Here is a 135680-nt window from a genome sequence, read left to right on the forward strand (position 1 = left end):
CTATGCCCATCATCACCCCAATCACCCTAGAGCCTACCTCTACCCTGACTAGCTCAGAGCCCAGCACCACACCAATGCTTACCGCCTCCACTCTGACTATTCCAGAGCCCACCGCTTCCACCCTGGCTACCCCAGAACCTAGCACCAACCCAGTGCCCACCACCTCCACCCTAACTACCCCAGAGCCCAGCAGCACTACCCCAACCACCCCCACCCTGGCTCCCCCACAGCCCAGCAACACTACCCCAACCACCCCCACCCTGGCTCCCCCACACCCCAGCAACACTACCCCAAGCACCCCCACCCTGGCTCCCCCACAGCCCAGCAGCACGACCCCAACCCCCCCAGAGCCCAGCACCATCCCAACCACTCCAGTGTCCACCATCACCCCAGCGTTCACTACCACCTGGGCGACTGTCCCAAATGAGACCAGTTCAGAACTATTCTCTACCACAGAACTCTCTTTACTCCTAGAATCCATCACAACGACCCCAGAGTTGAACAGCTTCCTAACTGTCCACGTGATGGCTCAAGGGAATTCTGACACTTTCAAAAGCGATCCTTTTGTCAACTCTGAGTTCTGTTGTCTCCTCCCCCTGGGCTTCTATATTCTGGGTCTCCTCTGGCTCCTGTTTGCCTCTGTGGTGCTCATCTTGTTGCTGATCTGGACCTGGCACGTAAATCCACACTCTCTGCACTTCGGCCTCTCTGCCACCTTGGCCACAAGCACACACACCACAAGTCTGGAGGTGCAGAGGGGAAGGCAAGTAACCGTGCCCCGGGCCTGGCTGCTCTTCCTTCAAGGGTCACCCCCCACTTTCCGTTCCAGCCTGTTCCTATGGGTGAGGCCTAATGGGCGTGTTGGGCCTCTGGTAGCAGGACGAAGGCCCTCAGCTCTGAGCCAGGGTCGTGGTCAGGACCTATTGGGAACAGTGGGTATTAGGTACTCAGGCCACAGTCTGTGAAGGTGAGTCCTTTGGAGATCCTGAAACACTCAAAAGACTCTACTGGGATCTATGCTGGGAGTGGGGAGGTGGGGGCAGTGGTAGATGAGACTGCCACAGGGGCATTCTATTTACTTCTTTATCTGAGGCCCCCTCTTCCATCCAGAGCTCACTAATCAAGAGAGGCAGTGAGGTGATGGAACCAGGTGGTCATAGAATCAAGTTCCCTATGTTGCTTAGAAAATTGCCAGGCCATATGGTCACTGCTACCATTTTGGGGAAGAGCTAGAAACAGCAAATAGAAATGGAGCATGGGGCACTTGAGAGGTGGCTCAGAGGTTTAGAGCACTGACTACTCTTCCAGAGGTCCTGAGTTCAATTCCAGCACCCACATAGCAGTTCACAATGGTCTATAACTCCAGTTCCAGGGGACCAAACACCCATGGCCGAACTCCAATGCACATGAAAATAAATTAAAGAAAAATAAGAGATAAAAGGGATCAAAAATAAAAAGAATTCAAAGTATTAAAAAAAAAAAAAAGAAATGGAGCATGGTTCCCACATGGAAGAAAACTTGGAAAGCCATTATCAAGACAGGAGTACTATCCCTAGGTATCATGAATTTTTTTTTTTCTGTAACACTTCTTAGTTTTCCACCAGCATTTCCTGTATAATAAAAATGTTTTTAAAAAGAATGTATCTTTCTTTGGGATTTGAGAACAGCTGGAACACCTGGTACAAGAATTCCCACGGTCCTAGCTGCCCCCACCCTGACCCCAACCACCCAACAAACCTCCAGCTGTAGCTGAGGGTGGGTAGGTGGACATAAGGGGTACTTCCTCTACCTTCGTGATTCTTCTGCAGGATTTGAGGACCCCCCAGGATACCTCAAACATCACCTCCAGAATAGAACAATGCCCTAGAGCTGAGAGCCAGTGCTAAAGCCTGCCTGCCTGCAGCAGAGGTGGGTACATTCCTCAGACCTCCAGAGCACAAGTCTGCACACTGGCCAGGTCAGGACTGGGGAAGGGTGTCATCCTGGTGAGTTTGACTATGAGTCTTAGGTCTGTTGCTTGCAAAGCTGGATGTAACAGGCCCCTCCTCTCCCCCAAATCCACTGATTCTGCCATTTGCTAATCTCACCAATGAGGCCTTCTTCCACACCTCATCTCTGCTCAGTCCCGGGCTTGGGCCCCAGAGAAGGGAAGGAAGTCTTCCTCTTTCTGGCTCTACAGACTGCCCTTCTCCAGATGGTTCTAGACCTTCCTGTGAACCTGACTGGATCTCTTTCGTGCCTTCAACTCCTCCAGGTGGAGGGCAAACCTCAGAAGTCAGCCATCAAGGACTTCTCTTCATGGACCCCACCCACCAGTCCAGCTTCATCTCCCTTGGCACTGTGTACTTGGCCCACTGCATGTCTCATGGGTCACCTGTGCGAGCAGGGCTCCTCCTCTGAGCCTGGCCTCACTCTAAGTAGGGGTTCTGCCTCTGCCCTCTTGCCCTCCTCCTAAACCTGACAAGTTCTGTCCTCAGGTGGGCAGGGTGCAGTCCCCTGCTACAGCATTCCTAAATGTCCCTGTCATCCTCTTGCTAGACTTCAAACTCCTCCAGGTGCAGGGCTTCAAATGTGTCCAGGCAGCCCCCACGGATGGCCTAGGACAGTGTGCATGCAAGGACTAGGGGCAGGAATGGCAGGGGGCCCAGCACACTGCTGCACCATCATGCGTTGAGGCTCTGCCAAGGGCACAGTTCGCACCTGCTGCCTGCCTGTTCTCTGGCCTGGCATGCAGCCCTCAGGCTGCCCAGCACTCGCCCCACCCCCCCACCCCGCCCCCCGTTTGACCTTCCCGTATCTTTTTATGGTCCAAGAAGTTTGCAGGATCCTTCAGGGCCTGGGAATCATACCTAAGAAATGGATGACAAATAAATCCCTTTCCCCATCCAACCCAGTTTCTGATCAGTATTCTTTCTTTCCTCAATCCTTGGGTTGCATTCCAGTGTGCACCCTCAAGAGATCTGGACTTCTCTCTCAACCCCTGTGGGTCCATCCCACAAAAGTCCAACTTAGTGTTTTTTCTTTTTAAATTTATTTCCTGGAACTCGTGCTGTAGAGCAGGCTGGCCTGGAACTCAGAGATCGGCCTGCCTTTGTCTCATTGGACTAAAGGCGTGGGTCACCGCTGCCCGGCTCTCCTTTTTAATTTTTTGAGACAGGTTTCTCTGTGTAGCCCTGGCTGTCCTTGAACAGACAACTGCCTGCCTCTGCCTCCTGGGTTGAGATTAAAGGCGTGCGCTGCCACACCCCACTTACTTCAGTTACATTCCGCATCCCCTCCCTCTTTTCGCTGGAAAGGCAGTCATGAGATCCCAGAGGCCTTTCCTGAGAACTGTGATATGGTTCGTAAGGCTGCTGCAGTTTTGGGCAAATGGCTTGCAAGCCACGCACAAGGCCCAGTTCTCTCTCTCTCTCTGTCAGCAGCTGAGGCACGACTTATTTAGATAGTATTTTCATAAAACCAGTCGGTGATTTTCTTTAATTTTTTTTTGTTTAAAAACTCCAGTCTGTTTTCCAGAGACATTGGCTTCATTGTGCAGTTAGCTCCCCCTAGGATCCTCAAGACTATCCAGATTTGGGGTTGGTGTTATCAATCCAATTTATTAATTCTGTCCTCAGGGAGGAGGAAGCCATACCCTTCCACCACAGACCCTTGTGGTCATCTGGATAGCTTCTGCTCTCTCCTATTTCCTCAGCTCTGTCTTGGTTTCCCCGGAGAGAGAGGTCTGTTGTCTTGTGTGCCCTGAAACTAATACCCAATGGGCGACTAGAAGTCCTCAGGGAAGTTTCTCAGGTCCTCCTAGGAATAGCCAGGGACAGAACGATCCTAAGCATCAGGCCAGGCATGGCAAGCTGGAGCAGGGGTGGAAGAGATTAAAGTTCTTAACCGCAAAGGAGTAAACCACACTGGAGAGGGAAAATAAATAGAGGAGTCCAGGGTAGCAGAATCAGGCCCCCAGGGTGCACCGACTGGAGGAGCAGTAGGTGACCCGGGAGCCCTGGCACACTAGTCCCAGGACCTTGCCACATCAGCCACTGAGGAAGAGACGCTTGTAGGCTTTGTTCATCTGTTCCAAGAAGATGAAGGTGAGGACAGTGTGGGGGCCCAGTCGGGCATAGTATGGTGTGAAGCCCTTCCACAGGCTGAAGAAACCCTCATATCGGACGACTTTCATCAGCACATCCTAGACAGACAGGCGGGTAAGTGCTGGGGCTAAGACCTGGCCTCTGTCCCCTATACCCTGCTCCCGCAATATCCCTCCCAGGGCACCCACCACACCGTGACCCAGGCTCCCCCTCCCTGCAGCCTCACCAGCCCGTTCTTGTACTCTGGCTTCCCATCAATCATTCGCATGTTCTGGATCCTGAAAGAGAGGAAGCATGTGTGAGAAAGATGAAAGAAGGCCTCCCCAAAGTGCTCCAGTCCCAGGCTACAGACTTACCTCGTTTTGACGATGTCCACAGGCATGGACGCGGCAGTGGTGACCAGGCCACTGATCATGCTGGCACAGAAGTGGCACAGAATGTTGTCCGAGAAGTAGCCTGGGAGGTGAAGAAGCAGTAGGTGGTGGTCAACTCTCAGGGAGCTCAGGCCAGGCTGGGCAGTGAGTATTCAGCTCTGGGTCTCTCACCTGAGTCCAGCAAGAACTGCTTGGATTGAGAGTAGGAGGCAAGCTGGGCAGCATTGACCACGACAGCTCGAGCCATGGTAGGGATGCAGCCCTGGAGGTGAGAGAACGGAGGCAACGGAGGCAGAGTAAAAAAAAAAAAAAAAAAGCCAGAGACTTGACCCCACATCCCCCAAGACTCGAACCTTTCTTGCTCACCCGCCACAGTGTGGGGACTCCCTCTTCCCTGGCAATTCGAATGAGGGCATTAAACACATTTTTGTAGCCACGGCGCTGGTCAGCTGGAAGCCTGGGGAGAGGGCAGGGGAAAGCCAAGATCAGGATAGCTCAGGGTCCAGAGGATCAGAGAAAGGAAGGCCTGAGCGGGTTAAGCGCCCTGCTGTAGATCTCGGCTAACAGAAACAGGTAAAACATAGTCCTTTCGTTTCTAGATTCCAGGAACGGGGCTGGAGTCAGGTTGAGACCTGGAACTCACCGGCCATCGGCGGTCATCCTGATGAGAGCCACCTCGGCTGGCGTCCCCACGAAGGCACCGGTTGCACCTGCCGTCATGCCAATCAGGGCTTTCAGCAGGAAGCCAGGGGGTGTCCCATCGGCCCCAGTCAGGCGCTCAAACAACACCGTATAGATGCCAAGCCGAGTAGTGGTGTAGGTGGCCTGGCGCAGTAGGCCTGCGGACAGCCTGAGAAGCAGAAATGTCAGCCCTGCTTATCAAGCCAAGGTCTCGGACCTGCCAACCCAAACCCTCCCTTCCCAACCTGAGGCCCCAGTACCCAGTATAAATGCCCTTCAGCCCTTCTGCCTTCAGGATGCTGGTGAGGGCATGGAAGCTGGTTTTGTACTCTCGAGTCTTGGCCCCTTCGCCACTCAACTGCATCCGGTTCTTCACCAAGTCCAGAGGCTGCACAAAAACGGTAGCACCCATCCTGAAGGGAAACAGTAAGACAGGAAAGGCATCAGAGACCAGCGGTCCCAGCTGCAACCTGGCAGCAAGAAGTTACAAAGGTCAGGGCCTGACATGCAGCTATGGATTCAGGAGGCTGGTGGGCATGAATGTCAGTGTGTGCACGAAGGGCAATGTGCCAGACAAGAAGTTCAGATGTCCAGTAAAGACCACGCAAATCAAAACGGTTCAGGCAGTTCCTCAGTGTTCAAGCAGAATCAGACCACAGGCAGTCTGACTTAGGAGTGGAGGGCATCCACAACCTAGGACTCCAAACAGTCCTCTAACAAAGCGTTTTAACAACCTCGACCCACCACACAAACAGGCCAGTGAAGCAATGGTGGTGGAAACCCGGGGCAATGACCCTTGACTGCAGCCAGCCCAGGAGGGGCCCCGCAATGGGTGAACAGATCCTGGCAGCCTATCAGGGACCTCGCAATACTCTGGACATCACGGTGAGCCCCCACCGGCTCAATTTACTGGAACATACCCCGAGATGCACTGGGCCCAGCTGCTTGCGCCCGTCCCTTCCTCCTTTCTCCCATCCCTGGGGCCTGAGCTTACCCAGCCAGGCCCCCAAACAGGAACTTGACCGACTTAGGGGAGGTACGGGGCTTCCCGTCCATCCGGCCAGCGCCGGGACTCGCCGTCGCCGCCATCGCCCCTTGATGGCCCTCGGCTTTGGGTCCCGTGCACGCACAGCCCCGCTCGCGCCCAAGGTGACACCAGCGCGCAACAGGGCGAGGGCGCGCGCGCGCACGCCCCTCCGACAGGCAAGTCTGGCTCCAGCTAGAAACTGGAGAGGGGGAGGAGAGGGGGCGCAGGCGCGTGAGCGCAAAGGCGGCCGGGAATGGGGCGGGGCTAGGATGCGTGAGAGAAGGGGCGTGGCCGACTTAGGAAGCCTCTGTGTAGCCCCCGCCCTCGCCGAATTGGAATCGCGGGAAATTAGTTTGTTTGAAAATCTCGCGAGAGCGAGTGAGTCAGCCGAGTTAATTGCTAGGAGGCCTCTCGCGATAAGTTTCGGCGGCGAGACCGGGTGGTGGTGCGCACTCTCGCGATACTTGAAGGTACCGCAGCGACCAGAAGGAGGAGAGGTTTGTAAACAGGGCAGCTCCAAGATCTAGGGCACTGAGGGGGAAAAAATTAGACCGTCTTCTGGGCACCGGAGCTCCCTCCCTCTCCGCAGGAACGCTCTCCATGTCTAACATTTCTTTCAACCGGCCTTTTAGGACCGGAAGTCCTCCGTCCTGAGCGTCCAATACTGGAAGCGGCCTCTCTTTACCGGAAACCCTTTTCCAGGGGGATCGGAAGACGGCCTACCTGGCCGGAAGTCCCACCTCTTTGAGATTCCCCCACCCTTCCTTAAGTTTTTCTGTTACTTATTTGCCTTCGTTTCTAGTCTCCGTTTTATTTCTGCACCAGAGAAAGCTACATTGTCTCCCTCCCAGCTCCACTAGGCTGGTTTCATACCTCACTTCCCGAGTAGTCGGAGTTCCTTCCCCGACGCCCCCATGTAGCTGAGAAAGTGGGACCTGGGGGTGGTTGGACCCCTGGGATCCTGAAGGAGAGGCAGAGAGGGCGCAGAACTCGGCTTCTGCTCCTGCTATCAGGACGCGACCTCTTCAGCCTTACCCCTCCCGCTGCCATGCACCCTGCGGCCTTCCCGCTTCCTGTTGTTGTGGCTACTGTGCTGTGGGGAGCATCCCCTATCCGAGGGCTTATTCGAGCGGTGAGTCTAAGGGTCGGATGGGGGGAGGGTGCTGAGAAGGGGTTTCAGGCTGAAGAGAACAACGTGGACTATTTTGTTTGCAGACCTCGGAGTACAATGCCAGCATGGACTTTGCAGACCTCCCAGCTCTATTTGGGGCTGCCCTGAGCGAGGAGGGACTCCAGGTGATGCTCTCCCCATTTCCTTATAGTCTCTATCCTGGGCAGGGGTTGAGTAGCCGTGCTCTGGATCAAACTGGAGGTAGGAAATAGTCGAGTTGCAGCGGAATGCATTGGGCTGTTGATAGAGCTCAGTGGTAGGGTGCTTACCTTAGTAAGATGGAATCACCAACAACAGCCCCCCCCAAAAAAAAACCCTAAGTACATGACCATGTCCAAAGCAGAGTCCAGAATCTAGAGGTAGAAGGCAGTGTCCTAGAACTCCTAAATATAAGAAGCCGACTGAAGAGTGAATTAAGATTAAAAACAAAACAAAACAGGTGCTTATCAGTAATGTCTCTAGAGCTTACTGTTTGTATGGATGGCTGTGGACCCTTAGTAAAATGGGTAATAGAAATTAGCTTAGAGCTAAGTTATGTTAACTAGTAAGTGAGGTAAGCATGTCTGCAATAGGTTATTTCAAAATTCTTGCCACATAGGAAGAACTCAGTTGGACCATGGATAGCAGTTGTTTGTAAGATGGGTAATTGGAAAATGAAGCAAATTGAATGTGTTGTATGTACTTGAAAGACGAATGTGTGGGGGGGGGACCTTGAAAATGACACGATGAGTAGCCGGCTGTATTATTATTAGTGGGAAATTGGAAACAAACAAACAAAAAACAGAACTAAACTAGCCTAGAATTTGAGAAATTCAGGGAGCCTCTGCTAAAGGGATGTATGTACTGTAAGTGCATCTTCGGGAAGCTAAGAGATGCAGATTCTGCTTTTTTGTTTGGTTTTTTTAGACAAGTTTCTCTGTGTAACCCTGGCTGTCCTGAACTCTTTGTAGACCAGGCTGGCCTTCATTCAAAAGACCTGCCTGCCTGCCTCTGCTTTCCAGGTGCTGGGATTAAATGCATGTATTACCATGGCTGCCTGAAATGTAGACTCTGATTTGGGTGGGATGCTGAGACCTCAAGAATGAGTATCGAGGGTAGAGCTGCAGAATACAGTGTGTGTGTGTAGCATTATGCTGGATAGGCTCTGTGGGAGGCAGAATGTAAAGGTGGAAAATCCACTGTTTGCTTTTCTCCCTCAGGGGTTCCTTGTGGAGGCCCACCCAGAAAATGCCTGCAGTCCCATTGCCCCGCCACCCTCAGCCCCGGTCAATGGGTCAGTCTTTATTGCACTGCTTCGAAGATTCGACTGCAACTTTGACCTCAAGGTTGCCAAATGTGGAATGGGAGTTGGTAAACAGGGTAAATGACACCAGGAATAAGGAGAGGCACGGTTTATGACTCCTGTCCCTGCTGTCTCCCTAGGTCCTAAATGCCCAGAAAGCTGGGTATGGTGCAGCTGTGGTACACAATGTCAATTCCAATGAGCTTCTGAACATGGTGTGGAACAGTGGTAAGGCTGGGGATATCTGCACCACTGGGTTTTCAGTAGGAGGACTAAAGACCTAAAGAGGCCAGTTCTTGAGGTGGGATGGGCAGAAGTGTCAAGTGCCAGGTCCAGGAATTGTGTGGAAGGCTAAATCCCCAATACCCTGTTCCCTACAGAGGAAATCCAACAGCAGATCTGGATCCCATCTGTATTTATTGGAGAGAGAAGTGCAGAGTACCTGCGCGCCCTTTTTGTCTATGAGAAGGGGTAGGACATGTGCTTTCTTCCCACTTGTCTCCCACCCTCTCCATGCATGGCAGCCTGGAGCCCAAGCCTCCCTACGCTACCCACTCAGGCTCAAGTTCTCCCTCGTCTTTTTTTTTTTTTTAAACTTTCTCTTCACCCATGTCTTGTCCCAATCCAGTTACCTGGTTTTGCCTGGCTTGAGGCTTGTCTGTTTTCTCAGGGCTCGGGTGCTTCTGGTTCCAGACAACAGCTTCCCCTTGGGCTATTATCTCATTCCTTTCACTGGAATCGTAGGACTGCTGGTTTTGGCCATGGGATCAGTACTGGTGAGTGGCCATGGGAAGAACTTACAAGGCCATACTGGGTCTAGTGTCTCTTTTTTTTTTTTTTTTTTTTTTTTTTTTTAAATTTCCTTAAGCCTGGCCCACTCTCCCTTACCCCTAGATAGTTCGTTGTATCCAGCACCGGAAACGGCTCCAGAGGAACCGACTTACCAAAGAGCAACTGAAACAGATTCCTACTCATGACTATCAAAAGGGTAATGGCATGGGAACAGAGTCCATCTTAAAGGAGTTTGAGCCCAGTAGATGAGGGGTACAAAAAGCGGTGAGGTGCTAGAAGATGCCACCATTGCTTCTTTTTTACACACAAGCAACCACAAACAAAGGAGGTAGGGTAGAGCAGGAGTAGAAAACAAAGATGACCAAGTACAAACTTTGAGTGTGGAGAGTCGAAAGATGTAAGGAGCTGGGAGGACTCAGAGACAGCAGGTGAGGAGTTGGGTTAAGCCCTGGAGCCTCCAGTGCCATCCATATAAGGTTATAGCAGAAGTCTTGTCCCTCCCACTTCTGCTTTCCCCCTCCTACCCTCCCCCCACCCACTTCCCTTATCTCTCCTTGTCCCCTCTAGCCCCATGCTTCTCTGTGGCCTGCCCTAAGAGCTTGTACTGGCTTGGGGAAACAATTCTTATACGTTTTAATTCTAACCTTCCATTATGAACTCTTGGGCTTGGTTCTGAATGGCTCAGTGAATCCTTTCTTTCCCCCAGGAGATCAGTATGATGTCTGTGCCATCTGTCTGGATGAGTATGAGGATGGGGACAAGCTTCGGGTACTTCCTTGTGCACATGGTGAGGCCACTACCTCTGCTGCCTATGCCCACCTGCAGAGCCCGGGTACTTGACACATTCCTTTCCATAGCCTATCACAGCCGCTGTGTGGACCCCTGGCTCACTCAGACCAGGAAGACTTGCCCCATCTGCAAACAGCCTGTCCATCGGGGTCCTGGGGATGAGGAGCAGGAGGAAGAAACTCAAGGGCAAGAGGAAGGTGATGAGGAAGGGGAACCAAGGGACCAACCTGCTTCAGAGTGGACCCCACTCCTGGGCTCTAGCCCTACTCTTCCCACCTCCTTTGGATCTCTAGCCCCAGCACCCCTGGTCTTTCCTGGGCCCTCTACAGACCCCCCACCCTCCCCTTCATCTCCTGCCCTGGCCTGAAACTCCCACACTTGGGACCTCTGGTGATCTATTTGCACAAACTCTTCCTCCAGTCTAATAAGCTGAGGGACGGGGACATTTCCACTCCAGGTTCTCAAACTGGCCTCATCCTTTCGAGGTGGCTGGGAACCTTAGGGACATGGTCTTCACTTCTTGGGTTAATAAAAGTTTTTGTGGACTAAGAAAGAGTAAGATCATTTTTATACAGGTGAAATTCTGGAAAGGGAATCAACTCACGAGATGAACTTGTCAGGAGGACAGCCCCAGCTGCATCTGCTATGACTCAGGGAGGGGGAGCCCCACCTACACAGGATGACTCAAGTGGCCCTGCCTCAGCCGCAGGCTTGGACCCATTCTCTGGTCTAGATGGCTGTGTTCCATTATATGTTCAACTGGGCCTGAAATGGAAATACCACTATAGAGGGGCCTAGGCCACCCGACTGGGTACGGGAAAGAATGCTTAGTCTGGGGGCTGAAAAGCAGAAAGGAAAGGAATGCAAAGGGTTCAGTCTGGACACAGCCAAGAAGTAAATAACTAAGCTCAATGGTGGTGGGCCACAGCGCCTGCCTCCAGCTAATACCCCAAGTGCAAACCACACAGGACCTTGTTAGTAGAATCTTTTTTATTCAGAAAAAAAAAAAAAAAGAAAAAAAAAAAAACCCAAAAAATTTTCCAAACACACACAGGAGGGGGTATGGGTAAGGGGAGGTATCTGTCTGTCCAGCCCCAGCCCCCGGCCCATGTGGTTTTGGCAGCAATAAGGGAAATGGGGTAATGGCCCAAAAAAATAATGGTGTGTGTGTGTGTATGGAAAGAAGGGGTGCAAAAGCTGAGGGGAGCGGTGGGGGAGGGGACAGATGAGGTCAGTACTGGGAACGCCGCAGGTGGGAGGCCATTTCATAACATTTCTTGTTGATCAAACCACCGTGGACACCTTCTTTGCCCATCAGCAGGACTAGCGCTGGAGGAAAAAGAAAGGAGGCTAGGACCCAGGTGTCACAATTCAACCCTGCCAGCTGTTCAGCAGCTGTCCAGCCCTGGGGGCTGTAACCTAACCTCATTCCTCCCAACCACCCCCCAACACACACAGGCAGGCTGTCAGTCACCCTAAAACAATAGAGCTTTTCAAAGGAGGAAAAAAAAAAATCTAGCTTAAAGACTAGTGAAGAAAATGCAAAATGTAGAGGTCACACACACAGGCTGTAGACTTGTATGGCCAGGAACTGCTGCGGATGAGCTTCCTGCCTCTGAAGTTGACAGGACTCAAGATTAGAGCCAATACTGACTTAAGATCCCAATAACCTACACCAAGCAAACTAATCTCAAAAAGCTTAAGGCAGGAAGGGACTTAAGGCAGTGTTATTTAGTCCCTTTACAAGATGGGGAGCCAGAGGTAGAAAACCCAAAAGTTCCCACATCCAGCAGACGGTGAGTAAAATACTGTTTTGCAACCTTCACATTGAGGAACCACAGAAAGCCCCTACCGATTAACAAATGGAGACACATCAGGGATTTCAAAGCTTGAGAACCAACCACTCAAACTCAGAAACTTACTCTTGGCAGTCATGGTGACGGTGACATTGAAGGTTGGGGCTCCTCCGGTGCTCTTGGTACGAAGATCCATTGTAAATTCCCCATCCTGCAGCAGTGAGTCCCGGATCACAGAACATTTCTGGCCCCCAAGTGTCAGCCCATTCACGAAAAAACTTGACCGGTCTTTGCCTACCAGGACACCAACCTCAGCTGGCTGGAAGAATCAGAATCAATCACCTCATTAAGTTAGTGCACCGGCTAACTCGTTTTCCAAGAATCCACTTATTTATCCTGGAGTTGGGGGTGAATGTGCTTCATACACACCATTAAAACTTGGGGGTGTGTGTGCAGAAAAAGATTATAATCCTAAGGCCTAATAAATGGGACCAGGGAAGAAGGAACAATACTTCTCTAAAGACTTAGGCTTTGATGTTAAATAGGAAAAGCAAAGGGAGAAAAACCTGGGTACCAAAAATCAATCAATGATCCAGGGGGAGCCTTTGGATGCTCAGAACAGTCCTTCAGGAAAAGCAGAAGCGGAGAGGCTGAGGGAGGGGGCAGGGAAGGAGGAGAAGCAACTTTGTCCTTATTTGGTCAAAGGTTCTGCAGGCGTTGTTAGGAACCCGGACGCCTGGGTCTCCCGGTAACCTAGAGTTTAGGTCCAGGTATCTACGCCCCACGATGGGGAAGCCGACCCCGGGGGACTTTCTAGGAAAGTTGATAAAGTTTTAAGGGTTGGGGGACTAGGCTGTCTTGAGTCTAGACATTCCGGGGACCCTTTCTTCTCCCCCCTTAAACCCCAAACCCCTATATCCGGTACCCTCCCGCCCGGAAATCCCCTTCCCCCCCCATTCGAACTTCCGCTCCCCCTCCCCACTTCCGGGCAGTGTGGCCAAGGAAGGTGGTGGGGACAGCAGCAACCTTATCCCTTCACTTTTACGGTGTCAGAACTTCTCACAAAGTTCCCTCACTCCAGGCCGGGCCGGATGGCGGGAAGGGAGGGCGAGGGGACTTCCGGGTCTGGCTTCACAGGAATGTTGGGGCTAACGTGCCGAACTGGGGGTGTGTGTGAGTGCGTGTGTGGCGGCCTCGCCCTCTCTAACGGAGCTGGGAGGGGCAGCAGGCGGCTCCCGGAGGTCGGGCAAGGGCCCGAGGCCACGCGCCTGGAGCTCCCACCGGCGCGGAGGCAAACAATGGTGGAGGGAGCGCGAGCAGGCGGCCCAAAGGGGAGCCGAGGCTCCCCGCGCCCCCTTATCAATCATAATCCCCGGCCCAAACGCAGCGCGTGCCTGCCCCGCCCTGGGGGAGGCGGAAGTGGGCCGCCGCACCGGGCGGCGCGCCCCTCCCCGCCCTGTGCCCCGGATGTAACGCCCCGTCGCAGAAAGCGGGGTGGCGGGCGGGATGGGCTCGGCCGCCGCCGAGGAGCGCAGGGCTTGGGGGGCCACCGGGGGGGGGGGGACGGACCTAGATCCATGCAGCCGCCATTCGCGCCGCTTCCAGGCAGAGGACCAGATCGCGGCCTCTCGCTGCCTTGGCTAGGCTGCGCCCGCCCCCACCCAAGCCTCTTCCCCGCGGGTCTGAGCCCGGTCATTGCCCCGGACCGCACAAGCCTCGCAGTACCGTAATGCTAACGAAGGTCTTCCCGGGGACGGCGGCCCAGACGGAGGGCGAGTCCTTGTAGCCTACGATGGCCGCGTCCTGACAGGTCCCGTCCGCCATGAGGCTGTCGATGTAGGCGTTCCACCCGGCCATGGCGCTGCTGCTGGGGCTGCTCCTGCGGGCTGCTGCTGGGGCCGCGGGCTGGGCTCGGGCTGGCGGGCGGGGGGGAGGCAGAGAGCTCGGGGCACGCGCTGCCGTCCGGAACGCGGCTCTGTTAGCTGTGCAGCAGCCCTCGCACCGCCACTTCCTGCTCCTCCCCCCCCCCTAGATTTTTATTTGCAAAGGGCGGCGGGGCGGGGCCTGCTCCCCATTCCCTCCCTCCCTCCACACAACCACCCCCCCTCGCCTGGCCAGATAGCGAACTTTTGCAAATGCAATTTTAAAAAGCCCTCCCCCCCCACCACCCCTCACCCCCCTGCTTTTGCAAAATTTGCCGAGTTCGGTGGAAAGCCATGCAAAAGGCTGGCGCGGTGCTGGTGGTGGTTGGTGGTGGTGGTGGCAGGAGCGAGGTTAAGGTTAGGGCTCGCTCCAATTCATACTGAATACAAGACCCCTTCGGCATAAAAGGAGGAAGCCGGAGGGAGACGCGAGAGAAAAAGGGGGGAAATTAGTAAGGCTGAGCAAATTCAAGTGGGTGCGGGGAAGCCAGGGTTAAACCGAATGATTCCTTCACACACTCACACTCACCCCCACCTCCGCGGGAGGGAAGGAACGGCGGGCGGCGGCGGCGGCGGCGCGTGCGCCCGCGCCTGCGCCGGGGCGGCGAGCAGGAGACGGCGCGTGGGGCGGTTGGGGCTAGCGGCTGGCGGCGAGCGCGCGCCCGGCGGCCCCGAGTGGGACCTTCCTCGGAGGGAAGACGCGTCCCCGCCAGGCGGAGCGGGCAGAGGCCCTGGCCTGTGCGCTGCCGCCTACTCCATCCACATTTAATTTAATTTTTTTTTAAATTTAGACGACAAGGGGAGCAAAACTAAATTTGATCGCACACTCGCGGTCCTTTTCGGTGGTAAAGGTCCCCAACCCAGGGCACCTGTCCCAGCTGCCCGCCGGAGACGCACACGCCGGGCTCGTTCGAGTGCATCCCTATATTATTCTAGGGAAGATCATTCCTCCGCTGGATCCGCTCCAGCTCAGAGCCTCGCCCTGCTCCTGAACCCTCTCCACCGAGGTCACTGAACAGGGGCGCCAGCCGGGTGACACGGGCGGGACTCTTTTCAAGGCGGAAGAATACCAAAGTACCAAGGATGGCAACTTTTTCAAGAAGGGGAAAGTCCCCTCTACTTCGGGCCCGTCGGGCTTTTCTTCTCCCCGCCCCCCCCCCCAGTAAAACTTTTGCTAAGGACTTGTGTGCGTTCAGCTCACTTGCCGCCCTGGGGGCTGGGCTGGGCTGGGCCGGGCTGGGGGTCGGGGGGAGGCGGGGACGGCCGGCCGGTGAGGCTGGCGGGAGCAAATGAGTCACTCGGGACCCTCGCCGCCGAGGGGCTCGGCTGCTTCCGGCCCCTCGGAGGAGGGGCGCCAGGGTTTGAAGCCGCTCCTGGTGTGAGGGCTGAGTTCGCTGCGTCTCTGGAGGCCTGTTAGGCTCCCTGATGCCCACCCCCCAAAAAAACCCTGGCTCCCCCGCGCCCCCCGAGCCCAGGTTCTTCGACAGCCGCGTGGCCGAAGTCACGGGCGGGGCTGCGCTGGGGCACGTGGCGGCGGCGGCGGCGCTCTACGCCCGCCATCCCCTGACCTCTGGCCGCGGGGCGGGTGGAAAAGTCCCACTGGGAGCGGCAGGAGATAAGGGGGGGGGAAGGGACGGGACTGGGACGCGACGGGCAGGTGGGGACCCTAGGGTGGAGGCCAGGAGGGCGACCCCGAGGGGGAGGGCCGCTGCCGCCGCCGCCGCCGGGGAGGAGCGCTCGAGAGCCGGCCGCCGAGTGAGTCACCCGCTGCAGCGCCGGCCGGCGGGGGGGTGAGAAGCCAAGGCGCCCTGGGACACCGGCCGGGCGGCCGGCCTGCCTGCCAGGCTTCCACGCGGGACAGACCCCACACACGCCCGAGACCCGCTCAGCGGGGAGTTACCGAGTGCAGAGACTCACGTCCTGCAGTGCTGCCGATGGATGGACCGAGCGGCCGCCACAGTGTCCTCCCCTTCTAGAGTCCATCCATGGGTTTTTCCCCCCCACTCGTGATAGAACCCCATTCTTTGATAGGCAAGGCTTGAGCCCTGAAGCGCGAACAGTCAGTCGGTGGGGGAACAGGCTCCTGACCACTACTTAGTCTTTTTCACGCTGGGCCCCAAGTGCTGCCCCAGCACCATCTGCCGGGCGCCGAGCCAGTCGGTGCTCAGTGCCCGTCTATATTCGTCTCCTGGCCCCTCTCCTCGCCCTTCGCTGGCCAAGAGAGGGTAGGGTGGTGGAGTGGTGCCGAAGTGGCCGTTATGAGGACCCTGAGAAGTGAAAGCGCTCGCCTTCTATGGCGGAGGGGTGTCAACTTTAGCCCGCAGAGCTTGCTCAGCATCACTGATTCCTTGCCCCAGCTGCGCGGCCTGCACCGCCTGCCTCCGAGTGAGTGGAGCACGTGTGCATGTCAGTCTTGCGGCCCCTTGTCCAGGCCCCCTCCCCAGCCTGCAGGGCTCAGATTACCCCTGGCCTTTCCCAAAGGGCACTGGTTCCTCTTTAACCTTTACAAAAGGGGAATGTAAGGTTAAGGAGGGGAGAGAGAGAGACCCTCCTATCAGCAGCCCCCCTCTCCTGCGCCCTCCTAGAGTGAACTTCCAAGTAGAGACTTTTATTTGGGGGACAGAAAGAACATGTATGGGGCAGTCATTAACTTTTGAGAAAAGGGGGTACCCAGGCCAGAGGCCTCTGCTTGAGGCACTAGTGGTCATTTGGCTGTCAGCCTGGTGTGGAGGGGAGGAGGGTGGAATGAGAGAGGCAGAGGCGGGGCTGGCTGGGGGACAGGGTGGCTTGGAGATAAATGCCCAGCCTGAGAAGGGGGGCAGCTGACACTGTCCCAGCTGCCACCTAGACGAGGAGCTTCATTCAAAGTCCCAGGGAAGCCAAAGTCACAGGTTTGCTAGAACTTCAGTTCCTGGTGTGCAGGTGCGGGGTGGTGCTGGAAAAAGGGAGGGAAGTTTTGACTTTTTTCTTCCTAGGGCTAGGGAGCTTGAAAGAGAGTGGTCAGGTCGGAGCACACGCAGGATGGAGGCAAATACTGGAATACTGACGGATAGAGGAGGAATGGGGAAGTAGATAAAGAAGACAGAATTAAGCCAGGCAGAGAACTGGAGGTCTAGGAGGATTTGGGAATGGGACGATGAGAACCGGATAGGATTTGAGGGCTAGAAAGATGCACCAAGCAAGGACTTAATCAGAAAAGTGGGAGAAGAAGGCATAAGCCTGGTGGAGTGTTCAGGGAGTGGTTTCCTCTGGGGTTATAAAGTCGTGAGCCCTTGATTTTCAGGATGGGAGGGTGGAACAAGAGCTCTTCCGAGTGGGGGAGGGTGGGGGAGGGGGCCGGCCGGCCTGCCTGCCTCTTTGGTCTATGACCTTTTTATGGGGTATTTTTAGCTCCAGCACCTGCCTTCTTGGGGTGGGGAAGACTCTTAAAAGGGCAAGGGATTTCTAGTTCCTCAAGGGATCAACTGTCCACACTTGCTCACTCACATCTTTTGCGGTACAGTCATGGCCATGCAAAAAATCGTTGCCCGAGAGATCCTGGACTCCAGGGGCAACCCCACGGTGGAGGTGGACCTGCACACCGCCAAGGGTAACCGAGGCCCGTCGAGTTGGTTTGCCTCAGAACACCCCCAGTCTCGCCTGCTCCTCCTCAAGGGTTCTAGACTACATCCTGTCCTGTGTCAGAGGTTCCTTTCCCCAGACTCCTCCTTCACAGGCCCTCTCCTCCTCCTGGCTCTAAAGCTGGGGGAGGCAGGAGTTTCTCTGTATTTTCTCCGGTCCCTGGGTCCAGGGAGGTGCCCCCAGGCCCTTGTGAATGGGCTCCCTCTGATCTGCTGGTTCCTCCTGCCCAGGTCGATTCCGAGCAGCTGTGCCCAGCGGAGCTTCCACGGGTATCTATGAGGCGCTGGAACTAAGAGATGGAGACAAATCCCGCTATCTGGGGAAAGGTGAGCAAAGACTAACAGGACAGAGTATGAGGGCCCGAACCCAAAGCCAAGGACTCCATAAGGAAGAGGTTTAATCCCCTCAGAAAACTGAACCCGTTCTCTGGCCTTCAGGAGTGCTGAAGGCAGTGGAGCACATCAACAAGACCCTAGGCCCTGCACTGCTGGAGAAGGCAAGTTGGAGGAGCCGGCTCCCCGCCCCCAACCCCCACCCTGTGACCCCGTGCCTCCCCCCAGGCAGCCCAACTCCCAATATTTTCACCTGTCCTTCATCCTGCACATTACCTGGCTCCTGAGAAATCCGACCTCTGCCTCTTCCAGAAACTAAGTGTTGTGGATCAAGAAAAAGTTGACAAATTTATGATTGAGCTGGACGGGACAGAGAATAAGTGTGAGTGAGGTGCCAGAGATGGGGAGAGTGTGGCATGGCGTGGCATGCGGCAAGGGTGGAAGAGAGGCCGAGGACAGCTGGCTGGGTGGTTCCTGTGGCCCATCTTGGGGCACACCGAAGCTGGATAGCCCTTTATTCATTCCACAGGCATTTCCTGATGCCTGTCTCCTGCCAGGCCTGGCTGGCAGTAGACAACATGTGAAACTGTTGGCCCAGGGAGGAGGGGGTGAACTCCCAGAAGTCTGCAGGCCAGGAAAGAGAGGAGTTAATGAAATCTTAATGTCCAGTGGTTTAGGAAGCTTCTTCCTGGGGTGACCGGAGGGAATGTTCAAGGAATCAACCACAAAACCTGTAGGAGCTGTCGTCCTTCTCCCCCGTTTGCCTCCCTCTAGCCAAGTTTGGGGCCAATGCCATCCTGGGTGTGTCCTTGGCTGTGTGCAAGGCGGGAGCAGCTGAGAAAGGGGTCCCTCTCTACCGACACATCGCAGATCTTGCAGGGAATCCTGATCTCGTACTTCCTGTGCCTGTGAGTGTGTGTGGTTGTCCCTTCTAAATCCCTGTGACGGCTGCCCTTTCCCAGCCAGGAATGTGAGTAGCCCCCTAGAAAATCTACCTTGCAGATCCTGCTCCAAAGAAGCATTTCCTGAAATGAAATCTCTCTGGTTTTGTGCTCCCGCCCTCCCTCGTTCCCACAGTCTAACGCTAAGCCTCTTGCTGTTTCCTTCCCTGGCCAGGCCCCTTAGTCCCTTCACATTCCAGGCTCAGGCTGCTTCCTCAGACCTCATTCCATCTTTGTAGCCCATTCCCCCAGTCAGATTCCAAAGCATCCTCAGGGCAAGGATCTCAGTATTTCTGTGTTATCTTCTGAGTCCGTATGAAGTCACTGTCCTCTTAGTAGTAACTCTGAGTTTTGTAGGGTGCAGAGAAAGCCCTGAGTGTATGAAGTCCTGGGTGAATGTGTGTATTGACATGAACCAGCCTTGTCAAGGACCCCAGAGCCTCAGACCCAGGAGGAATGCCAAAGCCTTCCCCCTGGGCTAAGGTTCAGAGGTATGGTAAAGCCTTCCTTGGTGACCAGGTGCAAGTGTTGATAGTGTGTACATAATATGTCCACCATAACTCCCTCCCCCTTGGATGTTTACGGTCTGAAGACCACTCCCCTACAGAGACTGCTTTTTACTGAGATCCCCTAACCCTGTCCCCTGGGTCCAGTTGTACACCACAAACCCCACCTCCTTATCTATCCTTATGCAGTAACCCTGCTTCTCTGTTCAACTCTATATAATAAATATGCTGAGCTTGTATAATAAACACATTGAGCGTCTAGAGTCTGATTTACCATCAGACAGCGCAGTCTGTCCATTGCCCAGCTTTTCTGTCTGTGTGTCCACTGCCCAGCTTTTCTGTCTGTGTGTCCACTGCCCAGCTTTTCTGTCTGTGTGTCCATCGTCTGTCTTCTCTTCATTCCCTTGCGGCCCCGGTCGCTTCCATCCTTGGAGCCCTGCATGGCCTGGGTAGAACGTAACATCACCATTTATTGTTACTTACTAGGAAGATTGTGTTAAGAGCATGGATGGTGGTGGTGCATGCCTGTAATCCCAGCACTCTGGAGGCAGAGGCAGGTGGATCTCTGTGAGTTCGAAGCCAGCCTGGCCTACAAAGCAAGTTCCAGGGCAGCCAGACCTGTTACACAGAGAAACCGTCTCGAAAAACAAAACAAAACAAAACAAAAAAGAGCATGGGCTCTAGAGACATCTGTTGGGTTCAGCCCCTGGCCTTGCCTGTTTTCTGTGTGATCTTAGGCAAGCTATTTAACCTCTGTGCCTCAGTTTCCTCATCCGTAAAGAAGAAATTAATAAGAATGTATAGTTAATAGCGATGTTTGAGAGTGAAACAAGCTAGTTTATTTAGAATGCCATAAAATTATTCTGTTACATCAGGCATGTACTAAGAACTTTATATTCAATTTCCCCTAATTTTCAGAAGAGTCTACAGGGAAGTAGGCATTGCAACCACTTTGTAGAAATAGGGGAAAGGCCCTGAGTACAATTATGCATCCTAAACCACTCAGCTAGTAAGCAGGGAATCCAGCTCCCACCTCCGGTTCCCTCTCACCTTTGACCCCCCATGCCACCCAGTTCTGAGCACCATCTCCTGTCTCAGGCCTTCAACGTGATCAATGGGGGCTCTCATGCTGGAAACAAGCTGGCCATGCAGGAGTTCATGATTCTGCCAGTGGGAGCCAGCTCTTTCAAAGAAGCCATGCGCATTGGCGCCGAGGTCTACCACCACCTCAAGGGGGTCATCAAGGCCAAGTATGGGAAGGACGCCACCAATGTGGGGGACGAGGGCGGCTTTGCACCCAACATCCTGGAGAACAATGAGGGTCAGTGGGAACATCCTGGGGCACAGACCACCTGGGTCCCCATGAGGTGGGGAGGAGAGGCTGCAGATACAGGAGACATTGGAGTCTCAGGTTATTTCTTGCTCCTCTCCTAGCCCTGGAGCTGCTGAAGACAGCCATTCAGGCAGCTGGTTACCCAGACAAGGTGGTAATTGGCATGGACGTGGCAGCATCTGAATTCTACCGCAATGGGAAGTATGATCTGGACTTCAAGTCACCTGACGATCCTGCCCGGCACATCAGTGGGGAGAAGCTCGGGGAGCTGTACAAGAGCTTCATCAAGAACTATCCCGGTGAGGTTTCCAGTGCTTCTCTCCTGCCCTGCCTGCTGCAGCTGCCTGACACGGGGTTCAGTTGTTTGGCTTTGCCACAATCCCAGCCCTTTCCATCCTCAGCTCCATGCCACCTCCATTGAACTTCTTCTTGTCACCCCTCCGTCAGACCTCATCTCTAACCCCAACTCTGCTCCCACACCCCTACCAGTGGTCTCCATTGAAGACCCCTTTGACCAGGATGACTGGACCACATGGACCTCATTCCTCTCTGGAGTGGACATCCAGATTGTGGGAGATGACCTTACAGTCACCAACCCTAAGAGGATCGCTCAGGCTGTTGAGAAGAAGGCCTGCAATTGCCTGCTACTGAAGGTCAACCAGATTGGCTCAGTGACGGAATCCATCCAGGCGTGAGTGTCTCCTGACTCAGGCTCACAGTGGCCACCCTCAGCTGCAGCTCCGCCCACTGCTCGTGTTCTTGCCATAAGTCTACCCTTCCCTGGGAACCTGACCCACCCTAACACTCTTAACCCCAGGCTATGACTAACCCTTGGCTCGTCCCCAAGACCTGTGCCACCGTGGCTCTGCCATGTCCCTTTACCTCCCTCTCATACTGTGCTCTTCTTTCTACCATCTTCTGACCACCCTAATCCAAGATCAGACATCTCTCCTCTCCTACTTCCCAGAGAACTTAGACACTACATCCCCTGCAGTGCCCACTGCCCAAAACAAAGGGAAAGCTCTGCCTTGCCTGTCCCTGGCTTTCTTACCGAGGAGGTCACATAAGGCCTCACCAAATGTCCTTCCCACACAGCTGCAAACTGGCACAGTCTAATGGCTGGGGGGTGATGGTGAGCCACCGTTCGGGGGAGACTGAAGACACTTTCATTGCTGACCTCGTGGTGGGACTCTGCACAGGACAGGTACTCAGGGCTTCCCTCTACCGAGGATCTGAGTTTCTTTGGTCACCTTGGTGTCGACCTGAGTTGGATACCACTACAGCCTGCTCCTTTGGGGCCCGAACCAACCCCTCCAAATCCCTTTCCCACCTCAGATCAAGACTGGTGCCCCATGTCGTTCAGAGCGTTTGGCCAAATACAACCAGCTTATGAGGTACAGTGGGTACAGAAGCCCGGACAGTGGGGAGAGGAAGGGCTCCGAGGCTAGAAGGGAGCAGCTCTGATTTTTGTATTACAGGATTGAGGAGGCTCTTGGAGACAAAGCTGTCTTCGCTGGACGAAAGTTCCGTAATCCAAAGGCCAAATGAGAAGCTGGAGGCTCCGGGACACCACAGAACAGGCACAGGCCTTCAAGCCCTTCTCCCTGAAATAAACACTGCCAAACAAGACCACGGCGTGTTCCTTGGAAGGAAGGAGGGAAAGGCTGATTAGCTAGCTGGGAAGGACAGGTAGTGGACAGGCGGCAGAGAATGACATGTGACAGGCTGTGACAAGGAAGTGAGGAATTGGAAAGCTCGGTGGATGTAAAAGAGAAATTCACACTTTGGAATGAAGCTAGAAAAAGCAAATTCTGTATGTGAAAAGGAGCTGGTGAGGTGTCTATGGAGCGAGAGACAGCGACTGAGTGGGCTGCAGTGCATGGAGAGGGACTGAGGGCCATGATGCTCCCAGCAGGAGAGGGGTCCGGAGCAGGATGCAGCCAGACTGAGTGCTTTGTGAGGATAAAGGAAAATGAGATCACTTACCACTTCAGTGGGGCTTGTGAGGATCTGGAAGTGTTCACAATACTTGATGTTATTGCCCTACATAAGCTTTGAAACAGTCCTATCAGGCATATACCATTCTTGTCCCATTTTCACACACAAGGAAACCAAGACACGAAGAGTTAAATATTCCTTATTCAACACAGCAGAGTTAGCAACTGGTAGGGCCAGGACACAAAGCCAGGCCATTTGGCTTCAGCCTTAAAATACTGTATCTTAGCTGGGCGTGGAGCTCACATCTATAATCTCAGGCCTTGGGAGAGAGAGAAGAGATAACAGATTTCAAGGCAGCTCGGACAATGTAATAAGACCCTGTCTCAAAATTCCAAGCTTAGGGGGCTGGAGAGATGGCTCAGTGGTTAAGGGCACTTGTTGCTCTTACAAGCACCAGGGTTCAGCTCCCAGCACTGACCTGGTGGCTCACAACTATCAGTAACTCCAGTTCTAAGGGCTCCAATGCCCTCTTCTGACCACCACAGGTATCAGGCATGCACATGGTGCATACCCTTACATGCAGGTAAAACACTCATACACATAAATTAAAAAAAAAAAACAAACCTCCATTCCAGCTTAGTGATAAGAGTGCTTGCCCAGTATTCACGAGGCCCAGAGTTCAATATTTAGCACCACAAAATAAATAAAAATAAACCTGAAAGTCACAAAAACAGTGCTAATAATTGGCCATCTTTAGCTTATACAAACAGCAACTTCATATTGTTCAATCTAAAATTATTCTCTTCTCTGCCTATGGACCTAGTGTCCACATTTCTATGTACAAATCAGAGCATTGGGTCAAACAATGTTTATTTAATGTAAAGTAACCCCAGCCCCATGGGGAAGAAAGTTCCAAGGATAATAGAGAATAATACAGATTAAATACCCACCCACACATTGGCACTCTTACACACACACACACACACACACACGCACGCACGCACGCACGCACGCACGCACGCACGCACGCACGCACACACACACACATGCACCAACCAAACATCCAAGTTGCAGCAGTGATAAACACCTGCTTTTCCTCCAGCCTGAGTGACAGCTGGTAGGACCTCCTAGTTTAGAAGGGGGCTCCAGGATAGGTCCTGATAGCAGCAGCCTTGCTCCTCCACGCCCTGCCTTGCTGGAGGTCAAAGGGAGTTGGGTGTGAAGCCTAGGAGGTAGTTGGCAACTCTTCGCCACTCTGCCGCAGACGTTTCTTGGCTCGGATCTCATTCATGGCCTCTTCTATGGAGCGTGTGTCTCGTTTGTTGGCCACAGGCACTGGAAGCAGAGGGGAAAGTGGGCAAGACCTCAGTCTCCGCTCCCCTCCCCCAACCATGCTCACTTCATGCCTCCTCAGCTCCCACCATGGCTCACCACAGCCATAGGTCTTGTTGGCTTGTAGCATGTGGGCTGCATCTTTGGCTGCTCCTTTGCCAATAAGGTGGCTATACTTGTCCTTGTAGTCGCTAGCAGGGCTCACCACCACAGGTCCCTGCTGGGCTGCTTCCTCCTCCTGTTTCTGAGCCAGCTCCTGCGGGCACAGAGGTGGGGCACCTGTGCTCAAGGCCCTGACCCCAGCTGGCCTCCTGCAGGGGCTGGTTACAGGCTCCAGAGCCTGCAAGGCACGGCTCACCTTTAGCTTCCGTTTCTCCTCAGCCTTCTGGGGGTCCCACTCTTCTCCATGACGGTAGGAGTCTAGCTCTTCATCTGAGGGTGCAAACTCCTGGGGATGAAGGGAAAGGTAGAATCAGGTCCAAATCTATGTGTGATCTCCTTCCTCCCCCCCCCCTCAGGTATTGGGCAGGCTGAGAGGAGAGGGAGGAGCCCAGGCCTTTCACCTTTTTGAAGATCATGACATAGCGACAGTCGTCATCGTCTCCAAAGGAGAAGGATGTGAGGCCTGCCACTTCCACCACGTCATGTCTGGGAGGAGGCAGAAGACAGTGCGGTGAGCCACCAGGGCCCAGTCCACACTGGCTCTCTCAGGTCCCTTCACTACCCAGCTCTCGCCTCCCCAAGCCGAGAGACACTCACAGTATGCTCCTCTCTATCTTGTTCATAGGCTGAAACTTTTTCTTGATCTGTGCACTGTCCTGGATGAAATCAGACACCTCTTTCTCCATCTTAGGAGAAACAAAAGGAGGGGGACATGAGATGAGAGGTCCACCCAAAACTCCGGCCGACGGCCTTCTTAAACCTCCCGCTGCTTTCCCAACTCCCACGCAGCTGGCCGGCTTTGGTTCCACCTCTCTGGTGCACTGTCTACACAACCAAGTCCTCAATCTTCTAATCTTACTGCAAGTCCTTCCGAAGCTGCCTTTGACCTCTCCAGTTGTTCTCACCTTTTTCCGAAACTCCGCTTTTTGTTGTTTGTCTTGCTCCTGCAGTTTCTTCAGGCGGGCAGCCTGCTCTAGGGTGAGAAAGGCAACCTGAGGTCCGAAGCCTGGGTAGAGTGGTGGTCAGGCTTCAAAGAAGGTCTGATAACCACTGGAAAGGGCTGTGCTCGGACACAGGATACTGCTGATTCACCAAGTACTCTCTGATGTTTCCTCCATACCACAACCTGACACTGCGCTAAGCCCCAGAGTACCAAGATGGCTGCAAGCTTTCCCCTTGCAGAGCTCAGTGTGGCTGGGGCCACAAAGACTAGAATCACTCCCACTTAGCAAGCCTCCAAGAAAGCCAATTTGCATTCACTTAATGCCCAGTCTAGAAGGAACTAAGGCATCGGAGGAAGTGAGAATAGCATCAGCGTCAGGGGAAGAGGAAATGATTTAACTTTTATCTCTCTATATAATTATTATTTTGGAGATAGCATTTCACTACCTGGAACTCACTATGTAGATCAGGCTAGTCTCAAAATCACAGCCATCTGCCTGCTTCTGCATCTGGAGTACTGAGATTAAAAGCATGCACTCCTATAACCAGCTTTTAACTTTTGGAGACAGTCTCTATGTGGCCCTGACTGTCCTAGAACTCTCTATGTAGACCAGGCTGGCTTCAGACTCAGAGATCAGCCTGTCTCTGCTTTCTGAGTGCTAGGTTTAAAGGTGTGCACCACCACCACCCGGCAAAGTCCCTCTATGTTACAGTGCCCCCCTCCAAACTTCTAAGGTCAGGATGACACTGTAATGGCCCATCTGATGCCCTTCTCACCTGTCCTGTTTTTGTTTTGTTGTTCTGTCAACTTGACACAAAGTAGAGTTATCTTAAGATGAAGGAACTGTAGTAGAGAACATGCCTCCATAAGACTAGCCTGTAGGCAAGTCTATGTGTGGGATACTATCTTTATTAATGATTGATGGGGGGGGGGCAGCCCACTGTGGGCGGTGCCACTCCTGAGCAGGTGGTCTTGGTGTATAAGAAAGCAGGCTGGCAAGCCAGTAAGTAGCACTCCACGGCTTCAGTTCCTGCCCTGGCTTCCTTGGATGACGGACTGTGACATGGAACGATAAACTGGAATGAACCTTTCCCTTCCCAAGTTATGTTTTATCACAGCAAGAGAAACTCTAACAAAGACAGAAACTGGTGCCAGAGAGTGGACTACTGTTGTGACGGCCCTGGCCGTGTTTTTTTGGGGAGGTGTGTGGGGTGGTACAGAGGGACGACAGAAGAAATCTGGAACTTTGGGCTAGAATGCCCATTATGTGCTTTAGCCATGGTGTTTTTTATCACACAACAGGAACCCTAACTAAGACATCACTTTTCTTTGGGGGGTATAGGTGTCCAAAGTTAGTTAAATAAACTCTCCTCTCTTACTGAATGCCCCTCCCCTTCCTCAGACCCTGCCTTTGTATCAGATCATCCCCTCTGCCCTTCGTGGGCAGGTGCAACTTTTTAAAAGAGGAATGCTGAAGACTGAACTCAGGGTCTTGCACCTAAAGATGGGCAGTGCCTGCCCGCCTTCCTTCTCTCCCTACCCATAAATTTGAGACTGGATCTCACTCTATATCCCCCTGAAACTCACTACCGTATCCAGGCCTCAAACTTACAGACCCACCATACTAGCCTAGGATTGACTGATGTGGTATTGAGGCTTGAAGCTAGGGTCTTTCACATGCTAAGCAAGTGTTCTGCCATGAACTGAAGCAACATTCCCAGCCCTCAGACTACCTTTAACCTGGTCCCTTATCCTGTTTTCCATGATAGGAGTTACTGCCTCTTGTGATTTGGCATGTGTCTTCCTTCCTCCTGGTCCTCAGCTTGAATTGCCCCTTCTCTTTCCTTTGGTATTTCAAAACCCTAGGCTCGCTTCTTCCACAGGGCTGGAGTCCCCAGAGTGGCACTGAACCTCTTCCTACTTCCTAGTCACGTCACGTCTTCGTGCATGTTGTCCCTTCTAGATGGAATGCTTTTCCTCCTCTTGCAAACACCGATTCCTCACCATGAGTCAAGACTTCTTCCTGTAGGCTCCAAGCACATTCTATGATAAAGACATGCATGGTTTTTTTGTTCTGTTTTCCCTCGTCTCTCTTTCCAGGCTCCGAGCTGCTGGAGGCAGGGACCCTGTTCACCTCCTGTCCAGCTGCACTCCAGCGACCTGAGTCGGCAGACTTGAGGCTCTCACCTCTCTGACCGGTTGACCATTCATTGTTTCCTAATTGGTTTTTCCAGGCTTTTCTGCATCTTGGGAGGTGGATTAAGATTATGCTCAAGAACACAGGCTAAAAATGTGACTAAAAAGTCACGGCTGGGTTCCAAATTCGGCTACTTTAGTAACCTGAGACCCCAGGCAAGTGGCTGAAGACCCCTATTCTGTTAGCTGATGTGAGTACTCTTCTGTCACTCATCTGAATACAAGTAATTTCAACTCCTGTTTCCTATTAAGCTCTGCTTTCCCGGAGCTTCCGAACAGACTCATCACTCTTTCTCTTCACTGAATTACCTATTCTTCGGTGCTCAGCTCATTTCAGATAAGCTTGGGACACCCCCCCCCCCCCCAGTTAATCTCTCTTACATACATATTTCTCTCAAAGCACTTATTTGGTTATTAAACTTCTTTATGATCATTAATAAACATCTCAGACACGGTCTGCAATCTCCTTGATGGGTATCACTGGCTCCAACAAGTTTTGTAAATAAGGGACTACGGACATTTAACCGTCCTTGAACATTTTGAAGGGATCCTGCCTGTCCTGCCTCCTTTGGGCAGATGGGGAGCAGGTGCCAGGTATGAGACTTGTCCATAGTCAGGGCCCACATGGTTGGGAGCAGGGTGCACCCAAGGCTGTCCTTCCTCTGCCAGAGCGTGAGCCAACACTGAGTAGGCCTCTTGGGGCCGCGCCCTACCAACGCTGCCAAACTCCAGCAAGCTTTCTGGTTAGCTACTCATACTCAGCACCGGGGGGGCCACGAGCGAATCAGAACCTGCGGGCCATTCTCATCCCTCCAATCAACATCACGATCCGGTTGGGCAGCACAGGAATTTAAGGCTATAGTTAGGAAGGGGCTGTTGAACGGAGGTATGAGGGGCTGGGTTAACTCGAGGAGGAGGGGCATAGAGAAAGGAAGATCCAGCTAACCAATGGGAGGTGCTGAGGTTGAGGGAGGTCAGAAGGAAGGAGAAACAACACTTAGGAGCTCTAAGTTGAGCTAGCCAATAGAGGGGAACAGATTGTGGGTGGGCGTGCCCTAGAGCTAATCGGAATAGAACTGGAGGTACGCGGACCTCGGCGATGGAGACGACGTCCTCCAATCGGAAGAAAGCACCCTACTAATCAGCGCTCGCCAGCAGCAGACAGGCGGGCCCGTGGGCCAATCGCAAACAAGGACTGCAGAAGGCCAGGCTAGGAAGAAGAGGCAGGAGGCAGGAGACAGGCTGAGGCAGCCAATCAGTGTCTGTAAAGAAGAGCGGGCGGGCCGGCAGGCCTTTTAAGGACTCCGGGGGTCTCAAAAGTGGCCTGTGAGGGGGTCTTCTAGGGCAGGAGGTGGCATTGTCCAGAGAGGGGAGAGTGTGGTCCCAGGAGCCGGGCTAAGATGCGCGGTTGTGAGTTTGGGGTCCTCACCTCGGGCCTTGCGCCGACTCTCCTGGTCGCCGAGGCTGGGTGGCTTCTCCATGGAGCTCAGGATGGAGCCCAGTAGGTCCGCCATCTTGGGAATAACTGAGAGGGGGCGGTGCGTCTTAAAGGGAAGGGCGAAATGCCTTTAAGGCCGGAAACACGTCGGCAGCGAGAAACCGCGCTGCCCCGCCCCGCTTCAGGCGGCGAGCCGCGGCCGGCGGACTTGCGTGGCGATCTCCCCGCCCCGCCCCCAGCAGACACAGGCCGGAGGCTGGCTGGTGCAGAGATGTTTAATGGCAGTTCGTATAAACCAAGCCCATGCACAAGTAGAAAGTGCTCGTGGAGCCAGCCGGGGGCCCCCGCCGCGCCAGGGAACCAGACGCCCGGCCGCGCAGCGCCTTAAATAGATTCTTCACTATACTCTGTATGTTACAGTATGTACAAACCCCTCCCCACGGGAGCGGGACGCCGCCTCGCGATCCTATGTACACCCCCTCCTCTGTGGAACCCGAGGTGGGTGGCCAGAGTCAGGGTGATGGGGAAGACAGGGCCAGGAAGGGAGGAAACAGACGCAAACATGCGGAGTCAGGGTGGGGCAGAGTCACCCCTGAAACACGAGGGCGCGCGCAGCGAAGGCAGTGGTGGGGACCGAGGCGGATACATTCATCATAGACTCGTCGAACAAATAAATAAGGCAAGTCAGGAAGGTCCTAGTCAGGTGCAGGCAGGAGCGGGGTTGTGGAGAAGGTGCAGGCAGGGCTCCGTAGGTCACAGCTGAAGATGCAGATATGTGGGGCGTGGGTCTTCTGGAGCCAGGGACCAACAGAGGAGGCACGACCAGAAGGCTGGAAAAGGGTGGGACTAAGGCTGGGGAAGGGGCGGGGGCTCTACAAAGGGCTCCCCAAAAGGTGGAGGAGAAAAAGCTGCCGACAGGGGGCTCCCCTAGTCCCGAAAGCCTTCTCCTTGTTAAGACAGCCAGGGGCCCCCAGGGTGTGGAGAAAGGCGGTGGAGAGGTCAGGTGGCCAGTCCTGGCTGAGGCAGCCCTTCCAGCTCCTGGTTCTGCTTCAGTTCCCTCATCCTGTGGAGACACAGCGCGGAGTCAGAGGAGGGTAGTGGATAAGGAAAAGGTGACCGGGTAGAGATCCAGCCAGGTAAGGGATTAGAACCTGTGTCGGCAGCGCCGCAGGAACCTCATTATTTTCCGGGCTGCCTGGTCCTGCTTCTTGGTGAGAAAGGAGCCCCTGGTGGGAGAAGAGAGAGACCACATAGAACTCAGCACCCCCAGCCCCCACCTTAAGACCATTGTAGGGGAAGGCAGCCAGGCAGGAAGAGAACGGAGTGGGCATTATCAAAGATGCCAGCGGAGCGCTGGAGCGGCGGGAGGGGCGGGGCGGCGGGCGGGGCGGTCCCTACTTGGTTCGGGCCGGCAGGGGGCCTGAGGGCCGGTGAGCAGGCCCTGGCCTGCGGCGGTACGAGCGGTAGTGCTGCTGGATCAGTACTGCTGCCCGGCGGCTCTGCTGAAACCGCTTCTGCTCATAGTAGCTTCGGAACTTGCTCTGAATCAGGATGGCCGCCTGAGTCATTTTCTTATAGAGTGCAAACTGCAGGGAAGGAGAGGGGACAGAGGCCGAAATGGAGGGACAGAAACCCAGGCCCCTGCAGGTCACCCTTAAGTCAGCTTGCTGCAGATCCCTTTCTCTATCCCACACTCACGCCCAGATCTCATGCCTAATACCTTAAGTGCAATCCAGGTCAGCTTGTGGAGAGAGAGGGGAAGTTAGGGCTCTCAGCACAGGGACTTGGTTAGACTGGGTGCATGTGTATACTTTTGACAGGAGGCGCTAACCTGCTTGTACTTCCGGTAACAACGTTGGATCACAGCTGCGGCTACCTCCTGCTGCTCCTTCAACCTCCGGCCCTGAGGGAAGAAAATGAAGCCTCCTCATCTCAGCATCTCACTGCCCACCTAGTAGACTTCCTCCTTCCTCCCGAGGTCCCCTCCTTAAAAAGTGTTGGTTTTTATATTTCTTTCCTTATTGTGTATGTATATGGGCATGCCTGTGTGTGGACATCAGAGGACAACTTGACCCAGTCAGCTCTCCTCCACTATGAATTCCAGGGATCAAAGTTAGGTTGTCAGGCGTGGTGACAAGTACTGGCCCCTTGGTTCTTTCTTAGTCCCGTTTAAGGCCTCTGGATGAGTGCTCTTTCTGCAAAAGCGCTGGGAGCCCAGTCTTCCCTGGCTGGAGACTCATTTACCCTGAGACCCAGGGCTGGCTGGCTGACCTTGTACTTCCGGAAGGCTGTCTGGATGACGCGGGCTGCCTCGTACAGTTCCCGCTGCTCGTGATCTGAGAGTGTCAGCAGGGCAAAGTCACTTTCCATCTTGCCACTGGTAGATGCCGAGAGGAACTCTGCCCAGGAAGGTGCTGGAGGGACAGCTAGGCGACCTCGCTCAAAGGGCAGTTCGCTGTGGGGGATAAGGAAAAGGGTATCACAGCGCATCTTAAATCCCTCCTATCCCAGCTAGAGGTGGCCTCCGAGGACGATCTTCAGCAACAGAATCTGAAGAGAGTGGCTCCAGAGTTTATCAAGCAGCACAGGTCCCCTCTCGAACGGCGATTTGGCTGTAAGGGGGCCCCACTTCCCCCCTCCCAGCTTTCTCGGAAAAAGAATCTGGAGGCTTTGTTCTGAGCTGGTCACCTAGTAGTGGCTGAGCTGGGGAAATGGTCCACGTTCTCCAGGTAACTGGCTAGCCAGGACATGGTCTCACTGAGCCCCACGGTGCCTGTCTGCTCCCTCGGTGAGGCTCCAGCTTCAGGTAACCCCGAGAAGTCCTCTCGTTTAATCCGCTCTGGTGTGGCCTCGATGATCTGCTTGGCTAGTGAGATCATGTCCACCTGGATGAAGAGGGTGTGGGAACTCTTTAGTGTTTGAGCACAGCCTTGAGCCTCCCCCAACCTCTTCATCTTTCTAGGTAGCATCAGGCACAGGCCCCAGGAACTGCTTTTCTGTTCACTAATTCTGAACTGAAATTGCTCATTCTTTCTGACTGATGCCCTCTGAGGGACACAGCCCTCCATGCTGACGTTGTGGAGAACACGAGATGTGAGGGATGGAGATCTTAGCACCCTTCCCCGTTACCCACTGTCCCTCTTGGACCTGTTCCATGCCACCCGACCAACCTCTACCTCCACAGGGGGAGCCCACTCCGCTTCAGGTCTCCAAGAACCAGCCAGGGTCTTAACCACAGAACACTCTGGTGAATAGATAGCACATAGCACTTCCTGCTTGGCCGAAATCCATGATGCTGCCTTTGTGGTGGTTTGGGTTTGGTTTTGTTTTTGAGACATTGTCTCACTCTGTAGCTCTGGCTGTCCTGGAACTCACAGAGATCCTCCTGTCCCTGCTTCCTGAGATGGAGTTTTTTTTTTTTTTTTTTTTTTTTTGTACAATTACACTCAGTCTTTCTAAAGCCAGAATATCTACAGGTCCTAGCCCTTAATTATACTTGAAGATTCTCCTCCCGGCATGTGGCCCACACCTTTAAGGCTGAGGCAGGCAGATCTCTGAGTTTGAGGCCTGTCTACAGAGTGAGTTCCAGGACACCTGAACTACATAGTGAGACCCTGTCTTGAAAAAAAACAAAATAACCTTTCATGGGTTGACAGGTAATTGCAACAGTACAGTTCTAAGTGAAGATACTCCCCAGAATTCTTAACCTCTTCCACCTCATGACTGGAGTCATAAAGTCTGGAAGGAACTAAGCAAAGGGTCCTATACCTCTATCCAAATAGTTAATGGTCTTTCTTCTAAAACTGAAGCCAGGCTGACTCTGCTTCATGGAAATTGGTGTCACCCCACCTCTGCCCCTCACTCCATTCCTAGCCTTTATAAATCGAATCCCATCAACATAAATAGTACCGGGATCACATCCACAGCTGGTGGGCTATCAACATCCTCTGGAGGAGCCGCATCCTTCTGGGCTAGTGGGAGGCCAGAATGGGAGGGAACAGACTCTTTGGAGTTAGTGGCTTCATAGTCCATGAGGAGTAAGGGTGTCTCGGGGGCACCAGAAGAAAGCTGGCCTGGGATCATTTCCACAGTCATTTCAGAGGCCAGCAGAGGAGCTGGAGGAGGACTGCCATCTGGGGCACTTGAGTAGGCTGATGTGACAGAGAAGGTACCATCTGACAACTCGGAGGGTGAAGAGACGCTGCTCAGACCTGAGAGGAAGGCGGAATGGGTAAGGACAGCAGGAGCTGCAGGCTGCCCTCGAGTCTCAACTCCGATCATCGCAGTTTCTCAGCCCTTTAAGACTTGTTGTATGTATGGGATTCCCCCACCCCCAAATATATGTCCATCGTGAGGTACTACGTGGGTGCTGGTTACTGAACCCGGGTCCTCTGCTAAAGCAGCTCTCCAGCACCTTCCCTGCGTGTTCTGGGTCCTGTTCTCTCACTGTCTCTCACCCTTTGCTTTGCTCTGGACATTTTTTTTTTTTTTTTTTTTTTTTTTTTTTTTTTTTTTTTTTGGACACGTGCCTCTGAAAAGACCCAAAGCTCTCACCAGTGTCTGGGCTAGAGGAGGGTGGAGACAGAGCAAGTGGGTGCTCAACTGAAGACTCCTGTCTCTGCAGTTCCTCAAGGCAGCGGGCGAGGCGCACATGACCCCGAGAATGCGCCACAGATAGGGGTAGACGGCCCAGAGAGTCAGGAATGCTCAGCGCTTGTCGGTTCCAACAGAAAAGGAGCACAGCAGCTTCTAAGTGTCCCAGAGCACAGGCCCACATCTTAGGAGAGAAGGTGGAGGTGAGGCCTGTCCTTTTCCAGGGAGCCAGCCCTCAGGCCCTGGCCCACCCTGGTATTTCCCTGCATCCCTCAAAGGATCCTTCCTTCGAAGCATCCTTTCCCACTGCGTATTGCTCTGAGGGAACCATGGAAACAACATCCTCACCAGAGGGGTGCAGGAGAAATGGTCCACGTTGAGCGGGTCGACCTCCTGCTCTAAGTCCAAGCTTCCGGTTTCCACACTCCTAGAGTTAGGGTAACAAGAAAGCCCAATCAGGGGGAAAAATGGGACAAAGTAGGGACATTAGAAGCAGAAGGGCTGGAAGTGACTGTCAACTTAAGTTGGTCAAGAAGTCAGTGTCTTAAGCCAGGATATTAGGAGTCCTCCAAACGCCAATCTTCCCAAGTGCACACCTTCCCACAGTGACCCAGATCCTTCCAGGCAGAGATCCAAGTTCTTACCCTCTGGTGCTTCAGTCTCAATAGTTGCCCAGTGCCCCCGCTCCCCCCAGCACTCCCCCAACCCTGGCTGCCCCTGCTCACCGCCACTGGCTCAGAGTCTCAATGAGTCGAGCGTAGCCCTGGGCAGCAGCCAGATGCAGAAGGCTCATGCCCCGGAAGGGGCTTCTGTGGATCAAACGTTCAGGATCCCTCCAAGTGGAACGTGGGATCATGCTCTCTACCAAGACCACCACACGTGCCTCGAAACCAGGGCCCTGGCCTTCATCCTGCAGTACACACACCCATATGCAGAGATTTGGAAATCTGGTCCTGCAGGTTATCTTCCCAGCTTCAGCTCTTAGTTCTCTCTGTCTCTTTCTCTACACACACACACACACACACACACACACACACACACACACACACACACAAAACCATCTTTCCCACTCCAGGTTTGCGCTATCACTGTAGATGGCTAGTTCTCACAGTTTGAGTCCCTATGTGGCCTCACTGTCCCCAGCCCCTCAGCTCATGCCTAGCACTTCTGGGGCTGACCTTACACACCACTGCCATGTTGTGCTTCCATACTAGCACTGACTGGTGCCAGGTCCACAGATGGTTTTCTCCTGCAGGCGCCAGAGTCTTCTCTAAGCACCCAGCCCTTTTCCTTCGGAGACTCAGAACCCTCAGAGACCTTAGGCCCAACATTCCTGATTCCTCCCCCACCCTCACCTTCACCTCCACCCTTCTTCAGATCAGAAATAGTCCGAAGCCTGTCATGCTGAGAGGGTGCCCAGAATAGCCACTCTTGCCACAGAGTGGGGGTGGCAGCAAGGTGACGTCAGGAAGAAGAAGAGCACTGGTGATGGGATAGGTGAGTGGGTAGCGTCACACACTAGAACCACTCTCCTCGTGGAGATCCAGTGTCCCCACTGTAGACCACGGGCTTCGTTGTGGAAGTACCTGAATTGGAGGGGCCTCTGGGCCCTGGCCCGGTGCCTGCCCAGCTGCTGCAATCTCTGCCATCCGCTTCTCCATTTGCTCCAGCCGCTCCAGGATGGACATCCGGAACTGGCTGTCTGTGGGGTGGGCATGAGAGGCTGAGTGGACAGGATCTAGGTGACACTAGTAACACTACTCATGTTATATATATATATGAATGATCTGGGGGATGAAGAATGGGATGATCGAACTTTCTCTTCCCCTACACAACAGCCTCCTTACTCACTCATCTACATAGAACTCACCAGGAAGACTCAGCTCTTGAACTAGGGCTGTTAATCTCAAACATAGACTAAATCCAGGATTAAGAACCATGGCTGTTTCATTCAAGACAGAGTTTTCAGGAATTCCCCTGTGCCCATCCAGTTCTCAGCTAACCAAGCCACATATTGGCATGTCCTCCTCCAGCCTTTTCCTAAACAGAATGTACCCGAAGTTCTTGTTCCAGATACTGCCTTTGTCTCCATGATGGGCTGAAGTACTCAAAGGTCCCCCTTCTAGGCTAACCAGTACCCCCAAAGAACTCGAAGACTATAGCTTGAAAAGCATCACCTACTCCAGCAGATCCTGAATAGCTGTCCACAGAGGATGGTTGGGAAGGGAAGGTGACAGAGATGGATAGCCGTGTTCACTCTCCCTCCTCCCAACTCCACACACACACACACACACACACACACACACACACACACACACACATTTACGCACAAACACAAGCTGTATCTGTTCCCTCTTGAGATCAAATAAGGACAAGGGAAGGAAGTGAGAGAGGACCAGAGCCTAGAGAAAACAGGCACAGGACAATAGTGAAGACTGGGATGTTCCACAATGCCGTGATAGAAGGGGGTGACGAGCAGAAATGCAGGGCAGAGAGGGGAACAGATCCAGGAAAGTCCCAACCAAGCAATTAGAAAAGAAAATAGGCAAGACCAGATCAAGTTCAAAGGAAACTGGGAAGAGAGAAGACGCAGCAGAGAGCTGGCATGAAGGTTTTCTAAACTAGAAAGATGAGTGATGACCGGCCAGAGCAGGACAAGGCAAAACTGAGAATGCTGTCGAGGTCCAAAGACAGGTTGATCAAAATCCAGACAACCCGACACACCTGCTCAGGCTGTGACAAGTCTGACCACCAGGAGTGAGGCGAGCGCAGCAAGGAGAGCCTCTGGGAGGAGGAGGAGGAGGAATGGCAGTAGCACTGAGAAGAACGGAGAGGCGACAGAGAAAAGTACACCGTGGTGAGAAAGCAGCAGGGCCAGATGGAGTTCTCAAAGCCCCAGGAAAGGAAAACGAGGAGGAGGAGCAGAAACAGGACCGACTGAAACGCACACCGCATAGAGATGTATGCGTGCCTGTATGGGTGAGAGAGGGCACCTAGAAACAGCCCTGGCAATCGCATTGCACGTTTCCATTTCTCTGCACGTGTGTTTCTTTAATTTCCAACAGGCATTCCTATAGTGAATACAGCTTTACCATCCAAAAGAAAAGCATAAAAATAAAGGACCTATAGTTTTCTTTCTTTTGATTTTTATTTTACATGTATGAGTGTTCTGCATGTATGTCTGTGTACCACTTGTGTGCCTGATGCCCAGAGAAGCCAGAAGAGGGCATCTGATCCCCTGGAACTGGAGTTACAGATGGTTGTGAGGCATCCTGTAGATGCCAGGAATCGAACCTGGGTCCTCTGCAAGAGTACTTAGTGCTCTTAAATGCTGAACCATATCTTCAGCCTGGAGACCTCAAACTTGAGATCCGACCTCCAGAGTAGCTAGAATTACAAGTATACACAACTAAGTGAGTTGAGGCTGGCCTAGACTATATGAGACCCTGCCAAAACACAAAACAAGGGGCTGGAGAGGTGACTCAAGGTCATCTTAAGTACAATGGCTACTCTTCCAGAAGACCCTGTTTGATTCCCAGCACCCACATTGTGGTTTTCAATGGGTGTAACTCCAGTCCCAGGGGATTTGATGCCCTCTTCTGGCCTCTGGGGACACACAGACACATGTGTAGGCAAAACACCCATACATATTTAAAAAAAAAAAAAAGCTAGCTCCAAAATTCACAGGAATAAGGACAGGTTGCTACCACATTAAAAAAAAAAAAAAAAAAAAAAAAAAGACCAATGCCAAAAAATAAATAAATAAATAAATAAATAAAGCCACTTTTTAATTCCAGCACTTGGGAGGCAGAGGCAAGTGGATCTCTGGATTCGAGGCCAGACTGGTCTACAGAGTGAGTTCCAGGACAGCCAGGGCCACACAGAGAAACCCTGTCTCGAAAAACAAAACAAAATGAAACAAAACAAAACACCATGGAGCTGAGCGTGGTGGCACCTGCCTGTAAATGCCAGCACTCTAGGAGGCAGGGCCCAGAAGAAAGCAGCAAGTTTTAGGCCAGCTTGATCCACAAAGAAGTTCCAAGCTAACCAGGGCTACATAGCATGACCCTTTCTAAAAACACACACACACACACACACACACGCACGCACGCACGCACGCACGCACGCACGCACACGCGCGCGCGTGCGCACGGCCAATGGCAACAGTAGTAACAGTGGGCTTTAATGGTGGCCCTGAAAGATAGAGGAAGCGGGTCATACTCAAACATGTCATGCCTAAGACCTTGGGTCAAAGGGCTCAGTACTTACCATCCAGTGACAACCAGTCAAGCTGTGTACTAGGCAGAGACAGGAACCGGCGGGCTCGATACTCAAAGAGCACAGAAGCAGAGAGGGGCCCCTCCCGCCCTGCCACCTGCAAAGACACCAGCCCTACCTCGTGGGCTGGGGAGAACAGGTCAGGAAGAGGGGCTCTGTGCCTGGCTCCTTTCCTGGCTGATTAGCTGTATTAGAGCCAGTGATGATTAGTCCACATTTTTCCCGTTCCCTTGCTGTGGGCCAAGAGACCCCTAGATTCAGTGTGTAGCCTTTGCACTAATAGGGAGAGGGGACTATTTACTCAAGAACTTAACACCATCTTTGGACCGGAGCATTATTGGCTGTAGACTCTGAGTTAAGGGTATTGCTCAGCAAACATGGTGGTTACCTCCTTTAATCCTTTAGACCAGAGTTCAGAGGTCATGACCCTTACTAAAATGCAGGAAAGGGAAGCTGTCTGTTCACCAGCAGTGTCCAGTAAGAGCTGTACCCAGAGTCTCAATGTCTATCACCCCGAGGATAAAACCACCAGGCCTCAGCCTCAAGACCAGGGCCTGAGACTTTTCCCCCAATTCCCAGCTTCTCTGGTCTTATTTCCCCTTTTCCTTTCCACATGGTTGACCAGGGCTGTGGAGACTAGGAGAGAATACTCTCCCAAACAACGATCCTGCCATCCTGGAGTCTCCCAAGGAAGACAACTGTTGAGCGCTAGGTTGAAGGGATGGGTGGTGGCAAAAGACAGGAAGTAAGTCTAGACTGGTGCTGTGCCGAAGAACTTTCTACAGGGACGAGAATGTTCTACCTCTAATCTGCTCATCGTGGGAGTCCTAGAATGTGTGGCGGTTAAGCACTTGAAATATGGTCAGTGTGCCTGAGGAAATGAATTTTAAATTCTATTTCATTTTAAATTAATAGGTACATATGGCTGACAGACTTTCTCCCTGGGTTGGTGTAGAAGACCCTATTGTTCCCAATCTCCATACCAGGACAGTAGCAGCGTAAGACACCAGGCTGGACAAGCGAGGCCGGCACTGCGATGTGATCAAAGACACAGGAGTAATGCTCTGCGGCCTCCGTCCAAGGGCCTGTGATGAGCACCTTGACCCCACCCTGCAGACAGAAGTCAGAGGCACATGACTGGAGTTGGGCTTTCAGTCACTCGTTTAGTCAGATTCTTAGAAATTACGACTGCGTGGCAGGTCCTGTGCTAGAGTCTAGGGGTTCAATCTTTCTGCCAAGTGGTTATTTATCTCATCAGAACTAATTTCCTTTTTCTTTTCTTTTCTTTTCTTTTTTTTTTTTTTAAAGTATTTCATGTAGCTTAGGCTGGCCTCAAACTTACTATGTAGCCAAGGATGGCCTTGAATTCCTGATCACCTGGCTGCTGTCTCCTAGTAGTGTGCACCGCCATGCCCAGTACAAAGTCTTTCCCCAGTGCTGATGATCCCAGCCCATGGCCTTGTACATGCTAGGCAGATGTTCTACCCCTGAGCTACACCCTCAGCCTGAATATTCTGAATCTACTAAGAAACAGAAGTCAGGACCTCCCCGAGAGTACCAGATGACTGACATCAGAAAGCTGTGCTGCAGGATGACCTCACTCCACTGCAGCCCCCTTCCCCTCCTGAAGTGAAGGAGAACTTCTTCACTGCTGACCACAGACTTGCAGCTGCCCAGAGTCTGAAGTCACATCTCACTGTGTATTCTTTTCTCTGGGATCAGTGGCTCCCGTGGCCCCCTTCAAACAGTCACCAAGAGAATGAAGTCCCGGAGGGGGCTCTCAAAACCATGACAACACATGGAAGGGGGACAGGGAAAGGTATGTGGACAAGGACTATGGACATAGAGTTTACATAAAAGTTAAGGTTAGGAGAACCAGGAGGATGAGGGACATGGTAGACTGCCTAGCGCCAGGATACAGGCCTTACAAGCTGGGTTTGATCCCTGACATTAAAAACAAATACACAAAAGCCATGAAAACTGATGCGAAAGCAGGTCACAGGCCATGGGATAAGAGTTAATAAAATTCATTGTGAAAAATCGGAAAACAAATGGGAGAAGAAAAACCCAAGACTCACCTCTGGGTAGGACCACTCTGGGGAGAAGTCTGTGATGGTGTTCAGAGTAGGAGAGAGCTGGGGGGTCGGGGCAGGGATGTTTGGAGCTTCATCACTGATGAGTTCTCCCATAAGGTCTGGGAATGATGAAAGACTGAAGGGCTCTAGCTCACTGGTGCCACCAGGGCCCCCAAACAAGGCTTCTCCTCTTGCTACCCTGCCTGAGGGCTGCAAGGCAGCAGGCGAGGATGGGGATGCAGGAGGGGGTGAAGGGACGGGAGGTACAGTGCCCTGGCCCTTGAGTTCCTCCCCACTATCATCATCCTGGATAAAGAACTGGTTTCCTCTCCTCCCACTTGCTCCCAACTGTGAAGGGAGACCTCGGGCAGCTGCCTGGGGCTCCAGGGCAGCGGCAGGTTCCAGGGCAGGACAGGGAGTGTGAGTGCCTTCTGCCTCAGGGAAGTCTGGGTTTACCCCTTGGCCCCCTCCATAGGTCTGGCCCCTTTGGGGGCTGTTGAGAAAACGATCAGGGTCAAAGGCAGGGCTGGGAGGAGCTGGAGGGGTGGAAGGTTCAGAACCTACCACCACAGCCAAGCTCACGGAAGGTCTAGGTTCAGCCTGGGGCGCCAAGTGCCTGGTGGGCGTCAGGCCCCCAGCACGCTGCTCTAGCCCCGTCAGGAGGAGGATGGCAGTGCCTCCCCTGGAGGAACCCCCTCGGGAGGTAGGAGGGCTAGGTCTGATCTCGAGGGGTTCTGCAAATCCTGAGGAGGAGGAGGAGGAAGAGGAAGAAGAGGAAGATGGGGAGGTGTGTGCCTTGGGGAGCTCTGGAGGAAGTGGAGCTATGAGGGGTGGAGGCTCAGGGGGCCGGGAGTGGGGCACAGGGGCCAGGGTCAAAGCTCGGGGCTCCACTTTGGGAGAGATGATGCGGTGTTTCGTGCTGCTGCATTTGTGGGTAAGGCTCCCGGAACCTGCAATGGGGAGGAGGAGGAAGAAGAGAAGGGAGGGTACAGCCTTTTCCCGCAGTCTCTTCCTGGAAGCCCCTGTCCCCCCAATAAGTAAACCTAAAGTGTAATACTGATTATGACCACTGGGAGGAGTCACCCCCTCCCTTCAGTTTCTTCTCAAAATAAACAGGACTAGAGGAACAGAGTAGGGGAGGAGCCCTGGTTAGAGGCAGTGGCTGAGAGCAGAGGGTAAAAGCAGAGTAAAGGGCCAAAAGTACCAAGGGGTACTAAATAGGATCAAAGCTAACTAAGGCTGAGTGTGATTGGCGGTGTGGGGTGGGAGGGGGCAGGAATTATGAAAAGTAGTAGGCAGGAGAGTTATGGACTGCCAGGACTGTAGCGTATACATTTCTGGGGCCAGTGCTACCAGAAAGGAAGTTCTTTGCTCATCTGGCCCATCTTCCTGGACATGCAAAGACTTGCAAATTAGTATGCAAATTCCATCAAGATGGTTATTAGGCAATGTGGCTAAATGGGAAAAGAGTTCCATAGTCAGGCATCACTTACCAAGGCCCCCACTACAGAGACAAGCATGGGTTCGGGGTGCTGGCTTGGTTGGGTGGGTGTCCAAGATCTGTTGCACCAACTGTTCCACAGAGAATTCCTCTGACCCATTCCCATAGCTCCACTTGATGCCATGAACTACACGAGATTTGGGGGGAAACACCGTGAGATGTCCCTTGACGGCCCCTCTACAGCCCTGACACGCTGAGCTTTAACTGCTCAGACAGCTCACAGCTGTCTCTCACCTCCTCTCCACATTCCACATCTTAGACGGCACAGTCTGTGTCTAGTGTCCAAACAGGACTTAGAGGGCAATAGTTACCCACAGGGCTTGGGCATGGAACCCTCGTGCTTTTGGGAAGCTCCACTCCCTCTCCCTCAGAGCTCGATCCATGCTTGCTCCTTACACATGGGCTTCAGCTGTCCCAATAGCTCCTCACGTGACCACTTCAGCCACTCCCGCCGGTCGCTACTGATGGGACAGAAGAGGGGGCTCCAGCCCTTTCCACAATCCTCTAGGGCCGGGACATTCAGGTAGTGTACAAGGACGATGTCAGGGTTCTGAGAGCACACAGAGGGCAGCCATGAGGGCGAGGAGTCAGGGGCTCAGCTTCCTAGTCCTCCCTTTCTTCTGAGCATCACCCCCAATTCTAGTCAGCCATCATGTTCCATCATGTTCCGTCCCTAATCTCCTTTCTGCTTCTCCCACTCAGAACCTATCCCACTGTGTCTTTTCAGACCCCATGCTCCTCAAAGAGCCAGGACTCTGGCTCCCTGGGTTCGCAGGTCTTACCTGGAGCAGCCAGTAACAGCGCCGATGGAATGTGGGGACGATGGAAGAGTGAACGTAGCAGCCATAGAGACACTGCCAGGAGACAGGCTGGGGTGGGGGGAGGGCTAGTCTGCTCCCCAACTCTTCCTCTGTTCAGTCCCTTCGCAGGAATCCCAATCTTTCCACCAGTTCCTCTTCAGCCCTCTCCCTACCCCCACAGTCTTCCCACCCCTCCCAAATTCCGGCAGCCCTTAAGTCACGGTTACGGGACAGAGAGAGAAGAGAACAGAGGAGCTGGGGGGCTTACAAAAAAGGGCCCAACTTGAGATATGGGGAAGAAATCTAAGGGCAGAGAGGAAGTGCAGAAGAACAGTGATTTGGGAAGAGAAGCCTGCGTTCAGAGCATCACTACTGGACCCCTGAGGGAAATGCAAGAGACACGAGGGGACTGTACACTGGTGCCATAAGGCTGGGTCATGGAGGGCAAATGGGAAGCTCAGAGTGAGCTCAGCCATCAGTCAGCTGATCCCCAGTGATGGGAGAAGACTGGGTGAGCAGGAGAGGCAGACAATGTCCCCAAACCCCGCCTGCCGGGCTGGGGTGTGGGCGGGGCAGGTGTGGCTGTCTCATGCTCTTACCTCCATGCCCTGGACCTTGAGTTTCATGTGGTCCTCTCGTGTGGTCTTCCCATCCTTCCGTTTCTTCCAAAGGTAACCATCCTTCCGGTATTTCACCTTCTTACGATTGTAGAGGATAATGGAGCCATTCTGAGGCCTGGAAGCAGGAGGGGGACGCTTGAGTTTTGTGAACACGACCCAGGATTTCTGTTATTCTTCAAACTGGAGAACCTTCTCACCTTGTCTTTGGGGCGCAAGAGAGCCATTCATCATGTTTCTCAAAGGTGATCAGATAGGATGCGATCTCCTGTAGGAGAGGAAACACTTGGGTCATCCCTCCCCCTTGGTCATTGGCTCAGGGCCTCTGTAGAGGTGTGGCACCTGCTGTAAGACTCTTACAGGTATTTGGACCCAGCAAGGTCTCACAGGCCTCTTAAGAATGGCAGGTTCTCTATCTCAGATGAAACCTAACCTTGGGCTAGGGATGTAGTTCCATAATGGAAAAAGACAGTGCTTGTTTAGTAAGTGAGAGGCCCCAGGTTCAAGTACCAGGAGGAGAAAAACAAAAAACAAAAACCAAAAAACAACCTAACCTCTTTTCTCTCTCTCCCTACTGGATCCTATACCATGGTGCCAGCTTCAAGTTTATCTTTTGTTCATATTAGGTACTTTCCCTGCAACCCTTTCTGAAAAATGTCAATGGCTTGACACTTGACAAGAACTCCAGGTTCTCAGTCTGACTCCAAGGCTTTCAGACAAAGTATCAAACTATTACTCTTACTATTTACTCAGATTCAACCCACTAGTCCTGCCAGATGGGCTCACTGGTCCCTTCCTGAACATATCTCCAACAATCACATCCTTCACATTGGTGCCCTACAAGCCTAAAGTACATGTCAGATGCACAGCATGGTGCTCAATATGAAGAAATCCTAAGCTATTGTTTTTAATAAGTATGGATTATACCAAAGAGCAATGGACTCCTATAAGGTCCAAATCTTTGTAATCCTGTGATCCCCGAAACCTAGAATAGTGCTTGGCAGTGAGTGTCCACAGACATAGGCAGGTCCCCCTTGACCCTCCAGCCCACTAGGACTTGCCCGGCCCTAACCCCATGCTCCCTAGGAAAACCTCATTTGTATTCCATCGGAGCCTCTCTGGAGGCAGCAGGGGGCATCGAGGAAGACACTCCAGCAGTTTCTTGGGGAGGAAGATCTTCAGGTGGTGGCTGTTCTCTAGAGGGACCCAGAAGGGAAGACTTTGTTAGAGGCAATCTGGAAGAAAGGAGCCAACTAGAACCCAGGGCCCTGGGGAGGACCGCAGCCTGGACTAGAGAGGCAGGGAGCAAATACAGCACGAGAACACAGGAAGACTGTGCCCAGACTGGGAACCTGTTTTGTGAACTCACCAGCAACCTCAGTGGTGTCCTTGGTATTCATGGTGAGGGTTCCAGGGGGCAAGGTCACCCCCGGCCTGAGGGGCCGGGGGGAGGGGGAGTCTGTGCTGGGAAAGGAGAGAACAAGGTCATGGAAGAAGCCCCCGTATTAATCCAGGATGAGAAGCCTTAGGTGGGGTAAGGGGTTATAGCTCAGCCATGATATCTAGGAGAGATAAAGAAAAGGCTGGAGTAGAGAGTGACAGCAGAACCAGAGAACAGAGACGAAAGAGAACCCAGATATAGGTGCCAGGAACCCACATGAGTGGGGAGACAAGGCAGAACAGAGTGATCAGGAAGAAAGGGATAAGAGGGGGAGGCTGACAATGTTGGAGCATTCCCCAGGGCAAGAAGCTGGGTCCTGCGTGTCGAACCCAGATTCTCCCAGGCCCTGACCAGCCTGAAGGAGAGAGCAGGTGAGGTCAGTTATTAGATCTTTCCCCTTGGATAAACCAAACAGAAAAAGAACCCAGGGTGCATCTGGGAAGGGTGGGCCAGTCATGGGAGCTGGGGCTCCAGTCCTTGGAGGGCGGCTTGGCAAGGCAACCAGGACGCAGGAGGAAAGCAGATGTAAGGCTGGGCACAAGCTGGGCCCTAGAAGACACACCCCGAGTTGCTTCTCTATTTGATTTTTTTTCCTAAGGGGAAGGGCAGATCTAATAACTGACCTCACTTACTCTCTCTCTCTCTCAGGTCGGTCATGAGCTGGGAGAATTTGGAGTAGACATGTTGGACCAAGCTTCCGGGTGGGACATCCCGGCTTCCCCTTTGCAGCTAGCATTTCACTTCACCTCAACACTATCTCCCCAGCCTCCAGCCTACCATATTCCCTCTACTACTGCTCTGGCTCCAGCCTGAGCCTCCGCCCTCTTGGGGAACAGATGGGAGCTGGAGGAGGCTCTGCCAGGTGTCCGGGGATGGAGAGGGGGCGGAAGCCCATTCAGGATCGGTGGTGTGCAGTGAGGCTGGGCTTGGGAGAAGGAGTCCACCACAGGGTGCAGGTGCGCAGCCCTGGCTAGGCAGCTTGCCAGGGTGCAGAGCAAGAGAGGGATGAGACTACAGGCCCGAGGGTGGTTCAGGTCTATGACAGCCTGGCTCTGGGGGTGGGATGCTCCCCCCCAAAAGGGGGCGGGGGTCCTGGGAGACTGACTCTTCCAGGTGGGAGGGTCCCGCCCGCAAACCCGGATGTTCTGGAGAAGCAGCTGAACAGAGTTCATGAACACCTGGCGGCCAAGGGGCAGTGCGGGAACCCGATGCGGGGTCGGGGGGGACAGTCTCCGCACTCTCTGGTCCGTGATGGGGCCCTGCGCCTAGCGGCGCCCCCTGGCGCGGGGAAGGAGGACGGAAGCAGCAAGGTGGAGGCGAATAGGGAGGAGGGACGGTGGTCCCCCGCGCCCTGCTCCATACCCGGACTGCATGGAGCTGCGCCCCCTGGCGCGGGGGTGGAGAGGCGGGCGAGAGGCCCTGGCTCTTACCTCCCGGGGTCCCGCGGGTGACGGCGGCAGCGGCCATTCTACCCCAAACCGACCCCCCCTAGCGCCGGCTGACAGCGGCGTTCGACGTCAGTGCGCACGGGGCGGGGCCTCCCAATTAAGGGAACGGGGTCGAGAAGGGAACCTGGGGTCAGCACACTTGGGGTTCTGGGCCAGTCTATGAGACACTCTGCAGGACGGTCTCTAAAAGGGCAATAGCGCGGAGGGACCGGGATCGGGAGGCGGAAGCTCGGCCGACTGATGTGATTGTGGGCGTAGGAGGATGGGGCGTGGACAGAGGTACAGGGCCAGTGCCCTGGAGGCGAAGAAGGCTGGACCTGGGCAGACTCTTCTTGCCTCGGGCGAGATTCGTCAAATTTGGGGACCTAGCTTGACTTCATTGAAACTGGGTCCTCAAGAAAATCAAAGGAGTCTTCCTTTCCATTTCCTGTCCATCACTGTCTCGATCAGAAGCAAGACTACTCCAGGCTCTTTAATAACAACAGAGAGAACACAAGACCAGGGTCTGGTCTGGGGGGAAACCCGGCTGGAGAGGATGGGGCCGTTGGATAGGAACTCAAGTGGGCTGTGAACAACAGTTAGGGTTAGGAGAGGGAAACAACCGCCTTGACGCCACCAATGAGGAGAGTCTCGCGTTTGAATTGGTCTTGGGTCCCGAAGCTTGGGCATGGATGGTTTCCCACTACTCTTCAGACTCCAACACCATCCTCTGAGGATTGTAAGAGGGGTTCCTCCAGGCTGTAACAGTGCTGTGGGCCAGAGAGCTTAGCCGCCCAGAGGCATAGGTCCCGTCCTGGCCTAAGGGAGTCCAGGGAGACCAAAGCAGCTGTAGATGAGAAAAAATTGAAGGGGTGGGGTGGGGTGGAAAAACAGGTCTCTCTCCAGATTTCTTAATGGCCAAATCCAGGCGCCTCCTGCCCCCGCCCCCACGCACCTCAAAAGCTCGGGTTCATGACTACTTTATGTTCTTAAATTCAGCTATCCAACTTGGCTCTTGGCTTCTGCTGCCTCCCTTTCGAGATTATGAATTGACACCACCTTCCACCCTACCCCTACCAAGTTCATCTCCAATCATACCTGATCCCTGGGAGCGACAAAATGATTCTCTTCCTGTGGATAGGTTCCTTTCTCTTCTCCCACGTCAAGGTATTCAGTAGTGCTGAGGAATCCATAGCCCTCTTCAAGTACTGGGAGCTCAGATGTAGCCTCAGAGCTACCCCACTGGGCCTTCTTCAGTCTGTGGAGACATTAGGTTTACAGGCAAGGTGCCTGGAGGTCAGGCTTCCAGCTTCATTCTTCACCCTTCTCCTGGTCTGAAGTACTTCTCGCTGAGACTCATAGGTGTTACTATTTGATCTTCAACTCACCCCAACTTTTTGCTCTCTACAGACAGAAGAATTCTCAGTTCAGGGACCTACCCCTAATTTCCCTTAGTTCAATGATGTGCTTTCTTGTCATCTTGGGCCATTTCACTCTTCCAGCTAATGTGACTTACCTTCCATCCCTCAATTGCTTCTTTCCATATTATAGAAATGTTTAAGGGCCAGCAAGACTTAGCAGGTAAAGGTATTTGCCACCAAGCCTGAAGATCTAAGCCAGGACCCAGATGATGGAAGACGAAAACCAATTCCCATAAATTGTTCTCTGACTTCCACACACATGCTGTGGAATGCAGTACATATGCACATACATAATTAAATGCAAAAATAAAGAAATCATGTTTGAATCACACCAGGGGCATGGTTCCTTTCCAAGTACCAATGAATTTTCTCAAAGCTCTCAACTTTCTTTAGTTCAAATTACCCTGCCACCAATCCCTGCTTGGCTCCCAGAGGCCAGATGCCATGTCTCCTTACTCATTGATGACTCTCTGTCGCCTCCTCAGGTCCTCCAGATGATAAGTAACAGCTCTGACTCGGGCTGGAATGTTTCCAGGCCCCTTTTGCATTCTTTCCAAATGCAGCTTCCTCCTCTTTCTTCTCCAAAGCTTTTCAGGAGGAGGGAGTCCCTCAAGAGGATGCAGGCCAGGCTGGGAGCAACCAGTGGCCCTCTGTGCCAAGAAGGAAGAACAGTTGCTAAATAGGTAGACAGGTGTTGGTTTCAGGGGATTTGGGGCTGAACTAGAGAATCAGGGGTCTTTGGAAGTTGGGGTATGATCTGGAAAACAGGATGCTTGGTTTATGGTAAAAACAGGGTCTGGTTAGTATACTGGCTGGGAAATACCAGAGAGAAAGGGTAGAACCCTTTCTCTCTGGTATTTCCCATACCCTTTCTCTCTGGTATTTCCTAAGGCTAGGAAGGCAGTGGGCACAATTTTTAACAGAAGGTTGAGGAGCAGAATTTGTTATACCAGTATTGGTGGAATGTGCTGTTCTTCCATCCAGTTGGAGCTAAGAACAAACAGAGGAGCTGTAGTCAGAAAAGACACCCTAATAAATACCATTTCCCTCATAAACTCTCCTGACTTCCTGTTGGAGCTACAACTTCCATCAAGTAGTGTGAAATGACCTCCACACACATGCTTACTGCTGTAAGGATTTATGATCACTAAAAATAGTATAGCTCACCTTCCCACCTCCAGCTTCTGGTTTCTCCTCTACTCACCTAGATCTTTGGCTAAGATTCTCCCAGAAGGTATCTCCATAAGGCTGAGGCATTGGTCTGCTACTCCGGGAAGGCAGGCTACAGGGTGAAGGTCGGCTGACCACCCTGGAACACCTGTGATGAGAACAAGATAGGCTCAGGTCTCAGAGGTGCTCTGAACCTGTGGGTGGTGACCCCTTGGGGGTTTCAAACAGCCCTTTCACAGGGGTCACCTAAGACCATTGGAAAACACAGATATTTACATTATGATTCATAACAATAATGAAAATAATTTTATGGTTGAGGGAGGGGTCACCACAACAAGAGGAACTATAATTAAAGGGTCATAGCACTAGGAAGGTTGAGAACCACTGCCTAAGAGCATCTACTCTCCCACTGGATTCAGGAGTGGTTCTTTCCATGGGGGTCCTAGCTGTCTACCTGCTTGCAAGCCATGGCTTTTCCTTCATTTTCTCCTTCTCTCTTCCCTCCCCCTCTCCCTCCCACCTCTGTTTTGAGACAGGGTCTCATTATGTAGCTCTGGCGGTCCTGGAACTTGCCATATAAACTAGGCTGGCCCTAAACTTAGAGATCTGCCTGTGTCTGCCTAGGCTTAAAAGCATGAGTCATGTAGGATGGTGGCACTTTAATCTCAGCACTTGGGAGGCAGAGGCAGGTGGATCTCTGTAATGAGGCCAGCCTGGTTTACAAAGTGAGTTCCAGGATAGCCAGGGCTGTTACACAGAGAAACCCTGTCTTGGGGTAGTGGGGTGAAGCACGAGTCATAATGTTTTCTCTCTCCTCCTTTTAAAGACAGGGTCTCATATATTCTAGGCTGGCCTCAAACTCAATATATTGCACTTAAGATCCCCCTGTTTCACAGGGGTGGAAAGATGGCCCAGTGGTTAGTTAAGAACACATGCTGATCTTGCAGAGGACCTGAGTTCAAATCCCAGAACCAAGGCTAGGTAGTTCACAATTGCCTGTAACTCCAGATCTGTGGGGTCCAACCCTCTTCTGGCTTCTGCAGATACACACATAAATTAAAATAATAAAAAAATTAAAGATCTTCTTGCCTTCTCCTCTTGAATGCTGGGATCATAGGCATGTACCACTACACCTAGTTATTTATTTATTTATTTATTTATTTATTTATTTATTTTTTGAGACAGGGTTTCTCTGTGTAACTTTGGCTGTCCTGGATCTCACTCTGTAGACCAGGCTGGCCTCAAATTCACAGAGATCCGCCTGCCTCTGCTGCCTGAGTGACAAAATTAAAGGCGTGCTCCATCACTATCTGGCTTTACACTTAGTTTTTATGCAGTGCTAGGAATCAAACCCAGAGTTCCCTGAATGCTAAGAAAGCATTTGTACCAGCTGGGGCTGTGGTGGTGCACACCTTTAATCCCAGCACTTGGGAGGCAGAGGCAGGCAGATCTCTGAGTTCGAAGCCAGCCTGGTCTACAGAATGAGTTGCAGGACAGCCAGAGCTACATAGAGAAACCCTGTCTTGAAAAACAAAACAAAGAAAAAAGGAAAGAAAGAAAGCACTGTACCACCTACACTATATCTAGCTGAGCTACAGCCACAGCCCTTTGTCCACTTTAGCTAAAGAGGTTAATGACTCTGATTTGACTGGAGACAGGAGCTATGGTGAAGGCTATGGTTGAACCCGCAGGTCTCACTGAACCCCAGCTTCCTCCTCCTCCTTCTCCTCCTTTTCCCCCTTTTTGGTTTTTCAAGACAGTGTCTCACTGTGTAGCTCTGACTGTCCTGCAACTCACTATGTAGACCAAGCTGACCTCAAATTCACTGAGATCTGCCTGTCTCTGCCTCCTAAGTGCTGGAATTAAAAGGCATGTGCCACTATACTTAGCTTGAATTTCAGCTTTTATATTGCATAGTCAGAGAACATAATATTTATCCAGCAGGGTTGTTAAAAGGAGGGCTTTGATCAGGTTATGGTGGCAAATGCCTTTAATCCCAGCACTCAGGAGGCAGAGGCAAGTGGATCTCTGTGAGTCTTGAGGCTAGCCTGGGCTACAGAGTGAGTTCCAGGACAGCCAAGGGTACACAAAGAAACCCTGTCTCAAAACACCAAAATAAATTGAAAAAAGAAAAAGAAAAAAAGAAAAAAACAAAGGCTTTGGCTACTCAGGTGACTTTGCTAGGCAAGGTTCCTTTAAGTTAGTGAAGATCCAAGATAGAAGCTGCTTCCCCCTGCTGTGTCTTCTGTGTTGAAGAACCACTGACATCCTTGTATGTAGGAAGGATATACAGAGCTATATGAGAACAGTGCTCATGACTTCCTTGTCCTCAGATTGAATGATGCCTAATCTTCTGAGTTTTTGTTTGTTTTGAGAGACAGGGTCTCACTATGTAGTTCTGGCTGTCCTGCAACTTGCTTATATAGTCCAGGCTGGTGCTGAACTCACAGAGATCTGCCTGCCTCTGCCTCCTGAGTGCTGGGATTAAAGGTGTGAGCCATTATGCCTGGCCCAACCTCCTAGACTTTAAGTGAAATATCAGGGAGTCTTTTATATTCTTCTCTTCTATCTGTCTGTAGGTGGTCTCATTCAATATCATGACTTTAAACATCTCCAGTGTGCTAATACTCCCAAACTGTTCAAATCCTGGTTCCTCCTTAGGCTCCACCCAACATCTGCTCAGCCTTTAACCTGATGAAAGATATACTTCATATGCCTAGCTGCTATGGCCAAAAACATGCTATGCTATATTCCCCCCATTTCCTGTATCTAACTGGCCAGTCCAGTGAACTGTATATCTGAACAATACCTAAATCTGACCACGGTTTCCATTTCCATTCTCATCATATTGGAGAGATCCATCATCTTTCTCTTCCTGGACTATGGCAAGGGTCTCTCTATTTTACTCTCCCTGTTTCTATTATTATTTTTTTTAATTTTGAAATTTTAGCTAGGCAGTGGTGGCAAATGCTTTTCATCCCAGCACTCATAAGGCAGAGACAGGAAGATCTCTGAGTTTGAAGCCAGCCTGGTCTATAGAGCGAGTTCCAGGACAGCCAGGGCTACACAGAGAAACCTTGTCTCTAAAAAACCAAAAAAAAAATGAATTTTTTTTTTTGTTTTGTTTTTTGTTTTTTGTTTTTTGTTTTTCGAGACAGGGTTTCTCTGTGTAGCTTTGTGCCTTTCCTGGAACTCACTTGGTAGTCCAGGCTGGCCTCGAACTCACAGAGATCTGCCTGGCTCTGCCTCCCGAGTGCTGGGATTAAAGGCGTACGCCAACGCCTCCCGGCCAAAAAATGAACTTTTAATTTATTTTATTTCATACTATAATGTTTTGCCTATATGTGTGTCTATGTATCATGTGCATGCAGTGCCCACAGAGCCTGGAAGAATGTATCAGATCCTCTGGAACTGAGTTACAGATATCATGTGGGTGTTAGGAACTGAATCTGGGTCCTCTTAATCACTGAGACATCCCACGAGCCCCTGTTCTTTTTATTTTTTAAGGATGTATTTTTAATTTTATGTGTATGGATGTTTTGCCTGCGTGTGTGTGTGTGTGTGTGTGTGTGTGTGTGTGTGTGTGTGTGTCACATTCATGCAATGGCCACAGAGACTGGAAGAAGTCTGGCATTGGATCCTCTAAACCTGGAGTTATAGATGGTGTTTTAGCTGCCTGTGTACAGGGAATTGAACCCAGATCCAACAAGTGCTTCTATTCTCATTCCCCTCCCCCAGTGCTACTACACAGAGCAGGAGAAAGTAATCTTTTTCCCCCCTCTGTTTCTGCCTCCTGAGTCCAGTGAGAATAATCTTTTAAAATAGTATCATGTTGGCTCAGTGGTTAAGAGCATTTCCTGCTCTCTCAGAGAGCTGAGGATCAGTTCCCAGCACTCACATCAGGCAGCTCACAACTGCCTGTGACTTCCAACCTTTAGGAGATCCAACACCCTCTGGTACATGTGTGTGATCTCAGCGCCTGGGAGATGATGACAGGTGGATCGGGAGTTCAAAGTCATCCTTGTCTACATAGTAACTATAAGGCTAGCCTAAACTGTGTAAGACCCCACTTCAAAAACAAATGAACACAGGGGCTGGAGGTGTGGCTTAAGGGTTAGTGTTTGCTGTTCAACCATGAGAACTGGAGTTCAGATCCCAGCACCCATGCAATAAGCTGTGTCCCTCACACTGTAACCTGTCACCCCACCTCTGAAGGGGCAGAGAGAGGACTGCTGGGTTTCGGGCTTCCACTCTGAGAAAATGTGAACTCCAGGTTCAGAGAGAGACCCTGCCTCAAAGGAAGAGATGGTTCTACTGGAGAGACAGCCCAGCAGTTAAAAGCACTTGTTGCTCTTGCAGAGGACCCAGATTAGGCTCCCCAAACCCACACGGTGCACATACATACATGCTGACAAAACACTCATACACATAAAATAAGATAAGTGAAATCTTTAAAAAATTTAGAGAAAAAATTGCTAGGTGGCGGCGGCGGCGGCGGCGGCGGCGGCGGCAGCAGCAGCAGCGCACGCCTTTAATCCCAGCACTCGGGAGGAGGCAGAGCCAGGTGGATCTCTGTGAGTTTGAGGCCAGCCTAGTCTACACAGCAAGATCCAGGACAGCCACCAAAACTATAAGGAGAAACCCTGTCTTGAAACAACAACAACAACAAAAAATTTAGAGAAAAATAGGTAGCGAGTGGTAGAGGATCCTCCACACCTTCTAGCCCTATGTATGCAACACGGTGCACACACCTGCACATATATGTGTGCATAAACTCACAGAGACTAAATATAAATAAATAAATCTTTAAAAAGTTGAGGGGGATAGGTAAAAAGAATATCCATATAATGAAAATTATTGAATTTCACTGGAGTACATCAGTTCATAATACTCTTTCTCTACTATATTTATTTGAAATTTTCCATAATAAAAAAGGTTGAAGGAAAAAAGTGTGCTTACTTAAAACTTTCTATCTCCCCCATCTTCAGAATAAAAATACAGAATTTTGTCTATGGCCTACAAGGTTTTCTATGATCTGGCTTTTGCCTAACTCTCTTAACTTTATTTTTCACAATTTCTTCAGTCAACAAGTTTCAATTACATTGGTCTAACCTGTTACTAGAACATTCCAAGTTTATTTCCTTCTTGCCCCCACCATCCCCATTCTGCAGACAAGCTCTATCTCATTTCAAATTAACTTCTACACAACAGTTTTCTACAGTGAACCTAACCTTCTATCTCCTCTATTTTCCATTACTTTATACTGATTTATCTTTTTGTGTAGTTCTCGTAACTAGGTGTAATGATGCTTGTTTACACATTCTGTTCTACCACTAGCTCTGTGAGAGGAGGACCCCCTTTCTTTCTAATTGTTGAACCCCCAATGTCTACTACAGTGCCTAGAACATTACAGGGTTCAGAAGCTGCTGGGGCTAGAGTGCCAGCTCAGTGGTTAAGGGCACACACTGCTCTTGCAGAGGACTCGAGTTCATTCTCCAGGACCCACGTCAGTGGGCTTGTAACTCCCTGTAACTCTAGCTCTAGGGTATCCCCAGCCTTCTTCTGACCTCCATGGACAATTTAAAATAAAACAACAATAGCAAACCATTTATTGAATAAATTAGTGAACCATCAATCCCCTAAACACAGGCACTGAGGTTCCTGTTCTTTCCTACTCCTTTCTGAGAAGAATCCAAGCACACAATCTTCCCTCCATCCCACCCTTGTCCTTCCCACCCAACAAGGAGGACTCACTTGGCAAAAGGGAGGACGCTGTCTCCATCTTCCTGTCCCTGCATGACTGGACTCCGCTGGGTAGCAGGATGGATCTCCTCCTTGGTGTTGGGAGGATAATGGATAATGAGTCATTCACTCATGTCATGGCTGTAGGGACCGGAGCATCAGCAAGTGGAGAGATTGGAAAGGGACTGAACATCCCGAAAAAAGAGAGCTTAGTAACTCTGAGAGAGACGACAGTGCTGTACTATTAACTGAACATGTGAAGCTGGAGATAAAAACAACAGGCAAGGTGGACAATGTGAAGGAGAAAATTTTCTGGAGCTAAAAGTATAGAGTAAGTGAAAATTACAGAGGCAAGTTAAGTTAATTGCAGTACAAGATGACGAAGCAGGAGGCCTGACAGGTGGAACCTGGATGGGGCAGAGGCCTTCGACAACAGAACTGGTGACTGTGGACAGAGAGGTGGAGGAATTGAGGGTTGGTAAGGAACTGGATACAAAAGGTTAGTGAAACTGTGCAGAAAGTAACGACAAAAGAGGGAGCAGCAACCGAGAGCGTCTACATTAGTGGTTCTCAATCTGTGGGTCACGACCCCTGGCGTCCAACGACCTTTTTCACAGGGGTCACCTAAGACCATCAGAAAAACAGATATTTATATTACAATTCATAACAGTAGCAAAATTACAGTTATGAAGTAGCAACAAAATTATTTTATGGTGTGTGTGTGTGGGGTCACCACAACGTGAATGGTGTTAAAGGGTCGTAGTGTTAGGAAGGTTGAGGACTGCTGGTGGACTTTCTCCGAGAAATCTGTACCCATACTTGGGTGCATACGGTCCTTTTCCTGGGCTCTTCTTTTCTTCCTCCCAAGATTTTTTATTTATGTGTATGTGTGTGAGCCTGCATGGGTTTATGTGTACTATGTGCATGCAGGAGCTGGAGGAGGGCGGAAGAGGCTCTCCGCAAAAGCAACAAGGGCTCTTAATCACCGAGCCACCTTTCAGCCCCTTCCCTTTTTCCTTCAATGCCTATGGTTAAATCTATGTTAGAACCTTTTTAAAATAAACTCTACTTGTGGGACCGGAGAGACGGCTCAGCTCCTAAGAGCACTGGCTGCTCTTGCAGATGGCCTGCGTTTGGTTCTCAGCACCCACAAGGTGGCTCACAACCACCTGTAACTTCATCTGACACCCTCTTCTGACCTCTGTGGGCACCAGGCACACATGTGGTGCACATATGTACATGCAAGCAAAACCCACATAAAGATGAAATAAATAAAGCCTCAGCTGCACAGAGACAGCATTTGGGACAAAGATGACCTAGATATGGTGAGAGGTATTTGGGGGTGTAATTATAAAGAAAAAAAATTGAAAAACGCGAGCTCTACGGACTGGAGAGATGGCTCAGTGTTTCAGAGTGCTTGCTGCTCTTGCAGAGAACCTGAGTTTGGTTCCCAGCACCCAAGTCAGACAGCTTACCACCACCTGTGACTCTGGCTCTAGACGATCTGATGTCCTCTCCTGACCTCCACAAGCACCCACAGCCTCACTGGATCCTCATGCACAGACTCACATAAGTAATTTAAACAAATTTGCTATCTTTTTCAAGACAAGGTTTCTCTATGCAGCCCTCGTTGTCCTCTGCTGGGATTGAAAGTATGTGCCAACACTGCCCAGCTTAGAAATAAAGTCTTAAAAAATATATACTAGATATGGACCAAGGAGATGGTTCGATGGATAAAAGAGCTTACTGCCCCAGGCTGATGACCTGAGTTCAATCCCTGCATCTGACTTACACACACATACACACACACACACACACACACACAGGGACACACACACAGGGACACACACACACACAGACACTTACACACACACACAATTAATACTTAATTTTTAAAAAGAATACTACAAAAACCCCCAGAAAAATAAAATAAAATACATGAACAAATATTAGATAAAAGCCAGAGGTGACGGCACAGATTGTAATCCTAAGCACTCAGGAGGCTCGCGAAGAAGCATCATGAGTTTGAGTCTAGACTGGTTTATAACAGCAAGACTTTGTACAAAACAAAACAAAAAGCTAGGGAAGTGGTAGAGATGAGGTTCCGTGGTAGAGCCGCTTGCCTGCATGCCCGGCTCTGGGAACCCTAGCCAATAAACTACAAGGTAAGTGAGGCGCGCATGTAGACCCGCACCAAACGGAAAAAGCCAATCAGAATGTGTCGGAAGCAACAGATGCGCGAGACATAGTTTTGCAGTCCTGGGATTCCACCATTCAGGAAGTTAACTCAGGATTGAGAATTTAAGTCCGGACTGCGGTATGGATTACCAAGAGAGACCCTGCCAGTCACAGACCCCACAAAACCAACAAGGGCAGCTAAACTGAGCTGAGAAAGGTCGAGGAACGTAAAAAAAACAAAAGGAGTTTCTTGAAGCAGTAGATGGGGTCGAGTTGGGCTGAAAGGGCATGTGCGCTCTAAACCGGATGTCCTGAGCTAGAAAGGGGTCGAGAACTAAGGGAGCCATTGGCAATTGCTGAGGGGCATGCGGCCTTCGGATGGCTGGGCCCGAGGGGCTGACCGGAGGGTCTAAGGGGCTGGACAGATTTAAGGCAGCCAGATAGAATCAATAGTTGACCAAGGGACACTGGAGACCTCGGCAGCCAGACACGGCCAAGAGAGTAGATGGGCATCTGAAGGGTGGTGCGCTGGCCGAGGAGCCTGGTGGTGGGGTGGTCTTGCCAGGAGGGAAGGACCAGGCCTGAGGGTGCGGCTCGGGCCTGAAGGGGCTGAGGCGACCTTTGGCAGGCAGAGGGGGGCCCACGGCCAAGCCTCTGGCAATGAGCAGGAGGGCCGAGAGGTCGGGAGCCCAGGCTGAGGGCCGTGGGCAGACCCCCAGGTGGGCCGGGGTCTCCAGCCCCGAGGAGGCAGCCGCGGCCTAAGAAGACACCTGAGCCTCCCGGAGGCTGACGGGGGCCGAGGCTGCGGTCGGGCGGGGAGTCAAAACTTGAAGGCTGTCTGGGAAGAGAGCAACCGAGCGGCCGCGCCGGCGACGCCTGCCTCTGGCCCCATCACCTGAGGTCACTGCGAAGCGAATTCTGGAACCTCAGGTCGGGCAGGAAGGGGCAGCTCCGCAGTGACCGTGGTCGCCCCACTTGCCCGGCTCGCCTGGCTCGCCCGAAGGCCGGGCAGCGAGGACCGCCCCCGGGGGCGTGGTCTGCCAACAAACCCCGCCTCCTAGGGGGGGCGCCTCTGACGGCGGCGACGTGCGCGGCTCCGACCGGAGTGCCCTCCGGGGTCCGCCCCCACCCTTCCCCGGCTCCTCGGGAGCGCTGGTGTTTCCCACGTTCGGGCGTTCTGCGTTCCCCTGTGTGTCCGCGGCTCAGTGGCCTGGCCTCTGCCCGGTGGGCCGTACTGTCAAGAGTGCACTGCCCCTTTAAGTAGAGTCGGCCCTGCGGGCTCCTTCCCGGGGCAGCGCGTGCCCGCCTGCTCCCTCCGCGCGCGCGCCCGTGCGCCCGCCCGCCCGTCCGTCCGTCCCCCGCCCCTTGCTCCCGCCCCAGCTCGCGCTGCCCGGGCGGGCGCCGGCCGCTGGCGCCGCTACTGCTGCCGCCCCCGGGGCGCGATCCGCCGCCCGCCGCCCGGGGACCCGGCGAGGGGCGGGGGCAGCCCCCCGAACTGGCCCCGGGTGTCCCCCCCTTCTCCAGTCTCAGGCTTCCAGGAAAGTTTGTCCCTTTGCTCTCCGCCGCCGGGAGTCCTGCCGCGCGACGAGGTGAGAGCCGGTGGGGGGCAGGGAGGGGACGCCCGCGGAGGAATGCGCTGGGGGTGGGGGCGGAGCGGGGAGCCGGGGAGCCGGGGTTCGGAGGTCCCGATTGCACGACCCGGTCGGGCGGGCGGGCTAGGCGCGAGAGCTCGGATCATGTGCTATTTATCCCGCGGAGGCGCTGAGAGGTGCCAGGCCCGGGACAGCCGTCGGTCGGCTGGACTGGAGGACCGGGAACTCATGGCCGCCCCGAGCGGACAGGCGGGGGGCCTGTTGGAGAACTGCCGGTGGGCAAGGTGCAGGTGACCCGAGACCCCCTTTCGGATCGGTCGGCCCCACCCCAGCCGCGGCCTCCTCCCCAGTGAGCCCTTAAAGCTGTACCCGCAGACTCTGCACCTACTCCCTTATTCCTTTACCCCACTGTGTCCTAGCCTGGCCACCCAATTCCCTGTTTTCTACGTGTCGGAGGTGTCACATTGCGTGTCCGCCCTGGTGTCCTTCCCTCCCCTAGACAGGGTTTTGGGGGTCAGGGCTATTCTTCCTGAGCCAGCCTCTGATTTCGGCTACTCCCTTCCTGTGGTGGGATAGATCATCCCCTTTACCCCTCCCCTGCTCTGCCTAGGAAGGCTGGTGAGGTGAGGCCCAACCCAGCATGACAGAAGTTGGAGGTCTTTGGGGACTCCAGGTGGGGATGCGAGGCGGCATCCTTGAACCCTTTTCCTAAGTCTTCACCCGGCTATCCGTAGGCGTGGGCTCCTTAGACTCTCCTCCCAGGGTGTGGGCACCCGGATCACCCACATTCCTAGGCTGCAGCCTGGCACCTTCCCCAGGCTAGTGGACGCCATAGCACTAGTCCCAGGTTGGGTTTGGGACCTTTTCCCTTTGCTCTTCTTTGAGGAAGCCCCCCTCCCCAACGCTTGCCTGCAGATCCCCTCTCAAGATACAGGTATTCCGGGTCTCCCTGCCTGGAGTCCTGGGGGTTGATACTATGCATACAGGATGACCCCACCCTCCCCTGCCCATTGTCCTGGATCCTGAAGAGGAAGTACTGGGGGCTGGGCAAGGGGTTTGGGGACCACAAGGCAGGCCCTGTGGATCCTTGTTCCAGGCTATACCGCTAGCCCTTGGACCTTGCCTCATGGATGAGGGTGGTCAGCTCAATGTGGGAACTTGCTGACCCCGGAGAAGAATTATAGATCAGGGTTCTGTGATTGGAGTGTTGGCCCCCTCTTACACCTCTTCCCCGCTTCCAGTTTGTGCTTCCAGAGCCCGCTCCCCGTCTTGTCAACATCTCTGTCGCCCCTTCCTTCTGCTGTTCTCTCTTGTAGAGCCTGACCTCAATCTTGTCTTTTGTCTGATGCCTCTCATTTTCTCGGTGTCTAACTTTCTGTCCCTCCTCTTCCCTGCCGGCCCCCCTCAGTGTCTCTGCCCATGTGTTCTTCCCCGTGAATCACCCTCTGTCCAGTCTGTGTTTCATTCTCTCGCTCCCTAACTGAACGCTCAGTACGCTGGTGAGTGACTGGGAATAAAAATACCGCTGCCTCTGCCCTTGGATTCACATTGCATTGAGCCACTCCAGAGGGGCGGCTATCCTGACTTCCCTAGCATCTCCCTATCCCTTGCTCTCTAAACACAGAACCCCAGACAGACCTTTGGAGCTTCAGGCGTCTCCTGACTTCTCTTCCCCCACAATCCTGGTTTCCCTTACAGCCCTGCTGGTGTGGCCAGGCCCCAAGTGTAGGATGGGGCTTTCCATACGAGGGCCGGTGGCAGCCAGAACTGATCCAGCCCCCCTGATCTGGGGCCAGGACACCAGGTAACTCCGGGGTGATGGCCCAAGCCCCTGCAAACTGGGATCTGGTTGGGGAGAGAAGCAGTAATATTTTCGGGAGTGACATTTGGGAGGAAGTCCAGAAGAGCAGGAAACTGAGTCCTTGAGGGGATGGGTAGCTAGCTAGCTGGGATAGAGTGTGTAGAGATGGACTCAAGAAGCAGGCAGGCGATGTCTTGAGTGCTCCCCATGGCTCTGACCACCCCTTTTTTTCTGTCCAGTTGAGGAGGGCAGGAGTTTCAGAAACTATGGCTGGTGCCTCGGTGAAAGTGGCCGTAAGGGTTCGGCCCTTCAATGCCCGTGAGACCAGCCAGGATGCCAAGTGTGTGGTCAGCATGCAGGGCAACACCACCTGTGAGTGACTCCAGAGGCCTGCTGGGCTGTCCCGGGAGGAAGGCCATGCTGGGCATAGAGCATGTGCTAGCTGCAAGGGGGGGGGGCAGACTGGCCTTTCCATGTTCCTGTCCCTGGGAGGGGGAATGCTGGCCAGCAGCCCTCCATTGCCCAATCCAGGGAGGCAGCTCCAGTGGGGGCGGGTCCTGTGAAGCCAAAATTAGCTTTGGTGGCTGGAGGGGGTGGGGATCATTAAAGGGGAGAGATGAGTTAAGATAGAGATGGGGAGTGGGATCCTGGATCCTCGGGGCTTATGGGAAAGTGGGCAGAGGTTGAGCGTACCTGACCTTGGCTTTCCTCTCTTTGTTTTCTCAGCCATCATCAATCCCAAACAGAGCAAGGATGCCCCCAAAAGCTTCACCTTCGACTATTCTTATTGGTCACATACTTCGGTGAGGCTGTTGGGGCTAGAGGAAGAACCTAGCCGTAGGAGACGAGGGGTGGGGGTTGGGGGTGGGATTTGGGTCCTGAGAAGAGGGCCTGTTGCTGGGAAATAAGGGTATCCAGGGGACTGGATTGGGAGGACAAGTACCTCTGGGTGGAATGAAACTCTTGGGCTGTGTTTAGAACCTAGAGGGGGAAGTAGACTCTGTCCAGATAGTTAGGACGAGCAGGGGGCTGGATAAGAACCTCAGGGATGATAAGCATGATGTAGTGGAGGTGAGGGGCCCCCAGGACCTTTCGGGCAGTCACTGAGAGGTCAAGATGCTTAGGCCGTAGACCCAAAGAACAACCTCATCCAGGGCTCCTGTCTCCTCCCTCTGCCTCCATTTCTCCTAGGTGGAGGACCCGCAGTTTGCGTCTCAGCAGCAGGTGTATCGAGACATTGGGGAAGAGATGTTGCTGCACGCCTTCGAAGGCTACAACGTGTGCATCTTTGCCTATGGGCAGACGGGGGCTGGGAAGTCTTACACCATGATGGGGCGGCAGGAGCCAGGGCAGCAGGGCATTGTGCCTCAGGTACGTGCTGGGACCTGACTGGGCAGCCAGGGGAGAACATCTTCAGTTGCCACAGGGGAAGGAGGACAGGGTTAAAAGGGTTATTAGCCAAGACCTGTCTCTCTGGAGCTGTCTGTGATTGGAGATGTGATGGGGTATAAGGCTTGGCTGTGTCCGAACACTCAGGGCTCTTTTGAGAGAGAGACTTTGTGCCCACCGGGACAACAAGGCTCCATGAGGAGAGCCCAGGCATTAATGTTAGAGGAGCCATGGTTTCACAGCGCACTATTCTTTTATTTTGTCTTGTAACTGGTTTTTTAGTGCATTTCCCACGTGGATTTCAGCACTAGACGGTGTTAGCCGTAATTGTGAATAACTGAGAGTTGTCCTTGGTTCTCTGTGGCTGTGGTCTACAGTGGCCTTGTCCATAGACTAGAGTGTAGGATACCTGGGTTTACATCCTAGCCTGATGGATAGCTTGTGACTCTAGACAAATGTGAACCTTTGAGAGATTCTCTTCCTGTCTGTAAAATGGGACTGACCCCTCCCTCGCAGCTGAGGAAAGGGTCACTTGGGGCAAGGTCTGGCCTGGGGCTGGAGCTGCAGGTATGCCCTGAACAGCAACTTCTCTGTGTCGCCCTCCAGCTCTGCGAGGACCTCTTCTCTCGTGTTCACGTGAACCAGAATGCTCAGCTTTCCTATTCTGTGGAGGTGAGCCCCAGTCTTGGTGCAGGTAGGCAGGAGGCCTGGTACCCCTGGACAAGAATGTAGGAAAACAGTGATTAAGACTGAGGTCTGTCTCTGGCGTCAGCTTGGGACCTAATTCTGGCTGTGCTGGTGACTAACGTGACCTTGGGCAGCGATTTCAGCTTGTAGCTGCTGAGGATGTTCTTCTATGGGATGCTGAGGATTAGACTCACCTCCTTGGGTTGGTGAGAGGACCAGTGAGCTAGCGTATCCGGCCTAGCACCATGCTTGCTGTGCCCGAGCTGCAGTTCACTTTGTCCTGTCCGGTGGAGGTTAGTTTCCCCAACAGCATCCCTGTCGGCTTCCTCACTTCCTATCTGCTCCTCCCACTCAGGTGAGCTATATGGAGATCTATTGCGAGCGAGTACGAGACCTCTTGAACCCCAAGAGTCGGGGCTCTCTGCGTGTCCGGGAGCACCCCATCCTGGGCCCCTATGTGCAAGACCTGTCTAAACTGGCTGTGACTTCCTATGCAGACATTGCCGACCTCATGGACTGTGGAAATAAGGCGCGGTGAGGCAGGCCTCCCTGGGAATGGGAAGGAGGGGAGCGGGAGATGGTGAGGGTGAGGGGCGGGAACCTATGACTTTTCCTTTCCACTCCAGAACGGTGGCTGCCACCAACATGAACGAGACCAGCAGCCGCTCCCATGCTGTCTTCACTATCGTGTTTACGCAGCGCTCCCACGACCAGCTTACTGGCCTGGATTCAGAAAAGGTAGGGACCGCCCTCAGATGATGTGGTGGAAGGGACTTGCACATTCCCTGCCCGCCTGTGTTCGGTGGTGCCTCCTCGGGTTCCCACAACCCCCTCTGCTCTCCTGCTAGATAGTGTGTTATAACCTGCTTGCTGGCTGGTCCTTAAAGGTTCTCAGGGCAGGGCTCAAGTCCCACTGTGTCCCTTGTCCTGGAACAAAGTGAACCTATAAACATCTGTAAGCGAATGAATGAACAAATGAATGAGTAGCCAGGTGTGGTGGTCACGATTGTCTCATTTGTTTTCCTTTGTCCCCCCACCCCCACCCCACCCCCTGGGTTTCTCTAGCTTTTGCTAAACACCCAGATTTCTGCTGGCTCTTCCCCTAATTCCCTTCCCACCCCTACCCACCCCAGCCACAGCCTGCTTCTTTCCTCCAACCCCAGGTCAGTAAGATCAGCTTGGTGGACCTCGCTGGGAGTGAGCGGGCTGACTCCTCAGGGGCCCGGGGTATGCGTCTAAAGGTGAGGGTGCTTTGGAGGGATGGATGGAAGGAAGCCTTGGGGGCTATGTAGGGAGGGAGGTTGCCGATCATCCCCTAGGAGCCCTTGCTGGCAAAGTAGAGGGGTTGTGGGTCTGATTGATCGAGGAAGGTCTCAATTCCACATTCCTCATCCTTTCGCAGGAAGGCGCCAACATCAATAAGTCTCTGACTACTCTAGGGAAGGTGATCTCAGCCCTGGCAGATTTGGTAAGCCCGGGGTCGGGAAGAGAAAAGTCTCAGGGAAAGAAGGCGCAGGGAATGACTCACCCTGATTATCTTCCCCTTGTATCCCTCAGCAATCAAAGAAGCGGAAGTCAGACTTCATCCCTTATAGAGACTCTGTGCTCACCTGGCTGCTCAAGGAGAATTTGGGTGAGCGGTGCCTTCCCCAACTTTGCTAACCTGCCATCACCTGCATCTGACAGACTCTTTGGGCACCCTTAGCATCCCTAATCTACACACCCTTAGCATCTCTAATCTACACACCCTTAGCATCTCTAATCTACTCACCCTTAGCATCTCTAATCTACTCACCCTTAGCATCTCTAATCTACTCAGTGTTGTCTCACTGTTTCCCCTGACCGAGGGGTCAGCCTATAAGGAAGTTTCCTGTGCTGACATCAGGGCTACACCCTGCCAAACCAGGGACCTCACTGACCTGTTTACCCCTGACCCCAAATACTGCTGAGTCCATCTCCCTCCCACAGGCCTGTGACTGCTCACAGGTACCTGATGTCTCCCTGACCTCACCTTTCCCTACATTACTGGACTTCACGATCAGCTCCACAACTCTCAGCTCTGTCCTACCTCAGACACTGGCCTCTCAGACCTTTGTACTGGACTCCCTTGATTCATAACCCAGTCTAACTTTACTTGTTTATTATTACTTGAATATAGTTAATTAATTGAGACAGGTCTCCTGTATCCCAGGCTGGCCTTGAACTCTCTCCTTCTGCTTCCTCCTCCCGGGTCCTGGGGTTACAGTCATGCAGTAGCTCACCCAGTCCAATGTGACCTCTCCTAGGCTCCAGCTCACCTGTAGTTTTCCCATCCTCTCCATTCCTAGGTGGGAACTCACGCACAGCAATGATTGCAGCCCTGAGTCCCGCTGACATCAATTATGAGGAGACACTCAGCACGCTCAGGTGGGGTCTCAGCTTTGGTAGCATACCAAAAGTGCCGGGAGCTCAGAGGCTGGTTAGTCATAAGGGAGGGAGAGCCTCCAGCCCTGTCACAATGTCTTGAGATCTGGGAAGGTGAGCAGGGAACAGATAGACAGACAACAGGAGTCTCCTGGGCCTGCTCTCACCACTCGTATCTTTCCTTGCCCAGGTATGCAGACCGCACCAAGCAGATCCGATGCAATGCTGTCATCAACGAGGACCCCAATGCCCGGCTTATCCGAGAGCTGCAGGAGGAGGTGGCGCGTTTGCGGGAGCTGCTGATGGCTCAGGGACTCTCGGCCTCTGCTCTAGGAGGTAGGGCTACCGGGCAGGGACAGCCCAGGGAGGCTCCTGAGCTCACCCTGTCTCTCCTTTGCCTTTGCCCAGTCCTGGGCTGTGGGAAGGTCCATTCACCATTAAACCCTTTGTGTGTTCCATGATGTGGACACACATCTGGAGAAGGCACTTACATCTTTTGATGTTATGGAGCTGGGACAGACTTTTTCTGGACAGACAGTTTCTCAGGGACACTCAAGACAGGTTTCTAGAATGAATAAATGGCAGATACAAGGAATGTATAGCAAGTCACGAATTTATGGTCCATATAGGATATTTAGAAGACACTGTGGGGAATGTATCTTGGAGAAGTTCTTATAAAATTACAGACTCTTCTTTTTTTGTTTTTTTTTGTTTTGGATTTCATGGTATGTAACCTTGACCTTTCTGTAGTCCAGTGGTCCTCAGCCTTCCTAGTGCTGTGACCCTTTAATACAGTTTCTCATGTTGTGGTGACTCCCAGCCATAAAATTATTTTGTTGCTACTTCATAACTGTAATTTTGCTACTGTTATGAATCATAATGTAAATATCTGATATGTGACCCCTTGAGGGTCTCGACCCACAGATTGAGAACCACTGCTGTAGTCCCTCCTATCTCAGGCTGTCAAGTGCTGGGATTACAGGCATGAGCAACCTTGCCTACCTGTCCTTAAGACCTTGTCTTAAGACAAGGTCTCATTATATAGTCAAGATTACCATGCACTCACTGTCCTCCTGCCTCAGGCTTCCAATTGTTAGGATTGTAGGCATGTGCCACTGTGCCTGGAAACATCAGGCTTTTAATCAACTATAGCTTAATAGTCAACAACAGGATGGTTTCTAAATGTAGAGCTCAGCTTCGCTGGTAAGAATTAGTGTCCACGTGAGTGTGAAGACCCACAGTCCATGTTAACTGGACCAGGTTCTCACCTGTGTCTAGTCTTAAGGTCCATCTCACTGAGAATAGCGTGCTGAGGGGCACAGTGGGGAGAATAGGAGTTCTTGGCAAGAGGAGGAGGGTAAGGTAGATGACTTGTCTCGTAGAGGAAAAGTGTATGGCATCTTATACTAAGGGCAGAACCAAAAGAGCTAGGCACACGTGATGTGGGGCCTCTTCAGCTCAACACAGCTAAGAGCTTTCTGATGGTAGAAATCATTAACGGTGGAGAGACTGGGCAGCTTCACCTCATGCAAGCGTGAGGCTCTCCATCCCTGGGGTCTCAGCTGCTGTCATTGTCACTTAGGAGGGCCACCTCCCTGGTGGCAAGTGGCCCAGACGTCTCCTGCAGTTCTCTTGTCTCTGATCAGTTCCGTCTTAGCCTCCTCCTCCGCCCTTTCTCCCCTCCAGGTCTGAAGGTAGACGAGAACAGTCCTGGAGGCGCTCTGTCAGCTGCATCATCTCCCCCCGCCCCAGCTTCACCCTCGTCTCCTCCTCCACACAACGGGGAGCTGGAGCCCTCCTTCTCCCCCAGTGCTGAGCCCCAGATTGGGCCTGAGGAGGCCATGGAGAGGCTGCAGGTGGGAAGCGAGGCTAACACTGGCGAGGGGTGGTGGTCTGGGTCGCGCTCCAACTTTATCTCTCCAAAACCAAGGCGGAAGTGGAGGAGGGAGTCTCAGGAGTGTGGTCACCTCTGTGGTAGGTGTTGGTCCAGGATTGTCCTGAACTTAACTTTCTGTCTGTCCTAATGCCCCCAGGAGACGGAGAAGATTATTGCCGAGCTGAATGAGACTTGGGAGGAGAAGCTTCGTAAGACAGAAGCCCTGAGAATGGAGAGGTATGAGGGGCCAGGGCGGACTGCTGGCACCTTTGCAGGGCAAGGTCACGGGCAGCAACGGTAAGGCTGACGTTTGCCTTTCCCTTACAGAGAAGCGTTGCTGGCTGAGATGGGCGTGGCTGTCCGGGAGGATGGTGGTACTGTGGGTGTCTTCTCTCCAAAAAAGGTGTGTGGAGGATTGGGCGGAGAAGCCCAGAGAGCTCCCTGGAGCCTGAAGAAGAGGGTGGGATGTGGTGTGGCGGAAGCTTTAACCCTCGTCCTTAGCTCCTGTGCCTCTGCCTAGTCCCTTCATCCTTTTCCCATGCCCACCTTCTTCTGTGTGTGTTATGTGGCCATCTCTGCCTTCCCCAGCCATCAGAGAGTCAGCTAGAGACGTCAGTGCTTAGTAAATGCTTGTGGCCAACACTGAAGGGTCCGTTGAAGATGACGGTCCCTACCCTTGAGGGACGGCAAAGCTTCGTAAAACCCAGCTCTTTACATGCATGTGTATAGGAGTACACGCACAGAATTAGTCTCAGGATTCACTGGGAGAGTGGCTTCTTCGGGAGAGAGGAAGAGGACCTGGGAAGCGCTGATGCTGTGCATGGGCTATCTACCTGAGAAGTTAACTGAGCCGGGCTTGGTGGCATACGCCTTTAATCATAGTACTCAGGAGGCAGAGGCAGGCGGATCTCTGTGATTTAGAGGCCAGCCTGGTCTACAGAGCAGTTCCAGGACAGCCAGGGCTCTGTTACAACGAGAAACTCTGTCTCGAAAAACAAAAAACAAAAAAAAAAATGTTTTTTGTTTGTTTGTTTGTTTGTTTTCTTGGATACAGGATTTCTCTATGTAGCCCTGTCTGCCCTGGATCTTGCTCTGTAGACCAGGCTGGCCTCGAACTCTCAGAGATCTGCATGCCTCTGCCTCCAGAGTGCTGGAATTTAAGAAAAGTGTGTTTTAAAAGGCTAACTGGGAAGATGACTGGAAAAGAGAGGAGGAGTAAATGTGACCTTGGTTAGAAGTGTAGGAGGGTGCGTCTTCATTGGACGCATCCATGTGGCATGCAGCAGCTCAGGAAGGTAGTTTGCAAACTGGAGCTTGAAAAAATGGACAAGACTTGGGTGGAGAGGGGTAGAGACAATGTGAGGCTAAACAGACATAAAGCATGTTAGGCTACATAGGACTTGTTGGTGCCAAACAGGTAATGGGTGCATGGTAGAGCTTCGCTGAAGAGAAAGAAGTGAGGCAAGTGTGGTCAGGTCTAGGCCAGACAGTGGGGGTACACACCTTAATCCCAGCACTGGGGAGGCAGAGGCAGAGGCAGGTGGATCTCTGGATTCAAGGCCGTCCTAGTCTACATAATAAGTTCCAGGACAGCCAGGACTACACAGAGAAACCCTGTCTCAAAAATAAACAAATAAAGAGTGGTCAGGCCCAAGTGGGCACAGAAATACTACTTAAAATACTTCACCAACTGGAACGAGACTGATCTGTTAGAAGAAACACTGGCCATAAAAAGTCAGCACAGCTGCCAGATGTGGTGGCACACGCCTATAATCTCAGCACCCAGAGATTGGGTGGCAGAGGTCGGAGGAGCTCAAGTTCAGGGGCAGCCTGGACTACATAGTGAGTTTAAAGTTAGTATGAGCTTTATAGTGGGATCCTGTCTCAAAAAAAAAAAACAAAAAAACAAAAAAACAAACAAACAAAAAAAAACCTAAAAGGCTGGCAGGGTGTGGTAGCACATGCCTTTGATCCCAGCACTTTGTGAGTTCAAGGCCAGCCTGAGTGTTTGCCTAGCATACTCAAGGCCCTGGGTTAAAGTCTCAGCAGGAAAGAAGCAAGAGGTAGAGATGGGGGTGGCGGGGGCTTGGTACGTCACGCATACTTGCAACAAAAAACAAGCCAGCGTAGCTGACTAGTGTATGCTGATGGAGGGATGATGTGGAAGCCAGTTTGAGCAGAGCAGGAACTTCCAGTCCCACCAGGAAACCAGCCTGGCCTGTCTGGTGCATGGTGCAGAACAGGCCAGGATCAGGCCCTAACTCAGATGTATTGCTCTGGCTGGTCAGCAGAGGTTCTGCAAAGAGGTGGTAGGCCACTGGAAAGGGACTGACTGTTCTGTGAGGTCAAGACCATCTAGAAAATTCAGCAAGCAGGAATCACTGAGCTTTAATTACATATTTGCCTATACACATAACCTTACTAATTTTTGAATTTTATTTTTGTTTATTCTTTCTATCTATCTATCTATCTATCTATCTATCTATCTATCTATCATCTATCTATCTATTTTGGCTTTTCGAGACAGGGGTGTCTCTGTGTAGCTTTGGAGCCTGTCCTAGAACTCACTCTGTAGCCGGCTTTACTTTTATTATTATTTTTTTTATGTGTTATTGGTGTTTTTGCCTGCATGTATACATGTGTACCACGTGTATGCAGTACCTGAAGAATTCAGAACACGGTGTTGGGTCCCTGTGGGATAGGAGTTATCGACAATTGTGACTAGCCATGTGGGTGCTGGGAATCAAACTCCAAAGAGCAGTCAGTGCTCTTAACAGTTGAACCATCTTGCTCGGCTGCGGTGGCGCACGCCTTTAATCCCAGCACTCGGGAGGCAGAGGCAGGCGGATCTCTGTGAGTTCGAGGCCAGTCTGGGCTACAGAGTGAGCTCCAGGACAGGCTCCAAAGCTACACAGAGAAACCCTGTCTTGAAACAAACAAACAAAACAGTTGAGCCATCTCTCCAGCCTGACCTCATTACCTCATTCCTTTTTATTAGTGTGTGTGTGTGTGTGTGTGTGTGTGTGTGTGTGTGTGTGTGTGTGTGTAAGCATCTTTACTTGCTGAGCCATCTTGTTGCTCCTGCCCTGCCCCTTACATTTAAACATTTTTATTATTGTGTGTGTGGGCATGCACAAAATGGGTGTGCCCCTGTGCTCCTGTGGGAGATAGTGACAGCTTCAGGAAGTTTGTCCCCATCTTTCCACCTTTACATGGCGTCCTTACCTCATTTCTGTTATTGTAATAAAGCACCCTGACCAAAAGCTGCATCGGCAGGGGGAAGGCTTTCTTCAGCTTTCAGTTCCAAGTTACAGTCCATCATGGACTTGGCGGGGAAGCCAAGCAGGAACCTGTGCTACTCATGTCACACCCACAGAGAGGAGCAGCGGGGCACTGAATGCACACACACACACACACACACAGCTTGTGATGCTGCTGCTTGCATCCAGCTTCCTCCTGTCTTACAGTTGAGGATCCACTGCCTAGAGAATGGTGCCACTGGGAGCCAGAACTTCCTCCCTCATTAACAGTTGAGATTTTCCCTCACAGACGTGTCTGCAGGAGTCTGACTCTTCCCAGTTGACTCGAGGTTGTGTCCAGCGGACAGTTAAAACTAACCCCCAGCACACCTGGGTTCGGGGGACGGCACGTAGGTGGCCAGACTTGGGCAGCAAGCAGCTTTACCCGCCCAGCCTCTCACCGGCCCTGGCTTCATTCTTTTAACAATAGCGGTTGTATACCTTTCCACTTTAAAGGGTACTCGATTTTTTTTTTTTCCCCTGGAGCCAGACTATTCTGTTGGATGAGGGCGATTTATTTGAGTAAGCTTTCTATTGGTAGGCATTTAGTTTTTTCACATTCTCTGGTGCTGTAAATGATGCTACAACGGGTAATCTTATAGATAGGTGTTAAAAGCTGGGCATGGTGGTGCGTGCCCATACTCTCAGTACTCAGGAGGCCGAGGCAGAAGAATTGTCAGGAGTTTGAGATCAGCTAGGGCTACATAGACCCTATTCCCTCCCCTGACCCCCAAACAAAAGATTGTTATCTGTAAGAGTAGACTCCTGGAGTAGATATTTAGAGTAAAATGGTAGTCCTTTTTTATTTTATTTTTTAAGGCATGGTTGTTGTTGGTTGTTTTTGCTCTTTTTTGGGGAGCGGTGCCACCCAGCTCACAAATTTATACACAGAGGCTTATTCTTACTTATAAATGCCTGGTCTTAGCTTGGCTTAGTTTTTAGCCAGCTTTTCTTAAGTTTAAATTATCCCAACTACCTTTTGTCTCTGGGCATTTTTCGTTCTAGTCCTAAATACCTTTCTTTATTTCTTACTCTGTGGCTGGCTGTGTAGCTGGGTGGCTGGCCCCTGGAGTCTTCCTCCTTCTCTGGCTCCTAGCTCTCTCTTCTTTCTCCTCCAGTATTTATTCTCTCTGCCTGCCAGCCCCGCCGGTCCTCTCTCCTGCCTTGCTATTGGCCATTCAGTTCTGTATTAGACCATCAGGTGTTTACACAGACACAGTAACACAGCTTCACAGAGTTAAACAAATACAACATCAACAAAAGTATCACACCTTAAAATAATACCCTACTACACATGGTCTCTGTGTCTCCCTGGCTGGCCTGAATCTTAATGGCTTTGGATTCACAGAAATCCACCTGCCTTTGTCTCCTGGGCACTGGGATTAAAAACATGTGCCACTGGCCTGGCTATTTTATTTTTGTTTATTCTTTTTTTTTTTTTACAGTGCTGGAGATTGAACCCATGACCTTAATATACCAGTGTGTGTGTGTGTGTGTACACATGTGTACATGCATGCACGCAAGTCCCAGGGGTGGAGGCCAGACATCTCTGTCTTTCTCAATTGCTTCTCCACCCTTTTTTTTTTTTTTTTTTTTTTTTTTGAGACAGGGCCTCTGGGTAACCGTGGAGCTCACTAATTACTTAGACTGTCTGGGCAAACACCCTGAGGGTCCTCCTGCCTCTACCTCAACAAAGTGCTGGCGTTCCAGGCACATGGTGCTGCCCCTGGTTTTACATGGTTGTTGGAGATCCAAGCTCAGTTCCTCAGGCCTGCAGGGCAGGCAGTTTACTGACCAAGCCATGTCCTTCCTCCCATCACTTCTAATTTTATTCCCTGTCTCAGAATTGCTAAGCAGTTCAGGCTGGCTTCGTCTTTTTTTAAATTTTTTTATTCTTTAGTACCTTTCTGTGTTTATTTACATTTATATAAATATCATTAGACATACTTATTTCAGATATTTATTTTAGATATTTTGAGACCAGAGACTCAGTTATGCTATAGCTCAGGCTTGCCTAGAAGTCGCTATGTAGCCCAGGCTGCTTCAAGCCCTGACTTACATTAGTCCTCCTTCCTCGGTCTCCCAAGTTCTGGGATTACAGACATTAGCGACCACACCCAGCTGGGGTTTAAATTTTTCATCTAGAGACTGGCTAGGTGGCTCAGCAGGTAAAGGCACTTGTCACCAAGCCTGAGGACCTGAGCTTGTGACCTACAAAGGAAGAGGAGGAGAGAAGTGACTCCTGAAGGTTGTCCTCTGACCTTCACACGAGCACTGGAAAACTCTGGTGCACCCTCACACAGTTCATTAATAAACACGTATAGGTAAAGAAAAAACTTATCTGTGTCGCTGAGGTACCCTCTGAAAATTACAGCCAGGCCAGGTTATACTCCCAAGAGCAACCTGTAAGGGGCCCATTTTCCTTCACCACTCTGTCCCCACGCTTTTTCTTCTTGTCGGTTTAAGGTTTTTTGTTTGTTTGTTTGTTTTGTTTTAGGTATGTTTTATGTAGCTCAGGCTGGACTTGAACTTGCTATAGCCCAGGTTGATCTTGAACTCACTGTGTAGTTAATGTTGGCTTTAACCCCCGATCCTTCAGCTTTCACCTCCCAAGTGTGACAGATACAGCCATGGGCCGCCATTCCCAGCTTCCCTCAGACCTTTCAGTCCCCTCTGTGGATCAGACTTCCTTGGTGTGATGGGTGAACACAAGTCTTGGGATAGTTTGTTCTGTCCTAGGTGGAGAGATGAACATTTCTCAGATGTTTAAAAGACAGGAGAGACTGTCTGTGAGACTTACTGGCAGAACGGGTTTGGTAGGCCTGGCTATAACATAGGGATGGTTAGGTAGAGAGTTGGGTAAAGCTGTAGTTTGTCTTGGATAAAGAGTGTTAGAGAAAGCCTCCTCCTGCTGGGACCCCTGTTACCAAGCCCCAGGACTTCCTCAATCAGTGATTTGCAAATCAGAGTTTCCTTCTCAAGGGCTCTTGTCTAGTGGGGGTGGGGGTGGGTGGGCAGGACCCCCCTCCCCTCAGCTGGCACTGGTTGGCTCCTTGCTTATCTGCTTGATATCCTAGGCTTCTAGATAAGGTTTCATTTGAACAAAGAGTTCCTGGGCTGAGCAGAAATTGAAAAGCACTGCCCCAAATCATGTTCCCTCTCTCTAGGGATAGATCACTTTCTGCTTCCAGGGCCCATCAGTGTCGGCCAGTCCCAGGACAGTGTAGGAAGGAGACAGGAGTGTCCCTTGAGGCAGTTTTGGCACCAGCAGCTGTGAGGCGACAGGGAGAAGCGGGCAGGTATTCTGGACGCAGTCCTGGGCTCACACTGTAGGGTGGATCCCAGAGAGCCTGGGGCCTCTGCGCCTAGCTGTCCGCCCTCTGCCCTGTGCTTTTTGGCCTCTGTGCTTCTGCCTAGCTGTTTCCATCTGGAACCTCTCTGCCTCCTGCATGTCAGTGCCTTCCTTGTTCCCCGAGACCCACCCCATGCTGCCTTTCCCACCAAGTTCTCCGGAGCCGCCACCCGGCGCTCCCCTGCTGCCGTTTGGTTCTCTTTGCATACGAGTTGCTGCAGAACTGTGCAGGGGTCGACTCCCTGGGAACAAGTCAGTGAGCAAATAACCCAGGCAAGGGTGTGAGAAAGTCAACAGTTTCTGTGAGACACTCACCCCGCCCCGCTCCTTTTTTTTAAACATAGGACCTCACTATGTAGCTTTAGACGGCCTGGAACTCACTCTATAGACCAGGCTGGCCTCCAGCTCAGAGATCGAGATCCACTTGCCTCTTCCTCCTGAGTGCTGGGATTAAAGGCATGCCCGTGCCCAGGTCATTTTTCCCTTTTGTAATGAGTGGTATTTCCACACCAAGTCTTGCCTCCCCAAGTTGGCTCTGATTTCCTGACAGGACAGCCAACCATGACTGTATCTGACTCATCCCTGTCCCACCCAGAACCTCCCTGAGGTGAGTGAGAAAGCTTGTAGAGAGGCTTCCTTGGCTGGAGGGCTTAGGAAAGCTTCATGGAAGTGGCATTTGAGACAGACCCAGGAGGACATGCAGTCAGTGATTTGGGGAGGTAGGAGTGGGGGCCGAGATGGTCAATGGGCTGAGCTGGGGAGTAGGGCCATGGCAGGGCTCGCGCTTCTCCGCAGTGGGGGGGGTGGGGTGCAGAAGGCCTGTTTGTGGGGTGTTTAGCAGTGCACTGGGCAGGAGCACAGAGTTGGGGAAAGACCCTCAGAAGGGGCTTGGACGTGTGGGATGGGACTCTGATATGGAGGAGGCCCAGGGAAGCCAGAATGTCAAACGGAGCTCAGGTCAGATGGGAATGTCAGCTGAGAGGTCTCTGGGAAGACAATGACATGACCATCCAGTAGTGTGGCTAGAAGGCTGGCAAACCCTGGAGTCCTGCAGGTCTGAAGAGGGGTGGTGGGGCAGGGGAGGGGCGCGGCTGTAGGGCAGGGTCTCTTATGGAGTGGCAGCGTGTGCCGTGTGCCGGGGGAGAGTGTGGAGGGAGCAGGTTGGGTGTGCTACCCAGAGGTGCACACTTGGGGAGGGCAGGGGTGACGTAAGAAAGACAAATGATAAGGTGCGGTGGAGGCAGGGAGTGGATTCTGTTTCCAGCACAAAGCAGCTTGGTGGTCAGCCAGGTGTTTAGAGTAGGTTTTATACCGAGATAGCTGGAAGCTGAGAAACTGTTGGATGCTCTTGGTGTGGGAGGCTGTGGCCAGGGACAGTTGTAGGAGTAAGTGGTCCTGGCCTTAGGTGAGCAGGCTCAAGAAAGGGAAGTGGCCAGGGTAGGGGGAGAGTCTGCTGCAAGAAACACATTTTCTTGTTTTGTTTGTTTGTTTATAGACAGGGCCATGCTGTGTACCCCAGCCTGTCCTGGAACTTGTAATGCTCTTGCCTCTGCCAACTGAGTGCTGGAATTATAGGTATACATATCATGCTTGACTCTTTTTTTTGTGCGGGGGAGGGTTTGAGACAAGGTTTCTCCATGTAGCCCTGGCTGTCCTAGAACTCGCTCTGTTGTAGCCCAGGCTGGCCTCGAACTCAGAGATTTTCGCCTGCCTCTGCCTCTAGAGTGCTGGGATTAAAGGCGTGCGCTGGCCCGTGCTCAACTCTTGTTTGATTTTAAAATGGAAAGTGACACTTGGTTTTTAAATTATTGAAAGTAGTCCGTGCTCACGGAAATTCAAGGTGTAATGGAAGGTAGGGTACACCAGTCCCTGACCTGCCCCTTCTCTTACTCTCTGGGGGTTGTAAGGTAGACTTTGTGGAAGAAGTGACGGGACTGGGGGACAGAGAGGACACAGGGAAATGGTGGTGCAGGTGGAATCCGGGGCATCTAGTCAGGGAGTCTGTGGAGCTGAGACCCCTACAAAGAGGCAGGCTTCAAGGGGGGTTGCTGACTGGAGGCTGGGGTGGGTGGCGAGCATGGCTTTCCCAGCCTGGTCGTGAGGAGAAGATGCTTGTGTGGGAGCTGGGTACCAGAGATGCTCCTCAGGGCAGGATGGAGGGCGGGGACACACACACACACACACACACACACACACACACACGCACAGCACACACACATGGACACACACGACACGGACACACGGACACGGACACACACACACACACACACACACACACGGACACACACACACGGACACACATGGACGGACACGGACACGGACATGGACACACACGGACACGGACACACACACACACACACACACACACACACAGACATGGACACACAGACACACACACACACACAGAGACACACACAGACACACACACGGACATACACACATGACACACACACATACACACACACGGACACACACACACACACATGGACACGGACACACACACGGACACACAACACACACACACACACACACACACCACACCCGTGAGAGCAGCATGAGCAGTGGGCAGGACTAAAACCAGAGAGCTGTCCGCTCCTACCCCCTTGCTCCCTTCTCCTCTGCGGCCACTCTTGCCGGTTATTAGGAGCCTTCGGCCCTGACCACCTCCCCTCTTTACCCACAGACTCCCCACCTGGTAAACCTGAATGAGGACCCCTTGATGTCTGAGTGTCTTCTCTACCACATCAAAGATGGCGTCACCAGGTAAATACACTCAGCGGTCTTCAGGGTGGCCTCCCTTTCAGGGTGTGACTGCAGAAGGACTGACAGGTTGATCATCGTGGTTCTCTTTTGCTGGTGGCCATCGGGGATGCTCCAGATCTGTGGACAGCTGCCTCCCTGGTCGCTTTCTTCTCTTTCCAAAGATCTTATTTTTATCTATGCGTATGTGACTGTGTCAGTGAACGCCACATATGTGCAGGTGGGCCCACAGAGGCCGAAAGAGGACGTTGGCTCCCCTGGAGCTAGAGTTATGGGTGGTTGTGAGCTGCCTGGCATGGGTACGGGGAACCAGACTCAGGTCCTCTGGAAGAGCAGTGCATGCTCTTTCTTAACCACTGAGCCATCTCTCCACTCCCACCTCCCCTTTCTGAGACAGGGTCTTGCTTTGTGGCCCAGGCTAACCTCAGATTCAAAATCCTCCTGTCTGAGCCTCCTAGATACTGAGATCATGGGTGTGCACGCCCAACTCCTTTCCCATCTTGACAAACTGTTGCGACCCCCTAATCAGCAACCAGTCTTCAACACGGTGAAAGGCTGGTGCATCTGGGCGCCGTGGTGGGCATGGGTCCTGGGTGAAGAGTGCTTACCGGGGCAGAAGGACTCTTGGGGAGCAGACTGGTGCTTCCTTAGCCCTATCACCGTTCCTTGGCAGTCCTCGCTGAGACCCTGGGGGAAGGGAAAAGGAAACCTTGCCTGACCCCACGCTGTTGAGGCCTGTGCCTACTTTGTAGGCTCTGGGGTTGAGCCAGGTGGTGTGAAGAAGCTGCTGATAACCAAACCCCAGGGCTCAAAGCCTCCTCTAGCGAAAGGCGCAATGATGCCCACCCACAGCAGGCTGGCATTTCCCCTTTGCTGCAGAATGTGCAGATGTAGGACATGGTCTTAAGGATCAGGGATGCCTGGGCTCACATCCCAGCTTCCCTGTTGCTTAGCTGCACGATCTTGGCAAGTTCCTCTCCCTGAACCCCAGCTTCCTTGTCTGCGAAGTGAGGAACGGCACTGGACTCACTGATTTGCATGAGCTGGTGGTACTCGGGAGGCACTCGGCGAATACTGAACATGCTTAGAAAATGTTGGCCGTTGCTCCCCCAGGGTTGGCCAGGTAGATGTGGACATCAAGTTGACTGGACAGTTCATCCGGGAGCAACACTGTCTCTTCCGCAGCATCCCCCAGCCTGACGGAGAAGGTAATGGCTGGGAGATGGGAGTGGAGTGGTTAAGATGGGGGGTGGGGGTGGGCGGGGGTGGGGGGTCTGCAGCCTTGTGTTCCACACACAGAGTCCTGAGCCATACAGAGGAGGGGTGCGTCCTCTCCCTCCGGAGCTCATGGGTGAGCAGTGTGCTTGGCTGGGGAGCAGCTGGAGTCCTGAGACACAAGCCGCACATTGCTGTACACCGGAGAGGGAGTGGGGTAATGAGGAAGTAGACATATTGCCTTCCTTGATATTTTTTTCCCCCTCTGGGAGCACTGTGGTTCTTGTGTTGGAAACCTCTGTCTGTGTCGATGGGAAATCTGAATTTGTCTCTGTGGGAGATGAGTTGTTGCAGCTGTGTTGACAAAGGTTTCTGAGCACTAAGAGACCCAGGTGTCTCTGTGGTTCCAAAGCTTTTGGGAACTTTAGCCCTTAATATAATCATACAGCCTTTAAGAATCCCAGGCTCTAGTTAGGCATGATCTCACACGCCTTTAACCCCAGCATTCGGGGAGGAGAATCTCTGTGAGTTCGAGGCCAGCCACATCTACATAGTAAGTTCCAGGACAGTCGGGGCTGCAAAGAGAGGCTCTGTCTAAAAAAAAAAAAGCCAACCAAACAAAAAAAGAACCCCGGTTCTGAAGGGGAAGCTTGTTTGGCATAGCGACAGGACATTGTACAGTTTAGAGTGGTTTATGCTGTTGGGGATTGGACCCGGGGCGCCAGCCATATGCCCTCTGGACAAGCAGTGGAACCCCGAGCCCTGCGCACGACCAAGGAGTCCTTAACTCCAGTGCATTACTTAGGGTTCCCTCTGTGTAGGCCAGACTGACCTCAAACTCTTAATTCTGTTCCCTCAACCTCCCAAAGACTGGGATTACAGGCTCCGTACCTGGCTTTCAGCACTTTTTATGTGTAAGTGGTGTGTGTGTGTGTGTGTGTGTGTGTGTGTGTGTGTGTGTGTGTGTGTGTATGTGTGGGAGTGTGCATATGTGTGTGTGGTGTGTTCATATTGAGGCCAGAGATTGACCTCAGTTGTCCTCCTTAATCATTTTTCCACCTTCTGTATCAGCTCGCCGATACAGACCGGGTGGCCACTGGGCCCCAAAGAGATACCTTCTGCGCTTCCCCCAGCCCTCTGGTTACATCACCACAACCAGCTCTTACATAGATACTGGGGATACAGAACTCAGGTCCACACGCTTGTGCAGGAGGCACTAAGGATAAGCCAGAGAGAGGTGCACTTGCCTGAAGTCACAGCTACGTGAGAGGCAGAGGCAGGAGGGTCACTTGAGCCCAGGAGTTTGTGCCAACCTCAGCAGTGTGTAGAGACTGTGTTAAAAAGAAGAAGAAGAAGAAAACGCCTATCATGTGGCTCACAGCTCAGGTTTAAGACATTCGGTTTCAGTTTGGTTCAGGGTCAGCAGATTGACGCAGTTGTTCTGGTCTAGTTCAGGTCCCCAGTGGTGAACAAGTGCTTCCTGCGTTCGGGGCTGAAAGCTGTTGAATCAGTTCAGATCAGTGAGTTATTGCCAAGTTCCTGTTCTGTGGTTATCTCACGCCGTAGGCCTGAGGAGGGAGATACTAAAGTATGTGAGACCTTGTGGGACAAGCCCGTATTCTAGGAGTGCATAGTGTGTCGGAGGAAGTGACAGACGGAGCATGTATAAGACTTGGGTAAACCACAGTAAAAAAACAGCCAGGTTTTCTGTGTCCCAGAGGTAGGCTGTAAAGGTTTAGAACATCTGAGCTGTGGTTCTTACAACACTTAGACAGGCTAGAGACAGACAGAAGATGCAGGCGTCAGGGACATGCAGTAGTACTTACTGACCGTCCATTTTTCTCTTTGAATTGTCTCACTCAGCTCACATGTGACAGAGCAGAGGCTCTCGGGTTAGGTAACTTGCCCCAGAAAACAGCAGAATGGGATCCCAGCACGGATTGATGGTTTCCGGGCTATGCCCTTAGCTGCTGGATTCCTGCAGGTTAAGGAACCGGGAAAAGAGGGCTGGGGATGCGGCTGAGGTGGAAGAGAGTGCTTGTGTGGTGTGTAGGAAGCCGTGAGTTCGAGCCTCAGTACTGCACACAGCCGAGGGTGGTGGCACATGCCTGTGATCCCAGCACCCGGGGGTGGGAGGTGGGGGGTGTGGAGAGCAGAAAACCAGGACATCCTCCCTGTCTCAAGAAAGAGTAGCAAAGAGTAGCTCTGATCAGTCTGCAGCAGCCACCTCACCTGGTCCCGCTTTCTTTCTGTAACACCACTCCTGTTCCCCTCCTTTGGAGAAATCTTTAGAGTCTCTGTCTGCTTTTAAAAATTGTTAGGGGGCTGGAGAGATGGCTCAGCGGTTAAGAGCACTGGCTGCTCTTCCAGAGGACATGGGAACAATTCCCAGCACCCACATGGCAGCTCACAACTGTCTGTAATTCCAGTGCCAGGGGACCCAACACTCATAGCACCACACCAGTGCACATAAAATAAAAATAAATACATTAAAAAAAATGGTTAGAATTGCTGGGCAGTGGAGGCAGAGCAGGCAGATCTCTGTGAGTTAAGCCTGGCCTACAGAGTGAGTTCCAGGACAGTCAGAGCTACACAGAGAAACTCTGTCTCAAGCCACCCCCACTCCAAAAAAAAAAAAAAAAAAAAAAAAATCACTGCAATTATCCTGTTTAAATATTGTATTTACACACATTTACATGTACACGCGCACATGTGTGTGGCGGTCAGAGCACAGCTTTCAGGAGTCGGTTTTCTCCTCCTACCTTGCGAATTGGGAGGACTGAACTCGAAAGATCAGGCATGGCAGCAAACACCTGTCCCTGGTGAGTCATCTCACTGGCCTTAAGTTGTCCTATCCACCGTCTGCCTTAGCAGCCAGGTTAAGGTCTGTGAGAGCAGGGGTATGGGCTTTTATGTTTTTACTGACGTAGAGTAGAAAGAATGTTGGGGAAATCGATGGATATGTGAAAAAAGAAATGTAAGATAGGCTACCGCCAACCTCGCGTCTGTTGGTCCCAGACATGCAGTGATACCCTTCAGTGTGTCTTCCTGGCCGTTAACAGCTGAGTGACCCGTCATGCCTCAGCTGGGAATTTCCACCCTCACGGAAACCTTGCCTGTCTGATGCCTAACACTGGCTTTGTGCTGCCTCAGCCCTCCCTCTGCGTCACTAGACGACCCAGTCAGTAGTCTGTTTCTCTGTCGGATGCTACAGTTCGTCCTTGTTTCCACGTTTCTCCATTACTTTTAGTGTAAATAATGGAAAAAACAGTTTGGGCTGAGAGCCAGGCTTGGTGGTGGTGCACACCTTTAATCCCAGCACTTGGGAGGCAAGGGCAGGTGGGTCTCTGTGAGTTTGAGGCTCAAGTGGTCTACAGAGTGAGATCCAGGACAGCCAGAAGTACATAGTGAGACTGTGTCTCAAAATAAAAAAGTTAGGCGGAGGTGGTAGAGCCCTAAATTCCATCTCTAGTCTCTCTCTCTCTCTGTGTCTGTCTGTCTCTCTCTCTCAAACACACACAGAGTAAATAAATGGTAAAAACTCTAAACCTGGTGGCACATAGCTTTAATCCCAGCCCCCAGGAGGCTAGAGGCAGGTGGATCTCTGTGAGTTCAAGGCCAGCCTGGTCTGCAAAAAAAGTTCCAGGACAACCAGGGCTGTTACACATAGAAACCCTATCTTGAAAACCCAAATAAATAAATAAAAAGTTATGTTTGTATATTATGATTATTATATTTTCAACTACTCTGTGAATAAAGACTTCATTATTACAATCTATAGAAAATCCCCAAGTTAGGTAATTTGCTGAGTGTCTCTGGCTCAGGAATCATAGATACTGATACCAGGTCTTTGGAACTTGTGGGTCCTCCAGTATAAATAGAGTACCATTTTTTCTTTTCTTTTTGGTTTGTTGAGACAGGGTTTCTCGGTATAGCCCTGGCTATCCTGGAACTCACTCTGTAGACTAGGCTGGCCTCGAACTCAGAGATCTGCTAGCTCTGTCTCCTGAGTGCTGGGATTAAAGGTGTGTGCCTACACTGCCTGGTTTGTTTTTGTATTTTTGAGGCAGAGTCTAGCCCAGGCTGCACTCAAACTCACTGCGTAGTTAGTTCAGGCTAGCTAACCTCAAATTTCCAGCAGTCATTCGGCCTCAGCCTCCTGAATAATGGGGATTTAGATGTGTGGCACCATATCTAGCTGGAGTTGGGTTAACCTTATTTTATCCTATATTAACTGTGACTTGAGAAGGTTAATCAGATGGCAGCCATTTTTGTAAGATGCACCAGGCAGAGTGCCTCCTGGAGGCATGGAGGGACTAGGGATGACGTGAATGGAGGCATCCAGGACTAGGGATGACGTGAATGGAGACATCCAGGCCTGACTAGGGAAAACGGTAGGAATGGACACACGGAAGGCAGAGTGATGAGGCCTCTGTCCAGTTGACTGTGGCTGAAGAAGTCTTCCGAGAATGATGATTTCTAAGCAGTGGTCAGGGAGCATGGCAGTGGGTCAGTAGGCGCCACTGCAGAGGCTTCTGGGAGTCGTAGTTGGGTCTCTAACCCTCCTTCTGCTCTTCTCTCCTTGTGCTGCCCGCCAACAGAGGGGCTGTGGCACCGCCGCAGGTACTGGGGGTGGAACCGTGGTGCATGCGTGCTCCGGGGGTGAGACAAGGGGGGAGTCTGGCCGTAGTGCGGCGTCTTGAGTCTGATTCCCTTCCTCCCCTCCACACAGTGATGGTCACATTGGAGCCTTGTGAAGGAGCCGAGACCTACGTCAATGGGAAGCTTGTGACGGAGCCGCTGGTGCTGAAGTCAGGTAGAAGACGTGTCGCAGAGGCTGGGGACCTAGCTCAGAGGTAGAGCGCTTGCCTAGCATGCGCAAGGCCCTGGGTTCGGTTCCCAGTACCATACACACACAGAAGGAGATGTACGGAGGCCGGGTGTGGTAGAAAGTGCTAGCTAGGGCAGGGCTTTCTGGGCACCTTGGGATAGATGGGAAAGGGCATGGACATAGGAAGGGGCCGGCAGGACAGATTAAGGAGGGAAGTCTTGGTTCTCTTGCTCCCCTGGGGACCTGGGAAGAGAGGATGCCTTCTCCAGCAGCTCGCCTTAGTAAGCGGGTGTCAGCAAAGGTGTGTTGACTCCCACGGCTTCCAGCTTTGGTGCGTGTAGGACAGAGGTGGTCAGGTCCCCTGGAATCAAGGGCAAGATCTGTGCTTGGACCTGGGGATGGTTTGCCGCTGTGGGTGAGTGCGTCTACTCTCCCCTCTTCCCATTTCCAGGAAACAGGATCGTAATGGGCAAGAACCACGTTTTCCGCTTCAATCACCCGGAGCAAGCGCGGCTTGAACGAGAACGAGGGGTCCCCCCACCCCCGGGACCTCCCTCCGAGCCCGTGGACTGGAACTTTGCTCAGAAGGAGCTGCTGGAGCAGCAAGGCATAGACATCAAGCTGGAGATGGAGAAGAGGTGTGAGGGGGTCCCCCACGGGTCTCTCTAAGCCAGGGGACCCCACCGACTAGCTCCAGAGACCCTCACACCTCCTCCTTCCCTCTGTCTGACCCCAGGCTGCAGGACCTGGAGAATCAATACCGGAAAGAGAAGGAAGAGGCCGACCTTCTGCTGGAGCAGCAGCGGCTGGTGAGGGGCTAGTGTGGGCACAGCAGGGTGGGCAGAGCTGGAGAGGGGCTGCTGTGGGCACAGCCGGGTGGGCAGAGCTGGAGAGGGGCTGCTGTGGGCACAGCCGGGTGTGAAACTAGAAGAAAACATTGCCATGTACAGGGAACTAACACTGCAGTTGACGAGGCTCCCTAGACTCCAGTGACCCTGGGCCCCTTCAGATCACTTCCAAGTACCATTATTCATGTAGGATGGTTCCTTAAATGGACTTTTAAGTGTTTAACCTCGTCGTGAGAGTAATGCATAGTCATTTGCTGCCAATGACAGTACTGTCAGCGACAGACCGTGTATACCGGGGTGGTCCCCTGAGATCGTATCAGCCAGTAATGTGTAGCTACCTTGATTTGTGTCAATGCGGTCTGTGGCGCCCCCATGATAAGATCACTTTCGGACGCGTTTCTCAGAACACATCTCTGTATTTAAGTGGCCCATGACCATATATGCACAAAACCCCCGACTCGATTAACTGCCCCTGCTTCTTAGTCTCGCCAGCTGCTGCTGTGAGTGGTTAATCCATCAGACCTAGCTCTGCTGTCCAGACCAGTCCCTGCAAGGAGCACAGTTCCTAGAGGTAGCAAGGGTCTTGAGGCCGGGGTGTCCTTAGCCCTCTTCCTCTCTTCTCTCTGGCCCCAGTATGCCGACTCTGACAGTGGAGAAGACTCTGACAAGCGCTCTTGTGAGGAGAGCTGGCGGCTGATCTCCTCCTTGCGAGAGCAGCTGCCCCCCACCACAGTCCAGACCATCGTCAAGCGCTGTGGCCTGCCCAGCAGTGGCAAGCGCAGGGCCCCTCGCAGAGTCTACCAGATCCCTCAGCGGCGGCGGCTGCAGGGCAAAGACCCCCGGTGGGCCACCATGGCCGACCTGAAGATGCAGGCAGTCAAGGAGATATGCTACGAGGTGGCCCTGGCCGACTTCCGTCACGGACGAGCAGAGATCGAGGCCCTGGCTGCCCTCAAGATGAGGGAGCTGTGTCGCACCTATGGCAAGCCCGAGGGCCCCGGTGATGCCTGGAGAGCCGTGGCCAGGGACGTGTGGGACACCGTGGGCGAAGAGGAAGGAGGTGGAGGTGGTGGAGGTGGCGGTGAGGAAGGGGCCCGTGGGGCAGAGGTGGAAGACCTCCGGGCTCACATCGACAAGCTGACAGGAATTCTTCAGGAAGTAAAGCTGCAGAACAGCACCAAGGACCGCGAGCTGCAGGCCCTACGTGACCGGATGCTCCGCATGGAGAGGGTTATCCCCCTGACACAGGTAGGAAAGCCTGCCCTCCCTTCCTCCTTCGCTTCCTTCAGCTCTGGGTTCCTTTTTAGGATCCTGCCGCTTGCTTCTCACATCCCAGCTTCCTTCTGTCTTTTGTTTTGTTTTGTTTTTGTTTTTTCGAGACAGAGCTTCCCTGTGTAACTTTGCGCCTTTCCTGGAACTCACTCTGTAGCCCAGGCTGGCCTGGAACTCACAGAGATCTGCCTGCCTCTGCCTCCCAGTGCTGGGATTAAAGGTGTGAGCCACCACCGCCCGGCTCTTCTGTCTTTTGAAAAGGCTTACTGAAGTTTAATAGGTTTTGTTTTTCGATAGGGTTTATGAATCACTTGCTTCACAAGCTCCAGAATGAGACTAAAAGTAGGTTCTACATGGGCAGGAGAGACGACTCAACCATTAAGTTGCTCCTTCAGAGGACCAGAGTTCAGTTCCCAGCACCCACATGGCAGCTCATAGTTGTTTGGAAATCCAGTGCCCTCTTCTGCTCTGCAGGTGCCATACACACGGTGAATAAACATACACACAGGCAGATAAATAAATGAATTAGATTCTACAGGCCTCGGTTGGTAAGGGCTTGCCCCCCCAAACATGAGGATCTGAGTTTGGTCCTCAGAGCCCACATAAAGAAGTCGGGTACAGTGCTGCACACTTACAGTCCTGGTGCTGTAAGCAAGGAGTGGAGGTAGATGGATCCCTGCTGCTTCTTGGCCACCTCCCGAGTCTACTCCGTGAGTTCTAGGGCAGTAAGGGACCCTGTCTCTAAGAACAAGGTAGACACACCTGAGGAGGACACCCAGGTTCTCTTCTGGCCTACACACATACTTGTACCCACACACATGCACACATATTCATAGACCTGCACAAATGTACACACAGTACAGATTCTGGACTAGGTATGCTCGGCACGTGCCTATAGTCCCAGCACTCGGGAGGCAGACACAGGAGGATGGGTAGTTCAAGACCAGTCTGAGCTATGATTCAAAAAACAAACAAAAGTACTGATTGTGACATCCACCAACCCGGCATACCGAATCTGTATCTTTGGTGATCTGTAGCTAATAAGCTCCCGAGGTGGTTCTGAATGACAGTGGCGCTTGAGAACCACTAATGGAGAGCACACTGTGGTTACTGGAAGCCCATTCTTATGTGCACATATAACTGGCCTCCCCTCTGATCGCTCTGGTAGAGACTGAATGGTGATACTGTTACCTCTCCTTCCTTTGCCCGTGTTCAATGAACATAGACACATTTGAGTGTCCACTGTATGCCTGGTAATGAATGTGCTAGTCACTGAGGTTCTGTTACAAGCATTTTCTGCTCTGTTCCAACCACCTTCCCACAGGTGTAGTTATGACTTGTTACCAAAGACTTCCTCTCCCGTGTGGCTTCTCGTCCTGTCCCTCACCTGCTCCACTCCAGCTCCTCCAGCTGTTGGGCATGCTCATGTCTCAAGGCCTTTGCACCTGCTGGTCCATTTGCCTGGCCGGTTTTCCCTCAGCTGTCATACCGCTTGCTTCTCACTCCCTACGGGCCTTGACAGAAATACTAACTTCTCAGTGAATTCGTGGTGGCCGCCGTGAGCTGGCTTCCTGTTCTTCCTGTTCTGTTCTCCATCTGAGGTGGAGCTCGTCTCCTTCCTACAGCACTTGGTAGCAGGTGCTATTATTATTATTATTTTTTTTTTATTTTTTTTTTTTTGGTTTTTCGAGACAGGGTTTCTCTGCGTAGCTTTGCGCCTTTCCTGGAGCTCACTTGGTAGCCCAGGCTGGCCTCGAACTCACAGAGATCCGCCTGGCTCTGCCTCCCGAGTGCTGGGATTAAAGGCGTGCGCCACCACCGCCCGGCAAGCAGGTGCTATTATTACTGGCATTTTTAATACAGATGGGGCTGCTGAAGAAGAGAGGGGGTTACTAGCAAAGAGAGACCAACCCCACAGCCAAGGGGTGGCAGACAGGATTGAGCTCATACCATGTAGTGGGTAGGCCCGTGCTCCAGCCCTTGCCCTAGCTTCATTGGACCCCATCCAGTCCCTCTACGTTCTTCTCCTATACCCCTTGAATCCACATACCCTCGGGACTCAGCTCTTTTCACGTCTCTCTTCTCCTTTTCCCTCTTCCAGGATCTCGAGGATGATAATGAAGACTCTGGTATGGTCTCCTGGGGCCCCGCAGAAGGGTCAGAGGCCGTAGAGGAGGCAGTGCCCAATGACCACTCACCGGCTGTCCGGCCCACCTCTCCACCCCTGTCCAGCTGGGAACGGGTGTCGAGGCTGATGGAGGAGGATCCTGCCTTCCGCCGTGGCCGCCTCCGCTGGCTCAAGCAGGAGCAGCTACGGCTGCAGGGACTGCAGGGCTCCGGGGGCCGGGGCGGGGGGCTGCGCAGGCCTCCGGCCCGCTTTGTGCCCCCCCACGACTGCAAGCTGCGCTTCCCCTTCAAGAGCAACCCTCAGCACAGGGAGTCCTGGCCGGGAGTGGGGAGTGGAGAGGTCCCAGCTCCCCAGCCGCCTGAAGAGGTCACTGCGCCCCCAGCCCCCCCTGCCCGCAGGCCTCCAAGTCCCCGGAGGCCCCACCGCCCTCGCAGGAATTCCCTAGATGGAGGGAGCCGGTCTAGGGGAGGGGGCTCTACACAGCCCGAACCCCAGCACTTCCAGCCCAAAAAGCACAACTATTATCCCCAGCAGCCCCAACCTTACCCAGCCCAGCGGCCGGGGCCCCGCTACCCACCGTACACCACCCCTCCACGAATGAGACGGCAGCGCTCAGCCCCTGACCTCAAAGAGAGCGGAGCAGCTGTGTGAGCCCCGCGGCTGGGCAGACAGGGCCTAGCGGGGGCCCTCGGTAGGAGGAAGGTGCCCGAGATGCTGCTTCCCCAAGGAGCCCTGGGGCAAGGAGGCCAGAAAGCAGAGAGCAAGAGAGAGAAGGTCCGAGTAGGTGATAGAAGACGCCGCCGAGTGACTGAGCTGGAGGCTGAGGGAAGGAAGAGGGTGTGGAGTTGGCCAGGAGCGAACCAAAGTGAAGGAAGAGCCATAGGAAGTCGCCCTTGGGGGCCACCCGTTGCAGGGGGGAGGTCCCCACAAACGCTGCTATGGGTTGCGGGTGGGAGGGCTGGGTTATCTGCATAGCCAGTGTTTTGACTTTCTTTCCGCGTGGGTGCAAAGGGGAGGGAACCAAGAGTGAGGTGGGTTCTCCTCCCCGGCTCTTGTCTGTCCGTCTGTCCATCTGTCTGTCTGTGGTGGGTTTCTGTTCCCAGGGAGGTGTGGTGGAATCCTAAGTCATTCCCTTCCCCTTCCAGGCCTCCTGCTATATTTAGGGGTCCTGTCTGGTTTGGCTGGAGTCCCACGAGAATGCGGGACCTCTTAATAAAGGATAGCAAACGGGGAGCTTGTGGCTGGTTGGGTCTTAGTAGAGGTACAGGTTGTATGAGTAAAATGCATCATTTTACTAAGTGTGTGGTGTCAGGTCATTTCTGCCTGTGCGTGTGTCCATGTGGTCACCACCCTGAGCAGGCAAAAGGTTGCCATGCTGTTTTCTTGAATTTAAAACCTCCTGTTCCCTCTCTTCAGGGTGCATAGTCTGTTCTTCGTTTTTTTGTCTACCCTGGGCCTCTGCCGGGTCGCGTACTTCCGGTGTCCTTGACAAAGGAGGGAGGGATGTGAGAGGAGATGGGGTCTTTCAGCCTGTCCGGGCCTAGGTGGAGGATTTGGGGTTTGCCTCATGGACTCGCCTCGCCTGTTTGAAAGGTCTCCCAAGTTTAACCCTCTTCTCTGGGTGGCGAATGTTGATGAGTCTCCCTGCACCTTCTCTGTGTTTTCATTTTGCTGTGTTCCTGGGCTTTGGCAGGCCACACACACACTTCAGGCTCCTCGGTAGCGTTTTGAGACTCACTTTCGAAGCCAGACATTGTTTGTGGTACACACTTTTAACTCCTGCAGAAGCAGGCAGATCTCTCTGAGTTTGAGGCTAGCCTGGTCTACAAAGTTAGCTCCAGGACAGCCAGGGCTACACAGTGAAACCCTGTCTCAAAATAACAACAACAAAAATCACGTTTTAGCTAGGTGAGTGTTGTGTTGCCCTTCTATAATTTTAGTACTGAGGTGTGGAAAAGCGAATTGCCCCAGGCTTAAGGCCAGCCTAAACTACATGACCCTGTTTTAAATGATCACCCCCCCCCAAAAAAAAAAAAGAAAACTCACCCCAGAGCTGTTAAAACTTTGAGTATAGCTTAATGATGTGTGTGAGTGTGGGTTTGTGTGCCGAGTGCAGTCGGTGCCTGTGGAGGACAGGACAGTGTGTCGGATCAATGGGACTGGACTTGTACGCAGTTGTGAGCTACTTGATGCTGTGCTGGGCATTGAACTCGCGTCCTCTTCAAAAATAGTATGCACCCCAACCACTGGACTATCTGTCTAGCCCTGACTTAAAATAATAATAACAATAAAAATTTAGGAAATAAACTGCCTGTTTTAGATGCTCTGGTTTGAGCAGCAAACAGCCATGCCATATAAATTTTCAGGTTAAATTGTATCAAGCACAACCCTGAGCTTGCTGAGTCTCTATGGGTCTTTTTTGGTTTTTGATTTTTTTCGAGACAGGGTTCTGTGTAGTTTTGGTGCCTGTCCTGGATCACGCTCTGTAGACCAGGCTAGCCTTGAACGCAGAGATCCACCTGGCTCTGCTTCCCGAGTGCTGGGATTAAAGGCATGCGCCACCACCGCCCGGGCAAGCCTCTGTGTTTTTATCTTGTTACTTGAATTTGAGCTGATGCTCAGCAGCTTCTTGAGGTCAGACCTGTACAAACAAGTAGCCGGATTGGAGATCCTCCAGACAGACCCGGGTCTCCAAGCAGGGGTGGGATAAGGTTTGCAGTTGGTTTCTGTATCCTGCTGCAAGGCTACCTTGATTTTGACACCTTTGACTGCTCGGTTTCCAGAAACCTGTTGACCGTGATTAGGACCTGGAGTGTAATGGATAGTTTGGTGGCAGTGTTTACTTGAGTGGTTTATGATGTGGTCAGGGAGGGTAAGTGTGAGCAAGAAAATGATAGACTACAAAGGCCCGGGCAGTCAGAGCGAGCTGTGTGGTACAATGTAGGCGTTAGTCAAGATGAGAAAGAATGCCAGTTCCAGCTACAAATGGATGGCTTTTTTCTAAAACTCCACGAAGTAAATAAGTATTGCCTTTTTCTTTTTAACTGACTTGAGTTTTCCACATCTGTCTTCAATAATGTGGACGGACAAGATTTTGTTCAGATGAGTGCTTATGAAGTCTCGTGTACATATGCTAACCTGCAGTATGCATTTTGCTTAGTCCTTGACCCTGTTCCCATTTTCAAATGGGAAGAGGGGTTTGATTGGAATGAGCTATCCAAGTGCATAGTTCTTCAGTGGTGAAGTTAGGGGGCCTAACCTAGGCCAGCCTGACTGAAGCCTGGACTCCATCCAGCCCTCGAGGACATGGACATTATTCCTTCTAGAACCCACACTGTCCTGTCCTCCGCTGTCTCTTCCCAAGTATGTCACAAGCCTGCCTCTAGCTTCTGGTCTCTCCCGCTTTGTGCTGTGAAGAAGTGACAGCCGCTTTTTCCCTGCTCTGGAATCATGGGACGTCGCCTGCCTGAGCAGTCTGCAGCTTTCTGGCTCTCAAATTTGGCACTGCTACAATGTCACCCTTGGTTTCCGTGACAATCCAGTTAGCTTTTCTTCCTTTCCCTCCTCAGAGGGCTCTTTTGGCTAGTTGCACATTCAGATTCTTCTGTCACCTGAGCTTTTTGTGTGGTGAATACACTTAGAAATCTTTGGCCTCCACCCACCCCCAATTTTCCATTCTTTTCTACACTGATAACTTCTAGGTTTGGTTTGAAATTGTTATTTTCCTTTAAAAAAAAAAGTGGGTTTTTTTGTTTGTTTGTTTGCTTGTTTTTGTTTTGTTTTGTGAGGTAGGAGACATCTATGTAGTCCAGATTGGCTTCAAAACTTGTGGTCTTCCTATCCCAGCCTCTCAAATTTGGGGATTACAGGGGTACACTACTATGTCTAGCATTCTTTTGTTTGTTTGTTTGTTTGTTTTGAGACAGAACCTCTCTGTATAACCCTAACTGACCTGGAATTTGCTATGTAGACCAAGCTAGTCTCAAAATTTTCTGTCTTCTGAATTCTGAGATTATAGGCATGTGTCATCAGTCCGGGATGCCTTGCCCTTTATTTTATTTTATTTTTTGTACTGGTACAGGGACTTACTATGTATCCCTGGTACTGGCCTTTATGTATGCCAGGCTGGCCTTGAATTCATAGAAGTCCACCTGCATCTTGTCTCCCAAGTTCTGGGATTAAAGGTCTGAACCACCATGGCCAGACTGCTTTTATTTACTTTGTTACATTGTTACATTAAAACTGTATTTCGTGTGCATGTGTGCATGCAGGTAGAAGTTAGAAGGCTTCTCTCTCCTTCCAACATTCGGGGTCTGGGCTGGAACTCATGCCATCAGGCTTGGGAGGCAGGCACCTTTACCTGCTGAGCCATTTTCTTGGCCCCTTTTAAAGAGTTAATGTCACCAGCTACCTGATACTGTTTTGCTTCAGGACCGTGGGCATCTTCTTACCATCCCTAGAGTTCCACCCCTCCTGACATCAGCAGCATCACCTTATTTCTTCACACAGAATCTGTGGAAACCTGAGTCTGTGGAGTCTTCTTCATAGGCCCATAAAACGATAGGGAGCCCTACCCAAGGCAGACTGGTTTTAAGTTTCCCACTTAGACTAGTCTGACTCACTAGCCCGGATTTGGAACCCTAGGCATTCTGCTGCCTCATTAATACCTCTGGCTTGACACAGGGGCTGCACAACTGTATACGATCAGGAGGCTGAGCCAGGACAGCTGTTGGAGACTGGGGCCATGACGGGCCAGCCCAGGCTGCACAGTGAGACTGTTGCAAAACAAACCAAAGAGCCCAGCGGTGGTATCTCATACCTTTAATCCCAGCACTCGGGAGGCAGAGGCAGGCGGATCTCTTGAGTTTGAGGCCAGCCTGGTCTACAGTGCAAGTTCCAGGACAGCCAGGGCTACACAGAAAAGCCCTATTCTGAAAAAAACAAAACAAAACAAAACAAAACAAAAAAAAACAAAAAACGGAAAACAAGACAACTCTGGCTACTTGATTAAAGGGAGCTCGGTATTCACTCCTCCGGGTCGAAAGCCCAGTTCTCTGCCTTAGTATGCACATTGTCTTGATGTCTGTCCCTCCTGTCATCCTTTTTTTGTTTGTTATTGGGACAGGGTCCCATTATGGAGCCCTGGCTGACCAGGACCTTGCTATGTTGATCGGCTGTGCCTTGAACTCACAAAGACCTCTACCTCCTCCCGTTGGGGTTAAAGGCGTGCGCCACCAGCCCATGACCCACTTCCGTCATTCTTGACAGTCAAGAAAAGGCTGTGCCATCATCTGGTGGAGTGTCTTGGGAAGTGTCTGGTCACCAGACGCGAGTTTCAGAAACTGCTTTTCTCAGCCCTAAGCAGTTCCACGCACGCACGCACGCACGCACGCACGCACGTGGGAGCTGACATTCACCTGCAGGGTTCACGATAGCCTCCTGGCGACTTCCACGTCGACTCTAGTTCCCTTCTGTCCTTTTCCTCCTGGAGAAGGAATGTTTTCAGACCTGGGCAGAGTCTTCCTGTGAGCAGTGGTAGCTCATAGGCTGGTTTCTGGCCTGCCGCCCTCACACATGGGGCCTGGACTGAGAAATTCTCGCAGCACCAAGCTGTTTTCCTGCGTGACCCTGGTGGTCGCTACAGGGAGCCTCCTCTAAAACCCCACTGATTTTTTTATATATATAACCATGAGAAATGCTCTGGGTTCTTGCAAAGCTGAAGAGAAGCGGCTCTCCTTGCCTGGAGTCAAGGCCCTGTCCCTATAGATGAGAAATGTGCATGCTGTAAGGAGCTCACAGGCCTGGGCTCCCGCCTCACCTGTGTGCCCTGGGTGCATCTGTGAGCCTCAGTTTCCTCCTTCTCAGTCCAAAAGCTGTAATAACTCAATGGAGCTGTGGGGAAATAAAGCCCGGGGGAAGAAGGGAGGTGCTGCAAAACAAGGTGAGTCCTCAGAGATGCCAAAGCTCCCAACCCTTACCGGACAGGCTAACCCATTGCCCCTCCCCCAGGCTCGCCTGTCCCCCGGTTTCCGCTAGGGGGAGAAAAGGCGCAGGTCCCCTGGAAAGACGCCTGTGCTTGCGCGATCACAGAGCCTTGAGAGCGTGGCCGTGAGCGTCCCCCGTGGCCATGCGCGATAGTGACACCACCACCCCTCCTCCACCCCTGTCCCGGTCCGAGGACGGAAAGTGCATGCGCGGAAAGTCAGGCTGGTACTTCTGCTTCTTGCTGGGTTGTAACTGGTTCTGGGGGTGAGACTGGAAGACCAAACAAGAGGGACAGGAATTTGCTGACGTTCTTCCTCCTGGACTCCTCTTCATCTTTGTTATTCTGAAGGGAAAACCTGACTCCCTTAAGAGTCACAGTTTCGTCCCCTTAATGAATGCTCTGGAGCACCCAAGAAGTGGAAGAGAAAGGACGTTCCCCTGAGCAACGTCTGCTATGTGGCGTTTACCGGATCAGCCAAACTTAGGGAAAATGGTGCCTCCCTACTAGAAGAGGTGTGGACTGGGTTTTGCTTTGTTTGGAATTTAACAAATGGAGTAGGAGGGGGCTAGAGGGATGGCTCAGGGTGGTTTAAGAACACTTGCTATTCTTAAACATCGAGTTCAGTTTAAAGTTCAGTTCAAAGAGTTCAGTTTCCAGCTCCTTCACAGGGAAACTCCAAGCACCTCCAACTGCAGCTCCACGGGATCTGGCTCCCTCTTCTGGCTTCCACAGGCATCTGTGACCATGTACACACACACACACACACACACACACACACACACACACACACACACACTGCACATTATTATTATTATTATTTTTTTTAAGTAAGAAGAAAAGTAGGAGAAACTGAAGTAATCCAGCCTTCCTGCCTGGTAGCTTATTGCTCTCTCCTGAAAATGAATCTTAAAATGTCCCTTCAATAAATATTTATTTATTCAGTTGGGTTTTTTTGAGGCAGGGTCTCATGTAATTTGGCCTTGAACTCCTGATTCTTCTGCCTTCATGTCCTAAGTGTTGTAATTATGTTTTTTTTTTTTTTTCTGAAGATTCAGTACACATTGATGAGTCATTAACTTTGTTCTCATGGGGACCGGAGAGCTGGCTCAGTGGTTAAGAACATTTGCTGTTCTTACAAGAGGACTTAGGTTCGGGTTAACCTAGCACTCACATGGCTGCTGACAACCCTCTGTAACTCCAGTGTAGGAGATCCCATGTCCTCTTCGGGCCTCATTTGGGAAGCAGAGGCAGGTGGATCTCTGTGAGTTCAAGGCCAGCCTGGTCTACAAAGCAAGTTCCAACAGTCAGGGCTACATAACAGAGAGACCCTGCCTCAAAAAATATATACATAAAATGTGTACTTTTGGCCAGATATGGTGGCACATCTTTTTAATCCCAGCACTCAGGAGGTAGAGGCAAGTGGATCTCTGTGAGTTCCAGGCTAGCCTGGTCTACATAGTGAGTTAAGGTCAGCCAGTGCTACACAGTGAGACTGTCTCAAAACAAGTAAAACAAAACAAAATAAACCCAAGCAAACAAAAATCAACAATAAAGCTGGGCGGTGGTGGCGCACGCCTTTAATCCCAGCATTCGGGAGGCAGAGCCGGGTGGATCTCTGTGAGTTCAAGGCTAGCCTGGGCTACCAAGTGAGTTCCAGGAAAAGCACAAAGCTACACAGAGAAACCCTGTCTCGAAAAACAAAAACAAAACAAACAAACAAACAAAAAAAAACCCACCACAAAACCAAAAAGTGTACACTTTCATCTTTTTTTTTTTTTTTTTTTTTTTTGAGACAGGGTCTCATATACTTAAGGTTAGTTTTGAACTCGCTATACAGCTGTGATCCTCCTGCCTCCACCTCCCAGGTGCTAGTATTACAGAAGTGCACCTCACGTCAACCTTTTGAGATGCTCAGCTCTTTAAAGAGTTATTTGTTTTGTTTGTTTTATGTATATGAATATTGTGCATGCATGTACGTGTATACACCATGTGAATGTCTGATACCACAGAGATCAGAAAAGGGCATCAGACCCCCTGGAACTGGAGTCATACAAATTGTGTGCACCATATGGGTGCTGGGAACCAAACCCGAGTCCGCTGCAACAGCAGCCAGTGCTCTTAACCTCTGAGCCATCTCTCTAGTTCCCCCTCCCCCTTTTAAGCCATGAATGTCCTAGGTGGTTCTGATATGCAACTAGGTTTTGGTCTCACTGCTAAAGAGAAAAGCTAACCCACACCCAAACACGGTCAGATTTACGCTCCCACAGAAATGTCACCTCATGGTGTTTCTAGAACTCTGAGAGAACTGGAATTTTTAAAATATTATTTCTCTGACATAGTTTTCTCTTCATAGTATGCCATGCACTGTTGTACATGTCTAAAAAACAATGGACAAACTTAATTCTAACCATCCAGTGGAGGGGCCACTACTATTAATTGCTCTATTTATACATATAAGGATTGAGCTTCTTGTCTAAGTTGCCACAGGACATGAGCAGAGCCTGGATCTGAGCTTTGGCAATGACCTAACTCCACAGCCTGTGTCCTCAACTTAAGATGGGCCTCCCCTTTGGCCAGAAGCTGTCACCCTGCCTATTTGAGACCGGTTAGTTATCAGCAATTTAGAGACACAGTTGTTTGTGTGTTGGGCTTTGCAGAGGAGGGAAAGAAAAACGATAAAGTGCAGGTGCTTCTCTTAAGTGGGTGTGAGACAAGAGACCGATGTGTTGTTGGAGTCGGAGCTGTGTGGCTGAAGAGAGGCAGGGTGCTAGGAGAACCACACTTGCAGTGAGAGAGGCCATCCCCACAGAAGGGAGCTGAGGAGCAGACTGTGAAGGCTTATTGTTAGAGGAGGCGGCCATGTGTTGGACTATAAGAGCCCGTTGTGTGTGGGGGCTACGGAAGGTATGGGTACTTGAGGGACATGGAAGACCTGATGGAAGTTATTTCTGGAGTCTGCCATGCTGTTCATAGGTGTGAGCTCTGAAGGCTGAGAAGGAGAAGGTAGGCCACTGTAGCGTTTTGGTGGCAAGAGCCTCAAGCCTTGAATTTCCACAGGTGTGGTGGGGAAGGGGCATGGAGAGTAAACAAGGATCTGACTTGTGGAGGTGCAGAACCCTTCCTTCGTGGAGGATCCCCGAAGGTCTTGGTGGGCAGGTCCCCTGGGCTCCACCCCAAGGCTAAATAGATCTAAAGTTATTGCTTGCTCCTCAGCCCACCCAATTCCATAGGACCGTGTGCCCCCAAGAGCATAGCACTTCCTAGAGACGGTGTGAGAGAGAGTAGGACCCCAACACTGTCCTCACTGGCAGCCGAGAAGTCAGCGGCTCATTTGCTCCCTCATTGCGTCGGGGGAGAGGCAGTCAATGGAAAGGATTCTTTCCAAGTTTCCCCACGCCATAGTTTGCCTCCTCAACCTATGGGTCACGACCCCCACAGGGTCACATATCAGATATCCTGCATATCAGATATTTACATTATGATTCATAACAGTAACAAAATTACAGTTGTGAAGTACCAATGAAATAATTTTTATTGATTGATTTTTATTATTAATTTATTTAATTTTTGAGACAGGGTTTTTCTGTGTAGCCTTGGCTGTCCTGGGAATTGCTCTGTAGACCAGGCTGGCCTTGAACTCTTCGAGATCCACCTGCCTCTGCCTCCTGAGTGCTGGGATTAAAGGCATATGCCACCACTGACCAGCCCACAACAAAATAATTTTATGGTTGGGGGTCACCACAACACGAAGAGCTGTATTAAAGGGTCACAGCATTAGGAAGGTTGAGAACCCCTGGCCCAGATGGTTGCTGGGCTTCTGGATTTCAGCAGCCTTTAACATTGTCGTGCTGAGGATGGGAAGGGAGAGCTGGCCTCGGGGTGAGCGGGTGAGGTATGAACTGTTGGGAGTTCTTCCTCCTGATTTCAGGGACACGCCCCATGTCTGTGTAGAAGTCAACCCAGGTGGATTTTGTGGTCTTTGGCTTTTACCTCCCGCTCTGGCCTTCCATCTGCCAAGCTCTGAGCACCTGCCTCGGGTGTGAGCAGGGGCAAGCAGACTCAGCAGCAGGAATCCTTATCTTTTGTTTTCCCACTTCCCCCTGGTTCCTCTGGGTTCCGATGTCTCTCCCCGAGGTTGGAAAGGGCCTCAGTCCTTAATTCTTCTACTTCTAGGTCTGTTTTCTGCAAGTCACCAGGGGGAGAGTGAAAACCATACAGCTTATATCTTAAGGATTTGTTACCCACTCCATCAAAAAGATACCCTCAAGGGGTAAACTTTCTAGAAAATAAACTCGTAGATGATATTTGTTTTTGCTCATTACTGATCTTGTAACATTGCTCCTTGGAAGGCTGATGTAGGAGATGGATGCTTAAGCTTAGAGTTCAGACGATAGAGAAACAAAATCTGTGTGTGTGTGTGTGTGTGTGTGTGTGAGAGAGAGAGAGAGAGAGAGAGAGAGAGAGAGAGAGAAAGAGAGAGAGTCTTGATTTTTTTTTGTGTGTGAGAGAGAGACTTTTTTTTTTTTTTTTTTTTTTTTTTTTTTTGAGAGAGAGAGAGAGAGAGAGAGAGACTCTGTGTGTGAGAGAGTCTTTATGTTTTATGTTTTTGTTTGTGTGTGTGTGATGGGAGAAACTTGAAGTAGTAACATGGATGGTATAAAGGATTTACTAATGAACCTGCTTAGGAAATATTAAGTTACACAAAGTTGAATTTAGCTAAAGGAGCGCTGCCTCCTATTGGAACGACTGGAAAATTAAGTAGTGGACAACGAGGCTTGTTAGAAACTGGAAGAAAGATCTTGAACCATCATTGAAGTTTTAGAGTTGCTGAGAAAAAAAATGTAATTATTATCTATTTCATGTATGGGGGTGTTTGGTCTGCATGTATGTCTATGCACTCAGTGTGTGTATATGTCTGGTGCCTGAGGAGGCACCAGAAAGGGGAGTTAGAGCTCGACAGTTGTGAGCCATCGTGTGGTTGCTGGGAATTGATCTCAGGTCCTCTGGAAGAGCAGCCAGTGTTCTTAACCACTGAGCCATCTCTCCAGCCCCATGGTTTTCTTTTTCCTGGAAGTTCTTGACACCCCACAGCCTCCTCGGCTGGATTGTTCCAGCTCAACTGCAAGTCTCAGCTTAGCTGCCGCTGTCACGGGGAACCTTGACCCCTCGGTGTGGCTAAGTACACTTTTCTTCAAGCTTCCCTGGACTCATGTGTTTTACTGCCCTCCTCATACAGCCACAGAGATACATTTTGTGCTTGTGAGATCCTTGACTCTGTGTTTGTTGAGGTTACAGAATGAACCTTGGTCACCATTTGACTCAGAACGAGTCATCTGTCAGGAGAGAAGCCATCTGGCGACTATGAAAGGACCGTATTAGGGTGGGTGTGGGAAGTGCCAGAAGAGAGGCTTGCGGGACACCGTGCCTGTGGCTTGCCCAAAGCCATTCTTGGCTTCCTGGCAGCTGGCCGGAGATGGATGCCTATCTACCTCCAGCTGGAGGAAGTATCCTGGGAATGAGTCTGAGATCCAGCAAGCCCAAGGTCTCTGGGCTCAGGAGCCTCGGGGGACGCTCCTAGGAGCCATCTAGCCATAAACAGGCAGATGTTCCTGCTGACCGGACAGTTGTCCCCTAGTGGATGGAGCTGGAGGCTGAGCACTGGAAGACTGGGTTACTCAATTCCACTTGAGTTGGTTTCTGTTTAGTTACATTTGTGTGTGTGATGATAATTTCATACATATATACAGTGTATTTTGAACATATCCGCCCCTACTCCCTGCTTCCAAGTTTCCCCAGACCCACCCCACCATCCTCCTCTTCCCAACTTCATGTCTCTCTCTCTCTTTTTAACTCTGTTACCCACTGAATCCCATTAGTGCTGCCTGTATGTGAATGGTTGTGGGACTCTCTGCTAGAGCAGCCACATCCCCAAAGAAAAAGACATGGCTCTCTCTCCCCCAGCAGCCAAACACTTCAAATAGCTCCCCGGGAGTGGGCCTCACAACAACCTTTCCCCCCACCATACCTGCTAGAATTTTAATTGGCTCCATCTTGCCTAGGTCCTGTGCAAGGAACTACAGCTAAAGTTAGTTTCTGAGTGCACAGCCATGTCATGTCCAGAATACGTCATTTCACAGCTCTCTTCCCCATCTTTCAGCTCTTACATTCTTTCCTTCTCCTATTCCAATATTCCCCGAGCCTCAGTGAGGGGGCACTGTAGATGTCTCATTTCAAGCTGAGCACTCACGGTCACTTCTCAGCACTTTGACCAGTTACAAGTCTGCATTAACCACTGCCCACTACAAAAAGAAGCTTTTCTGACCAAGGTTGAGAGCCGCACGAATCTATGCATATAAACACAAATACTTGGAACGTTGTTTGACAATATAATTTAGCAATGTAATCGTAGCCTCCCTGCTAGGGCCTATGATTTCCCAGCCATGGGCTTTTGACCAGGTTGACAGTCTTAGACATGAAGTCCCTCCTGTGAAGCAGGCCTCGCATCCATTCCGAAAGCAGTTGGTCACTGCCATGACTGTCAAGTCACCGTCAGTGTCCTATAGTGGAGCACACAGGCATCAGTGCCAAGTAAAGCCACAGACATCTTCTTTTCTACCAGCAGCTAGCATAGTAGCTTCTGGTAGTATAAAAGCTAGCTTGGGGGTCCAAGTCAGTTCTAGATCGATTTTTTTCTCTGTCCTGAAAACAAAGCGTATGGTGTCTTCCGCAATACGGTACTCTTTAGTTATGGTGGGTCACTGGGTCACCAAGAGAGATGACAGTAACCTGAGTTGTGGAGGGATTGAAGTGGGTGTTAGTTATTTATTTTATTTATTTTGTTGTTATTTTTTTTCTTTTGAGACAGGATCTTCCTGTGGCTCAGGCTGCCCTCTAGCCCGTGGCGGCTATCTCAGCCTCCCAAGCGCTGGAATTCCAGGTGTGACACACCGTGTCTGCCACGCCCACATTCTTCTCTTGTTATCTTCTTCATCCCATAATAAAATCTCTTTGGCTCTTTGCCAATCTTCCTCTGAGCCTGGATCGACTTCAAGTTGTTCTCTGACAGCGCCCTTCTCTGAAGTCCACCTCACATTCCACTTTAAGTGAAGGCTTCTTCATTGTCATTAGCAGATGTGGGTGACAGTTACCTTTCCTCCTCTGAACTCCCTTAGAAGGAATTCATGCACCTCTCATAGGCAGCCATATTGTTCAGCTTTACTGTTTACATATGAGCCCTCCTTGAGAGCAAAGACCATATTTATTTGTGTAGCTCCCTTATTGTCTTAACTTATGGCAGATGTTCAACTGTTTGTTGACTGAGAGAATGACTCCCTTTTTATCAGTAAAGTACAGTGGCCAAGGGCATGGACTCTGGGCCTCTTGCTAGTGCTGTGACTGTGGACCAATTACTTGAATTCTCTGTGACAGAGTTTCCACCATGATAAATGGAGATATTGGGATCTGCCTCAGAGCAGCGTTGGCTACTTAGCCCATGTGCCTACCACTTAAGCATTTCACCTGTTCCCTGGAAAGAATGTGTGTGATTAGCAACTGCCGTCCTCAGTCCTGAGACACTGCAGGCATGAGACCCTTTTCCTCTCTGAATTAGATTTCATCCCCTTCTTCTGAGCCTTCTCTGATAGAGCCAGGAGTGCTGACATCCTTCCAGAGAGCTTTTACTGTCCTAAGTATTTTCTTGTGTGTGTGTGAGCGCCTGCATGTCTGTATGCCCTGGTGTCCACAGAGGCCAGAAGAGAGTGCCATGGGACCCTCTGGAGGGACAGCAGGTTGTGTGCTGCCACATGGGTGTCATGTCCTTCGGGAGAACAAGCAGCAAGTGCTCTTAAACTGCTGAGCCATCTCTCCAGCTTTGCTAGTTTGTTTTTGAGACAGGGTCTTGCTAGGTAGCCCAGGCTGGCCTTGGACACGCGATCTTCCTGCCTCATTGTCCCAAGTGCTAGGATTTCAGGCGTTGTGCCACCAAGCTCATGGGGGTCATACATTTTCAAATTCCACAGGGTGGGGTGAATGAGCTTTGTATGAGAGAGCCGGAGGGGCTGATGTGAGGAAAGGGGACGTGAAGTGGACCGTGAGGCAGACGCAGGCACACAACCAGTTCGGGAAGGAGAAGCAGGTTGCCCTGAGGCTGTCGACGCGCTGAAGCTCAGTGCAAGGGAGTCGCCATTTCGGTTTTCCCTGCTTTAGGGTTGCAGACTGCAGCTGCATCTCTTCCCCATGCTTACACAGGCCTGCAGGGAAAGGGGGGCGTTCCTCCGGTCTTTCTTTCCAAGAGGGGATGAACTATAGGCACCCATCTTGAGTGTCTTCCTGGGCACAAACTGAGGCCACCCTCCCTTCTGTGTGGGCCAGGGTGGGATGGGGAGGAGGCTGCCTGAGCAAGCTTGCATTCTTAGGCTGTTGAGTACCCCTTAAAGGGCATTTTTTTTTGTTCTGATAATTAAATAGTATGATTTTTCTCATGAATTCTGGACAACTAGGTGACTTTACGCAGGGGGGCATATTCCCACTTTTTGTACAGTTTTGCAAGTGGAAGGATTTGGGGGTGGGGATGGGTGGAGGAAGAGATGCTTGGAGAGTTTCCCTGAACATCTATGAGCTGACCTTGTCTTTTGCTTAAAGGGATATTGCACTACATCCTGGGCACATGCGGTATGCTCCACAGATGAACATCAGTTCCAAATAGTAACTATGGAGACCGGATGGAGATGGTGTTTCCCCCCTAAAAGCAGCACTCATTGGTGGGCATGCTGAACCTCATGGGAAGAAGACAGTGAAACAGCTTGGGATTCAGGGTTCAGCTTGCTTTTCACTTTGTGGCATTGGACTAAATCATTGAAAAGACACTGAAGAAGCATTTCTGAGCTGGGCGTGGCGTCACATGCTTAATCCCAGCACTTTAGGAGACCAAGGTATAAGAATTACTGAAAATTCAAAGTCAGCCTAGAACATTTAGCTCAAGAGTCCAGAGCACTTGTTGCTCTTGCAGAGGACCTGGGTTGGGTTCCTAGCACCTACATGGTGGCTCACAAACATCTGTAACTCATGTTCCAGAGGATCTGACACCCTCTTCTGACCACAGTGGGCACCAAGCATGCACATGGTACACGTACATACATGCAAGCAAAGTATCCACACATAAAATATAATGAGTGAGTCTCAGAAAGAAAGAAACCTTTCCCATATATTGTGCATCCTATTTTTAGGAAAAAATGGAGAAGAGGCAGTGCTCTTCAGACTGAAGGGAGAGAGGGTCGGGGGTGGGCAGTGACTGGGGCTGGGTGTGTGATGCTTCTCTAGGCAATGACAAGAATGTTCTGAAATTACATTGTAACAGTGATTGCACAATCCTCAAAAAACACTGGATTTTAGTTTACGGAATGAGAACTGTTTTAAATATAAAAGCTTCCTTCTGAAGCAGCACAGGGAGGTAACTCTAAGGTTAGTCAAGGAGGAGGGTTCTCCACTGAAGGATGGATGGAGAAAAGACTGGGAGGTGTTGAGTCTGGGGTCTTGCAATAATGGGGGACAGACCACCAAAGTCTATTAAACCAGAAGCAAACTTTATTCCAGAAAAAAACAAAAACAAACAAACAAAAAACCTCAGTGCACAAAAGCTTATCAGCTAGCTGAGACCACAGCCAGTGTTGGAATTCCAAGGCTGTGGCAATCAAGGCAGGTACTGGCCCCTTTTTATAATATCAGGCATGGGGTGCATGCTAGGAGTAACGTAGAAACATCAGGCATGGGAGGCATGCTGGAAGTCACATAGAAACAACTATTAAAAGTTAACTTTGGTCCGGGCAGTTGTTGGCTGTAAGAGGTAAGGGGGTTAAAAGTTAACCCCTGGCTGTTGCCAGAGGAGCTGGCTGTAAACCAGACAGCCACTGTTAGCAGTTAACCTTGATGACTGTCAATTTTCATCTCTTAAGCTTATAATTTTATATTTCTATATTCCTGGACCCTTCAGGAGGGTCTGACTAGTTAAAAAAAAAATGTGGGTTATGAGCGCTTAGGCATCACCATACTCTTCTCTATTTTGACAATGTGTTCGAAAGTTCCCACAATAACAAAAGAATTAAAAACCAACCAAAGTACATGTGAAAGTAAAAGGACGGAAACTAGACAATGGTAAAAGTTGAAACAAACTCAGCCAAACCGTCAGAAAGCAAGGCCACAAGTTTTAGAAACCCATGGAAAGAGTAGGTCTGGTTTGGGGCACCAATGATACAGAAGAATCTAGAATGTCCACGGCTGATCATTTACAGCCTCAGTGATGCTTTTTCCTAAGGTCAGGGAGACAACCTGGTGGGTAAAAGCATTTGTTGTGCAAGCCTGAGGATCCAAGTTCAGGTCCCCAGAACCTCCGGAATAAAAGCCAGACGGAGTGACATGTGTCTATGGCAACGTGGGAGGCAGATACAAGAGAACTTCCCAGAAGCTTGCAGGCCAGCTGGTGTGGGAAACACAGTGCAGTATCGAACAGCTAGAAAGACCTGGGACACCTGAGGTCGTCCTCTGACTTCTACACGTTCAAAATGGCATGCATGTACCCTCACGCACAGCCGTGTACACACACATTCACAGGAATAAATAAATATTAAAAAGTAATATAGTTTCCTTTTTCAAGTAGTGTTTTCTATAGGTACCAAAAAAGTGAGTGAGACAATGAAGAGGTAAGAAATATTTTGGGCACAGAAAAGATAGCTCAGTCAGGAAAGTACTTAACCTGCAAGGCAGAGGACCTGAGTTCAAGCCCCAGGACTCACAGAGAAGAGCCAGGTGTGGTGGCACCTGGCTGTAACTCCAGCGTCGGAGAGGCAGAGACAGGAGAATCCTCTCCAGCATTCTTAACAATCAGTGAGTCCAGCCAGTGAGAACTGCTCAGCAATGTCGAGAGCAGAACAGAGAATCCTGGCTCGCCAGCCATTCAGTCTAACCAAATCAGTGGAGTCCAGGCCCAGTGAGAAACTTTGTCTCAGCAATTAGAGTGGAGGGTCAGCAAAATGACTTAGTGGGTGAAGGTGAAGGCGGTCGTTATCGCGAAACCTGACGACCTGAGTCTGATGCCCGGAACCCATGTAAAAGTAGAAGGAAAAACCCAACCACAAAGTTGTCCATACACACTGCTCCACACGCACATCATGCACACACATAACAACAATGAAATAATTAATTCAAACATAAGAAAGATTGAGAATGGTTGAGGAAGACACCAGACACTAGCCTCTGGCTGCGCGCGCGCGCGCGCACACACACACACACACACACACACACACACACTCACCCCAGAAGAACTATATTATTTTTGAGATGAAATAAGGAGAATGAGATAGTTTCTCCATGACAGGACGAATTAATATGGATGGGCTAGGGATGTGGTTCAGCTAGTAGAATGCTTGCTGAGCATGCGCAAGGTCTTGGGTTTGACCCCCCGGCACTGCACAAACTCGGGGCCGTGGTTCACATCTGTAATCTTAGCACCTAGGAGGTAGAGGCAGGGGGATCAGAAGTGCAAGTTCATCCTTGAATACTGAGTTCGAAGCCACCCTGGGTGACATAAGACCCCTTCTCACACTCGCAAGGTGACTCAGCAGGTAAAGGCTTTCTTGCCAAGGCTGGTGACCTGAGTCAGATGCCTAGGACACAAGGTGGAAGGACAAAAACCAGCTCCTGCAAATTGTCCTGTGTCTTCATACATGTGCAATGGCACACACACACACACACACACACACACACACACACACATACATAAATTATTATTATTATTTTTTTTTTTTTTTTTTCGACAGTTTTCTGTGTAGCTTTTGCTTTTCTGAACTCACTTGGTAGCCAGCTGCCTCGAATCATAGAATCCGCTGCTCTGCTCCGATGCTGGATTAAAGGCGTGCGCCACCACCGCCCGGCATAAAATTATTTTTAAAAGCAAACCAAAACACCGATGTGATGCCATTTATCAACTACAAAAAGGCAAACAAAAGCCGGCTGGTAATGGTGCACACCTTTAATCCCGGCACTCAGGAGGCAGAGGCAGGCGGAGCCTGGGCTACAGAGCGAGTTTCAGGAAAGGTGTCAAAGCTACACAGAGAAACTCTGTCTTGAAAAACCAATAAACAAACAAACAAATAAAAGTGAAAAAAAGCACTTGACAATACTTCAGTTGGTTAGAACTCAGTGAGTCTCCAATTCTTCTGGTACAAGTTGGTAAAAGCAAATACTGCTGTTAGAGAGGATCTGAGTTCCATTCCCAGTACCCACATTGGGTGGCTCACAACTGCCTGGACCTTCACCTCCAGGGGGAATCTGTTGACTCTGGCATCCACTGGCACCCCTTATAATTAAAAATAAGTTTTTCTTTCTTTCTTTTTTTTTTTTTTAAGTAAAAAGAGGGCAAGGGGATGTAGTTCAGTGATTTGCCTAGTGTGCGTGAAGCCCTAGGTTCAGTCCCTGTACCTCAGAACAAACAAACAAACAAACAGTAAATAAATAAATAAATAAAAGGAGGATGGGACAAAGCCAGGTGTCCTGCAGAAGACACAGGCCGAGAACACCAGGGCCATGAGGCTTGGCCTAAGGCTATCAAAGCCCTCCCAAGATCCCAAAGAGTGCTAGCCAAGCTTAATCGACTTGACTGTATCACTCATCCTAAGCTTGGGAAGCACCCTCACATTCTCATTGTCCAGGTTCCTGGGCTACACTGACTGAAGGCCAAGGCTCAGACTCCCACCAAATTCCAGGCTCCTTCTGTTCAGTTCCGGCTCGGCTCCGGTTTAGGCTCAGAAGGGTACCAGGCTCCCGTGAAGGCCCCTAAAGAAGTCCTTTCTCCTCCCTTTCCTTCTCTTCCCTCCCCCCTCTCCACCTCTCCTTCCACCCTGAGACTTTCCCTGCCTCAATGTGTTGAAATCAAAAACAACTGTTTGGAATAGGAAAGTGAAGAAATCAAATCTTGGACTGCAGTTTCTGTTCAAGGGGTGGACTGCCCCACCCCGGCCCCGGTTCCTGGGGTGACATTCTCACCTGTCCATGCTCAGCTCCGGAGGCCCCTCCAGTAAGAATAGATGAGATGGGAAAAGATGGAACCCAGGGACATACCCCAGACAGTGATAAAGTTACATCATCACAGCGAGTCAGGTTGTGTGAAGGTTTATTTAATAAATAAGAGTCCATGGAAATACAAGTGCCCTACAGACACCTGGAAAAGTGCTCTCCCTGATACGTAATCAAAGAGGCTTATGGGGCCACCAAGATGGTTCAGCAGGTCAGGGCACTTAGGACCTGAATTCTGTCCCCAGGACCCACATGATAGAAGAAGTAAATGAGCTCTTTCAAGTTGTCCTCTGACCTCTACCTGTGCGCTGTGGGGACACACACACACACACACACACACACACACACACACACACACACAAATTTAAAAAAGAAATCAAAACACTAACATGATATCGTTTATCAACTATGATAAGGAAAAGACGTATTTGAAAAATATTTTAGCTGGCTCAGTGAGTCTCTTAACTCTGCCAATGCATGTGGTGGATGACAGAGGGCTAAGTCACCAGAAGAGGAAGCAGGGCACCTGGCAGGCAGATCATCACAGCCAAGTCCTGTTACAAAGCTGTTCTGATACTGGCTGTTTCCTTGGTTGGGTAGCAGGACATAGCCATGGTTAAGGCTCTTAAGCAAGACAGCAAAGGTTCTTTTCCAAACAGTGATCTGGTCCGCTCTGCCCTCCTGCTGGCAGTCACAGGAGTGCCCTGAGCTAGCATTCAAAAGTGAGCTTTGAAAGTTAAACGTAAAGCAGTAGTTACCTGTAAGCTGTGTGAGCAAAGTACAGCATGACTCTAGATAGCTGTAAGGAAACTGCAGGGCGCACCTGAACAAATTAGGCCAAAAGTCTCGTCCCAGCTGTGGGTTAGGTCTTGGTTTGGACACTCAACTGAGCCATGGAGAGAAACCTCAGTATCCTGTGCACCAGTTGCTAACTAAAACCTTTGACTGGATTTAAAAAATATTTATTTATGTGTCTGTATGTAAGTGCAGAGCCTTCAGAGACCATAAGAGGGTTTCAGATGCCTGGAGTTGGAGTTACAGGTGGCTGTGGGCTGCTCCATGTAGGTGCTGGGATCTGAGCTCAGGTCCTCTGGAAGAGCAGCCAGTGCTCTTAACCACTGAGCCATCTTTCCAGCCTCTTGCTCTGTCTCTGTCTCTCTCTCTGTGTCTCTCTGTCTCTCTCTCATTATTTTAGGGGCTGTAGAGATGGCTCAAGGGTTAAGAGCAAGGGCTGTTCTTTCAGAGAATCCTTGTTTGATTCCTGTCACCCACATGGTGGTTTACAACCGTCTTTAATTCCAGTTCCAAGATCCAGTCTTCTGGCCTCTGTGGGCACCAGGCAAGCAACTGATACACAGATACACAGGCCGGCAAAACACTCATAATCATAAAATTAAAAAATGAAATGTATATTATGTATATGTATTTGTACAAGCCACACTGCACATGTAGTCAAAGAATAGCTTGTGAGAGTTGCTTCTCTTCTTCCGGCTTCGTGAGGTAGGATCTCCCCTGTTCTCTCTTCTGCTGTGTAAAGCAGATTAGCCGACCTTTGAGCTTCTGGGCCATTCTCATGGCTCGACTTCCTGTCTGGTACTGGATTACATCCGAGTCCTGGATTACAGATGCAACTTTTTACTGGGTAAAAGGGATCCAAACTCACTCTGATCATCTGGTTTACACAGCTAGCATCTTTACTGGCTGAGCCACCTCTCTGGCTCAGATTCACATTTTTCTTTTTCTTTTTTTCCCCCGAGATAGGATTTCTCTGTGTAGCCCTGGCTGTCCTGGAACTCACTTGGTAGCCCAGGCTGGCCTCAAACTCACAGAGATCCGCCTGCCTCTGCCTCCCAAGAGCTGGGGTTAAAGGTGTGCGGCGGCCACCGCCGCCTGGCAGATTCACTTATTTTTAGCAGATGGCATTTACTGCATGGGGTGCTGGGGCTCAAACCCAAGGCTTCTCTCATGCTGCATCCCAAACAGCAGTATTAATATTTTATAACTTTATAAGAGCTTCGTGGTAGCTTTAAAAAGTTTGGGATATTTAACCAAAGAATCATAGTTGGTATTCATCTCTTACCAGGAGCCAGGACAAGTTAGAACCGGATGACAGGAGTCCTGAAGGGGTAAAAGTGCAGAAAATGGCTAGTGTGAGTGAGCCCACAGCCAGCCAGACTTGCTTGTTAATACATGTCTAACATCCTTTGGTGACTCATACAAATACTTGAGGACAACCTTGCTTGGGTCTGTAGATCTTTGACCTACATTGAACTTTGCCAGCCAGGGCTGAGCCATTGGCTTGTGGGACAAGGGTCAGGGAAACACACAGGTTATGTCAACATACCCAGATTGAAATCTCCTTACCTAACCCACTTCTTTCACCTGCCAATTGTACCGCCAACTTTCCAGTCACCGTGGCTTCTACCTCAATGCCATTTTTTATTTCTCGCCTCTTCCATCCGACTGTAGCAACCCAAGCAATGCCTTAGACCCTTCTCACTTGACAGATGCCCGCTGGCTCCTGTTCACACTGAACCATCGGTACAGTCTGTTTAGTTCCGATCGCATGGCTCATCTGACAGTGTTCCTATCTTGATTTAACTAGTGAGTGATTTCTCTGGGCAAAGATATCATCATCTCCTACCCATTTGTGTCTTCCCCGGTCCCTCCCAGCCCTGTGGATTGCCAGATGCCCTCAGTATCTGTAATTACATGTCTAGATAGTACTTGTGGTAGTTTGAGTGAGAATGTGCCGTAGGTTCAGCTGTTTGAATACCTGGTGTAACAAGTCTTTCTCTGTCCCGCCTGCTCCCAGATAATGACATGGAGGCTTCTTATTAATTATGGAAGCTCGGCCTACAGCTTAGGCTTGTTCCTAACTAGCTCTTATAACTTACATTAACCCATGTTTTTGTTAATTTATGTTCTACCATGTGGCTTTAACCTCTATCCCATTCTGTGTGTCCAACTCTTCTGAGTCTGGCTGACTTCTCTGCCTCACTTGCTCTCAGAGTCCTCTCTGGCCTGGAAGTCCCGCCTATACCTTCTGCCTAGCTATTGGCCATTCAGCTCTTTATTAAACCAATCGCAGCACTATGTCTTCACCCCATGTACAAATATCCCATAACAACCTGGCCCTCAGTTGGTGCCATTGTATGGGTAGGTTTGGGAGGTGTGGTCTTGCTGGAGGAATTTTGTCACTGGGGACAGACTTGGAGGTTCCCAGAGCCACATGCAATTTCAGGTTCGCTGTCTCTCTTCACCCTTGCAGTTCAAGACATGAGCCCTCTGACCGACGCTCCTGGCTAGCACGTCTTTGCTCCGCTGCATGCACTCCAACTCTCTGGAACTGTGAGCCAAATAAACGTCTTCTTACAAGTTCCCTTGGTCATGGTGTTTTGTCACAGCAAATGACTAATACAATACTGTTCTAGCTTCCAGGGGCCAGAGTGGTAGAAAAAAAAAAATAGGCAATGGTTGAGCAGGTAGCGCATGACTGTGCCAGACACAGCCAACAGGGTTGGGTTTTGCCCTGCTGGGTGTTTATCTTGGTTTGACCATAACCTTCCCTTACTATGCTTCATTCTCCCGCTTTGGAATGACAGTGTTTACGCTGCAGCATTGTGTGTTGGAAATGTGAGCTGATGGGCTCATGCGTCCTACCCCATAGTTGAAGACCGTTTCTCCTGCCATGCCTTCCTAATCACAATGGAAGACTGCCTCAAACCGTTAATCAAAACAAACCTTCATTCTCTTAAAAAAAAAAAATAAAGAATACTTAGGGCCAGTTGTTGTGGCATAAACCTTTAATCTCAGCATTGGGGAGTTGGGGCAGGCAGATCTCTGTGAGTTCAAGGCCAGCCTGGTCTACAGATTGAGTTCTCAGCCAGCCTGAGCTACACAGTCTCAAAAAAAGAAGAAAAAAAAAACCCACAAAGATTTATAATGGGAATTTTGAGCTCATTAGATATTGCTGAACTTACTGTGAATATGAAGAAAGTGGAACATACTTTAGGTGTCAGTTTCAAAATGTTCAGAATCAGAATCTCAGTGGTGAAATGGAGTGAGTGTGGACAACTTTCTGAGGAGGCTTCTGCATGTCAAAACCAGAGGACTCACTAGGAAGAAAACCGTGGTGGCAAACTGGGTGTGGAGTCTTGAGCTACAGTTCTGATCTTCTTCAGCATCAGCAAACATACCTGGGGAAATCTCTGTGCATGCAAGGCGTGTGGGAAACACTAGCCCAGATTCAGCAGCCTTTCTGGTCTTATTGGGGATCTCATGTTAGAAGAGGAAGTCTGGGGATGTCTAGCATGTGTTAGATGAGTTAATTAGCAACATGTGTAAATCTGTATAGACTTTTTTTATTATATATGTTATAATAATAAATAAATCTTTTTAAAAAAAAGAAGAGGAAGTCTGACTTTTTTTTTTTAGGATTTGTTTATTTATTTATGAGTGCTGTATTTGCATGTACACCTTATGCCAGAAGAGAGCATCAGATCCCACTATGGATGTTTGTGAGCCACCATGTGGGTGCTGGGAATTGAACTCAGGTCTTCTGGAAGAGCAGCTCTTAACCACTGAGCCATCTCTCCAGCCCCAGAAGTCTGACTTTAATAACGTCAAGAAAGACTTCCCTTAGTGCTCTTGTCTTATTCCTCCATGTCCCTGAGTCCTCAGGAGAGAAACCCATCACTTACTGCGTGTAGAAAGCCTTTCAGCAAAACTTAGCTCTTACACCACATCAGAGAATAACTGTGGAGGTTAAATGCTGTGAATGTCATAAATGTTGGAAGTCTGCCAAGTGTAGTTCATACTTTTTCCACCCCAGAGAATTTGTGTTCTTAAGACATTGTTCACATGCGCATGAGGTGGTGGCGCACGCCTTTAATCCAGCCTCGGAGCAGAGCCAGGCGGATCTCTGTGAGTTCAAGGCCAGCCTGGGCTACCAAGTGAGTTCCAGGAAAGGCGCAAAGCTACATAGAGAAACCCTGTCTCGAAAAACCAAAAAAAAAAAAAAAGCTGGTAGACTGGTAGACTGGAGAGATGTCTCAGTGGTTAAGAAAATTTGCTGCTCTTCCAGAGGACCCGCATTTGGATCCCAGCACCCATGTCAGGTTGGCTCACAACCAGTTGTAACTTCAGCTCCAGGGAATCTGACACGCTCTTCTGGCCTCTGCAGATACCTTCACATATCACACACACATACACACACTCACACAATACACACAGACACATCACACACACACACACACACATTCATACACATCAACACACACATCTACATACACACACAATGCACACACAAGCACACAGGCATGCACACATCACACAAATTGACACACATCAACACATTCACACAATACACACACATGCACATATTCACACACATCAACATACATTCACACGTGCACACACACACATGCACACAACACACATCACACACACACTACACCACACCAGATAGAAAAAAGCAGTGAGTGAAAGTCTGTAGGACAGGATGGCAGAAGGCTCCCTGTATCTGTTCTAGAACAATCCAGCCCTGTTGCGAGAGAACTGGCAGCCTCACAGTGAAACTGAAACAAGAGACAGGCAGATCCAGTTCTACACAGAGTGTATGTATTGGAGGACTTACTGACAGATGCATGGTCCTGGGTGGCAGCAGAATCAAATGGATCCCCACAATTTGGAGCAGAAAGAGGGGTTATTTATTGGTCAGGTCAAACGTGACTTCAGGACTGAAGAGATGGCTCAGCATTTAAGAACACTGGCTGCTCTTCCAGAGGACCCCAGTTCAATTCCCAGCACCCACATGGCAGCTCACAACTGTCTATTACTCCAGCTCCAGTTGAGGCAATGCCCTCTTCTGCATTCTGCAGGGCACCAGGCATGCATGTGGTGCACAGGCATACACACAGATATACACACTTATTTGCATACAATAAACAAAAAAGTGACTTCATCCTACCCCAAATATACCTGGTTTATCCAGAATGCTATCAAAACTCCAGATGCCTCCTGAAGCCAGGGTCTCATTATGAGTCTCCATCTGCCCCTCCCCCCATTGCTTTCCTCATTGCTCTTTGGTGTGAAACTGCAGGGAAAACTGAGTGGGTACTCTGGGGGCAATCATGGTGGTTACAACTCAAAATGGCAGAAGTCATGTCAAGCTGAATAACTGCAATGCATACATCATGAACAGTTCGAATGTCGGTTCTGTGAGTCTGAGATCCTCGTACCTCTTAAAGCCACTTTTTACTCTATGTGAAGGAAGTTCAAGGTAACTGTGAAAGTTTTCCAGTTCCAGCAAGGGCACTGATAAATTTGCTACAACTAAGGCATGCCTTGTAAGTGGGAAGGTGGGTTCTAAGATGCTATGCGAAAGAGTCCTTGAGCCTCTGAAAGGCCAAGGGATCTTGGATCAAATGTGAGAAATGAATGCTGACTCAAATGTCGAGAATGGAATGTTGGGACCCATTTCCACCACTTCCTGGTATTTAGTAGTAGATGGGTTTCTACAGGCACACCATTGTTGCCTGAGTTAATACGCAGCTCCATGCTAAATCAAGCTCCCTGTGAACTTCTCACACTTTCCCCCTCAATGTGCACAAAAATAAGGAGGATGGGTACCCATCCAGACACACTGTTTCAAGACAGAATGCAGCCTGCGCTGGAGTGAAGGGAGACAGTGTCTCCAGTTCACCTTTTCAGGAGAGTGACTCTGAGAGGGGGGCCGCCTCAACGTTGTTCTCCTGTGGCTCCCCTGTGCCTCATTTAGTCCTGGCCGTGGGCCCTGCAGCTCCGATGACCTGCTTGGAAGGGACACATTGGGAAGGGCCTCTGGTGCTTGGGAATCTTGGAACAGCTGAAACAGATAGAAACGGCTGGAAGGAGGTCAGGAGGCAAAATGCTCGGGAGAAGGCTAGCCAAGGGAGAGGGGAATTCTGGGCGTTTTTTAAGACACAGATCTGTCTTCAGGTCTTCGTGCATTCATTCATTCGTTGACAGAATGCCCATGATGTTGGACAAGGGCTGGTATTAGGACTATGTTTCAGCTGTACTCTATACAAGGAGTGGAGGTCCTCAGAATTGGCTCAGTTTATGGGGTTTACAGTAAAGGGTTACCCCAACAGGCCTGGGCTGGCTAGTCCAAAGGTCTTCAGCACTAGCCCCTGGTTGGTTCTGGGGAGATAACTCCTAAGCCCTTGTAATGTTCTGTCTGATAAGAGGACTTTGTATGCCTGATAAAGATTTTTATGAAAACACAGTGTGCTGTATCATAAATGGCTGTTTGAATATGACCAGGGATTGGGGGCCAGGCTGTGCTAGTAGATTTTTGACAAGTCTAGAGACAGGGAGCCAAAGGTTCATTTCTTGAACTTTCCATGCTTATGTGGCTAACCATAACCTCATTCCCACGACCTACCTCCCCTCCCTGCCCCCCAAAAAAAACCCTGAGTACCAAGGCTTGGGTGAGTTTTCTTGGTTGGTAATATTTCGTCTGCCTTATTGCTGCTGGAAGAGTAAGTGATGTTAGTGTGATTTTCTTGGGAAGACAACGGGGAGCCGGGGCCTCTCTCTCCTGGCCTCGGAGCTGAGTAGATGTGTCCTGTGTTGAGTTAGTCTGCGTCCTTTGGCTGCAACTCCTGTAATCACGAGTGTAGTTTGAGCTCCTGGAACCCTGAGTCTTACTGAAGAGTCAACAAACCCGAGGGTCGTCTTGGAGGCCTCATCATACATCAGCATCCCGAGGAGCCCAGGACAAGGTGAACAGGCAGGCAGGCTCTGGATGCACCATAGCTCAAAGGGTGCCAACGGCAAGGACTTGTAGGTAGCTGGGCGTGGTGGCACAGCCCTGTAATTTCAGCACTCAGGAGGCTGAGGCAGGGCAGCCTGAGCTATATGAGACCTTGTTTCAAAACCAAAATCTATACTGTTGTACTCTATTGTCAGTGGTTTTTGCTTTCCCACTTTATTGAGAATGTGATAGGTGTGTGCAGGCACATGGAGACCTGTGCATAGAGGTCAGAGGACAACTTTTGGAAGCCACTGTGGGTTCTGGAGGTTGAACTCAGGTCAATGGACTTGCCTGGTAAGTGGTTTTATGCACTGAGCAATCTTTCCGGCCTCCTTCTTCCATTTGTGATCTACCCAGCATTTTAAGTTAAAAGTTATTTTTGCACTTGGCTGGGCCCAGTGGCGTAGGCCTTTAATCCCAGAACTCAGGATGCAGAGGAAGGCAGACCTCTGCGAATTTGAGGCTAGCCTGGTCTACGTGGTGAATTTCAGACCAGCCAAGGCTACATGGTAAAACTTTTGTTTCAATAAAATAAAATAATATTAAATTTAAAAATTGTTTTAATTTTTATATATATTTTTTTGGTTTTTCGAGACAGGGTTTCTCTGTGTAGTTTTGTGCCTTTCCTGGAACTCACTTTTCTAGACCAGGCTGGCCTCGAACTCACAGAGATCTCCTGTCTCTGCCTCCCGAGTGCTGGGATTAAAGGCGTGAGCCACCACCGCCTGGCTTAAAAATTGTTTTTATATGTGCAGTCTCTTCCCTATTGACTCTTTCCCTCCATATTTTTTCTACAAAACTTTTTTTCCCCCTTTTTGGAGACAAGATCTCATGTAGCACAAGCTGGCCTCAAACTCAATATATAGCAGAGGATGACCTTGAATACTCAATCTTCCTGCTCCACCTCCTAGGTGCTAGGATTACTGGGGTGTGCCTCTATGTCTGGCTCTACAAAAGTATTTTTTAAAAAGCTACATGGGAGTTCTTGGAACTCTGTAACAGTTTGATTGTGTTTGGCAACAAGCAGCAGAAACCCAAAGTGACAATGGATGGCAAGGCTTCTTTTTCTCTCATCCAAAAAGCTGCAGGTCGGGAGTTCAGGGCTCCTAGGAAGTCTGTGCAGTCCCCTGGGATCCGTGGTGTTTTTAGTTTGCCACTCCGACATGCCCAGAGCACAGCCCCTGCCTTCAGGTCCAGGGGAGCACCCGTTTCACAACCACCTTCTGGCAGGAAGTAAAGGAAGGTCCTCGCCATCTGCCTGTCCAGGAAATTCCCTGAAGCGGTTGCTTCATCTCTGCTGCACAAGCCACACGGCTCAGCCACGTGGCCACTCTCGCAGAAGCCTGGCAATTGTGCGTTTTATTTCATGCTGAGTTCCAACGCACCCCGCCCTCCCCCTTTGAATACAAAAAGCAATCTTTAAAAAAAATCAGAATAAGCAACAGAAGCATCCATAGCTGACGAGAATTAAACACCTGCCTGAATAACTTGCAAAATGGGACAAAGGTGCCCACAGAAATTCCGTTATTTAAAACAAAAGCAGACAAACGAATCAAAACTCACTACCCAATTCTGTGGCATCAACATTATGTTACTACCAGGGGCATGAGGGCCCCCAGGTGCTGCTGGGAAGACAATAGGCATGGGGGGGTGTGTCTCTGTATGACACAGCAAACGCTAACCCGCTGGGAAAATCGGTGTCTCTTGTAGAAATTCCGTGAGGATGACGTGTTCCATTACGTCATTCACTTCACATTTCCTTCTGTCCCATCTCCAGGGCAAGCTCAGCTGGTGGCGTGACCTATCAATTTCCTGTTCTAATAACTTCTCAGTTGATTGTATTCTTTTAAATGAAGCAATTACCTGGTCACACCCTGGGACCTAATGTGCGGCGGTCATGACGAAGCCACCATACATCACCAGGGAGAGTCTTCTTAAGCCAACTTTTAACTTCACTGATGCTGGCTTGAAAGTTGTTCACAAGCTACTTTTCCAGTTAATGAAGATGGGGATCCTGGTTTAAATTTGTTGCTCAGCTCAGACTCCTATTCAGGAGCAGCTGTGGGTCCTTACTGGCTTCCCCTAGCCACGCTGGGAGTGGAGGTGAGCACCCACAGACTTGGAACCAGCAAGGCTTCCCATCTGGGTTCTCATGCTCTGTCCATTTTGGTTTGGGGACATGACTGTTGGAAGCTGTGTGTGCCGCCACCACTTAAAGTGTGGTACCACATGCTTTTGAGAGGCAGAGGCAGATGAATCTCAGTGAGTTCCAGGCCAGCCTGGTCTACAGAGCAAGTTCCAGGACAGTCAGGGCTACACAAGAGAAACCCTGTCTCAAAAACAAAACAAGGGGTTGGGGATTTAGCTCAGTGGTAGAGCACTTGCCTAGCAAGCACAAGGTCCTGGGTTCGTCCTCAGCTCAAAAAAAAAAAAAATCTATGTATTTAATGTGTGCATTTTTGTGTCTGGGTGTATGTGTGTGCATCATGTGCATTTGCAGTGCCTGGGGAGGCCAGAAGAGGGCGTTGGAGCTCCTGGAGCTGGAGTTCCAGGCCGTTGAGAGCCACTTCATATATGTGCTGGAAACTCAACATGAGCCTCTGCTAGAGCAGCAAGCACTCTGAACTCCCGAGTCATCTCTCCAGCCCCTGGGAATTGTACTCTTTACTGCACGTGCCCAGCCAAACCTCCAGGATGAAGGAGGGGTGGGCAATTGCCAGATTCTGCCCCTGCTGCCCATGGGGCCACTCTCCACTGATACGTTTGCTGGCAGCATGGGTAGTCATGTTTGGGATGTCAGTTATGGTTGTATTTATTACAGGTAACACACTTACATACTGTTATAACATAGTGTGTGAATATTTTAGCTTTAACATGTCCATTGGTAGGGAAACACCAATGCTGAAAAAAATCTAGAGGGCTGAGGCCCTGGGTTTATTTCCCAACACTGCTCAAAAAACCATCTAGTGGAGGTGTGGTGTTCCGTTCACTGAATTTACCATTATTATATTTGAGGTGTTACTAAGGTTGATCTTGAACTCCTGGACTCCAGCTATCGTCCTGAGGAATAGGGAGATGAGGTACCACTGTGTCTGGCTTATACATTGCATTTTATGCATTCATTGATATGCTAAGCCCTTGACTGAAAACATTCCATCTGTACCAAACGGCAGCTGCATCAGGTTGAGAAATGCCCTAAGACTCAGCTTGTTCCTTTTTAATCCACTTCTCCAACCACACATAGTCTGAGTGATTCTGGTTCACAGTCTCCTGGAGCCCCCTGATGCCCAGTGAGGGAAGTGTTCCTATACTGAGGCACAAGGAGGAAACACCTAAATGTGTGAAGGTGCCCTCTTCTTTCAGGATTGTTTTCTGAATTTTATGCCAGAAAATCTTTCTCGCAGGACATCCTTATCTACCCTACAGCTTTCTTCAAACCTTTGCCTTCTACCTCCAGGAAATCTGTCTCCTTCTGGAGCAGCAAACTTCTGTGGTAACTGCCATCATACAAGCCTCGTCAGGAGGATGCTGAGTGCCTGTCATTGAGCATACTCTTCTCTCATACAAGAGGAGAAACTGTAACTCTCCTCTTCCTCCCCTCTCTCCTCTCCTAGACTCCTCCTCACCCCTTCACAGGGTGAGGTCTCTACATGCCCAAGCTGCTCCCAAACTCCTTTATGATTCTCTGGCTTCAGCCTCTCCAGTAACTGGGGTACAGCTACATACCACCTTGCCCAGCTTAGAAAGATCTTTAAGAAGTACTAGTGTAGAGCTGGAGAGATGACTCAGAAGTTAAGAGCACTTACTGCTCTTTCAGAAGACCTGGGTTCAGTTCTCTGAAGCCACAAGGGAACTCAAAACTGTAAGTCCAGTTCCAGGGGACCCAATGCCTGCTACTGGCCTATGTGAGCACTTTGTGCACATGGCACACACACAAACATATATGCAAGCAAAACACTCATAGATATAAAATAAAAATAAATAAAAATGTAAAAATAAGTACTAGTGCAAAAAAAGCAATGTACCTGCCCCTGTCTTAGAGATTTGAATTTAATTGAGTTGGCTGAACCATGGTGTTGTGAATGCAACTGGTCATTGTCCCTGTCCGGTCTTTATGATAAAGGCCTAATTCCCAGTATGACTGTATTTGGGATGAAGAGGAGAAGGTACTGCTGTTCTTAGCTTGTTTTGATCCCCCACAGTGTGGGGTGGCCCCTGGCCCTACCTGTCAGCCACAGACACAGTGTACCTGGATGACAATGGACATTCCTTCAAACTAGACCCCGAGGCCACCTTCCAAGCCAGAGAACTTGCTTCTCTAAGCACAGGAAAAACATGAGTTTTCTGGGTGAGGCTCAGAACTGGTCTCTCTGGTGTGACTATCAAGCCTGAAGAAGAAATTGCACTTTGGCTTCATTCTTTCACATCTTCGTAGCTGGAGATGGGGGTTGGGTACCAAAGACACAGCTAAGCCCAATTCAGCTCCTGCAGTTGCTTTAGGGTGCAGAGGTGAGCTGGGAGTGTTTCATCCGGCACATTAGGATCCTACCCTGCCAATGCCCCTGAGGGTTCCTGGAGATCAATCACACAGTGAGGGGTGCTTAACGAGAGTGGCCTGTCCTCTGGGTGCTATCTGGCCTCAGGAGACGACGGTTATGTTACTTCAAGCAAGATGCGTTTTGTATCACACAACACATAACGTTGGGAGTGGAGGATATTCTGAGGTCAGCCTGGCTGACAGAAGAAAGTCAGAGCGTGGAGACAGCTGATGATGAGAAATAAGAAGTAGGTGCAGGTGGTGGGAGCTAACAGGAAGAGAGAGCCATCTAAGCCGGGCCCTTTTGTCGGATCGTCCCCTATCTGTGGCTATGTGCCGGCGGGAGAAGAGAGTCGCAAGGTCATTCAGGCCTTTAGATCATTTCTTCTAGAACCCTAACACAATACCATTTAAGCCCGAGAGGCCACTGATGGGAAATACGAACAGTTCAGTAGCTCTGGAGATATGGCCCGCAGGTGATTGGAAATATGAGTAGCACTAAATCCGCAACAGTTGTAAACTAATTTGAGAAAGAATGTGATTTCGAAATACAAGGAAGGAACCAGGTGTGGTGGCGTGCAGCTATAATCCCTGCACTCAGCTGCGGCAGCAGGGTCAGGAGCTCTAGGCCAGCCTCGGTTGCATCAATCTGGTCTCAAAACTCAAGATAGGCAGCCAGGGCACAAAGCTCCCCTCTCCACGTTTCAAAGATAGAGGCAAAGTGGGGAGCAAAGCGGTTCATCTTCTTTTGTTTTTATTTTTACAGCTGGGAGTAAATTCTCAATCTCTGCCTTGCTCAGAGCAATGTCACAATTTACTGAAAAAATGAAATGAGTCTATGGTGGTGGCAGATGAGTCCTTCCCACTCCAGGTGTCCTCAGCATGACATTTCCTGGAGGAGCCTTCATTTCTAAATTCTTCCTCCATTACAGACAGCATAGACCCCAGTTCTCTCTCTCTCTCTCTCTCTCTCTCTCTCTCTCTCTCTCTCTCTCTCTCTCTGAGACAGGGTTTCTCTGCATGCCTCTGTCTCCCCAGTGCTGGGATTAAAGGTATGCGCTACTACCAGCTGGCTCTCTAATCATTTTCTTAAACCTTCAGTCAACATAGCGAGCAGGGACAGCAGGAGCTCCCAGACACATTAGTCTATCATGAGATCAGCTGCAAGCATCTCATGGGAACTGATCCCACCAGCAATAAGGACTTCTAGCCACCCTCAGAATAAGAATTGAGATGTCCAACCAGACCACACTTCGATCAAGACTGCTCATTTACCAATAACTCTCACCCTGTCCCTAATCGTCTTCTATTTAAACCTAAAGCTCATACCGGTACCCCAAAGATAGGCTTGGGGTGGTCCCTGGATTAATCTTTTCTTCACAATGTGGCATCACTGACTCAGTCTTTCTCTGTGCTCCACCACTACCCCATTTCTAATGTTGTATGGGGACAGGTGCCTGGACACGTTGGCTGGGACTCCTGGAGTTGGAATCTTTGCCCTAGAACTGGCAAACACAGCCACCACTGTACTGATGCAGGCTCTCGAGGGAAGGCTCATTAATGAGGGTGTACTGGATGAAGAGGGTAGACTCTAAGGTCTTGCGCTCTTGGTGCTGAGTCATAACCTTTTGTAGTATGGGTGAATGTGTATATGGCAGTAATTGTGATGTAACTTCTGTATCATGGCTTAGAGAAAGGTTTGGGAATATTGAAGAAGGTTGAAAAAGCAGCAGAAAGGGCATCTACACGGATGGGGAAGTAGAAATGACCCCTGAGTGTACCTCCTAAGGTTATCTTATGATTGTAGGCTGGGCGTGGTGGCATATACCTTTGATCCTAGCACTCAGAGGCAGAGTTGGAGGCCAGCCTGGTCTACATAGTGAGTTCCAGGATAGCTTAGAGCTATGTAGAGAGACCTTGTCTCAAAATAAAAAACAATAACAAAAATGTACTTTTCCCCACTCATTGCTAGCAGCCTGAACAAGGAGAACAGACTTTAATTAATTAGCATATATTAATTATACATAATAATGGGTTTCATTTTTCATACACATACACCTTATATTTCCATCAGATCCCCTGTTACCCTCTCCTGCACCCTGCCCACTTCTGTTCTCTCCCTTCCTCTTGCCACCTGGCCTCCTTTCCACTTTTTTTTTTTTTTTTTTGGTTTTTCGAGACAAGGTTTCTCTGTGTAGCTTTGCGCCTTTCCTGGGACTCACTTGGTAGTCCAGGCTGGCCTCGAACTCACAGAGATCCGCCTGGCTGTGCCTCCCGAGTGCTGGGATTAAAGGTGTGCACCACCACCGCCTGGCTCCTGGCTCCTTTCCACTTTTTTATGCTGGTGACCTGGTGAGTTTCATTAGCGTTGTTCATAGGAGTGTAGGTAGGAGTTTGTTTACAGAGCACAGGCCCCTGACAGTGGCTTCACCACTGAAGATAATGTCTCTTCCTCATCATTAATTATCTTCATATAAATCTTCAGGGACTGAGGGGTCTACATGACTCTCTCTCTGGTTTTCTGAGACAGGCTTTCTCTGTGTAGCCCTGGCTGTCCTGGAATTCACGCTGTAGACCAAGCTGGCCTTGAACTCACAGAGATCTGCCTGCCTCTGCCTCCTGAGTGCTGGAATTAAAGCAGTCATGGCATCTTCCTCTGTGATTCCAGAGAGCTGCTGAGGCCTGTGTAAGGCAGAGGAATTCTTGTGTGGAGAACCCTGAGAGCCCATTGTATGAAGCCATGGAAGTAAAGCCTGGATTGTGTTAGAAACCCCAAGATGTCAGGGAAGCCAGACACATAAGATATTCGCCATTGCACCTGGGGAATAGAACCAGCACAGAGAGATGCATCTTGCAGGCTGCAAAGCTGGAGGGGCCAAAACTGTCTAAGTCCCTTAATGCCAGAAACGGAGCTAGATAATTCGGTGATTTCTTACTTTGGTTCAGTTATTTCCTCACTGTGCCTCCATCCCTCCCCTTGGGAATGGTCATGTATGTTCTATGCTATTGTATGTTAGAGCATTGGGATTACAGCTGCTCATGGGTTCTGGGGATTCAAACTCAGGTGTAGGCAGAGTTTTCCTATCCCAGCAGCCTCTCTCAAATAATCACTCAGGCTTAATATAAATGCTCCTCCAATAGCTCAGGCTTGTTACTGACTACCTCTTACATTTTAAGTTAACCCACATTCCTTATTTACACTCTGCCACTTGTCGGTATCTTTATTAGGATGGCATGTTCACCTCCTGCTCCCTTTGTGTGCATCTGGCTGGGGACTCCTGACTCTGCCTTCTTCCCATCATTCTCAGTTTGGCTGTCCCACCTAACCTTATTCTGCTCAGCTATTGGCCAGTCAGCTTGTTTATTAAACCAATCACAGCTACAGATCTTCACAGTGTACAAAGGGATTATTCCACAGCACTCAGATACTCCCATTGCATGAGAATTGTTTTTACTCTGTGTTTTAATCTCCCAGCCCTTGTCTCAGAACTAGTTATAACTCTGCCTTTTTCTTCAAATGTCTTGTTACTTTTTATTTCATTTTATTTATTTATTTTGATAGTATTGGGGCTTGAATTTAGGACCTACCTAGCACATTTTCGGCAGGTGCTCCACCTCTGAGCCACGACCCCAGCCTCCTCTGCCTTTTCTCTGTAACTGCAAGCTTCTTGTTCAGGTCTTATTTCAAAGACTATTACTTCAGAAAAGACCTGTGTCCTGACAAATATTGCCCCAAACTGCACCACCCTTCCCAGATAGCAGCTGTAAGGGAAGGACTGGTTGGCCCCGTTTGAATCTGATGCTAACTCCTGGACTAGTCAGAAGAAATGGACTATGTGATTAGGCAAACCCAGGAACACCAGTGTGCCCCAAAGGTGGGGAGAGGGCAGGCTCCTGTATTTGCCTAACTACAACCCTGTGAAACAGAGAGGGCTATTGTGATATACATTCAGTACACAGCCCAACAGAAAGGAAACTATCACCTTGAGTTCAGCAATGGGATAAGGTACGAGGGTCCAGAGTTAGAGTTCCTCGTTAGCCATTCACGCCAGTATTTGACTGGCTGCCCTATTAAAATCTGCAACTACCTACGATTTTGGCTGATTCCGTTAAAATGCTCATTTTAGAGTTGGGTGTATTGTCGCAGGCCTCTAATTTCAGCACCAGGGAGGCCGAGGCAGGAAGACTGCCTCACATTCGAGGCCAGCCTGAACTGTTAAGACATCGTTCAAGGCCAGTCTGAGCTACAGAATAGGACGCTGCCTCAAAAACAACACGCAGAGACAAAGGTCTGGTTCACTGGGCATGGTGGCTCCTTTCAGCACTTGGAAGGCTGAGGCAGGAGGATGCACACAGGTTCTGAGGCAAAAGGAGACCGAATTTATTCAAGAGAGAGGAAGGCTAGCAAATAATACAATCCCCACTGCCTGAACAACTAGGGAGAAATCACACTCAACCTGAAGATTTTTGTCAAAGCACCATTCCCTGGAGGCTTCTCCTCCCCCCTCGCTCCTAGATGACAAGCGTACCCTAAATCTAAGGGCCAGGGTTGACAGACTCTTGACAAGAGAGGTGAAATGGCCAGACACGGGGCGCTCGACACGTCGCCACGCGAAGAGAAGCGGGGAGTTTACGCGTTTTTCCAGCCCACGGAAACGCCAGGGGCGCGCAGAGCGGCGGCTGCGGGGCGGAAGTGCATCCTCGGAGCCGTTCTAGGAAACCCGGAGGACCCCGCGCGTCAGTGGTCTAGGGCGCAGTGGGCAGCGCGGGGTGCACTGGGACATTCCCGGGAGCGGAGCGGCCCTCGGCAGCGGCGCGGCGATGGGGGGAACGAGGGCGCGAGCCGCCGGCAGGAAAGCCGGGACGGGCAAGGGGGCGTGGGCCCGCTGGCCACCTGTTCCTCCCGCGAGTGCGGCCCGCGCCGATTGGCCGCAGAGCCGCCTCGTACCGGAAGTGGCCGGCGACCGTCGCCCGTGACACCAGACAACAGCTGCGGTTCTGTGCGCGCCGCGGTGCAGCGCCCCGGGCCGGCGGAGGGAGCGTGGGCGGCATCTGCCAGCGGTGAGGCCTCTCTGGTTCCGTCATGCCCGGGGGAGGAGGGCGCGGGGCCGCTGGCCTCGAGCCGGAGTCCTGAGAGTAGGCCCGCCCCTGACTCTGGTTTGCGGTGTGACCTTGGATTTTATGGCACCAGGGGCCTCACTCACTTGCACATGGAGAGGGTGGAGCCTGGCCAATGTCAGGGACCGTCCCCCATTCTGCTTCCAGGCCTTGTCAGCCAGGGGAAGCTAGAGAAGCAGGGTCCAACGTGGGTTAGAACCTATGCCTATTTTTTTTTTTTGCTCTGTTTCCCCCCTTTCGTTAGTATTCCATTCCCTAAGTATACTGCGAGAACGAATGGTGAGCAAAAATCAAGGCCCCCGTGGAATGTTGTGACAGTCCTGGCAGACACAGTATTGGTTTATGAAGATTAGTTAAAGAAGAAAGCTCAGCGGTTAAGAACACTTGCTGCTTCTTCCAGACGACCTTGATTTGGTTCCCAGAACTCACTCAGGCACTTCATATTATCTGTAACTCCAGCTCTGGGGGCTTGGTTCCCCCAGGCACCTGCATGTGCACATGACGATATGCAGAAACACACATCTACATCTAATTAAAAGTAATAATAATAAGGGAGACCGAATTGAGCACAGAATCAGCAGTTCCCTTGATCCTGGGTACCAGAAGAGGGAGATAATAGTGTCTTGGGAGGAAGGAATTTTTTTTTTTTTTTTTTTTTTTGAAATAGGGTCTCACCGCCTAGCTCTGGCTAGTCTGAAACTCACTCTGTAGACCAGGTTGACACCAAAGTCTCAGAGATCCACTTGCCTGTTTCCCAAGCGCTGGGATTAAAGGTGTACACCACCATGCCAGGCAAAGAACTTATTTTTTATAAGTAATTGTTATATACATATAATAAGTTATATGTCGGACACTGCTCTGGTCTCTTTTGGTAGAAAAATGACCGGACTGTCTGGTTAGCCCTCAAGACAACTGCAGCTTTGTTACCCAGATGGCACACAGAACTTAATACTTACCAGGTATCAGAAATGTGCTAAGCACTGACATGAACAAGATGAGTAACATCATCCTTGCTCATGATTTAGAGCACCGGTTCTCAACTTGTGGGCCAAGTCACTACAGTTTGGGGGTCGAACACCCCTCTCACAGGGGTTGTATAACGCCACCAGGAAACACATATTTACATTGTGATTCATAACAGCAAAATTACAGTTATGAAATAGCAACGAAAACAACTTTATGGTTGGGGGGGTCACCACAACATGAGGGATTATATTAGGAAACTTGCAAACCACTGTGCTAGAGGAAGGCAGAGGAATAAATAATACATGATGGCTACATGAAGAAGTAATGTTTGTTAGAGCCTGCAGATCAGAAAGCAAAGGGGACGGTGCATGACTTCAGCTGCATCTTGGAGATGTTTGTTAAGTGCACAGGTGGGCAGTAGTAGTCCAGGAATTGAGAGCGATTTGTTTTCAAAGGCAGAGAAACTTTAAAGAATGGACAGTGTTTGGACTGCAGGATGCTGAGCACATCTGCAGCTGCCAGTTGTTTTTGGAGAATGTGAGGTAGATGTGGGAAAAGGAAGCAGGTTTGTTCGTGAGAGCATTGTGAGCTGTGGGAAGCATTCATTCTAGAGGCCTTGAGAGGAGCAACAAACAGGAAGCGACATGGGAACTAGTTGAAAGGTGAGGAAGGGCTGAGTGGAAGACTGGCTTCCGAGGAGCAGGGCTGCAGGTGTCCGCGAAGACTTCCTGGAGGAGCTAGTCCTCTTGCCAGAGGAGGTCACCCTGGCTTAAAAATATGCGGTGGTTTTAAGTTTTATTAGTCACAGTTCATGAAGGTTTGTGTGTCAGAACTTGGTGAATGAGGTTTTCTGAGACTTCTCCCAGAGTGCATTGCAAAGACAGTGCTGACGTTGTTTAAACAAACGAACAAAAACAACTAGAAGATGATAAGTTGGGCATGATGCTTACTGCATGTCTGTAATCCCAGGTACTCTAAAGGCTGAAGCAGCAGCATTATGAGTTAGAGGTCAGCTTCGGGAACTTAGTGGGAGCCTGTCTCAAAATAAAATCTAAAAAGGAGACTGGCATGATGACACATGCATTTAATCCCAGTACTTGAAAGCAGAGGCAGGTGATCTTTATGAGTCCCACATCAGCCTGGCTTACATATCAAGTTCTAGGCCAGCTGGGACTACATCCTGAGATCCTGTCTCAAAAAACAAACAAAACACCCAGAAGGGCTGGAGGTATAACTTAGTGGTAGAGTCTTTGGTTTAATCTTAAGAACTTTGAGGGGGGAAAAAACACCATCAAAACCTAAATAAGTAACTATAGGAGACATGAAAATTTGAAAAGGAAGGCCAGAGGGACTTGGGAAATACATAGGCACTGAAATACTAGCTCCTGAAACCTGTTCTTGGCTGGGTATTAGAAAGACATTTACTTGTAGAAATAAATATTTTTTTTTTTTTAACACAGCATCTCACTGTGGAACCCAAACTGGCCTCAAATTCATGATCCTTCTGTCTTGTCCTTTTTGTTGTTGTTTTTGTTTGTTTGTTTTTTGTTTTTTGAGATGGGCTTTCTTTGTGTAGTTTTGATGCCTGTCCTGGATCTCACTCTGTAGACCAGGCTGGCCTCGAACTTGGATGCTGTGGGTGGAGATGATAGCTAACAGTTAGGCATGGTGACCCATGCCTTTAACCTCAATGCTTGGGAGGCACAGACAGACAGATCTCTGTCTATTTGAAGCCAACTTAATCTACATAATGAGTTCTAGGCCAGCCAGAGTTACATAGTGAGACTGTGTCTCAAAAAAAGATAGCCACAACTCTATAATGTATCCCTACAGTTATACAGATGATGGCTTTAATTTTGAAAGATTTCAGCAAAAGGGGAGAAATCTAGCTTTGGCGTCTTTCCTTACTCCATAGAAAAATAAGAAGATGCTGGGGGCATCTGGCTCACTCGAGTGAGCTGACAAAGAGCTCCCAAGGCTTCAGGGTTGAGATCAAGTTTTCCTGGTGGTTGTCTCCCCAGGGTAGGCTGGTGGTGGTCACCAGGGTCCTGTTGCTGACAGGAGGCTAGATAGAGAAGAGGGTAGTACAAAGGTCGTCTGCAAAATCACTTCCTTCATCATCTGACTCAGCATCCAGTCTCTCCCACTTCTTTATTTTTCACTAGTCTCGAGTTTTCTTACCCTTTAAGCCCACTTTCCACTAGTACCGCCCCTCTGATATGAACATATTCACATCTCTGTCACCAGAGAAGACCTGTGACCTTGAAACACCCTTGTTTTGTAAGTGAAATTTGCCCAGATTCCCTTCTCAGTCACTGTCACTATGTTTCAGTTTCATCTGTGGCTCCTTTATCGCCCCAGTAGACAGTTTCTATCTAGTTTTTTTTAAACTACTGGCTCTCCCATCTGCTTAAATGTTGTTGAATTTCGTCATGAGGTTGAGAATCGACACCCACTGGGGCCTTGTGTGTACTGGGTAAATGCTGACACTGGACTATGTTCCCAGATTTTTTTTTTTTTTTTTTTTTAAACAAGGGGGTAGTGGATCATGTTAAGTTGCCCTGGCTGACCTCCAATTCAAAATCTTACTAACTCAGCTTTCAGAGTAACTGGGATTCCTGGCATATGCCACCATACCTGGTGACATTAGATGCTTTTCAGTTCCCTCTGCACTGCCTTGGTGACTTCTATGACACTATTATTGTGGCTCTTTGCTAACCATTTTTTCTTCCTGTGGCAGATTTCTCTTCTTCACCTACCCCTTTATTCTCAGAGGATGAATAAGAAACATAAAACCTACTCAAGTTAGGTTAGTTTCAGAAAGGTTTAGTAGCCAAGAGGTTAATTGAGAGGGCTTGGCAAAGTGTTGAAGAATTGGGTAGAATAGATTACTTAAGAGGAGTTTTAGGGCTGGAGAGATGGCTCAGAGGTTAAGAGCACTGGCTGCTCTTCCAGAGGTCCTGAGTTCAATTTCCCAGCAACCACATGGTGGTTCAAAACCATCCCCAATGAGATCTGGTGCCCTCTTCTGGTGTGCAGGCAGACATGCAGACAGAATACTGTATACTTAATAAATAAATCTTAAAAAAAAAAAGGGGGGGTGGGTTTTAATTGAGGTATACCATTAGCTCAAGGCAGCGTCACTGGAAGAACCAGGAGAATAAATACTCTGGCCATCCTTTCTCCAGTCTTCTCTTGGGTCTCCTTATTGGTGGAAGCATCTGGAAGCCAGAGTACCTGTTGTGTGCCATACAAGTTAGTGTTCCTGGCCAGAGAGCAGGGTGAAGAAAGGCAAAAGACCTTGAAGAGGTTGGAGGAAGTATAATTAGTATGACAATGGTTCTCCTTACCGTTAATTCTGGATTCTAGATTTCGGTCTTCAGTCTCTGATAGTTCTCATACTGTACTCCTGCTGAGTTCTCCCAAATCTCTCAACTAGTATTGACTATTTTAAGCTTCTAGACCAGTATGAAAACTGCCTCAATATGGATATCTCAAAACCCATCTTATCCAAAAAAGAGTTCATTCACCACCTTCCTGCTTAAACTAACTATCCCTTCAGTATTTCAAATCTTGGCATCATTATCTATCTAATTATGATCATTGAAATTAAGTGTGATCTGATACCATCTTTGATTCTTAGCTCTTCGGTTTTTTTTTAGTTTTTTACAAGTATGAGTGTTTGCTTGTATGCATATATGCACATCATGTGCATGCCTGGTACCCAAGGAGAGGAGTAGAGGGTATCAGATACTGAAGAACCAGAGTTGTAGATGGTTGTGAACTGTCCTGTGGTGCTGGGACTGGATCTGGGTGCTTTGCAAGAGCAGCAGCCAGTGTTCTTAACCACAGAGCCATGTCTTCAGCTCAGCTCTTCTTTACACTTTATTATTGCACACTAAGTGTTACTCCAGTCCTTTGTTCCCCATTCCCAATGCCACTATTGCCCTGACCTCCCTTCTTTGAGTCTGGATGACCAGCCTCTTAACCACCATGTCTACTGTTTTCAGTCAGCTACTGAACGTCCACTGCTGTGCATCTGCCTGACATTCTGCTTTGAGGAGAGACTGTGCCACTCCTTGGCTTCAGAGCATCTCACAAGTCTACTTCTTTAAAGGATGAAGTTCCATACCTGTCCATTGCCCTATGAGATTCTCCTTCTGTAGTTTATATTTTTACTGATCCCCAGGTTGGCTGACGGGCACAAGTACTCTAACCTAGTGAAAGAGCCGTTTTAGGAGTGTCTCTACACTGTTTGCCTGCTGACTCTCTTGTCATTCGGAACTCACTTCTGTGGCAGGGACAGTGAAAGTCTCAGGACTACTGTATTAGTTAGAAATAGGCTGGACTTCATATAATAACATATATATAGTTAAAAAAAATTTTTTTTTATTTTTATTTGAGACAGAGTGTCCAGTCTGGGCTCAAACTCAGGATTTTCCTACTTCTGCCTTAGAGTACTAGGATTACAGATGTGCATCACTATGGCTGAATATAATTTATTTATTTATTATTATTATTATTATTATTATTATTTGGTTTTTTGAGACAGGGTTTCTCTGTGTAGCTTTGTGCTTTTTCCTGGAACTCACTTGGTAGCCCAGGCTGGCCTCGAACTCACAGAGATCCACCTGGCTCTGCCTCCCAAGTGCTGGGATTAAAGGCGTGTGCTACCACCGCCACCTGGCTAATTTATTTTTTGAGGCAGGGTCTCTCTATATAGTCCTAACTATCCTGGAACTCACTATGTAGACTAGGCTGGCCTCAAAGCCCCTGCCGCTTGACTGATGGGATTAGAGACATGTGCCACTATGCCTGGCAATAATAAGTTGTTATCTTTGTTTTAAGAATCTTAATGCCTTAGCCAAGGCATTAACTTTTTCTGTATTGCATATAAGAAGTCCAGAGGCAGGCATTTTGGGCATAGTATGACAGAGTGATCAGGGTCCCTAGCTCTTTCCAGCTCCAATTCCCAGTCTTAGAGTATGCTGGTGTTTTCATAATGGAAGGTGATGCTCCAGGTATCACATCATGCCCCAGGAGTAGCAGTTTCCCAGTCATTCTGTGCTTTCCCTTGCACATCACAGTGTCATTGGCCAGTGTTTGGTCCAGTGACTAAATATGTAAAGAGAGCTGAGGAAAACACACACACACACACACACACACACACACACACACACACACACACACACAATTATTCTGTTGTGAAGTGGGGGAAAGAAGATAACTGGCAGGCAACTAAAAGTTTTTGTCATTGCTTTTAAAAGTTTTTTTTTAAAAGTATGCTTTAGGATTTATTCAGTGTTGAACTGGGTGGTGGTGGCACACGCCTTTAATCTGAGCACTCAGGAGGCAGAGGCAGGAGGATCTCTGTGAGTTTGAGTCTAACCTGGTGAGTTCCAGGATAGCCAGAGCTACATAGTGAGACCCTGTCTCAAACTGCTCCCCGCCAAAATCCCCAAAATTTATTCAGTGTTAAGAAAAGTCTACAAAGGGGCTGATTATAAAATTAATACGCAGAGATCTGCAGTATTGCCCCATATTTAAAAATAGCCAGTTAGAAAACAGAAGAACAACTGAGTAAATGAAAAGACAGAAGCAAGATGAATATAAAACCAATATTAGGATAAGTTTGAATATTTTATGAAATTACACTAAAATTTACTTGGAAAAATATTTGTGGATTTTCAATAAATATCAGGAAAAGAAGACTTCTGAAAAGTAAGTTCAACAACATTTCAAGTATCTTTTTAGTTATTATCTCACAGCATAGCCTTGGCTAGCTTTAGTTATTATGTCATAGCATAGCTGCTGCTGGCTTCCAGCTCATGGTTCTTCTGTCTTAGTCTCCAGAGTGCTGGTTACATATACCTTCTACCATGTCTGTCTCTTTTAACCTAGCTTCAGCAGGTTGATCAGTTTGATGTTGGAGAAAAAAATAGATCAGCAGAACTGAATGGGATCCATATGGCATTTTAAATTTGTAGGAAAAATAATTATTCAGTAAATGTTATTGATACACTTCATTCATCATTCGGGGGAAATTAAAGATGGACCTCTTTATCCAAATATAAAGGGCTAAGAGTTAGTCTTATGCTGATTATAGCTAAGTCATGTGAACCTGTTCATAGCTGGAGAGGTTTTCTCTCTGGATCCCACCAAGTCCCACCAGTCCCAGAGCCCACTTATAAAATAAACACACAGACGCTTTCATTATTTAAACTGCTTGGCCATTAGCTCAGGCCTATCATTGTCTAGCTCTTACTCTTATATTTAGCCCGTTTCTATTAATCTATACTTTGCCACATGGCTCGTGGCTTACTGCTACCTTACATCTTGCTTGCCCTGGCGGCGGCTCCAGGCAGTCTCCCTGTCTGCCTTCCTCTTCCCTCAGTTCTCCTCTCTGTTAGTCCTGCCTATACATCCTGTCTGGCTACCGGCCAATCAGTGTTTATTTATACAGAGCAATATCCACAGCACCTGTTGAATAGGTAACCCGTCTATACTGTGGCCTGCTCTATAGGGCTGTTGGGTAATGTAGAACTAGACTAAGAATATACCCTCTTGTGTGGTTATTTCATCTTAAACTCAAATGTTATTTCTGTTAACTTGTCATCTTGCTTTTTTCTTACCCTTTTCCATATACTCTTCAATTAATATGGCCATTAATTTCCCTAAATGTTTTCTTTACCAACTTTGAGTTCTCCCCTGATTGTTAGGGCTGTACAACTTTTCCCAGTATCTCTTTGCCATACATTTCCTTTTTGAGTCTTTAACATTCTGCCTCGGATGGTTTTTCTCACTTCTTGAAGTCAGTATCAGCTGTTTAGCATGTCCACCATGTAGTGTCATTTAGATAGGACACAGCAACTTCACGTGCTTACCCTCTGTCATTTCAGGTTGTGATATGGGGACTGAGAAGAAGGAGGTGCTTCCCAAGGAAGACATTTCTGAAGAGTCTGAGCCACATGGGCCAACATTAGAAAAACTGTCACAGGAGGTTTACCAGGCTCACAAGTTTGGAGCAGCAAGTGAAGAAGACATGTTAGAGGGGCGTTTGAGAGCGTCCTCAGAAGAGCTTATAGAGCAGATGTCTCCTCAGGAGAGAGACTTTGCGTCAGGGTTAATTATCTTCAAGAAGTCATCCTTAGGTGAGAAAGAGCAGGGTAATAGTGGGAGTGACAGAGGCGGCTACGGTCCCAACCCAAGTGTGGTGCTGTGCCATGGAGGTACTCCAGCAGAGAGGCTTCGTGTGTTTGCTACTTCTGGCCAGAACTTCATGGAGAATGTCCAGCTTCATAAGACACAGAGGACTTCTGTGGGAGAAAAGCCTCACACATGTAAAGAATGTGGAAAAGCTTTTAATCAGAACTCACATCTCATCCAGCATATGAGAGTTCATAGTGGAGAAAAACCATTTGAATGCAAAGAATGTGGAAAGACATTTGGAACTAACTCCAGCCTTCGAAGACACCTGAGAATTCATGCTGGAGAGAAGCCTTTTGCTTGTACCGAGTGTGGGAAGGCCTTCATTCAGAGCTCACATCTTATCCACCATCATAGAATTCATACAGGAGAAAGACCTTACAAATGTGAAGAATGTGGTAAAGCCTTCAGTCAGAATTCAGCCCTTATTCTGCACCAGAGAATCCACACTGGGGAGAAGCCTTATGAATGTAATGAGTGTGGGAAGACCTTCAGGGTTAGCTCCCAGCTTATTCAGCATCAGCGGATTCACACCGAGGAGAGATACCATGAGTGCACAGAGTGTGGCAAAGCCTTCAAGCACAGCTCGGGCCTCATCAGACACCAGAAAATCCACACTGGAGAAAAGCCCTATCTGTGCAGCGAATGTGGGAAAGGCTTCGGTCAGAGTTCGGAGCTTATCCGTCACCAGAGAATTCACACAGGGGACAAACCCTATGAGTGCAGTGAATGCGGGAAGACTTTTGGCCAGAACTCAGAGATTATTAGACATATTAGAATTCACACTGGGGAGAAGCCCTATGTATGCAAAGAATGTGGGAAGGCCTTCAGGGGTAATTCAGAACTTCTCAGACATGAGAGGATTCACACTGGAGAGAAACCTTATGAATGCTTTGAGTGTGGTAAGGCTTTCAGGCGGACTTCTCACCTAATTGTCCACCAGAGAATACATACTGGGGAGAAACCCCATCAGTGTAATGAGTGTGCAAGAACCTTCTGGGATAACTCTGAGCTGCTGCTGCACCAGAAGATCCATATTGGAGAGAAACCTTATGAGTGTAGTGAGTGTGAGAAAACATTCAGCCAGCACTCCCAGCTTACCATCCACCAGAGAGTCCACACTGGAGAAAAGCCGTACGAGTGTCAAGAATGCCAGAAGACCTTCAGTCGGAGCTCTCACCTCCTCCGACATCAGAGTGTTCACTGTATTGAATGACCTGCACCCAGGAGGCATTGTGGAGAGGCTGAAGTCGGTCTCTTCATGTGTTCATAATCTGACCAGGTTCCTAGAGGACGGGACCTCCCCTGCCCATCCACTGAGCACTTGGCTGAAAGTGATGAGGCAGTTTTATGAACTATTTATTGAGAAGTTCCAGTGTTCTGAATTAAATCATAAAAGTTGTTTCAGGCCTTCATTCTCAGCTGTCCTTCTGTCCTTCCTTCTTTCCCTCTCCACAGGGGTCTGCACCTGTGTCTAGCCTAGATTGTCGCTCTTTGTGAAAGTGGGGACAGGGCTCACTACTCCTAAGAACCAGAGTTGACTCATTGTCTCCTGAGATGTTAGAACATTGGGAACGAGTCTCTGGTCCACTGGGCAGCCTGGAATACTTTAGTAAGTGCCCCCACTACCCGATTTTCTTTTTCTAAGCCTTAAAATCTTCCTGCCCAGCAGTGGAGGCACACACCTTTAATACCAGCACTCGGGAGGCAGAGCCAGGTGGATCTCTGTGAGTTCGAGGCCAGCCTGGTCTACAGAGTGAGTTCCAGGACAGGCACCAAAACTACAATGAGAAACCCGGTCTCAAAAAAAAAAAAAAAAAAAAAAAAAAAAAAAAAAAAAAAAAAAATAAAAATCTTCCAGCCAGGTTATCCAGTTCCCTTGAACATGGCAACATTAATGAAAAAGCAGGAAGCTTGTGTCTTTTCACAGCTCCTGCTAGGCTTCCTTATTTATTTGAAGAGGGTTCCATGGAAAGGAAACAGCTTTCAGGATGGTAAGTGAAAGCCTGAAAACCCCAAGGAAGAACCAGAGAGAGACAGTTGAAGCCAGGCTACTGAGCATGGACAGGAGAGGCTCATTAGCAGCTATCCAGCTGTGAGCTGTGCAGCTGATTCCCAGGAGTCTGCTCAGGCACTTGGTCCCAGCTGTTGCTGCTGCTGCCGCCATCCTGTCAGAAAGTAGCAAACAGGATTGTGTGGCCTTTCTCTGCCAGGCACCTGGCTATGTGGTGAGCTAGAGATAACCTGACTAACCAGGTTTTCAACATTTGAACTCTCATGACCACCCAGCTGGGTCTCTCTGGGTAATAGATGGAGATGTGATAGCCTCTTCTTGGCTTGTTGGTGGCCATAGAATTCTTTCTTCAAGATCTCTACATATCTTCTGTATCCTCCATTTCTCATGTTTCCCTTTTTGAGGCAGGTAGTAGGAACAGAACTTGCACTAAAGAAAACCTAGCGGGCCTAGATTCTTATCAGAACTATCCTTCAGTGAGGCCCTTGAGTTCCTGGTCTTGAGTTTTCTCATCTGCAAAATGAGGGGTATTGAATGAAATGATCTCTCAAGCCAGCCTCTAAGAAAATGTACCGATCACTAATTTTTTTTCAGTACTTGAGTTTAATAACCCAAAGTTTTGTGTATATCAGGCAAACACTCCACCCCTAAGCTACGGCCCTCGTCCACTGCCCTTTCCGAGTCAGACTCCTGATGCGTTGTCTGTCATCAGTATTTATTATCAATTCTGTGCCGGGCAGTGTGCTGTGAGCTTACGTTTACTTCCCACAGTACCTCTATGATGTGGGTGATACCTTTCAAAAACAGTTTTACTATTTACACTTTACATATCAAAGTTCATGGTGTGAAGTGTTCAGTTGAGTGATTTTTAGTAAATTAGAGTTGCAGTTTTCCTCAGTTCAAGTATTCTTGAGCCATCTTCAAAGATGAATGAGTGTGGATGGGGCAGGGAATGTTAGGTGACTTACCTGTGATCATGTTAAGTCTAGAGCTAAGACTCCAGTGGTCTATCAGCTGCTGTGCTGAGCTGTGGATAGGCTCATTCATTACTGCCTAATTTTAAGCCCTTTGCACACTTTTTTTAAATTACCAATCACTACACAGGTTTGAATATAAAGATTTTAAACCATATCTTTGCAAGTCTAACTCATCACAGCCCAGCTCTGTAGAACAGGCTCGCTCTGTCCCCCGAGAGCAGTTCTCAGGTTTATACACGTGGCTTGAGAAAACAGCAGTTAAATAAACAGCTTGCAGGTAGCTCTTCTGATGTCGAACTCTGGCAGGAGAAGCGCTCTGGGTGCTTTTCTATGGTGGTGACCACTGCAGTGTGGTCTCATTCTTTTGGTTGATTTGCTCAGGCTCAAAGTGAGCTGTGCCTACACCATCATCAGGACATTACCCTCCTCTGTAACTTAGGATTTTGTGTTCCCTTATTTACTTCCAAATTCATCCCTTGCCAGTCCTCATATAGAACCAGCACCTAATAAAACTCATTTATAATGTGATTTGAATATTACAATAAAAATTAAGGCCGGGCGGTGGTGGCGCACGCCTTTAGTCCCAGCACTCGGGAGGCAGAGCCAGGTGGATCTCTGTGAGTTCAAGGCCAGCCTGGGCTACAAAGCGAGTCCCAGGAAAGGCGCAAAGCTACACAGAGAAACCCTGTCTCGAAAAACAAAAACAAAAACAAAAAAACAATAAAAATTAAAAAAGCCAAGTGAAAACCTTGTCTAAAAAAGACATCAGCACTCTTTAAACTCCCCAAAGGAATCTTCCACAAAACACACTCATGAGTAACGGACTTCCCTGAAGATGAACATGCCATGGAAAGGTGGAGGCTCACACTGTACCTCCTTTTAGACTTTATTCTCAGAAGACTCTTCTTGGTGAAACCAACAGTGCGGGGGTTTCGTTTTGTTCTGTTTGAGACAGAGTCTATGTTGCCCTGGCTGTCCTGGAATTTGCTGCATAGACCTGGCTGATCTCAAACTCAGATCCACTGGCCTTTGCCTCCCAAGTGCTGGCATTAAAGGTGTGCACCACCATGCCTGACCCTTACCAGGGCTTAGTTTGGGTTTTCCTTACTCTTGTTTTGGGTTTTGGTTTTCCCAGATAACCAATCCTTCCACCAACTTTAACACATAGTTACTTTCTTTTCCCTCTGCCCCACCTTCTTTCTTTTGTTCTTTCTATGTCTCAGATAGCCCAGACTGACCATGAACTTTATTTGTAGCTGAGGATGACCTTGAACATCTGAGCTTCCTACCTCCACATCTGTGGTGCACCCCCCTCCTAGTTTACTCAGTGATGGAGCTTGAACTAGGGGCTTTGTGCATGATGATAGACAAGTACCAACTGGGTTCCATCCTCAACGCCCCAGTTGCCTCAACCCCATCACTGCTTAGCAAAAGAAAAGGCCCTTTACTTAATCCGTTCACTTGAACATTAGTGGCAAGTCTTGTTGTGCCTGAGCATGCTCAGAAGAGGAGGAAGGCCCCTCTTCTCAAAAGAGTCTGTGTGTGCTGCTGGAGAGGAATTCTGGCAGATGAAAGAGTCATCTTGGGGGGCTGGAGAGATGGCTCAGAGGTTAAGAGCACTGATTGCTCTTCCAAAGGTCCCGAGTTCAATTCCCAGCAACCACATGGTGGCTCACAACCATCTGTAATGAGATCTGGTGCCCTCTTCTGGCCTGCAGGAATATGTGCAGGTAGAACACTGTATACATAATAATAAATAAACTTTTTTTTAAAAAAAAGAGTCATCTTGGGGTGTATCATACGTACACCCGATGGCCTCACTCGTTGATTCCTCTACTTGGTTGTCTCAGGAAGATGTCTCACTTTTCCCTGTTTGCTTTCTTTCCTCCTCAACCTACCTTGGTGTCAACACCCCCCCCTAACTGTGGCTAGCACTCATAATTCTATGCAAGGAGAACCCTGCCAAAGACAAGTCATGAATGAACTTCAGACCACAGTCTGAAAGCCCCACTTAAGTACCTAGAGAAACCCTGCAGAACTTTTGAAGGTATGTCAATGTCTATTTTCTCCCGCTCCTAACATTTTAAGCAAATAAAGTATGTCTTTGCAGTTTTCTTGACATGCCTTTCTTGTGTGTATTATTCTAAACGTCATTGGGTTTTGTTATGGTCTCAATATGACTCTGTACCGGTTTCATTCCCACCTTGTTTTGGCTTTCTCAAATACACCGTTGTGCCTAGCTGTTAGTGTGTGGCTGAGTATGCTGTTCACTCTGTCCTTTATCTGCTCTCTGTGTGTTTGTGTGTGTGTGTGTGTGTGTGTGTGTGTGTGTGTGTGTGTGTGTGTACATGTGGTGCCCACAGAGGCCAGAAGAGGGAGTCGGATCTCTTGGAACTGGAGTCATATATGGTTGTCAGTCACCGTGTGGGTGCTGGGAACTGAACCCAGGTCCTCTGGAAGAGCAGCTAATTCTCTTAACTGCTGAGCATCTCTCCAGTCCCCAAAGAGTTCTTGATTTAGAGTGTTAGAGACATGCCTGAGACCTGGGGTCACTAAAACACTTACAAAACCTGAGTTGTAGACAGTTGCCATTAACAGCCCTAAAATCTCAGCCAGAGATGATAATTACAAAGAGCAGTCAAAACTCAGAGCC

At 50.3% G+C, this 135680-nt stretch overlaps 11 protein-coding genes and 1 long non-coding RNA gene across 24 annotated transcripts in view; 7 read left to right on the plus strand and 5 right to left on the minus strand.

Moving 5' to 3' along the window:
• LOC114686338 (platelet glycoprotein Ib alpha chain-like) overlaps positions 1–2068 on the plus strand; it is a 5618-nt gene extending 3550 nt beyond the window's left edge. For all 3 annotated transcript variants that reach the window (XM_028860999.2, XM_037200925.1, XM_037200926.1), the window contains one exon: positions 1–2068. This exon is cut by the window's left edge and continues 1135 nt beyond it. In XM_028860999.2, coding sequence (XP_028716832.2) covers positions 1–965 — 965 coding nt within the window. In that variant the 3' untranslated portion in view covers positions 966–2068.
• Positions 2069–3448: 1380 nt separating this feature from the next.
• Positions 3449–6372, minus strand: Slc25a11 (solute carrier family 25 member 11). Its single transcript, XM_028861000.2, has 8 exons — positions 6135–6372; positions 5401–5553; positions 5103–5309; positions 4826–4916; positions 4631–4721; positions 4442–4541; positions 4312–4363; positions 3449–4183 (listed from the first exon to the last, which is right to left on the minus strand). Exons 1-8 carry the CDS (start codon positions 6227–6229, stop codon positions 4028–4030), a joined length of 945 nt encoding a protein of 314 aa, XP_028716833.1. The 5' UTR covers positions 6230–6372; the 3' UTR covers positions 3449–4027.
• A 184-nt stretch (positions 6373–6556) lies between these two features.
• Positions 6557–10754, plus strand: Rnf167 (ring finger protein 167). Of its 2 annotated transcripts, XM_028860991.2 has the most exons (10): positions 6557–6664; positions 6800–7299; positions 7383–7463; positions 8538–8663; positions 8761–8848; positions 9001–9091; positions 9291–9396; positions 9515–9608; positions 10119–10199; positions 10270–10754. In XM_028860991.2, the coding sequence occupies exons 2-10, from the start codon at positions 7216–7218 to the stop codon at positions 10566–10568; spliced, it is 1050 nt and encodes a 349-aa protein (XP_028716824.1). In that variant the 5' UTR covers positions 6557–6664; positions 6800–7215; the 3' UTR covers positions 10569–10754. The 2 variants fall into 2 exon arrangements, with proteins under 2 accessions (XP_028716824.1, XP_028716825.1); XM_028860992.1 differs by having other exon boundaries at positions 6610–7299; positions 8538–8611.
• Positions 10755–11173: 419 nt separating this feature from the next.
• On the minus strand, positions 11174–14020 carry Pfn1 (profilin 1). Its single transcript, XM_028860993.2, has 3 exons — positions 13723–14020; positions 12124–12316; positions 11174–11530 (listed from the first exon to the last, which is right to left on the minus strand). The coding sequence occupies exons 1-3, from the start codon at positions 13852–13854 to the stop codon at positions 11433–11435; spliced, it is 423 nt and encodes a 140-aa protein (XP_028716826.1). The 5' UTR covers positions 13855–14020; the 3' UTR covers positions 11174–11432.
• LOC114686331 (shadow of prion protein-like) lies at positions 13853–14688 on the plus strand. The gene is made up of 2 exons (XM_028860988.1): positions 13853–13974; positions 14466–14688. Exons 1-2 carry the CDS (start codon positions 13853–13855, stop codon positions 14686–14688), a joined length of 345 nt encoding a protein of 114 aa, XP_028716821.1.
• Positions 14689–16139: 1451 nt separating this feature from the next.
• Eno3 (enolase 3) lies at positions 16140–22281 on the plus strand. 3 transcript variants are annotated; one of them, XM_028861002.2, is made up of 12 exons: positions 16140–16304; positions 17422–17508; positions 17771–17866; positions 17978–18036; positions 18185–18254; positions 18647–18780; positions 20418–20640; positions 20754–20951; positions 21142–21343; positions 21748–21856; positions 21988–22046; positions 22131–22281. In XM_028861002.2, the coding sequence occupies exons 1-12, from the start codon at positions 16178–16180 to the stop codon at positions 22198–22200; spliced, it is 1434 nt and encodes a 477-aa protein (XP_028716835.1). In that variant the 5' UTR covers positions 16140–16177; the 3' UTR covers positions 22201–22281. The 3 variants fall into 3 exon arrangements, with proteins under 3 accessions (XP_028716835.1, XP_028716836.1, XP_028716837.1); XM_028861003.2 differs by lacking the exon at positions 16140–16304 and adding an exon at positions 16706–16810; XM_028861004.2 differs by lacking the exon at positions 16140–16304 and adding an exon at positions 16744–16841.
• Positions 22282–23443: 1162 nt separating this feature from the next.
• Spag7 (sperm associated antigen 7) lies at positions 23444–28763 on the minus strand. Its single transcript, XM_028860976.2, has 7 exons — positions 28653–28763; positions 24990–25057; positions 24682–24770; positions 24486–24570; positions 24281–24370; positions 24022–24178; positions 23444–23925 (listed from the first exon to the last, which is right to left on the minus strand). Exons 1-7 carry the CDS (start codon positions 28735–28737, stop codon positions 23816–23818), a joined length of 684 nt encoding a protein of 227 aa, XP_028716809.1. The 5' UTR covers positions 28738–28763; the 3' UTR covers positions 23444–23815.
• Positions 28764–28922: 159 nt separating this feature from the next.
• On the minus strand, positions 28923–45738 carry Camta2 (calmodulin binding transcription activator 2). Of its 7 annotated transcripts, none has more exons than XM_028860966.2 (23): positions 45397–45738; positions 43895–43989; positions 43618–43721; positions 42726–42793; positions 42508–42643; positions 41891–41962; positions 41505–41658; positions 41101–41235; positions 39611–40557; positions 38516–38642; positions 37524–37658; positions 34841–34956; positions 33980–34164; positions 33603–33681; positions 33216–33438; positions 32571–32872; positions 31350–31546; positions 30933–31116; positions 30493–30564; positions 30382–30402; positions 30060–30247; positions 29813–29887; positions 28923–29724 (listed from the first exon to the last, which is right to left on the minus strand). In XM_028860966.2, exons 2-23 carry the CDS (start codon positions 43923–43925, stop codon positions 29661–29663), a joined length of 3615 nt encoding a protein of 1204 aa, XP_028716799.1. In that variant the 5' UTR covers positions 43926–43989; positions 45397–45738; the 3' UTR covers positions 28923–29660. The 7 variants fall into 7 exon arrangements, with proteins under 7 accessions (XP_028716799.1, XP_028716798.1, XP_028716802.1 ...); XM_028860965.2 differs by having other exon boundaries at positions 41891–41977; XM_028860969.2 differs by lacking the exon at positions 41891–41962.
• Positions 29709–30668, plus strand: LOC114686324. Its single transcript, XR_005090447.1, has 2 exons — positions 29709–29797; positions 30482–30668. It is a non-coding gene; the product is annotated as an uncharacterized LOC114686324 (long non-coding RNA).
• A 98-nt stretch (positions 45739–45836) lies between the features above and the next one.
• On the minus strand, positions 45837–56938 carry Inca1 (inhibitor of CDK, cyclin A1 interacting protein 1). 2 transcript variants are annotated; one of them, XM_028860974.2, is made up of 7 exons: positions 56800–56938; positions 53739–53818; positions 48019–48132; positions 47765–47804; positions 47271–47464; positions 46492–46651; positions 45837–46240 (listed from the first exon to the last, which is right to left on the minus strand). In XM_028860974.2, the coding sequence occupies exons 2-7, from the start codon at positions 53780–53782 to the stop codon at positions 46097–46099; spliced, it is 696 nt and encodes a 231-aa protein (XP_028716807.1). In that variant the 5' UTR covers positions 53783–53818; positions 56800–56938; the 3' UTR covers positions 45837–46096. The 2 variants fall into 2 exon arrangements, with proteins under 2 accessions (XP_028716807.1, XP_028716805.1); XM_028860972.2 differs by having other exon boundaries at positions 53739–53911.
• Positions 56939–57337: 399 nt separating this feature from the next.
• Positions 57338–86656, plus strand: Kif1c (kinesin family member 1C). Its single transcript, XM_028860987.2, has 23 exons — positions 57338–57493; positions 59195–59300; positions 59537–59669; positions 60024–60100; positions 60489–60668; positions 61293–61358; positions 61729–61907; positions 62000–62111; positions 62537–62614; positions 62776–62841; positions 62931–63006; positions 63701–63779; positions 63967–64112; positions 65463–65632; positions 65810–65889; positions 65980–66055; positions 74987–75066; positions 76177–76271; positions 81011–81094; positions 81561–81747; positions 81846–81918; positions 82591–83205; positions 85331–86656. Exons 3-23 carry the CDS (start codon positions 59564–59566, stop codon positions 86006–86008), a joined length of 3303 nt encoding a protein of 1100 aa, XP_028716820.1. The 5' UTR covers positions 57338–57493; positions 59195–59300; positions 59537–59563; the 3' UTR covers positions 86009–86656.
• Positions 86657–120988: 34332 nt separating this feature from the next.
• On the plus strand, positions 120989–131451 carry Zfp3 (ZFP3 zinc finger protein). Its single transcript, XM_028861001.2, has 2 exons — positions 120989–121807; positions 129730–131451. The coding sequence occupies exons 1-2, from the start codon at positions 121324–121326 to the stop codon at positions 131250–131252; spliced, it is 2007 nt and encodes a 668-aa protein (XP_028716834.1). The 5' UTR covers positions 120989–121323; the 3' UTR covers positions 131253–131451.
• The last annotated feature ends 4229 nt before the right edge of the window (positions 131452–135680 follow it).

The sequence above is a fragment of the Peromyscus leucopus genome, chromosome 8b (assembly GCF_004664715.2).
Source record: "Peromyscus leucopus breed LL Stock chromosome 8b, UCI_PerLeu_2.1, whole genome shotgun sequence".
NCBI classification, from domain to species: Eukaryota; Metazoa; Chordata; class Mammalia; order Rodentia; family Cricetidae; genus Peromyscus; species Peromyscus leucopus.

Excerpts from the sequence above, each read along its gene's own strand:
- Kif1c (XM_028860987.2), top strand. The coding sequence starts at position 59,564 with ATGGCTGGTGCCTCGGTGAAAGTGGCCGTAAGGGTTCGGCCCTTCAAT. Across the intron at positions 62,112-62,536 it reads CTGGCCTGGATTCAGAAAAG|GTCAGTAAGATCAGCTTGGT; the intron begins GTAGGGACCGCC and ends CTCCAACCCCAG. Across the intron at positions 81,919-82,590 it reads TGCTGGAGCAGCAGCGGCTG|TATGCCGACTCTGACAGTGG; the intron begins GTGAGGGGCTAG and ends CTCTGGCCCCAG.
- Inca1 (XM_028860974.2), bottom strand. The coding sequence starts at position 53,782 with ATGCAGGGACAGGAAGATGGAGACAGCGTCCTCCCTTTTGCCAA. Across the intron at positions 47,805-48,018 it reads AATCTTAGCCAAAGATCTAG|CTCCAACTGGATGGAAGAAC; the intron begins GTGAGTAGAGGA and ends GTTTGTTCTTAG. Across the intron at positions 47,465-47,764 it reads AGCACATTCCACCAATACTG|AGGGCCACTGGTTGCTCCCA; the intron begins GTATAACAAATT and ends TTCTTGGCACAG.
- Zfp3 (XM_028861001.2), top strand. The coding sequence starts at position 121,324 with ATGGCCAGACACGGGGCGCTCGACACGTCGCCACGCGAAGAGAAGCGG. Across the intron at positions 121,808-129,729 it reads GTGGGCGGCATCTGCCAGCG|GTTGTGATATGGGGACTGAG; the intron begins GTGAGGCCTCTC and ends CTGTCATTTCAG.
- Slc25a11 (XM_028861000.2), bottom strand. The coding sequence starts at position 6,229 with ATGGCGGCGACGGCGAGTCCCGGCGCTGGCCGGATGGACGGGAAGCCC. Across the intron at positions 4,917-5,102 it reads AGGATGACCGCCGATGGCCG|GCTTCCAGCTGACCAGCGCC; the intron begins GTGAGTTCCAGG and ends CCCTCTCCCCAG. Across the intron at positions 4,722-4,825 it reads GAGTCCCCACACTGTGGCGG|GGCTGCATCCCTACCATGGC; the intron begins GTGAGCAAGAAA and ends TCTCACCTCCAG.
- Pfn1 (XM_028860993.2), bottom strand. The coding sequence starts at position 13,854 with ATGGCCGGGTGGAACGCCTACATCGACAGCCTCATGGCGGACGGGACC. Across the intron at positions 12,317-13,722 it reads AGACCTTCGTTAGCATTACG|CCAGCTGAGGTTGGTGTCCT; the intron begins GTACTGCGAGGC and ends TGATTCTTCCAG. Across the intron at positions 11,531-12,123 it reads CGTCACCATGACTGCCAAGA|CGCTAGTCCTGCTGATGGGC; the intron begins GTAAGTTTCTGA and ends TTTTTCCTCCAG.
- Eno3 (XM_028861002.2), top strand. The coding sequence starts at position 16,178 with ATGAGGACCCTGAGAAGTGAAAGCGCTCGCCTTCTATGGCGGAGGGGT. Across the intron at positions 20,641-20,753 it reads CATCCTGGAGAACAATGAGG|CCCTGGAGCTGCTGAAGACA; the intron begins GTCAGTGGGAAC and ends CTCCTCTCCTAG. Across the intron at positions 22,047-22,130 it reads AAATACAACCAGCTTATGAG|GATTGAGGAGGCTCTTGGAG; the intron begins GTACAGTGGGTA and ends TTTGTATTACAG.
- LOC114686331 (XM_028860988.1), top strand. The coding sequence starts at position 13,853 with ATGGCGCTGCTGCTGGGGCTGCTCCTGCGGGCTGCTGCTGGGGCCGCG. Across the intron at positions 13,975-14,465 it reads GCCGTCCGGAACGCGGCTCT|GGAAGGAACGGCGGGCGGCG; the intron begins GTTAGCTGTGCA and ends CCTCCGCGGGAG.
- Spag7 (XM_028860976.2), bottom strand. The coding sequence starts at position 28,737 with ATGGCGGACCTACTGGGCTCCATCCTGAGCTCCATGGAGAAGCCACCC. Across the intron at positions 24,179-24,280 it reads AGGAGAAACGGAAGCTAAAG|GAGCTGGCTCAGAAACAGGA; the intron begins GTGAGCCGTGCC and ends CTGTGCCCGCAG. Across the intron at positions 23,926-24,021 it reads CAACAAGACCTATGGCTGTG|TGCCTGTGGCCAACAAACGA; the intron begins GTGAGCCATGGT and ends CTCTGCTTCCAG.
- Rnf167 (XM_028860991.2), top strand. The coding sequence starts at position 7,216 with ATGCACCCTGCGGCCTTCCCGCTTCCTGTTGTTGTGGCTACTGTGCTG. Across the intron at positions 7,300-7,382 it reads TCCGAGGGCTTATTCGAGCG|ACCTCGGAGTACAATGCCAG; the intron begins GTGAGTCTAAGG and ends TTTTGTTTGCAG. Across the intron at positions 9,397-9,514 it reads TGGCCATGGGATCAGTACTG|ATAGTTCGTTGTATCCAGCA; the intron begins GTGAGTGGCCAT and ends CCTTACCCCTAG.
- Camta2 (XM_028860971.1), bottom strand. The coding sequence starts at position 43,925 with ATGAATACCAAGGACACCACTGAGGTTGCTG. Across the intron at positions 43,722-43,894 it reads GGACACCACTGAGGTTGCTG|AGAACAGCCACCACCTGAAG; the intron begins GTGAGTTCACAA and ends GGGTCCCTCTAG. Across the intron at positions 38,643-39,610 it reads CAGAGTGGTCCTACCCAGAG|GGTGGGGTCAAGGTGCTCAT; the intron begins GTGAGTCTTGGG and ends TTCTGTCTGCAG.